At 44.7% G+C, this 138,471-nt stretch overlaps 10 protein-coding genes and 2 long non-coding RNA genes across 28 annotated transcripts in view; 9 read left to right on the plus strand and 3 right to left on the minus strand.

Annotated features, from left to right (window-relative positions):
- The window catches only part of LOC120499868, a 4,947-nt gene extending 4,779 nt beyond the window's left edge, over positions 1-168 (plus strand). Inside the window, exon 2 of the long non-coding RNA XR_005626981.1 lies at positions 1-168. This exon is cut by the window's left edge and continues 107 nt beyond it. This is a non-coding gene — a long non-coding RNA (uncharacterized LOC120499868).
- Positions 169-15,227: 15,059 nt separating this feature from the next.
- On the plus strand, positions 15,228-24,125 carry LOC120499867. 4 transcript variants are annotated; one of them, XR_005626978.1, is made up of 6 exons: positions 15,228-15,554; positions 16,740-17,012; positions 19,950-20,282; positions 22,206-22,390; positions 22,804-23,088; positions 23,668-24,125. It is a non-coding gene; the product is annotated as an uncharacterized LOC120499867 (long non-coding RNA). The 4 variants fall into 4 exon arrangements; XR_005626977.1 differs by having other exon boundaries at positions 19,950-22,390; XR_005626980.1 differs by lacking the exon at positions 22,206-22,390.
- Positions 24,126-24,267: 142 nt separating this feature from the next.
- PDE6H (phosphodiesterase 6H) lies at positions 24,268-33,349 on the minus strand. 2 transcript variants are annotated; one of them, XM_039704108.1, is made up of 4 exons: positions 33,235-33,349; positions 28,320-28,506; positions 28,027-28,067; positions 24,268-27,162 (listed from the first exon to the last, which is right to left on the minus strand). In XM_039704108.1, the coding sequence occupies exons 2-4, from the start codon at positions 28,457-28,459 to the stop codon at positions 27,086-27,088; spliced, it is 258 nt and encodes an 85-aa protein (XP_039560042.1). In that variant the 5' UTR covers positions 28,460-28,506; positions 33,235-33,349; the 3' UTR covers positions 24,268-27,085. The 2 variants fall into 2 exon arrangements, with proteins under 2 accessions (XP_039560042.1, XP_039560044.1); XM_039704110.1 differs by lacking the exon at positions 33,235-33,349 and adding an exon at positions 31,585-31,762.
- Positions 33,350-44,870: 11,521 nt separating this feature from the next.
- Positions 44,871-53,740, plus strand: ARHGDIB (Rho GDP dissociation inhibitor beta). Its single transcript, XM_039704183.1, has 6 exons — positions 44,871-45,217; positions 48,672-48,860; positions 49,449-49,532; positions 50,413-50,489; positions 52,051-52,114; positions 53,066-53,740. The coding sequence occupies exons 2-6, from the start codon at positions 48,683-48,685 to the stop codon at positions 53,263-53,265; spliced, it is 603 nt and encodes a 200-aa protein (XP_039560117.1). The 5' UTR covers positions 44,871-45,217; positions 48,672-48,682; the 3' UTR covers positions 53,266-53,740.
- Positions 53,741-54,425: 685 nt separating this feature from the next.
- On the plus strand, positions 54,426-72,505 carry ERP27 (endoplasmic reticulum protein 27). The gene is made up of 7 exons (XM_039703808.1): positions 54,426-54,546; positions 54,757-54,857; positions 57,505-57,642; positions 60,970-61,083; positions 64,293-64,418; positions 71,148-71,345; positions 72,005-72,505. The coding sequence occupies exons 1-7, from the start codon at positions 54,426-54,428 to the stop codon at positions 72,047-72,049; spliced, it is 843 nt and encodes a 280-aa protein (XP_039559742.1). The 3' UTR covers positions 72,050-72,505.
- A 14,892-nt stretch (positions 72,506-87,397) lies between these two features.
- On the plus strand, positions 87,398-93,517 carry LOC120499875 (matrix Gla protein). The gene is made up of 5 exons (XM_039704127.1): positions 87,398-87,465; positions 90,070-90,218; positions 91,016-91,051; positions 92,225-92,300; positions 93,140-93,517. Exons 2-5 carry the CDS (start codon positions 90,158-90,160, stop codon positions 93,279-93,281), a joined length of 315 nt encoding a protein of 104 aa, XP_039560061.1. The 5' UTR covers positions 87,398-87,465; positions 90,070-90,157; the 3' UTR covers positions 93,282-93,517.
- A 2,953-nt stretch (positions 93,518-96,470) lies between these two features.
- Positions 96,471-101,470, plus strand: LOC120499825 (osteocalcin-like). Its single transcript, XM_039704021.1, has 4 exons — positions 96,471-96,770; positions 97,328-97,363; positions 99,262-99,331; positions 100,690-101,470. The coding sequence occupies exons 1-4, from the start codon at positions 96,704-96,706 to the stop codon at positions 100,817-100,819; spliced, it is 303 nt and encodes a 100-aa protein (XP_039559955.1). The 5' UTR covers positions 96,471-96,703; the 3' UTR covers positions 100,820-101,470.
- A 2,557-nt stretch (positions 101,471-104,027) lies between these two features.
- On the plus strand, positions 104,028-113,481 carry SMCO3 (single-pass membrane protein with coiled-coil domains 3). 12 transcript variants are annotated; one of them, XR_005626987.1, is made up of 5 exons: positions 104,028-104,526; positions 105,055-105,501; positions 106,629-106,893; positions 108,226-109,704; positions 110,211-110,261. XR_005626987.1 is itself a non-coding variant. In XM_039704159.1 (5 exons), the coding sequence occupies exons 1-5, from the start codon at positions 104,434-104,436 to the stop codon at positions 111,603-111,605; spliced, it is 870 nt and encodes a 289-aa protein (XP_039560093.1). In that variant the 5' UTR covers positions 104,028-104,433; the 3' UTR covers positions 111,606-111,737. The 12 variants fall into 12 exon arrangements, 10 of the variants coding, with proteins under 10 accessions (XP_039560093.1, XP_039560094.1, XP_039560095.1 ...); XM_039704159.1 differs by lacking the exon at positions 108,226-109,704 and adding an exon at positions 111,592-111,737; XM_039704160.1 differs by lacking the exon at positions 108,226-109,704 and adding an exon at positions 111,595-111,737.
- A 2,358-nt stretch (positions 113,482-115,839) lies between these two features.
- On the plus strand, positions 115,840-126,901 carry WBP11 (WW domain binding protein 11). 2 transcript variants are annotated; one of them, XM_039704073.1, is made up of 12 exons: positions 115,840-115,867; positions 117,415-117,532; positions 118,321-118,352; positions 118,970-119,063; positions 119,459-119,655; positions 120,491-120,624; positions 121,334-121,533; positions 122,348-122,542; positions 123,048-123,149; positions 124,051-124,365; positions 124,976-125,158; positions 125,794-126,227. In XM_039704073.1, exons 2-12 carry the CDS (start codon positions 117,469-117,471, stop codon positions 126,225-126,227), a joined length of 1,950 nt encoding a protein of 649 aa, XP_039560007.1. In that variant the 5' UTR covers positions 115,840-115,867; positions 117,415-117,468. The 2 variants fall into 2 exon arrangements, with proteins under 2 accessions (XP_039560007.1, XP_039560008.1); XM_039704074.1 differs by lacking the exon at positions 115,840-115,867 and adding an exon at positions 116,315-116,395 and having other exon boundaries at positions 125,794-126,901.
- Positions 126,902-128,171: 1,270 nt separating this feature from the next.
- Positions 128,172-128,721, plus strand: LOC120499823 (histone H2A). Its single transcript, XM_039704018.1, has one exon. The coding sequence runs from the start codon at positions 128,207-128,209 to the stop codon at positions 128,594-128,596; it is 390 nt and encodes a 129-aa protein (XP_039559952.1). The 5' UTR covers positions 128,172-128,206; the 3' UTR covers positions 128,597-128,721.
- Positions 128,722-130,995: 2,274 nt separating this feature from the next.
- On the minus strand, positions 130,996-131,822 carry LOC120499933 (histone H2B 1/2/3/4/6). The gene has a single exon (XM_039704224.1). The coding sequence runs from the start codon at positions 131,787-131,789 to the stop codon at positions 131,409-131,411; it is 381 nt and encodes a 126-aa protein (XP_039560158.1). The 5' UTR covers positions 131,790-131,822; the 3' UTR covers positions 130,996-131,408.
- Positions 131,823-134,305: 2,483 nt separating this feature from the next.
- Positions 134,306-138,471, minus strand: part of LOC120499936 (histone H3-like) — a 10,326-nt gene continuing 6,160 nt past the window's right edge. The window contains exons 2-3 of the mRNA XM_039704226.1: positions 137,919-137,929; positions 134,306-134,649 (exon numbers count right to left, since the gene is read on the minus strand). Coding sequence (XP_039560160.1) covers positions 134,337-134,649; positions 137,919-137,929 — 324 coding nt within the window. The 3' untranslated portion in view covers positions 134,306-134,336. The remainder of the gene's footprint in view (positions 134,650-137,918; positions 137,930-138,471) is intronic.

Below are 138,471 nucleotides of genomic sequence, written 5' to 3' on the forward strand. Positions count from 1 at the left end.
TATCTGTGGGAAACCTCTTGTGTAATAGTATGTCAATCACAAGCACGAAAGAAACAAACACCAAGTAAACAAGGAGAAAAACATGCTTCAACCCTTTTTATCTCAGCAAAACAAGTAAATATAGGTTACAGAAAAATAAAATGTGTCTTTGTCCTCCTGTGAAATCACTCTTTTGAATCCGAGTGATTTAAATACATTTGTCTATGAGCTTAGATGTAGGCAATGGGCCCTTAGTGACACTGTGATGGCTCTTCTGCATGTGTGAGAGGAGGAAACAGCTCCTGAGCACTCTGAACCAGGTGTTACCGGGCATGACTGACACCAAAGTCCAGAGCATGATACTTCTTGTGCTTAATGCCTGTGCCCTCGCCATTCTGATCCTGGGACTGCTTACTCAGCTGTACTGCAGAAGCTGACAGGTGAAAGCCACCTTCCTTGGAATAAAAACTGATGATCAGGGTTAAGCTACAGCGAAAATGAGTACTTCTGGTCTGCTCATCTGACCTAGTTCTCTGACAATGCATCAAGATCACAGAATTAGAGTGATCTGAGTTGGAAGAGACCTTAAAGATCACCTAGCTCCAGCTCCCCTGCCATGGGTAGGGATACCTTCCACTAGAGCAAGTCGCTCCAAGCCACATCCAACCTTGAACACTTCCAGGGATAAAGCATCAATAGCTTCTCTGGCCAACCTCTTCTGGTGAGTCTTCATCCTTGCAGTGAAGAATCTTTTCCTAATATTTAATCTAAATTTATGCATGTGTCTTTTTATTTCTTTGCATTTCAGGACCAGCTGTGTAGCTCAGATCTTGATTTCTATGTGATGCACATCTTAAATTTGATGAGCTAGATCCAACCTATTAATGTTTCCCCCCAAAAGAAGTGTACAAAAGTTTTATTCCCTAATAAATGACCATGTTAGGGCCACAGCTCTTTATAAAGCACAATGCGCACCTCTCTAAAATCACCTGCACCTCTGCTCTCCCAGTCACTCACAGTTTACACAGGAGGAGCTGATTGTGTTTAGTAGGTGCATCATTTGGTCAGCATACAGATCCTTGCTCTGCTATCAGTTACCCTGAACTTAATCACTTTGGCTGAAAGCAATCAGAATAGTGTGTCCATGGTTAATTAAATAAGGTTTACACAAAGCCAAGTAATACACCTTTTATTGTGTCTAGATTGAGCTGCAAAATGTAAGGCTGCAGAAAAAACAGTGTATTGATTTGAGCGATGCAGTAGACCAAGCTCTGGTATCACCACAGTTTTTTCTCCTCAGAAAGGCCACCTGGCATGGATACAGGGCTTTGCTTCTTCCGGTGAACTGCCTGTTAGGGTTTGACTATATGGTTTGTGTGCAATCTTTTAAAAAGTGTTACATTAAATAGTGTGACTCTTGAAAGTCGAGTTTATAATATTTCAAACATTTACTCTGGCATTTTTTATGAGATACAGAGAAGATATAATAAATGGTGGCATATCTGAATAGTTCTAAGTTACCTAGATTTCCAGTTTAACACATCAGAATTCAGGACCTTGGAATTTACCCTGTCTTGCTGTTTTACTACCTTCTCAGGTTCCCTCAGGCATAGATAATAATAAGAAATACCACAAATTTAGTTTATTGCTTATGGAAAGCCATTATCAAATTTGTTATTGCTATAAACCTACAGACTATTATGTTTTTCACAGCTGGACTAATGAGGCAGGAGAAAAGGCATAGAGGAAACTTCCTTTACCTGCTTGTTATTACACAGTAGTCCAAGAATACATTGTGGAAATACTGTTCTATGGACTCCAAGTCTTTCATATGGAAAGGGATGTTTTGTCTGAAGCCTGAAGCAACACTCTCCTGTAGTTAGGGATCTACAGGCCAAAACATTAATTTGAAAGAACACAAACATTATTTAAAACAGGCTGTAACAAGGTAAAAAACATTAAATGTACGAATTCTGATGCTGGCTTTCTGCACATGAGTCTTTTTTGTGTTAATTTGTTATAGAAGTTAAACTGGAGAGATTTAGTATACTGGTTTAGGTTTTAGTTTAATACCAGAAGGTTTAATTTTATATCCATCAATGTCTTTGTGAGTGGAAGTCTGCACAAGAAATCAAAGCCATTTGTAGCAAAACATACAGGAAACTTGGCAATCTTTGCTATCAAAAGGACATATGGGATCTATTCTGAACCTAACTTTATTCTCAAAAGTGGTTGTATGCCAGAAAAGAAGAAAATGAAAGAAATAAGGAAATTGATAAGTAAATTTTTTGCAGAGGACATGGAGAGAAATACACTGAAAATATCTTGAAGGACAAGACATTGCTCTTTTCTTCTCTTTTACTCTGAAGATATTACCAGAAAAGAGAAAATATATTAAAAGAAAACTTGCACAATACTGAAGAACAAAATAACCCACTCTGAAAAGAAACACAGCCTAAAAAAAGCAGTCAGAAAGTCTTGAGTGCAGTGCAAAATAAGGGACATAGAAACATCAAACTAACAAAGACAGAGTGGAAAGGAGAATAGGGTATTCTAAAGGGAAAGAAAATGAGATTGCCTTTTGACCATGCTTTGGTTATACCAGATGGAAGGGGAACATTTCTTCACAATAGATCTGTATTTGAAGTACAGCTCCTGGCCTGTTAAAATGCAGTGGTGATTTCCCACAATCAAACTACCTGGCTTAAGTATAGGTACTGCTTTCAAGAAAAAATTGTCCCCCAGGAGTTGAGCTTTGCTTGGCTTTCCATGAATGAGATCCATACAGCCCTTTGTTATCCAGGAATTCTTAGTTTCTCCTAGGCTGCACCCTCACTGTTGGTACTGCAGCCTTCTGCTCAACGCCCTGGCCACTTTTGTAGGGGGGTAGTGGTGGTGGTAGTTAAAATATACATTGTGTTTCACAGTGAATGGCATGAGATGTGAATCTTGCAGAATTTAGGCACCACTGGGTCTTTAGAGATGGCACCCAGGTACTCCTGCAGGTTGTAGTAGTGTAAGGATAGTAGTGGGCAAAGTAGCAGGTGTCTTGGCCAGGGAACTGGAACATCCAGGTGAGTGAGAAATAATAATGTCTGTCTCGCCCTACACAGTTTTTGCAATACTGCTTTATTTCCAGTCCTTTACCAGCCCTTTCTTGTGCTGTTCCTTAGTGCTGGTTTCTGAGTAGAGCAGTGGCCATAATCCATGCTTGTACAGGCTGTTTACTGCTAAAGTTGTCAGCAGTGAAGCACTAAAGCATCCCTGCCTGCACATTACTTGCTTGGAAGTCGTACCACTGAGTGTGTCTGTGCTTGTGTGGAGGTTGGCCAGTACTCAAACACAGAATTTGTAGGCAGAGAGCAAACAAACAGTGTGGTGCTGGTTAGCACTGTAGCATGAGGTAGTGGCAAATAATGTGCAAGGCCATGAAGAAGGCTTTTATTCGTGGGGTTCTCAGATGAAGAAAGGAAGGATGAATCTGATTCCATGTTCTTAGAAGACTAATTTATTATTTAATCATCTATATTATATTAAAGAATACTAAACTAAACTATACTAAAGAATACAGAAAGGATACAGACAGAAGGCTCAAAGATACTAAAGAAAACTCATGACTCTTTCCAGACCCTCAACACAGCTTGGCTATGATTGGATTTCGATTGGATTCAATTCACATGAAGCCAATGAAACAATCACTTGTTGGATAAACAATCTTCAAACCACATTCCAAAGCAGCAAAACACAGGAGAATTAAATGGGATAATATTCTTTTCCTTTTTATCTGAGGCTTCTCAGCTTCCCAGGAGAGAAATCCTGGTGAAGGAATTTTTCCAGACAATATGATGTTGACAAAGAAGCACCCTGCAGTGAACCAGGTGCAAATCTGATTCACAGTGTTATAAATCAAAGTCTAAGCAACTGCTGGGAGAAGATGCCTAATCTCACCAAACATGCCAGTAATGCAACTGGTGTCTTGATTAGAACTCTTAGTAATAAGTAGAGCTTCTTAGAACATTCTTCACACTATGCTTTGAAAGGAGGTGCTTAAGAAATGTGTTGAGTTTGTGTGTGATTATCACCTAGAGAGCACATTCAGTGCCAGGCAAGCACCCATGTTCCACTGCAGCCTGATGCTTGCTATCCCAGGAATTAACTGCTTGTAACTGCCTCCGAGTCATTCCTCAGGAGCAGGAGGGACAACTGGCCACACTTCAAGGCAGCAGTTTCCTTCTCCTTAGTTGGAAAGTTTCATTAATGAAGGCTGAGAATCATAGCACCACAACACCCACTTTGCTGGAGAGCTGTACAGCCTGAAATAAGAATCACGTCCAGTTGCTTGTGCACAAAGTTCAAGTCAGTAATTAATTCATGGAAAGTTGCATTTTTAAAGAACAGAAACTAAAAGACTGTAAGAGAAATCCCTGTCCTCGTTTGCAAAAAGGCAGGAAGCTGAGATTTAGAGTGTTCCTCCACATCTTATCCCTTGCAGTAAATTAGCATGTCCAGCTGCAAAGGACAGAGGCTCCTTCCTACACAGCAGTTACCAGTTCTCCTGGGCACCAAGTGCAGCAACCTGCTCATGACAGCTAACATGCCCATACTGCAGAAGCAGCTAATTTCTAAATGAAATAATGTCAAAGAGTACCAGCGCTTTTCTGTGTATTACAAGCCTTTACTGACTGTATTTGCCTCAAGAAAGGTACCAAATCCCTTTCAGTTTTGTGCTTCTGAACATTTTGTGGCCACAACCAGTTATCCTAGGATTGCAAAACTATTATAATCCTTTCTTATGCATGTAAAAGTATCCCAGGACCAAAATCAACAGCTGCCAGAAGTTCCAAGTTCATCCAAGGCAACTGGATCAACTTAGCAAACACAGGAAAGAATAAATATATTTGATAGTCAACCAGTGACAGTGGAATAAGGCAACTAATTCCCTTCAACTCTGTCCAATGAATCCTTGCCAGACAGAGAAGCCTGTGTTCAAGAACTGATCCAATCTGACCAGGTTTTGTTTATAAATTTTGGCAAAAACAAAATATTCTTCCAACACAGACTTCAGTGTTGATGTTGCAGTTACACAGCTCTCATATTTTTCACTTTCTCTTTTGGCTCTTATCTTTCTTTGCTCATATTTTCTCAACAAACCCATTTTAAGCTGATTCATATTGTTTTTCACTGAGAACAATGGCTTGAGCTGAGCTGAACTTCTGGGATATGTAACAGGACAAGCAGAATTTACAGTAGATGAGGCAGATGTGTAACTGGGACTAGTTTGCTTCCCCATCTATAGCAAAATAATTTATCCCCAAGTGCTTTAAAATTGCATGGAAAATTACATTGATTCATCAGGCTTTGAATTATATTTGTAAAGGAGATCAAAGCAAGTGCTTCATCTACCTACATCTTACAGCAAGATTTCTTAGTCTATTCACATCTTCTAGATAAATCACTTCTAGATAAAACCTCCTTTATCAGGAGTTTGCTATGGCACCATTGTGTCCAAACCTGTTGTAATGTGCAATGATTCAGGGGTAGTGAGTATCCACTCTGAAAAAGGTAGCAGAATAAGGTCATAGGTGTCTCAGTACCATCTCTGTGCATTTCCAAAATTTTTATTATTTCTGAATTGCAATTTGTTGTATATATAAAGCACACAAACTGCCTTAGTCTTCACTGTCTTGAAATAGGCTTGCACTAGGATTTCTGTACAGGCTGTATAAAATCAGTTATTAGCTGACATTCATATGTAGCCCTGTAGCCCTGAAATACAGTACTGACTTTGATAATTACTGTCCATGAGATTTGTACTGAATCTCTAAGACCTTAGGACTAAAGTCTGAACTTTATCTGTCTGTAACTTTGTTTCACTTAATTTAGCTGTGACAGCAATTTCTCTAATTGATATGTATGGCTAATTTGTTTTATTTTGTTTGCCTTTGTGTGGTACAAACATAGGCTTATAGCTGTAACAAGGAGGACCTTTGTGTAGAAATGCAGGCCTACACCTGGACAAACTGCATTTTAGGGGTAACAAAGAGACATCTGAACTTGGTGGGTGGTTACTTGCTTGCCAGCAAGGAATTCTTCAAAGTTGGAAAAACCACTAGAAAGAAAACATGATAGGCAGAGAAAAGGCTTTGGAAAAAAAAAATCTATTAATTGGATGTTCGGGGCTCCAGTCAGACCTAGAGTCTGACTGCAGCACTGCTCAGAGCTAATTACTTGTCATATAATCATAGATATAAAAGGATCCCTTTTCAAAGCATTCCCTATCCTTCCTACAAACTCCTTACATCAGGCCAAAAGACAGAAGTTTGGTTTCATGTGACTTTGTATCTGAATCAGATCCCAGCACCAGTAGTACTAATTTTTTACTAGTAAAAAATTCTCATTGCTTTAGGTCTGGTTTCTAGATTTAATTCTCTTCACAAGAGACAAAAGCCCATAATAAACAAAAGATTTTCATCTGAAGGATCTGGTTTCAAGTGTAGATGACATCATATATGAGAAGTAAAGGAATTAAGCACAAAACTGATGAACCCGTTTATAACCTGTAGAGGATACCTAACTTGAAGGGAGGCCTGGTGGTTAAGGGTGAGCTGCAAGATGAGAATGAGATAAATACTCACCTAGGTCAAGAACCAGTAAGTATGAGTAGATCAATTTCCAGTTTTGTTTACAGCTCCACAGTAATGTGATCACTAATATATTTTCCCTTGCCTTATCTTCCACCCCGAGGTTTTACAGGCAAAAGGTAGGGGAATAATTGAAAGAGTCTTAATATGTAAGAACAGTGCTGACTGTCTTCTGTCACAAATTAGCTGTGGAGGCCTTTATCCTAAACCAATTAAATTTAAATACTAAAATAAAATTGAAAGTCCATAGCAAGCTAGTTTGATTTTGTTTATTTCCAGAGAAGAGATGCCTCTTTTGGTTTGTTTTATGGCCTGCAGAAGAGTTAGACCTAGAGTCTGTAATCGTGTGCTCCACCATTACCCCATGCTGGATTGTACTCCTGCCCCTGAATAACAGAGACAAGGTCCTTTTCAGCTGTTTGAGGAGGCATGAGCAGCAGGGTCTGGTGGGTTATAAGATGAAGGCCCAACAGAAAGGTCAATTTGCAGATGAATTCAGGGATAGCGGTGGCATTGGAGGTCACAGCCACCTAAGCAGACTGGCTGGACTCCTCCAGCTTCCTCTGTTGTCCATGAAGGCATGTATTCATGAAGACCATTTCAGAGCACTGAATTTTTGGTTTCCTTGGCTTTGCTCTGTGGAAGGTCTGCTTTTCCTCCACTGGTTATAGAGGCACCAGTGGTGAGTTCCTTGGCTGGCACAGGAGTCCTAGCTGGTGATGTGTGAATATACATCCCCAGGATTTCTCTGGATTGCAGGTAGGCACGACTGTCCAGCCCCTCTGGACCTTGCCCAAAGCAAGACACAAGGGGGATACATGGCCCCAGAAGGGCTGTGGATGATGTGTTCTTTGCTGAGCAGAAGAGGGAGAATTCAAACCTTCTTCTTGGAGTGCTCAACATGTCCCTGTGTGCTCTTGACCACGGAATGTAGCAGAAAACCTACGAGCTCCACAAACAGTGTCCAGCACTAAAAACCCACGGGAATTCTGCTGTTTGCCACCACGACCTCTGTATCAGGAGTTATATTTGTTATGGCAGTATCAGTTTGTGCATGACACGAGGGACTGACCCGTGCTTCTTCACACACCCAGGAAAGTTCCCTCCTCCCTGTCATAGTCACACTCCACATATGGTTATACAACCCCCTCTAGAGTCAGACTCTGCACCTTCAGCTCTGGAAAGCAATGGATGAGTTTCTCTCTTTGTAGGGAAGATGGTCCAGAGAGGCAAGCAGATGTGATTTCCAGAATTGCTTTTTTTCTTTTCCCAAAATGCCAGCCGAATGATCAGATTTACTTCCCTTGTATAAGCAATAATTTCTGCAATCTAATCACAAACCAAATAAACTCAGTCACATGCTCTTATTTCAATTATCCAATTTTATTTCTCCCATCATGATACTAAAAAAATCATCATCTCAATCAGAATCATGTGTGAGGCGTAGTGTTTTGCTAAGAGTCCACCCTTTGTTTAGAGAGGTGAACAGGAGAGGAAGAGAGGGGCAGGAGTGACTGCCCAGAGTTTGGAGTGGAAGAACTGCCAATGAAAACTATGTCATAAATCAGCTCTAAAGTTTGCTGCTGACAGGGAGAACTTCACAGCCTAAACTTTAGTTTGGGGTCCCCAGGAAATTTGGGTACCTCTGGTGAGAATTTTTGTATTCTTTCTTGGGAAAAAAAATGTTTCTGTTGGTAGCAGCTTGATGTAAAATGTTTTCTTGAAGCTTTATATTGCAAGCTGTTTTTCTCTCCAAGTCTTAATTTGTTTCTGACGGAATCAAGGATGACAGGAATTCAGGATGAGTGCACTAAAGCTTTGTTTGATATTGAAGAAATTGTTCTTCACAAATTATTAATTTTTATAAAGGATCCGTGTTATATTTTCTTAAAATAATTTTATTTACTTTTGCAAAATGAGCTGATAAGTGCTATTTTCAGGTTCTTATGTAAACTTTATTAAAAATGTTCTGGACATGTTATTCTTTAATCTTATTCTTTCTACAGTGTCATAGTACACCTAAAGTGCTTTGGGTTTGCTATTTCTTTCCCAAAGCATCCTTTATTTCTAGTGGAACAGCTAAGAGGACAGGGGAAAACAGAATAAGCTTTTAACGAGTTTGGGTGCTGTTGCCAACAGAGAGAACAAGAATGGCCAGGAGATGGTAGCAGTCTGTCAAAGAAGGCCGGGAGATGGATCTCGGCTTCTTGTCTTGATCCAGGGAGGCAAATGCACCCTGTGAGCCTTGTACCTTACAGTAGAACATTGGCAGTGTACGAGCAGAGCTATTTTAGGACTATTTTTTTGAATTATTTCTCTCTGAGGTGATCTCGTGTGAGGTAAAGCAATGAAGAACAGCACCATAGGCCGGTGTGCTGTGGCTCTAGCAAGGATACCAAGAGCAAATCCCCTTTAAAACTGCCAGAGTAAGCTGGCATGAGGGATTGCGGGCTGCTGTGAGGCCTTGGCTGTCCCCTTCAGCCCTGAGTCCTGGGCTGGCCCCTTCAGCCCTGCGTCCTGGCCTGTCCCCATCTCTGGGAGCCTCCCAGGAACCCCGGCCTGCCCCGAGTCCGCAGACAACGGGGGGACATTCTCTGGAGCCCCGAGGGTTCTGAGGGCAGCCAGGCCAGTCGCCTTTGCAGCAGAAGAGACACTGGAGACATCAGCAGAGGATAAAAGGTGACTCTCAGCGGGGTCCAAGGTTTATTCAGAGCTCCTCAGGGGTTCCCACACCTCAGTGATGCACCTTGCTCAGAGTAAAACAAAAGGAATCTCAAGGTTCCAAGGTTTTTTCAGAGCTCCTCAGTGGTCCCCACACCTCAGTGTGCTCCTTGCTCAGAGTAAAACAAAAGGAATCTCAAGGTTACATTTAAAGGGGGGGGAGGAAACCAAAAGTAGACACATTTGCTGACCAATAAAAGCCCTCCAGGGATGCAGCATTAGGGATGGACATTTGGGATGGCGTATAAAATAATATTGGGGGGGGCTGACCCCTGGCCTCGGAATAATCACTCGACGACTTTGACCGAAAGTTCTGGATAGAGGGGATGGGATGCTGAGTGACTGATGGAGAGCCAGGGCAGGGACTTGGGGGTGATCTCAACACAGGAGAATGATTACACAGGTAGAGGGAGGGGGTACAAAAAGGGGTACACTATTTGGGAAAATAAGGGGATACAAAACCAAAACTATTACAAAGTATTACAAAATACAAAAGCACACTACAACACCCATGGCACCCAGCATGACACAGCCCCAGGCTGCCACACGCCCCTCCTGCCCGCTGGGGTCCCTTCAGAGGCATACAAGGGGTTAACTTCGAACTGCTTGGCCTTGTGAGAGATCAGGTGTCACCCACCCTCCCTAGCTGACATAAACTTCATGTTAATAGAAAAAGACAGTGAAAACTCCATCGCGTGCCCTGTCTGGTTTGACAGAAATGCAGTCATATGTCCACATGTGATCAAGATTAAACTGGTGCTGCAGAGTGATCTGGCAGCGTGCAAAACCCTATTAATGTGCACAAACAGTTTTGGGGCAGGGGGGAAAGAGAAAGTTTTTACTTCTGCTGGTTCTGCTGTAAGATGAAAGAGAAAGGGGAGCTTCTAACAGACTGCTGAAGCGAGAACTGAGGGGATCATTTTGGTCTGGGTTGCAATTGCCAAAAAAGATACAGGATATTTTTTCTGTAAACCACTTCTCTGTGAATTCTAGCACAATTTCAACCTTTTTTCCTGAGTGGAATTTATGGGAAGGTGTGTGAAGGCTGGCAGCACTTATCTATCTTGTATCTGTTCTGCAGCATGCTTGAATGGGGTTATTGTGTCAGCAGGACTTAATATTAAAGGCAACATTCAACTTACAACATTACAAAGTCGATTTGACTCTGCAGTGAAAACCAGCCCTGCTCTTCTTGCATTTCTATGTACAAATGCTAGTTGTGCTGCAATTAGCAGCAGTTTCATTTAGGCATGGTGCTCAGATGTGAATGCTCAAACACCTTCCAGGATGCAGTTTAAATATTTCAAAGCCAGAAAAACGTTATCAGTGTTTGTATTGAACCAACTTGCATGACCATTTGCTTACTGAGGGCTGTAACCAACAGTCTGAGCAGCCTTTTCCTCCATGAAGTCCAAATTTCGTGTAAGTTTTTCTCCTCAGTGCTAATGGTTTAAATACCTACTCATTACTCAGTAAGACTCTGTCCCTGGAGTCTTACAAAGACCGGAGGCAAAGGAGGAGTCTAAATGTCACTTCATGTCCCAAAAATGAAGACTTGGTTTGTCTGAGGTGCCTTTCACCCAGTGCAAACATGCACACATGCTTTAGATTTCTCTCGGTGTCCATAGGACTATTCTTAGCAGTGCAGTGAAACGTGGTTGTGTTAAACATGCTACAGAGGAGGTTCAAAATAAATCATGTCTCAAATTGACCTGATTCTCTTCTTTGTTGTTTTCTTTTGGCTATAATATAGCTCACAAAGGGATAAAATGCTGCACTGAAAGTAGCAGTTTAGTTTGTTTCTCTCTGATGCAACTGGTGACACATTTTGCTATTTCTGACTTAATTTCCATGCTTTCCTTTGATTGCACAATTCTCAAAGGTGCATCCTCCATTTTACATTAAGCAAACTGTTTTAATAATATGTATATTCCAGGTACTTGTAGCTAAATAAAAATAATATACTGTCTGGATACTTACACAACTGGCTCACTTAAGGGATTTGGTAAATATCTGTGAATTTTTACAGGTAATTCAGAAACTCCATGTCAAGCAAGCTCCTTTAAATCCAGTTATTTCTGCTCTGTTCTTTTCTGTTCTTTGCAGACATTTTGTTCTCTCAGACCATCTCACGGCATCACATCCCTAGCAGCCAATACTGATTCTTGTGTCCATGCTTAGGGTTGTTTTTTTTTTTGCGTTTTATTTTTTTTCCAGTTCCATCTTTAATAAGCCTCCTGGGCTTTCTTTGAAGATTTCATTTGCAACTGCAAAGAAACCCTTGTGTTTTCCTAATCTTCTATATGGATTAAAAATGTTTTAAAATACTTTATTTTAAAGACTGAACATAAGAGTTCTTGAAGATACATGGAGCTGGGTACTTGACACACATCTCAACTCAAGCCTGATACACAGAAAAAGTAAAAAATGTGTAAAATACTTTTCTGCTTTCTTTAACAAGTTGCTTTGAGCCTGTAGTAATGTTTAAATTCCTTCCTGGGTTCACTGAGGTCTGTAAATATGTTTCTTTCCTATTTTCCTCCACATGTTCTGATACTTGTATGTATACAGAAGTTCCTTCACATACTTGGGGAATAATTCTAGTATTTTTCTTTGTAACTTCAATCTCTTTTAAAGTCTTGGCTGAAGTTCTTGAGACATATAGAAACAACCTGAGATCACCTAAAAGGAAATGTGAAATGTCATGGTACAAACCCAGCCTTGCAATGTCAGAAAGTTTGCAAGCGAGAATATATGCCTTTTTCTGAGGCAACACAGTTTTAACACAAATACTTGCCCAAATCTTGTTGCTCTGTTCCAGCACAATCCCTGGAGAGAAATGGGCAATGCTGAGAAACTTTTGGAAATGGTTGGGGAAAAAAGGAGTCACAGAAAATGGGTGATGACCACACATGGATCTTACTGCTCCTGCACATGATCTCAAGAGGTCAGGAAGGGCTTTTAATTACATGGTTGAGTGGTGCCTAGCACAGCAAAGCTTTGAACCCTGCTAAAGGTTTTTGGATGTTATGGGAATGCCAGTAAATATTGTGCTATTTAACCAATGGTTATTGTAGCGCTTTCAGAATTTGTTTTGTTCCCACAGGTTTTATTTTTATCCACATTCCTCAGCTATGTGTTGGTGTGACTATCACTGCCATTGTTCTGCCAGGATTGTTCCTCACTGTATTCTAGTCTACTTTATTTTTGGATTCTGAGTATGACATTGACCTCTAATCAAATGCAATGTCCCTGACTGAGCTAGGCACCTTAGGGTTTTCCCCTGCTTGTGAAGAGTTAATCAGTGTAGCTGGGACTAGAGCACAGCTGATGTCTGCTGAAGCAGATGCCTGTGCTTGGTCAGATGAATGCACCCTTCAGCTCCAGCAGTTTGATTGACTCCATCCCCCTCGGCAGTCCTGCCACAGATACCTAAAGCCAGGAGAGGTGAAACCCATCCCTGGGGACCTGCTCCATGCTTCCTGTGCAACTAAGCACGGCAACATGATGTGTGGAGGGTGCTTAGCCCCATCCCCATCAGAGGCCTGGGGGCTGCAGGGGCTGTCTCCCCACCCAGCAAAGGGGCTCCTCTCAGTTTGTCCTGTTCTGTGACTCTGTCATAACCATGGCCACAGAGCTGGCCACATCTAGGGCAGAACATCAGCTCCAGATAACCATTTATCTCCCTTTCTCAGCAGAACATCATCTTCCCTCCCTGCCCTGTCCTCCCCTTTGGCTAATCCCTGCTGCTGTTCCCAGTGCTATCCCTGTGCCCATAGCCATGTGGGGTGATTCACCATAGCCTGGTGGAACACCAGTAGTAGCAGGGCTGATGAATTTCAGGGTTAGTAAAAAGTCTGATTTTGTGACTTGCAGTAAAGATTGCCTCTGATTTAATACTCAGACATCCAGGATGTGAATTCCCTGGGATAACCAGGCTAGTATCTTAGAAAGACCTCTGTAAGGTACAGTGCAGCCAGAAGTCTTCTTTAGCTCAGAGACTGCACCCCAAAATTGTAGAAGGCAGACTGATTGTGAGCAGCAATATGACACCAGTGCTGGGAGGAGCAGTGACCAGCTTTCTTAGAATGGCACAGAAATGAGGAGGAAGTGAGAAAGCTGATGGGGAAGATGCTTTAGGGTGTGAAAATTTTTGTTTCACAAAAGGGAAGGTGAGCAGACAGTATGTGCCTACTGATGGCAAGCTCTGATCCTACGACACTGCCTCAAGAAGCAGAAGCATTTGGAGACCAGCTGTCCTAATTGTGCAGCCTGTTCAACACCATGGACTTGGACTAACATTTCCACAGCACAAGAGATGGAAAAATATTTTGTTATTTTCTCATTTACTTCTTTGTGGAAACATGTTGTCTAGAGGTGATGTGGTCCATGTGAAATACTCCATGTGCTTCCAGTGATTTTGGGACTAGCACTTGGGCATCCTGTCTGCATTTCATAGCTCAGAGGCACTGGGCTAGCTCCAGTCAGAGCTGCCATACCTGAGCAGTGCTGTGCTGAGGTAGCAGTCTGAGCCTGGAGACCAGCACAGCAGTTCCACTGGTGATCCATGTCTCTGCAGGAGAATTAGCTGACCAGGCTGCTGTGCTGAGGTGTTAGGCTGCTTCCCAAGGCTGGACTATTTTGCTGGGCATTAACTCTGCAACCTTTGCTCTGTTGCTGTTTCTGCACCAGACAGAGCTGTGGTACAACAGACAACATGACAAATACTGATGCAGCTGAGGTTATTTCAGTCTCTCTGTTGCAAGATAGCTGTACCCAGATTAGGACAATTTGGAGTGGATTTGGTGATCCTTAATAAGTCAAGAAGACCTGGGGCTGGCTGTGTAAATCAGCATAGCAGATCTATAATGCAAAACCAAAAAATTCAACAATGTTACGACTTTTAAGATAAGAGCGAAGCCTCTTGGCTCACTGAAATGACAGCAGCTCAAATAAAGTGGCACTGAAAAGGTAATGAAACCACTGCACTAGCTGTAAGCTATCTGGCAGGGATGCTGCTGAGAAAATTGGTGCAGCAGCAAGAATTCTGCATGGATTGCAAAACGCTGCTGAGAAGCTATATAAAATCACCATAGGTTCACATTTCAGCTAGTTGAAACACTTACAGTTCAAAAACTAGTAGGTATGAAACAAGTTCCTGCTCTTGGACTTTTCTAGACTGCCTCCAACCTTGGATGATTTCTTCTATCTTTTCCCTAAACATTAATTTATTTTTTTTTTTCTAATGGACTGACCATTTAATCAAAGCATAGTGACAAGAATCTTGCTTGCTTTGATTGTTTGTCCTGGATTCTTTAGAAATAGTTCATGAAGTCCCTGCAGACTGTAGACCACAGACTGAAAATCATTTAATAATTCTCTTTGCATGTGCCTTGCAGGTTCCTGGGACACAGCATGCCCTTCAGCAGAAAAATCAGGGTGATGCCTCACAAATGCTTTAATAGGCTATTTGAGACAGAAGATGCATTTTTAGGTCAAGACAGAGGAGTGTGTATGGCAAAAAGAACCTGATTGACAACAAAAGGGCTAAGTGACATTTAGAGTATGATAATGAATTATGTTCTTAATTTCTTTTACATTCAAAAATTTTCTTTATGAGATAAGTGAATTTGTGGAGTAGAAAACACTGTTAGAACTCCTCAGCTGTGGCTAGGTTGGGGGTTTTTAATGTTAAATTTGGGTTAGGAACAGTGTGTGGCTGTTACTTTCTTCTTCAGTTATATTTTTAACTTTTGGCAAAGTCTCATAATCTTGAAGATGTTTATTTTTATAGATTTCAGAACACAAAATAAATAAAAACAAACTATTTGTATCTGTGTGTGTGTATAATTCAATGTCATGACTATGACTTTCTCTGGTCAAAACCAGGACCCAGCAGCTGTTTTCTTCTGCAGCTGTGGAGAACTCGAATAATACTTGATAGTGTTAAAGGTACAAAATATTAAAAAAAACCCCAAGCATTGTCTTTGCTTCCAGTAAGAGAAAGTTATTTATGCAAGAGCTGCCAAAAGATGAAACTCATGTTGTAACACTGCGTTTTTCCAAGCAAGCCCATCCCAGCAGCTGGGGAGGGGCTTGCTACTCATTTTCCTACACTAGGAAATACTTCCATGTAGGGAGAATTTATCCTGAGACACAAAGACATCATTGAAGAAGGGCATCCTGGACCCTCTGTGCTTCTCCTGGCCCCAGGTACTATGGTATTGCTCCCCTTGCATGACAGGGTGGCTGTGGGAGGCAGCTGGACTCCTTGTGCTACTGATCCTAAGATTCCTCCTCCATCAGCTTTGGAAAAGCTTGTAAATGTTTCTGTGGATGGGGAGTTTTTCCGTGTTTCAGAGTCAGAAACGGGAAGCTCAGAAGGGTCTTCATTTGGCACAGCCTCGCTCGGAATGATTTTGCCTCAAGGCATGAGAAGCATGAGCTAGTAGGGCAGAGGTTTTAGGGCTCCGTTTTTGCAGAGACTTAAAGAATACCATGATCATTAAAGGAGCTTTCTGATATTTCTGGCTCTAAAAAGTCTAATAAAAATTTAAGTGGGAAAACATACCAAAGTCACCCTTATTTTCTGTATTTATAGCTCCAGTTCTCACAATACACCACAGACATTACTAGCCATACAAGGCTGCCTCCTCAGTAAGGAGATCTGTGCTGACATCCCCTGAAGTCTGGCATGGCAGGAGCTGAGTGCCCAGCACTGTGTGCAGTGCTGGGCACAGGAACTCTTGGAGGAGCAGCAGGCAGAGCCTGTACAGGCACAAAGGCAGCCCCACCAGAGCAGGACACTCTCTGCCACCATCCTCCAAAGGCAGCTTAAAGGAGGCAGCTGAGTACAGGCATGGGGAGGAGGACTGGAGGGGGCACCTGCAGCCTTGCCAGCTCTAGCACTGGGGCAGGAGCTCTTGCCACAGCCTGTGCATGCTACTGCTGACTGCAAATCCAAGACACAGCCTTGCTTCTGCAGCTGGACTTTGCTCTGAGGAATAGGGGTGTCCTGGATACCTTCTTGTTAATGAAACCTTATTTGCTGTGAATAAATTAGTAGCATCTCTCTGTTTTGAATCCCTTGGGAATGTGCAGTACTGCCTCTGCTTCTGCTATATCAAGCATGGACCTTACCTGCTGGGTTAATCACCCAGTTTCTGTCCTAGGTGTGTCCTGCCAGCTTTTCTGAGGCAATAATCCCACCTTAGCTTTGCTTTAAGTAACACAAAAAATACAATATGCTCAGCTAAAGTATTACTAAGCATGAGGCAGTCTCCTCTGGTTTGCCATAAATGGCTAAAATATGAAACCAACAGCTACCTCATCTTCTCTAAAATGTTCCTATTTTGCTAATTATTTAATGAAGGCTAAGGACTTTATGTCTCTTTCCAGAATTAAGGCCTCAGCCCCATTGCTTCAATGAGCCTAGATGGGTTTTACTGCTGGGATCAGCTGCCAGAACTCTGGAGAAGTTGGAGGTTGACACTTGGAATGGTGATGCCTCAAAAACAAAATGTGGAAAGAGACTACTTGCTGGAAGAAAACACAGTTCCTTGAAACAGTGCACACAAGACCACCTGAGCTTCTCCCAAGGACCCAGAAAGCTGGTCTTGTGACCAGCTGCCTTAAATCTGTGGTGTCTCTGTGGTGTCCTATGGGAACAAGGTAAATTTTCAGTTGCTGTGGTTCTGATCCTCTGTATAGAGAATGGCTGTGAAGTGTATTTTTTAAAATTTTGTAACTACTGCTAGAATACAGTAATTATAAAGATTATTTTATCTGCCCACAGGAAATTTACTTAACCAGCTTCCAGTAACTTCTACTTGTCTTCACCCTGACCTATCTGAATTCTTTAAATGCTGCTCCTAAGTAACACTGACTTAAAAGAAAAACCACCCTCACCCTGTATTTAAATGCAGAAGGTGTCCTAACCTCTCTAGGTGGGAAATAACATGGAGTTTTAATAGTTTTCAAGAAGCAATATTCTAAATTGGGACCTAGCAATTGCAGTGGATTATCACTGGCCAAAAAATGATGACATCTTCTTCCTGGGAGCACCAAAATTAATAAGAAAAGGTTACTTTTGTCAATGTAGTACTCTTGTCTCTTCCAAGGGAAACACTGAGGAAACTTGCAGGTAGCATCAAGTAAAATGAGTTGGGGATTTTTACGCATTCTGAGAGAAAAAGACCACAGATCTATTAATTTCTTTTTTTTTAGGTATGAGGGTTTATTGTGTGAACTCCTTAACTAAGGGTACCATAGATAGTAAAGGTTTCTATAAGTTCAGAAAATGTCTATACTGAATCATGAAGGAAAAATTTAGCAGGTGCTATTATACACAAAGACATCACCTCTGGCTCAGGATGTCCCTGAGTGCAAACCACTAAAAGCTACTAGATATGTTAGTGACGTGCTGTTATATATGTAATTTGTATCTTGTCCTTTGCAGCCATTACTGGCTACAGCTGGAGACAAAGTACTGGGTCTGAAGGACTTTTTTTTCTGATTTGGTAGAGACTTTTAACTCTTGTGCTTTTCTGCACATTTCTCATTTAAATTAGACACACAGCAGGCAGAAATTAAGACCTATTTTACCTGTTCTATAGCAATAGGCTAGAAAATTTGCAGTGCCTGTGCCAGGTTCAGTGGCATTAGCTCAACATACATGCCAATCTCTGTTCTTCCAAGTCCTTTTGCATGAGTACCCAGGTTATTGCATTCAAACCCAGTTCTTGCTCATGGAATCCCACCTGTGCACCAGGGGGTAAGCATGGGTCCTAGACTGTCAAACACAGCTGGCATCATCCTAATGACATCCTGCACAGTTGCCACTTAAAAGCTTCTCCAGTGGTCCTGCACAAGAGCTCTGAAGTGCTTGGGCCACAGAAGTTACCCTCAGCATATCTATCCACCTTCCTGTCACACACTCTTGGTTTGAAGATCTACAGGGCCCAGATCATGTGGAAAATTGTTTCTGAATTTCATTATTGCCTCTGTGAGAAATTAGCAATGTGGTTCTTATCTGAATTTGCCAAACCAGATACCAGATATAATTTTACTTTTCTGCTGCATATAAGAAAGAGTCATCTTCTATCAGAAATAGTTCCCATGAAGGCATTTCTGGGTCTGATCAAATGGCCTTTTGACCATCTCTTTAGTAAACTAAAGAAGGGTTAAGGACCTCTGATGAAAAACAACAAAATTGTTTTGGGTTACTGAGTACTGTTCAGCAGCTGAGCTGCAGCAATGGGCTGTTCTTGTGCTCTGAGCTTGCTGCATGCAGAGATATGTGCAAGCCTAAGTCCCTGTGAACTGTATTTTATTTGACAATTGGAGCAGCCAAAGAGGTCACCTTCTCTAACCCAGTCAGTGAGCAGCAAGCTCCTTGATTTGGATTTGTGTCCAAGCTTTGGACTGATTTATCCTCTCTGTGTACATTCAGTGCCTTGTCACAAAGCTCAAGGGACTGAAGTGGCTATGATACAGATTTTTAAGTAAAGTCAAAGTGAAGACATGGGAAGGGCAGAGAATGGATTTTGCACTGTTATGTAGCTCTCAGCCACAATTACAGTTTGAAAACAAGCCAGGGGATTTGTACTATTGGGAATACTTGGGACATTTATTTGAGGTTCAGAGAGAAATTCCAGGTGGTTCCCACAGTATGACTTTTCTCAGACCTTTGAAAGAGGTGATTTAAAATTTCCTCTGTAACTAAATGATTATAACTAGCAACAACTTCCTCCTGTTTGCAATTTAGTTAATATTAAATTTGTTGCTGTCATTTTTGTCTGAAGGAGCTTGGTAATCCAGCTGATTATTGGCTCAGGAGAGATCAAGAAATAGTGTTCTTCTGAGAGCAGGCACCCAAAGGCTTCAAGCCTATCATATTTGATCACTGCATGAGCCCTGGGCTGGGTAGTGAGGGTAAAGAAATATTTCTTCCTGAAGAGTTTATCAACAGCATCTTTTCATCAGGGTAGGTAATTATTATGGTTAAATGCTTCTTGAAGTTCTGGAATTCTTATGAGTGTAGATTTTATATACATGGAAAAGCTATTGTAAGAGAATATAAAATCATAAAGCCTTTTCAATTAGGTAGTTCACTGATTTGCAGCAGGTTGGGGTTTTTTTGGGAGGTTGACCTGATCCAAAGCTTATGGAAGTCAGTGCAAAAACTCCAAAGAGAATCCTGGCTTTAATTCAAGGAATTAAGTTGTATTCCTTAATGCCATAGGATATTATTGCACTAAAGAGCTTATTAAGATTAAAATGGGATTAGGCATTACTATGAATGAATGCAAAATGTTTACATGGCTGGGATAAAGATTCAAAGCTTTATTCCATATTTCAGGGAAACTGCTCCAGACTGAAGCAAAGAAAAATATATTGCATATCATAGCATTACACACAATGCAGTGCATGTTGTGCCTTCCAAAGAGAGAAACCTGGCACTAATGGTAGGATGTGGAGCAAAAATCTTACTCTATTTTCCAAAGAAGCAGTTCTCACCAAAGATAGAAATAAAAATGTCTTGTGTTCTTCCATGTTCTTTGTTTTGAGGTTGAGACTTTTGCTGTTTTTTTCATATTTATTTTTCAGCAGCTGAGAACCCGGCATCTTAGTCTTGTTATCAGAAGCATACAGATGGCTGCTAAACAGAGCTTCCTGCGTATTTAACTTTGATACTGTAATGGCTGAGCATGAATTTCATATGAAAAGCAAACTTTCTATACATCACTAGTGTACAGCTTGAGAGACAACAGCAGTGGAGATGGCCCAGCGTGACTGCCCTGACTCCTGCGGGAGCTGCGCCTGTTCTGTACCAGATGTTCTCTGCAGGGGATTCTTGGAAGCTTTCTACAACACAGTCACAAATGTACTGACTGTCAGAGCCTTCCCAGCTCCCATGGGGCCCGTGTTTTCCCAAGAAAGGTATTTGTCAGGACTTCTTGATAACAGCTACTTAATATTTTCATGTTATTATCAGACTGTTCTTCCTTGTTTTATCCTCACTCATATTTATCCTCCTTTGTTATCTATACCCTGCAACTACTTCCAGGTGGGAATCATAACTCCACTTGACTCTTTCAGGGGGCTGTGCATGCTGGAGCAACTTCTCTGATGCCTGTGGTGTCCTTACTCCTCCTTTCTTCATTTTTGTTTACTCTTCATTCTCCTTCTACATGAGTTCAAAATACAGAACGGTTTATCCGCTTCTGTCCTCAAAATGCCTAGAACTGAATGGAGCCTTGTGGATGGGGATGCAATAGTGTTAAGATCCTCTCAGATTTATTATAATATAGCTTCTTGTACTATTTCTGTACAGGCAGCTTTAGTTCAAAACTGCCTCCTTTGCTGACCATATTTCATTCCAATGTAATTGTTGACTTGTTTTCCCTTTGCTCTTGTCCGAGACTGGTGCTTACCAGGTCATCTAGCTTAAGGTTTGTGTTGGACTTTCCCTGATGCCTCCATCTGTGTGTTCCTCATCCCAGCTGTCTGTAGGTGACCTGGCCGTGTGCTGACATTTTCAGGACTGACTGTGCTGCACCATTGCAGTGGCCCCCTGTTAGTGAAGTTCAGTGTCCTCGGGCTGGAGTAATACACTTGCTTGGAGACCAGGGTTATAACTAATTCATTAGTTCACAATGATGCACTTACAAAGTGCCTAGCATGGACAGACCTTGGTCCCAGTGAATGTTTCTGGTAAAACTGCAGTTGCTAAAGCCTCATCTAATACAACTTCTTGTTTTCCACATGGTTGTCCTTCTGTTATTTTTCTTCCCTTACTTTCAGACCTGCAGCCAGTTCCCTGCTGCAGACAGGTGCAAGATTGCTATGCCCATGCCAGCAGCTGTCTGGACGATACAGATTTGAGCTGGCTTGAGTCCAGATAGCTCTTGTGAGATGAACAAATGTGTTTGCTTCTCCCTGTGCCAAAGTGGTGTTTTGATCAAGCAATGGGAGTTTGTGCCTCAGGTCACTGCTGGGACAGAAGCCTCTGTATGACTGAGGAATTGACCTTGCCTTCCTCTGCCTATGGCCTATTTGCCCCTCTACAGCCCCTGTAAACCTGCCTAGGTCATACTTCCAAGAGATGTGTTCCAGCAGCCCTCAGTGGTGGGGGTTTTAATGATCCTGGGATTTCTATCTGTTGCTCCTTTTGGTGTCCTGTCCAGAGGTGAGGGGAATTAAACCACAGGTTTTTCTCCTAATAGCACAAGACATAGATTCTCCCACTGATGTTATTCCTGCTTACCTACTGTCACCCATGATTACAGGGTCAGTGTGGTGAGAGTCTGGAGCTCCCACACTTGGATGTGTTTTTCCCCAAGTTCTCTTCCTTCCTGGAAGGTTGTGCAGCCACTGCCTCCCAGAGAGAGCAAGGTCTCTTGTAAGGGACCAAGTTCAGCTTGCTCAGTGCTTTATAAATTATTTGTGCCTTGAGTGGGTGCTCTTCTTCATCATCATAACAGGCTCAGAACTGCTGCAAGTGCTCCTTGGCCAGCTGCTAGACCCTCCCTGTCTGGCACAGACCACAGGCCAAAGCCCAGGGTACAGCTGTGGCAAGCAGCTTTCTGAGCTTCACCACGTTCCTTCTCTGTGTTCTCCATGTTCTTGAAGGTATCCTTCCTTCCTGTGGACTTTTTCTGTGCTGACCACTGTCCTGACCAGGGTCTCAGGGTACCAAAATCATTCTTCCTTCCCAGTGCCCCCCTGTCTAAAGTCCTACTCCTCACAGGGTAGTGTAGTTCATCTATTTCTGTCCTATCCCTTGTCTGCTCTGACATCTGGCAGTCTGTTGTATGTTGAGTATGTGCTGGTGATTGCTATGCTCAGCCACTTCATTTACAGCCTCAGGAATGTGAGAGGCCCCCAGAAAAATGCCAGAGGCAAGAATGCGTTTGAAAATTCCTGAAGGCTTTGATAGAGAAGGTATTCTTTTCACCCAGCAGGAACAGCAACACCAAAATTCTCACCATAGTTATTCTAAACTCCAAGGAGAGGAGCAACATAAAATGTGAGAGTACATGTTAAAGGTAAGTTGAAAGTTTCAACTGACAGATTTAATCATTATGTACCCCCAGCACAGAGGCTGCAGCCATCCACTCCCTCCAGGTGGATTACAGTTGGTGTGGAAGAAGCTCAGAACCATAAATGCTCCCTGCCTTGGGCTGTCAGGACAAGCTTTGGAGGTTCAGGTGCCTAACATTAGTATACTGAGCTGATCCACCTTCAGCAACCCTGACAGCACTATGGGGACTGGGAACAAGGTTTCAAAGTTAAGCAGTCTGGTATGAGGAAATTCCAGAGTTGGGCACATTTATAAGCATGTGATACAATCTTTTATTTTAATTGCATAATCTTATGTTCTTTTTTTCTTTTTTTCCCTTTTTTTTTCCTTTTCTTTTTCTTTTTTTCTTTTTCTTTTTTTTTTTCCAAATCTGTCTAGATTTGCATCACGGTGGTGTGGTGATGCTGAAACAGACTGTTGGCTGGAATAACCTGCCCACCCTATGGAGCATTACATAAATGCTTTCAAAAATAGACTTGTTGTTCCTCAGATCTCCAAGCTGAGGCCCTGGATCTTACTGTCTGAGTGAGATCTGACTCAGAGAGAATGAGATTCACTAATGAGTACTTACAGCTGCAACCACAACTAATGACAGCTGCATTTTAAAGTTCAAGATAAAATGTGAAGTACTCTGAAAAATCAAGTATTGAAGACCTAAAGGTGGTGGGTACTCTCAATTTGCCTAACTCTCAAAATCCCATTTATAAAATAGAAAAGTGCCCCACAAAACACAGAGTGATATTGTCAGGGTACATTTTTTAGCCTACACCTTATTGATCAATACCATAGGAAAATGTGACAGTGGCTTGATACTGAGTGAGGTATTACACTGAGAGTTTGTGGTTGTGGGGTTTTTTTGGGGGGGGGTGGGGGGGGTGGGGTTTGTTTTCTTTCTTTCTTTTTTTTTCTTTAATTGTATTTTTATTTATTTTAAACTGAGATTCCTGAGGTGATTTCGTTTTGGGGGGATGGGGTGAGGAGGAGGACAGAAGCAAGACAAATGCTTCTCACTGTTCCAAATGTTCATTCTTCTTTTCTTGCAGAGATTTGGGTTTAATTAATTGTTTCACTACAGTCAGAAACTGGGGTCAGCGAGGATGGGACTCAAAATTTGGTTATGGTTTTAAGTAGATATAACTATGTGAGAAGATGTTTTTCTGGCTTTCAAAATGTGATTGGGAAGGGTTTTATAAAAAGCCCTCACAAAGGGAGTCCTGAACAGCTCATATTTGTATCTCACAGGATTGAGAACATTCAAATACAAAAGACCTTCAATTGGACACCCAGTAATGAGTTGCAAGAAAAAAACTCCAAAGATGGCACGAAAGAAAACACTTCCAAGGCTGAGATTTGACAGCATAACAGAAGAAGACAATTGCACCTGACCATCTTGAAACCCCTGTGGACACCTAGAAAGTTCAGCAACAGAAAGAAGCAAGAGGAGATGAGTGTTTGCAGGTCTGTCTTGCAGTCACGGCAATGAGAAGAAACTAAGTGGCATTCACACCTCAGCAATTTTTTGCTATAGGGTAGAAAACATGCTGACATTCATTTGCACATAGTCCTAGAAGATGTAGCTGGCCAAAAGATTTCAGCCTGAAGGAAACCCTGTGCAACACTTTTGGGAGAAAGTCATCACTCAGGAAAAAACTGCTTCTCAGATGATATCACAGTCAGTCTTTATTGCCTATTGTTCAGAGATAAATAGCCGGTTTTCTCTAATGAGAAGTGATAAGTGACTTTCAGGGCTTTCCCCAGGAAAGGAAAGGATTTCAGAAGGAAAAGCTAAGTCATCTGCCTTTCCCTGGCTATATTTTGTAAGCAAGTCAGACTACATTCTTAAGATTTTTAAAACACTTTTATTAATTTTTATTCCTTTTGACATGTTTTTATAGTAAAAGAACAGAGAATACCATATTACAATGCATATAGACTGAAGTCCTTCAACAAGCTGCTTTAACATATTTGCTTTCTTGCACTATAGCCACCTCTCACTGAAAAACGGAAGTTTCAGGTATTGTGGCTCATTAGAAAAAACTCAGAACCTCAGACAAAAAAACTATGAGTGTGTTTTAAGACTCTTCTTCTAAGCCTCAAAATTCCTTACAAGTAAAGGAATGAATGTGATTCCTATTAATGAATAGAAATTATTTTCAAAATAACTAACAAACTGTGTTGGCTCAAAACATTCCTCTTCTGATACAGCTCATCAGCCAGTTATGAGAGCTGGGTTATGGGTGCATTCCTGTTAGACTCCTCTGGGAAGGAGAATGGGGGAGTTCTCTGGTGGGAACTGGGGCTATGGCAATCAGATGGGGAACTACACCAGGACCTTCTAATTTGCTAAAACTTCAGTCCCTGGACTAAGGAGAATTTTGCTTTTACCCTAGTATTTTCTGACAAAGTATCTCACCGTCTGTGGGCTGCTTTCCCAAGGTCTGAGATGAAAAGAGAGCAAAATGGCGAATTAAAATTTCCTTCTCTTGTTTTTGTCTCACTTAAAAAAGCTTAAAAAAGGGAAAACTCAATCAAAATAGAGGCAGCCAGCTCGAAGGATTCAAAACTGGATCTAATGGGTCTTTTCCCAGAGAGAAGGGGACAGACTGAGAAGGTGGAATGAGGATCATATGTAACAGGATGGCATAATGGGAGGGAGAGCGTGAGAGTATTGCCATACATTCACATTTAACTGCAGAAGGAGAGGGCTAGTATATGAGCCTGAAAAAAAAAAGAAATCAGCTCCCTATAGTAAAAGCTAAATAAAGTAATTTATATAAAGAACACTTAGGGAAAGAAGAAAAGCATTAAAAGGTGAGAAAGGCGGGAGAAGCTGGAAGCAAGTGGAAAGCACAGACTGGCTCTGCCCAAGGAAGTAGCTGTGGGCTGCAATTAGCTAAATGGTACACGACTCTGGTGCTGCGATAGCGCTGCGGTTCTGAGCCCCTCCATGGCTTACTGCTGCGCCTGATGGCAGCAGTGCTGAATAATAAAAGCTGTACTCTGGACTGCCAACGGGAATTAATTTCCTTTAGCTTTTGGTGCCCAAGCTATATTTTAGCTGAAAACTGCTAGCTTTTATTCCTGGAATAATGGTAGCAGATAACTATGGCACCGCCATGGATTTATAGCAATGCTTTGTGTGTGGGGATCAATCGTTTAGACAGGATTTGCTCTCCTCTCCACAATCACTCCTTGCTGCCATGAACATGTTCAGCATAGGAAAGATAAGACAGGGGGAGGTAGTTCTTATGCAATGAGGCTTCTTAAACTAAAAGCAATGACTAAAAATTCCACCTCCTCTTATGAATACTATGTAGCTACAATAAACTTGCTCCTTGCCTGCAAACAAGCCAAAAGCCCTTCCTTAATGCCAGGGAGTGTCGGTGCCTTCCCTGAAGGTGTAAGTGGTGCCTCACCACTCGGCAGCACTCGGGCTGGCAGAGACCAGCAGACACAGATCGATGGGGTTAAGTGGATTCGCTCTGTGCCTGCATGTACACGGCCTGCCCTCCCCTGCCTCCCCGCTCGCTCTGCTGTTACTTCTCTCTGGGGACACCGTTTGCCTGCTCGTCTAAACAAGCTCCGGAGCTTGAAATTGCCAGGGAGTGGAGAGAGAAAAGCCTTCCTACTTATGAGGGGCAGGGTGAAGGGAGACGTGTCCTATGCTGAATGCAGGGAAGAGGGAGCAATTACTGCAATATCATTTTCTGCTGCATGTGGCAGGACCGCTGGCACAGTCTGGTGACAGATCATAAGGATTCTCTGTCTTAATAAGCAGCAAGCATGTCCTGGGGAGCAAATGTCTCATGTAAATATGTATTGGCATGGGGACATGCGTCACACAGGGCTTTCCATCAAAGGAGAGGAAATGCAGCATCATTTGGAGGGCTGCTTCTTTGGAACTGCAACCACAAAGGAATGAATAATAGGATTAATTCACTTAGCTATTGATCTCAGACACAGCACACATTTTCATTTAACGTTATGAGAACAGCCAGACTCTCATGGTTCATAGCCTGTGGGCAGTACAGCAGAGACAGCATTTGCAAGCCCTTTTCCCCATTTGCTGATGAGGTGAATCTTAGCAGCACGTTCCTTATGGTGAGCCACTGGGGAAGGATCTCCTATGGAAAACAACCTCATGTCTGGACTCGTGACTCTAATGCTGTTCTCTACAAATGTACTCTGAGCAAATAATTGGTGGCCCAAATAACACAGGGACCTACCCATGGAAATTCTGTATAGAAAGCTGAAGAAAGGGAGGGAAGCAAGAAAACAGAATAGGCTCATTTAATGAGGTCTGGATGTACATGCACACAATTTCTCAGCTAATCAGGGAAAAAGTTCAGATACAGCCTCCCCATATCACCATAAACATTGAAGATCTATGACAGTGAGAGAAGAAAGCATATGGTGCAGGGACACATTAAGACATTTTTCAGTAGCTTCATCGCATGGAACATGAGGTCTGCTCAGGGTCCCAAATAACTTCTTTGCCAAATTAATCTGCAAAATTAAGTTTCTCATAACTAGCTCTTACAAAACCACCCTGCCCATAAGCAAGTGGGTGCAAGGGCCAAAAGTAAGTGTCAAAGGTGGTAAAGACCATGCTGGGATCTGTGGAGTGTCACCAGGTGACCCCAGTAGAGATGCTGACACCTTAGATGATCCCAAACTGGGCCAGCTCGTGCAGTTCCAGATGGCTGAAAGCTTCCCATGGGCAAATCACGGTGATATCTGCAAAAGAGAGAAAATGACAAATGTGTTCTTGATCTTGCACTCCTTGGATTTATTTTGTATTAATGGAAAGGCTGATTTACTCAGGAAACGTTAACAAGAATGAGATTCCATTTAAAGGTTAAATGAGAAGATGAGTATTTCCAGTCTGGTACTACCTGTCAGACCAAAGCAGATCAGTGTACTTTCTCTCTGTAAGCAAAAGCAAGCCAGCAGTTCCTAGTCTTTTCAGTGACTATGTAAACTGGTGTAACAGTTAATTCCAGTTATGTGGTTTCTCCTCTTCTTATAAATTACCTGTAGCCAAACTGTGATCTCCTGGAAGGCATGTGCAGTTTTAGATCAGATGCTGAATAATTTGGCCTACAATATTCAGGATCTGTAACTCTCTCTTCATCAATACTTCAAAGTTCTGACTGGTTACAGTTCATCCAATGCATGTTTCTCAATCCCAGATGGGTACATAAAATTCTTAAAATTAGGATTCTGATGACAACACAAATACTTAACCATCTGGGATTTAGTTTCTGTGATTTTTTGGTATTAATAGCTTAGCATTTAGCATTTATTTGAGAATCTCATGCTGCTGAAATTCTTAGCCAGAGTATTAGCAGAAAACAAACAAGCACTTCTGCAGCCCAGTGTAGGTAGTCTGAAGCTGAAGCATACATAAATGGTCATTTCTTCATGTAGTGCCTAAGCATGGACGTGGCAGCTTGGGGAGGCAGAACTAATCTTCTCTGGTGACCCTGAGAGCTGCAGACAGGCCAGGGAAACAGAGGCACCCCTGAATCCTCTCCCATGATCAGGTTTGTCTGCACTAGTGCTAAAGAGAGCATGACAACAACATCCTGCATAGTTTACCTGTGCCCAGCCCCTCCATGCCTGGGATGTCATCTCCAAACCTAGAAGAGAAAAGAGCAGGTAAGGAGTGAGTTTGGGACAGCAGCAGGGAAAGAGGAGATGCCCTAAAGCCCCAGCCAAGGAGGAAGAATAGTGGGTAGAGAGCAGGAGAGAAGCAGCTCCAGGCTGGAGAGCTGAGGGGGCAGGGGGAAGCCTTCTGGCTCCTTGCCCAAGGGAAGATGCACAGAAGCACAATGTAGCAGCGTGGAGCTACTCAACCAGCACGGTTCCTTTTCTTTCCAAAACTCCCTTACCCTCTTACTCCTTTTTTGGGGGGCTTGCTCTTGAACTGCCTTGTCTGCCTCTGCTTGAACTTGGGAGGCCCCTTGCGTGGTGTGGTGGGGCCGGTTGGAGCATCGCCGGTGTTGAGGTTGGCGGCTGGGGTCTCACTCATCGCTGGGCTGTGTGCAGCAGGCACGTGCCTCTCTCAGATCCCTCTGCCTGCAAGATAACAGCAAGGACTGACACAACGCTCTGCTTATCTTTTCTGGGTATCAGTAGTCAGATGACAGAATTATGGAAAATATAATTGTGACAGGATTAAAGATAATGGTATTAAAGATAATAAAGAAAGATTGTAATGAGTACAAATTAAGCAGGGTAGCGCTGCCTTTCATCTGGCATGCTAGAATTAAGATGCCAAGCAAAGCACACTTGATCTAAGGCCAAAGACATTTACCCCATGGTGCAATGTCTTGGAGAGCCAGGGAGACTAACACCTCCTTTTGTCTCAAACACAGTTGCACTCTTGGAAACAGGTTGCTGCAGAAGCTTGCCCCACAATTTAGGTAAAATAGCAAGTTTAATGCCAATGCTGGATTTTTTTTCCTAGCTAGCCTTGAAATAGCATTGCTGAGGTTTTTGCTTACTGGTTCAGGGCCTGACTACTACAGGAGCCATGAAGACACATGTACGGCTTAGAGAAATATCCTGTCCTTGGGAATCACCATGATATACTTCATCTGTTCTCATACTTGTGCCTAAGCATTACCTTTAGAACACTGATGGACATGGGATGCTGGGCTGGAAGGGTCCCTTGTCTGGGTGGAGCTGCAGTTAGGGCCCAACGCTTGTCAATACCAAACTCGTGGGAAATAGCACAAGATCTTTGCGAGATTATACAGAAGGCTAAAGCAACACACTGGAGACTATCTTTTAGGCAGACGTTAATGTCACAAATTTCTCAGGATTTAGAGAAGTAAACCCTGTAACTTTCCCCAGGATGTGCCCATTTTGATATTTTTGAGCATTATCTTAATGTGCTGATCCCTCTTCACCACACTGTACATGAGCCAAACTCCACAAGGGATAAATAGTTATCAAGGAGCAATTTCTGTTTGGGAGACATGTCTTCTGTCTTAGACAGCAGAACTGCTGCACTCTGAGCCTTTTGCTTCCTTCCCAGAGAGGACAGCTGTAATTCTCACCAGTGCCCAAAGGGAAGCACCCAGCCCTTCATCAAATGTCGTGCTAATTAGTATGACATTAGTATTACAATGGTCTGAACAAGTGCATTTATGGATAAAAATAAATTCAACTTCTTTCTTTCTTCCTTGAAGTCATGTTCTTCCCCATGACTGTTATATACCAGGTGTTCATCCCCGTGCATCCAAGCTGATGTAATCGCTGATGGAATTAACTTCAGGATTTGGTTCTAAAGACTAATCTCATAAGGTCTCCATAGTACTCTGGCTTAATCCCCAACATCACCTGCCGTGACACTCTGGACTTCTAATCTCAGAACTATAAATGTCATCAAAGATTTCTTTCCTTAGTCTAAAGAGAGTTCATTCCTTTGTCCTGAAATAGAGCGTTGGAAAGCAAATCCTTATATGCAAGGAGAAAGATCATCTGAGCAATCCTCCTGTGCCACTCCCACATCCATGCAAGGTGAAGAGCCATCTTTCTGTATCTGTAGCAGTCTGGAAATACTTCATCCAGGGCATCTTTCCACCCGTGGTGGCAGTAGGATGGTTCCAAATGATAGCACCTAGAGGCAGGCTAGTCTTCTGTCGCTTGTGGTCAGGCTTCTGTCGCAGCTGTGATATCCCAAGCAGGAGACTGGACAGGTTCCAGCAGCCCCAAATGGAGCAGCAGATGGCTGTGTCTGAAGCTGAAGTATGCACAGATGCTGTTCCCCCGCGTGTAACACAACGCTTCCTAAGCACACTCTGTGCCCACAAACACAAGGATCAGCTCAAACTGTGGAAGTTACTTATTTGGCTGTCATCTCTGCAGCGCCTGAACAGTTGCCCAGTATTTACAGCTTTTTCTTTTTCCTCACAGCATGGTGGCAGGACAGGCAAACACTGCCACCTTCTTCTTTAACAGAATGAGAATGGAAGCGCAGTGATAGGTATGACCTGGACTGCACTACTAGGAGGAGAGATGAAATCTTTTGACTCATAGATTTTTAGGGCCAAACTGAGAGACGAAGGCATTTGCTTCCAAAACAAAAATAGAATTTGGTCCCTCTGTTACTCAGGATGGGAGGAATTCAGATGATACTGCCCTACAACAAAATGCTTTGCATCAGAAAGCTGCTCCACAGCATGTCTGCTAAAGTGCCATAGTCTATTATTGTGTTTGTCTCAGGTGCAATTCTCATCAGCAGGTTGTCTGTCTCAGTGCTAGACCCCTCTCCTGAACTAAAAGAAACATGCATCCACTTTTAAGCACCATGTTAATTCAAGTTAGTTGGCACCCCTCTCAAGGGCTACTCCCAAAAGTACAAGAGAGAGAACAAACCAGCTAACAGATTTCCATCCCTTGGGACTGACATCCAAAACTTGAAAGATGCATTTGAGCTCCATCTCCAGCTGAATTCCTGCCTTGCTTCAATAACCTCTGCTGTGTACTGGCATGTTACCTTAACCACAGATATGTCTTTGAGGGTCAAAACATCTTAAATACTTGAGTCCATGTTTTGTCTCTGACTTCACTCAATAGAAGAATAGCTAATGGAAAGATTCATCCCTTGAAGTTTCTTTTTGCCTCAATCTGAAGTAGTTGTATCCCTTTACCAGATACTCAATAACCCACGATTTGGTAGGAAAAAGGATCTGCCCAAATCACACTTCATCCTCTCTCACCTGCATGAATTCAATAAAAAGCACTCTATGAATCTTTTAGCTAGGGACATGTCTAACATCAGGGACAATTCTAACTTTTCCCTTACAAATCTCTCTCTACTTCTATTCTCTCCATGCATCATAAAAAAATGACAGAGGATGGGAAGCAACCTTAATGCCACATAAGAACCTTCCTCTTGCCACTGAAATCAAGCTGCCTTCCCACCATGGAGCTGGTGGGACTTGCTTGCCATCAGAGTCAAAGAATTCTCCATCCATGCTGGAGTGGGCCCTGCCCCACAGCACAGAACCTGTGCCAGTTCCCACACCTTGGGAACAAAGTGCTCCTACACACAGCCAGACAAGCACCCCAGGATCACAGATGAGAAATAAATGCCAATAGCAGCTTCTTCCCATGGGAATTTCACAGCCTTTTGTCTTACCGTACCTGGTTACTTGGATAGTCCTTGGTACCAGATCAAAGAGGTGGCTTGACAAACGTTCTGAGTCTCCTCTAGATCTCTGCGAGTGCTATGCTGCCTTCTCCCAGTGTTTCCTGGTCTGCCAGAGCTCTTTTGCTCCTGCCAGCGCCAGCACGCAGCTTCTGGGCAAGAGCTGATGGCTGTGGATGCAAAGACTGGTGAGGCATAAGATGCTCTGCCATGCACTTCCTCTGCTCCCCTCTGATGAGGTGTTACCTAATTGCCCCTGACAGCATTTCTGCTCAGTCAAGGGCTTAATCCTCTAGGTAAGAGCTTTGCTTGCATCTGAATGCTAATTATACCTAATACACATTAATGGGCTTATCTCAGTTGCGTCAGAAATCCCACCTCGGGGTTGTTGGCCAGTTTAATCATCCTTCTTTTAGTTTTACTTAAATTTAAAGGGGCTTGAATACTACTGACAAATGTTGACTCTTTAATCTGCTCCATCCTTAATCTCTGACTCTCTGTGGAAAATGTCCCTGGCAGATAATGTAGAGGCATCACTTGATCTTCTTTTCAGACCGTTTTGGTGTAGGAACTCATCTTCCCCTGTCCAAAGCTCCCAAAAACACAGATTCCTCCATGTGTACTTGTCTTATGCTGCCTCAGGGTGTCAGACACAGAACCCCCATGAGCCATGGCGCTCCATGCAGGCACTCTTCCATGAGCAGAGAGAAACCAGGGGGAAACATCCTTGTGCTGATGTTCTTTTTTATGGGTTTCTTGCATGCTCAGATCTTAGCCTCAGGAGAGCCAGTAGCATCATCCTTTCAGGCTTTTGTCAGGGAGCATCGAGTCCAGGGCCTTTGAGGAGTCTCACAGCTCCAGTCTCGATTTCTTGAGGTGGCTAATCATAGTCCATGCAGGTCCAGCCCTTTCTGCTCCTGTGTCTTACACAGGACTTCAAATCCTTCATTCTGGCAGCAGTTTTAAGACCGAGAACAGGTGAAAGAGGATGCACTCTAAGAGATAGAAACTCGTTTCCAGTAGAACTACATTCCCAAATGGGGATCACTGGAAGGACTATCCCAGTGGAAAGAAGGGATTCAGTAACAGCAGAGGTACAGCACCAGGCTATGAACTCCTCACTGATGTGCCCTGCAGGCGTGGCTGGGCGCTGGGGCAGGAAACACCAGCTGCCTGTCCCAGCTGCTCCGGCACCAGGCTATGAACTCCTCACTGACGTGCCCTGCGTGGCTGGGCGCTGGGGCAGGAAACACCAGCTGCCTGTCCCAGCTGCTCCTCGGCAGCCCCCAGTGCTGCTCGCATGCAGGCTCAGCCAGCTGAGGACACAAGCTAAGGGAGCCCCCACAGGGGGGTGCCCAGCACCAGGAACTGAGCAGCCCCTGTTTGTACAGCCAGGGAGCTTTGAGACCAAACCACTGCAGCAGCACCTGCCCTAATGGTAGAGGAAACACAAAACAACCACACAAAAGAACCACAACTCTTTCTCCCAGCTACTGGATCTGTTCATACTCTCCAAGCACAAACATCCAAATTTTTCCCCCATGGAGTTCTATCTGGACTTTTCTCTCCCCTGGGTTTTTCAGCCAGTTCCTTTTTCATCCCCCTGCCCCCCTTGCTATTGCCTTGAGCTCCTGGGGAACACTTACAGTGCCAAGGGCTCCTCTTGCAAATCATTCAAGTCCCGTCCTCCAGCCTGCGTAGAAAGAGTCTCGAGGTGTCCTTTGTCCTGCAGATATACCCTGCCACCAGGTGACATCAGGGCATCAGTCGTGGGCGGGCGTCTACACGGCAGGGGTGAAATGGGGGGAGCACTGTGAGAGCAGAGCTGTGCAGGCACAGCTCCAGCAAGGTCTGGAGGAGCAGCAGAGCCTCGGCACACTCCTGAGGGGTGACATGCCCCTGTCTGCAAGAAGGTTGTGTCTTCTCTGGAGCTTCTGGGGGGACATCTCTGGAGAAGATAAATAAAGAAGTAACCTGCCCTTTGAGTGGTGCTGCTTCTTGGGAACACACAGTGTCTGCACATGCCAGGGAAGGGAGGATTCCCTATCCCTCTCCTGTGCTGGTGAATGCCTGGAGGGGTTTCTGGTGAACTTCTCAGAGGTGCTGCAGGGCCAAGACACACCTTAGAGCGTGATGCACACAGCTAGCCCAGAGCCAACAGGGCTGAGTCTGCTCAAGGGAGTCACAGGGAGTGCTGCTGAGGTGCTGCAGGGCTCTAGTGAAGCAGATGGGAAGGCAAGGGGAGAATGGGAACCTTTGTCTCTCATGTGGGTGGCCAACCAGTCACTCCTGAGACCCAAGGTGTTGTGCTGAGGTAACAGCCAGGTCTCATCTGGGTACCAGTAGCGTTGTTACTGGGAGGGGCCCCCAGAGGTAGAGCTCAGCCCATACTCCAGCCCATCAAAACTCCTGTGTGGTAATGCACATTGTTTTATATCCAGTCCTTGGTGTCTCCCATGTGTTTTAATAGCCTGTTGTAACTGCCTGGAAGATCAGTGTCAGAGTTGGTGGAGTCTCAGGATGAAAAGAGAAGGTCCAGAGTCCTGCAAAAAGGTGCTGGAAGATCATCCTCAGCTGCAGCAGTGCCTCAGCCATGGCCTGTAAGTGTCTGTCTGGAGGTACAACCACAAGGTTAACAGCCCTCTGGGGCTCTTGGCCCTGGTGAAGCACCTCACACTCACTCTTGTTGAGCATCCTCCTCACTGCACAAGATCAGGGCTGGCAGGACTGAAAACAATCCCAGGAAATGGAGTAGCAGCAGGGGAATCACAGCAACACAAGGGCAGAAGGAAACCAAAGTGTGAGTTTATTTATGATGGATGTGATTTGTCTTTGGGTGAGGTTGAAAGTGTCTGTCTGGAGGTACAACCACAAGGTTAACAGCCCTCTGGGGCTCTTGGCCCTGGTGAAGCACCTCACACTCACTCTTGTTGAGCATCCTCCTCACTGCACAAGATCAGGGCTGGCAGGACTGAAAACAATCCCAGGAAATGGAGTAGCAGCAGGGGAATCACAGCAACACAAGGGCAGAAGGAAACCAAAGTGTGAGTTTATTTATGATGGATGTGATTTGTCTTTGGGTGAGGTTGGAGGAGGGGATTTTGGCGCAGACAAGCCAGCCAGGGGTGTGACTGTGTGTGACCAAGAAGGGACAGTCTCTCACTGATGTGACAGACCCTGGCAGGGAACACCAGTCCAGCACTGTGCTGGTGCTGAGCAAGAGTCCCATTGCTGAGGCCTCTGACCTTTCAGACGGCTGAAGTTAGACAAGATGAATCCTTCAGTGAGACTCTTAGCTTACATTAAAACAAATCAATAAGGTCCTAGCCCTTGAGTGGGTACTGAGAAGCTGGGAAGTAAATCCTGGATGTAGCTGAGAGGCTTTCAATCAGAGAAGGAGCAAACACATATTCCCACACATTTAAGACAATCACACAGCTTTCAGAGACTTGTGCAGAAATTTCTGGGCACAGGAAAGAGAACGGGGGCAGCATCTTGTTGGCATCCTCTCTTTCCCTGTGATGACTGCAGCTTGTATACAAATGTGTGGAGATTCATTGCACTCATCCTCTTCTGACAGCACAAGTGATTTCTGTGGGCAGGGACCTGCTTGTGTGGATATAAAGAGGTGCAGCCTGCTGGCAGCAGACTCCCTCCTATTCCCGCTGCTCATTCCCATGCCTCCATCTGCTGCAGACAGGTTTCCAGGGGCTCCCCCTCCCCTTCTGCCTTCTTCTATCTAGGTAAAGTTGCTGGGGAAATCAGCTGTACAGCGCTCTACTCCTCTTTCCTGAGGCTTCAAAATTTACATATGTTCAGGCTGTTTGTTTTCAAAATACTCCCTTTGTTTTCCTGTTTTCCCAGTGAAATCTGTCTTGTTTCCCTTTAACAAAAAGTGGACTGTGGGAAAAAAATTTCCATGGTGTCACATGAAGATATTTTTTTTACCACTGGCAAAACATGACAGAAACTCCCTAAAGGCCCCCACTTCTCATGTTCTTTCTTATCTCCCAGGATTATCAGTCCTCTCTCTCCATCCATACTCTCTGTCTCCCATCCCCTCACAAAGTGGGTGGCATTTACTTTGCAGACTTGTGAGTGCACAGCTTCTTTTCAGACCAAGAGGCACCTGCTTCATGTTCGTGCCTGGCTGCCACATCAGATGGATGAGGAATTCTGCCCAGGGACTGAGAACCCAGTCCCTGCCCCTCCCTGCCCAGGTTTTTCTTCCCCAGGAAAGCCAGTGCCAACTTTTTTGGCCACAACAGCTGCCATTGGATCCAGAGCAGAGCTGCAGCAGAAACAAAGGTGTCCAGGTGGTAGCAGGAGTGCAGTCCTTGTGGCCTCAAAGGAAAATTCAGGAGCTTCATCACCTCCAGCCGGATTATATTCTGTTCCAAGGAACCACTTAAAAAACATCTCCAAGGTTTCTGACCCTATTTATGAGCTGGTGTAGCCATGGAAACAGTAGTTATGCCAGAAATAGCAGCTCACTTGAATGACAAAGAAAACACAAGTTTACAAGACAGTGATTTTTCCAGAGGCTGACTGAGCTCATGGGACTGTGGGAGGAAATCCCAGCTGAGGCACAGTCTCAAGGATGCAGCTGATAAGGGCTGTGGTTGGTGTGGGCCACAACAACTTTTGAAATGTGTCTCTATACCTTGTGCCACATACTTGGGAGACTTTGTGCCTTATTGATAGAGATTTATCACTTGCCACAAAGATATACCTAGCTGGAAGTGAGCAGAGAATTAACCAGGCAGTAAAATGTTGGTTTCCTCCCTGAAGACAGGCAGCCTACCAAGTGCCTCTGGATCCCTGGTGAGGGAGTCATGGCAGGACCTGGATGTAGAATGGGATTGTCTGTTGGTCTCAGAGAAGATCAGTGAGGTTGTCATGTCAACAGTGTTGTGGTGAGAAACTCAGTGTAGTCAGGTGCCTGCAAATGAGGACTCACATGCTGAAATCCCCCTCCTGCAGTGCTGACCATGCTCCTAAGCCTCTTGTCATTCGTGCTAGTGCAGAAAAGAGGAACAGATACAGGGGATTGGGCTTTCCCTGGCACAGATACTTGGTTTGACTACATGCAAATCAGTCCATAAAAAATGCAAAGAGGAAGGCACGCTCGTGAAGAGTTTTATCATTTTTCCTTCAGGAAATCTTGCACAGTTATTTTGGTGTCAGGATGAAGCATCTATAACAGCCTGCAATAAATGGGGTGTGCTGACTTTGGGAATCTGTGCCTGCTGCTGGATACAAAAGTTATGTTCAGTGTCACTGGGCTCAGCTTGCAGAAGAGCCTGATCTTGATACTCATTTCCACTCATACCCTGGAGGCTTCTCTGGCAAGAGGGCAGAGAGGAAAGATGCTGAGGTCTGTTTTTCTGCTACCAGGACTCAAGAGGGAGATTTTCATGACCAACCTTAGAAAAGGATCCTTTGAGGAAATAGAAATCAAGTGAGAAGGTTTTGTTGAACTATCAGCAATGGCCCTGTCTGTGCTACAAACTGGGTATTGGGGACATAACTGAGTCCTCAAGCCAAATGGCCATGGGAAAAGCTTCTTCAGGAAAAAATGAAGGCCCTGCTTTTCTTGTTCGGTCAAGGGTGCTCTGCTTGCACATGTGAGAACATCATTACAGGCCCCAGGCCTCCAGGCACAAATGCTTCAGGACATTCTGGGGCTTTTTATAGCAGATGATATAAAACCATGTAGTCTGTCCTACACTTCATTAGTTACCAGAGTTATATTTTCTTCTCAGTAATGAGTCTGGTCTTTCTTGGAACAGAAAACCAAGGCTTAGTATCTCATACTCACAAGATTGCTATGTTAGCATGATTTTAGTAACTTACAGAAACTTTTCCCTGATTGCCATAAATAAAAGGAAAACCAAAAGAAATCCACTCTTTTTTTTTATAGCCCTTTTCACCATCAGATCTCAAGAGAGAGAACTATATTTTTGTCATTCTTATTTGTAAATATGGAAGTGATGGTGGAGAGAAAGTTCACAGACCTGCAGATGAGACTCAGCCATGCAGGCATCTGCTGAGGAGGCTGATGCTCTTGGCCATGCAGCACAAAAAGCTCAGTGTTTCTAACTGTGCTTTGATTCATTGTTTAAGAGCATCCCCATGCTCATTGCAAAGCTGTCCCAAGAGAAAGCAATATCATTAGTGAGCATCCTTTCTGTGCACTCACTTTGCTTAATGTCTGCATCCAGGCTGTTGGTAATGACACAATAGGACTGACTTTGTTAGATCATTAAAAAAAAAAAATCCTTTCTTTCTTGTTTTTTTCTTGTTTTCACTCTGTCCACAATTAAAATATCTGCTATTTTCATTTATATGATTATTTTTCTCCTGAATGACATGTACAGAACAAGCTCAACATTGATATATTGAACAAAAACTTAGCATTTTTCCCTTTTTATCAAGCCCAGGTAGTTAATCTGGTTATCTATGTGACTGCCATAATTTTCTTGTTTTCACTCTGTTCACAATTAAAATATCTGCTATTTTCATTTATATGATTATTTTTCTCCTGAATGACATGTACAGAACAAGCTCAACATTGATATATTGAACAAAAACAGCATTTTTCCCTTTTTATCAAGCCCAGGTAGTTAATCTGGTTATCTATGTGACTGCCATAAATCAGAGCTTGTGGTTGCCCTTAAAAAAATCACAGAATTTCCACAGTATTGTCTCAAGAGTCTTATTCAGATTTTTCTTTTCTCATAATTGATTCCTTCTGTATGAATTACATGCCATGCACCTGTGAACAGTGATTAAATGGTACACTAGCACTTTCTAAAATAATGCATTGAACTAAACAGAGAAGCAATACTGCCTTGTTAAAAAAATAGGTGTGATTTTATTTAAATAGAAATCAGAAAATCAGATTGTTCCAGAGCTTTGTTCAGTTTAAAACAGTGTAGCAAATTATTCAGTGTCACTGGGCTAAGAAGCAGAAACTGTACACAAGTCAGCTCCAGATGTCTTCTTTCCTGACAGCTCCTTTTCTCATTTTTCTCATCTTTTTTTTTCTTTCTTTTTTTTTTTTTTTTTTTTGAATGATTGGTTCCTTCTCCTTGGCAACCAGCAGCCCAATAAAGGAAAGCTTTCCTAAACATTTTGGTAAAATGTTTCTTTCTTCTTCTTAAGGGGGCACATATCTTCCCCTGGCTTTCACCCCACGCAAGAGGCATTCTTCCTTCCTCCTCCTACCACATAAAAGCACCTCTGTGCAATCTCATTCAGTTTAGCCCTTTGCCACCATTATTATGATTTTCTTCATATAGCAGTTGAGGCTTTCAGAAAGAAATGATTGCTTCTGGGGAGCACCTCACACTCTCCTTGGGAACATTTGACTAATGGGCAGAGGAGGCAGCTCTTCCTGCTCCATTATCTTGTCTCTTGGGTTGCTGCTCACCTCCCAGACACATGGATGCTAAATGCTCTAGCTGCCATGTGATAGCAGATCCCTGGTGGATATAACTGTGGAAGGGAAAAAGCCAGGGAATGAAAATCTGAATAAATTTAAAAAATTTTTTTAAAATCTCCTTTTATTGCTTAGGTGTACTGCTAATACTAAGCCTTCTGTTTTCCCCTCAGGATCTTGCACAACTGTAGAGCTTAATGTTGTAATGTTTGTTTGTTTGTTCATTTGTTTTTGTTTTTAATGACCTTTCACTGTCAGATTCCAACCTTTTTTTTTTTTAATTTAGATCCTCTACACTCTTGTTTCCCATTGGAGGTACACACCTACAAATTGCTTTGAAGTTTCTTACTGGAGGCTGCTAAGGATGTTTCTGTGCCAAGGACCTGCAGCTTGCTTTCTGGTCCAGTCAAGCATCATAAGCACACCATAGAAAAAGTGAATTGTTTAGTAGTCATCATTGCATGTGGGGCAGGCGCATTTTGCACAAAGGATGTTCTGACAGTTTTGTATACATGAAGATTTATTTGTTGGACACTGACAGCTGATGGTTGACTGGAATGCTGAAGGTTATTCTAGAAAGAAAAAGAAAATTAAGGAAAAGAAGGGAGAGAAAATGGGGAATTTTGCCCCACTGACCACTGTGAAGGCCAATGATGGAGTCCCTTAGGAACATTCTCCTCTGAGGACTCTCTCTGATGCTGCACATGATGACAGTGAAAACGACCAGTAGGATGATTTCTTGCCATACTTTCCCTTGGTATGATACAATTTTCATCAAGACCCACTTAAACTCCCATGGATTATTTCTGGGTCTGTTTCTAATAGATCTGGGAGGAGAACGCTCATCATGTGCAAATGTTGCACATTCATTGCTTGTTAATCTTCTGTGAATATACAAAACTGGATAATATTTACCAAGAATTTCAATAGTCATTGGCTCTCGTGTTGAACACCACATTTGTTTTTCTCCTTTATACACTGAAGTCTGCAATATAAAAGAAAAAGAAGGAGTGGGAGGAACAGCAATTCTCACACCAGTTCTTGCACGAGAATCCACCATAATAACACTGTGGGGGTTTATGGAGGCAGGGCTGTGAGAGCAATAATATATGAACAGCACAAGTGCAATAAAGGAAAAACACTGCCACAGAGAGGCTGGTAATTATTGTCTCATGGCTTTGAGAGATGTCATATAGCTGCAAGCAGCATGCCCTGAGCTACAGGGTATATAAGGCACCTAAGAGCTAGCAAGAGGCTGGACAGAACCTGACTAGAAGCCATAAATTCTGGTATGCAATCAAGTTCCTTGCTGAGAGTACTGTTTAGCACAGGAATGGCGGGGTGCAGCTGGCGAGGGAGATTTCCCAAGGTCAGCAGAGGAGGAGAGGATGCCACAGCTCTCCTAATTTAGTCCCAGCTTCAGCTCTGGCTGTTTCAGAAGAAAGTCACAACACAGGGAGGAATGCTTGAATAAATAACTCCTAACACCCTGCTTGGTGATCAGCTTAGAACTGAGATTTGATTACACTTGCTGAGATTTGACCTTACATAACCACCTGTTTTCTGAGAGGTCCTAAAATAATCCAGTCCCCTTTTAAATCCAGCTCTGGTGGGTGACTTCTTTAGGACACCTTCACCTGCAGAACACTGACTTCTGCCACAGCACCAAGTGAGGGATGGAGAGCAAAAGCTGCTTTCCTGCATGCCAGGCTCTGGAGTGCAGGGGATGCAGAGAAGACACCCCTGCTCCCCCATGACAGGGACCACCTTCCCCTCACCAACCCCTGTCCCCTCACTCACCCCCTCCCACCAACTTAGCTCTCCCTCTCTCTCCTTCATGAGCTGCTCTGTCCATCCTCAGCCATCCTCAGGCTACCCTCTGAAGGAAACTGGCTCTGTTTTGCCCCTACTCTCTCATCCCCTACAAAATCCTTTTCCTTTCTCTGTCTTCCTGTTTCCCTTGCTTCCTCAGGGGATTGTGAAGTGACATGTGAAGTCTTTGCACACCTTCAGGCTTGTGACAGGGGTTAAGGGATTAGCACTTTAACAAGCCTGAAAGCTGCTTAGACAAGTATTAAATCTCCAATCTCTCCATCTTTCAAAGAAATCACTTCTGGAGGAGCTGGAGAGATGGAGCACACAGTCATGTCTTCAGGGGTCAGCTCTTCATCCAGCTGAGAGCCCTCAAGTCCAGTGGCTAGGTAGTTTGAAGGGATTCCTATGGGATTTGGGGCTGGAAAACACAGTTAAACCCTTACCAGGGGCTTTGTGTCAGTACCTCAAAGTGCCTTCTCTCTCTTTGCTCTCCATGCTGAATACTGGCTCCCTTACCTGGCATTTTATCTAGCCTCCATCCCCTTCTTCCCTTCCCACCCCAAGGGCTGCACACTCCTTTGCAGCACTTTAGAAGGGGTGAGTAGCACCAATTAGGAAGAAAACAGGCACCACCTCTCCCAGGCACAACAGGATCAACCTTACGATGCTGACTTCAATCCCGGGGCAATTTGTGCCTGTGTTTTATTCAGAGGAGATGAATTCATGCTTCATTGGCTGTATCACCCTGTTCATCCCCCTTAACTGAGAGTCAGAGAAGGCAGTGCTGGGATTACCAGAGTTGGGTGGCACTGGTGGTGCAGTGACTGCTGCCCCACACGGCAAGGAAAGCTCATGTCTGAGCTCCCTGACCTGTCACCTTGCCCCTTCCCATCCCCTCGTGACTGCCTCAGCACCGGATTACCTCCTCCCATCTCTGCAGGGAAGAGGATCTCTGCACTAGTGAGGGACACCATCTGGGGACACCATCTAGGGGACACCCACGGCCAAAACTGACATTCACCTTGCTGCACCTGCTGACGTGAATTTGCTGACCTGTGAGGTCGCCTTCCCAGCATGTCACCTGTAGCCTTCCTGGGACTGTAAAAGCTTGAGGAGGAGGCAAAACTCATGACAGTGACAGCATTCAGCAATATTATTCTCTAGAGAGAAATCAAAGTTAGTCACTATGTACCGAGTTTAGTGAAAATGCAAATTAGTAGTTCCAAAACAAATCACTTTACAAGAACAGCATTAAAAAGTATTACTTGGTTGAGCCTCTTAAAATTACAAACATGGGTTGCCTACCTGGATTGAAATTTCTTTTTATTTTTCCCCTCAGTACTTCCAGCCTGGGAAATTTCAGCTCCAAATTAGACAGTTCTGGAAATTACAAGTAGGCGAAAATAAGAGATTCTAACAGGTGAAATTTTTCTGGATTAGTCACTTCTAAAGGTCATAAAGTAGTTCTGTTCCTCTAATGCAGCAAGCAACCTGTTCCACAGAAGATGGGAATGATATTTAGCAGCACAAAGCTGCAATGCACCACTACTGCAAAAAGTTCAAATCTAGAAATACTGGATATCTAATGGCAGCTATCCAAATTCAAACAGGAAAAAAAATGCCTAATTTATAAAATCTTACTTTTTTAAAAAAAGTCAAGTTTTATTGTTTCCAGTTGGGTGCTACAGACATATATGACTGTTGGGAGTACAGGCTATGTAGCTGAAGGATATGCATTTAAAATTTTGCATAAACTTTTTGAAATAAACTTAGACACTAGAGGTTGATCACACCTATTATTGTGGTCTACTAATTGTACAATCAGCTGTTATCAGTGGGGTAAAACTAAACAAGAACTCATAAAAATATTTTAAGTGAAAAATATTATTTTCCAGCTAAGAACACATTTGAAATTTTACCATGTTTTTTGCAATAAAGCAGGTACAATTTAGCTGCTGTTCCTGCCTCCTTTTGTCACAGACAAAAGAACTGGCTGGGGTTGGACAATGTTTGCCAAGAGTTGATCTTCATGGCATGGCATCAGTTTGTCAAAGTGAAATACTCAGTGGTAGAGATTTGCTTTCAGCGATGTCCTGCTCCATTGTGGTTCAAACCTTTCCTTTCTTCCAGCAGAGCAGTGACGTGGTTCCCCAGCAGGATGCTGGATATGCTGACCCAAAGGATCATGCCTGGCTTCTAATTCCCATCTGCTTGGCATGGTGTGATTCCAATGTCTACAGCTCCTTCTCACACTGCTTATGAATAGGAAGAGGAGGCACAGAGCAATTACATGATGTCCCCATGATTACATACTGACTAATTTCTAATTTAGGAGTAAAATCTGTTTGCCCTGCATGCTTGCCAGATGAAGCCATGTAGGTTGAATGCACATACATATGGTGGCACACAGCTGCACATCCCTATACCTTTATGCATATTTGTGGACAAACTGATCTTAATTTATGCTGACGTATTTAGAAATAGCATGTAAATAGCTACATAAAGGCACGTGCAGTCTGGTGTTTAACTAAAAGGAAACTCACAAAAGAGACCAAGCTAATTTTGACTATTCCTCAGCAAGAATGATTGCAAAAACACAACTTACAATTGCATTGTACACAGTGGCTAAACCCAAGGAAATTTCAAACCAAGCCATGAGTGAACAGTAACCTCAACCCACACCTCCTCCCAGCTAAACTGTGTTCAGTTTCTAAACTGAAAGCACAGACTTAGACAGCAAAGAAACCAAGACAAGAAGCTGTTGTACAAGACACAGGGGCTTCCTCAAATCTTTCCACAGTTACCACATCCAATTCTTCGCAGCTTTCCCAGGCCAGGACTGCTTACATGAGCAATATCAGATGCCATAAAGTGGCACTGTAGTTGAAAGAATTTGCTTTGTTCTTTCCTCATCCCCATCCCACTCAGCCACTAGTGCTGGCACAAAGATTTAATCACATTTGTTCATTATAAACAAGTATGGAGGAACTTACCCGGGTTGAAAACTCACCAATATATACTTACATATTTGCTTACATATTTTTTCCCTGGTACGATTTGAAGTCATCTAACTACTGTATTCAAGTCAGGTCCTTTTTGCTGGCCCAAGGGAAGGGTTAGTGTAGCAGTAAAAAAGAGTGGCAGAAAATAAAATAATTTTTCTTGATGGTGAAACTAATTAATGAAAGCTTGAAATGTGTCTGAGGCTATAGCCCCTGATAAATGGGAATCTGTTGTCAGACAGATATATGCTCTGTTTTTCCCTTGAAATTCATGAGGTAAGGATCATTATGCCACCCATAACCTAAATGAAAGCAATATCTGGCTGGAAAAATCAATCCCCCTCTTCTGAGATCTGTTAATCCCTGAAGAAGATCCCTTTCCCTCAGTTGTTTACAACCTTTAAAAATTTGTGTACAAAAACCACTTTTAATGGATATGTGGATCCGGGGCAGTGAATGTAAGCCCATTGGCAATAGATATGCTTTGCTTATTTTGTTGCTGTAAATGCATTAAGTGCAGCCTATCAGTCATTGCAGGCCCAGATTTGTTGTTTGCAAACCAATGATCTAATTTGTTGTGCTCTGAGGACTATGTACATGAAGGATTTATATGACTGATGAACTAGGTGGGCACTCCAGGAGGGGCAAAGAAAGAGGAAATCTGCTGATATTTCACAAAGAAAGGGGTGTAAGATCTTTTTGATCATTTAAACAAACCTGGGAAAAGAGAGCTTTTTCTTCCTGAGGTAGCTGATCTTTGAAACTGCTTGTGTGAGAAGGACTGGGAGTTGGGAACAATAAGCTGATTAAGTGCAGCAGGTAGCAGGAAAAATGAGGTTCATGAGAACCTCCATTTGCAATACCGCTTATCTTCCCACGTACGCAGAAATACACAACCCGATTCTCCGCATATTTTATAAATCAGCGCCACTTTTTGAAGTCGACCACAATTACACCAGGAAAACAAACAAAATAAAACCCTGGGGAGAAAAACGAAGCGATCACCCCCTCGTTTGCAGGCACAGCAGCCCGAAGCCGCGCACGGCGAGCACTGCCCGTCCCCGGCCGGGCTCAGCTCCGCAGACAAAGCGCGGTGCCCCTCTGCGCAAAAAGAGCGCAGCGCGGCGCCGGGCGGGCAGACAAAGCGGGGCAGGCGGCGGAGCGCCGCAGCATGCGGGGCGCGCAGGGCTTCCTCTGCGGGTGGGCTGCTCTGCTAACGCCGCTCCTCTTTTTTTTTTCTCGCTGCGTGTGAGTGTTATTTTTTTTTTTTTCCTCTCTTCACCAACTTCCTTCCTGCTCCAACTGCCAAAGCTCGAGGCTGAGCGCTGACAGCACAGGAGGACCCCGGCCGCAGGCGCCGCTCCGCCGGTGAGTGCGAGGGGCGGCGGGGGAGCCGGGCAGGGCGGCGGGGCGGCCGCACCCCGGGTCGCTCCCGGATCGCTCCGGATCGCTCCCGCCGCGCAACTTCGCGCCTCCTCTGCCGGGGGCTGGCGCCGGTGCCCGCTCTCTGCCGGGCAGGCAGAGCCCTGCTGCCCCCGAGGGGGACGTCGGGCTCGCCGCTGGATGGGGCGGAGGGGCAGGGCAGGGAGGGCAGAGGCCCCGCGGTGCCGGGCTGGCGGCGGCAGCATCCCTGCGGCGGCACCCGGGCCGTGGGCTCCCTTCGGTCCCCGCACCCCGGCGCTTGGCATGGGGAGGCCGGGGCTGGGGGCGCTGCTGAGTCCGGTGTGTTTCTCCCCCATCGCGGAAAATTACTTCCTCCCTGCTAAACCCGCTTCCTGGAGATAAGCCCTCGGCCGGGGGTTGGTTTGGAGAAGTGATGAGCAGACGGAGGACAAGTAAAATGCTGCCCCTCTGACACCCCTTTTCGTGCCCCGTGGAGGCATGGGGGGGCCGAGGAGGTGCCTCCCCTCCACCTTGTCACTGCCCCTCCTGCTGCAGGTGCGAGGGCAGCTGTCTGTCCACGGCACAGGCAGAGCCCCGCGGCGAGACTCTCGCACCTCTCGCCAAGGCGTGATTCCTTCCTTGCCTCCTGCAGCCATCTCTCTCTAACAGGGATCCCTAACCCTGCCCTTGCCCCCTCCCTGCTGTTTCACGGGTGCTGCCAAGCCCCAGGGGTGCAGGTGATGCAGGACTGGAGCTGCAGAAACACAAGAAAAATGTGGCAGGGCAAGACACCAAGCACACAGATTTCTCCTTGCATATAACAATGTAGGGTTAATTTGCTCAGTTTAGTGAGGTTCTTGGTCTGAATGGGGAGCTCCCTTGGCCTGAGCAGTGGCACAGAAACTCAGGAACCCCGGCATCAACACGGTGTCTCTGGGGAAGCAGTGGTGCCTGAGCTCGGGAATGTGTCTCAGCTTGCAGAGGGCACCAGCAAGTAGGGGCAGGAGCTGCTGAGATGGGAGCTTTCCTCTTGGTCACTGCCTGCCTTGGAGCTTGGCAGGAAGGCAGCGTCAGGTCCATGGCTTGGGGAAAAATGCCAGAACTTGGTCTGATTGGTGCCATCCTGGGGCGCCTGTGAGCCAGAGGTTGTTCATCCCAGACAGTCTGGCTGGTCCTGTTCCCTGCAGGATCTTGCTGTTGGCATGGCAGGTTGTCTGTGCACCTTTCTGGGAGGCTTTCAGAACCTAAAAGCATTCCTCCTCAAGTGAGCCACCCCCAGGGGCTGGCAGGGACGGTCTCTGCAGCATGTGTGGTGCAAAGGGAAGGATGAGGAGCAGCCAGCTGATCCAGTCCCGACTCTTCCTTTTCTCTGCATGTGAGCAGAGATGCCTCTTTCCATCTCCTGTGTCTGGCCCTCTCCTGTGATGAACTACCAGAGGTGGGCATGGGAGGACAGGGGCGGGCAGGCACCTGTGGTCTGTGCTTGTTTTGGTGGCAGATGCAGCCTGGTGTTGTGGCAGAGCTCAGGTCAGTGCTCAGACTGCAGCTGGAGCCCAAGTGGAAGGCAAGGCTTGGCAGTGGCTGTCATGGCTAACCACAGCCTCCTCCTGTGCTGAGCGTGGAATGGCACTGAGGGGATTGTGGGGCTTTCTAAGGGGCCACAGAGTGGTGGGGTGTGTTTAAGTGCTACTTTTAGGAGGGAGCTTTTGGTTTCCTTTCTCGTGAGGACACACTCAAGGGCCTCTCCTATAGTACTTGAGTATTTCACACTCCTAGATCTGGGCATGAACTGAGCCAGGGTTATTCAGCTGCTGGGACCTGTTTTTTTTGTTCCTGTTTGTTTGGGTTGAGATTCTCTTTTATTTCCCATCTGCCCATTCTGTACTAGTTCCTCATTCACCACAAAAATTGCAAAGTTATCTTGCAATGGCCATTTCCAATTAAAATATCTGACTGAATCTTCTTGTTTGTGTGCTGGTCAGTTCTTTTCTGTCCCTCTGCAACATGCCAATGTACCACTCCTTGATTATTTTTTTTTCCTGCACTGGAATTGCTCTGAGAAGTCTGCATACTACTCAGAGTTGCCTGACGCCACTTGATGATTCACCTTAAATTGATATTTTTCTTTTTTATTTTTTTTTTTGAGTGTGTTTCTTTTCTATTTTAGTCAATGAAAAAACTATCCCATTATCTCCCAGTTTAACTTTTGGGAGCAGGGGCAAATGTTAAGGCCACAGCTGCAGAGAAGGACAAATGATTTGTTTGGAAAATTGCAAATAAGCAAGCAAAGGGGGACTTTTTAGTAGGGCCAGTCTCAAAGAAGCGTAAGTGGAAGTGAACTGAATGATCTGTGTAGCTTGACCAAATCCTCTTGCTGCCAAAGAACAAGGAATGGCTTGGCCATTTGTGACAACTGCTGCTGTACCAGGGCACTGCTCTGTTTTTCAGCCTTTCTCTGAAGAGTGGGAAGGTGGCTAGGACCATATGGCTGGCTCCTGGAGGCAGGCAGCTGACCAAGGGGCACCTGGCCCAGCACTGCTCACCTCTCCTGCCTGTCTCGTTCCCCATCCCATGCTCTGGCTGCCCGTTGGCTGCTGTTTCCCCGCTCTGGCTCCCATTTGGGATGCCACCCCAGCAGTTTCACTGTCCTTGTGCCATTCAGCGGTGCCAGACCCAGCCCTGCTGACTGCAGCTCAGCTCTCCTGCCTTTCCACAACAAGAGGCACCACTGGAGCAGCACGGCTGTGCCTGCCTGTGCTGGGGTCACCATGTGCTTCCTTCCTCGGTGGGAAGGAGTGCTGGTGGGTGCCTGAGTGAGCTGTTAGCGGGAGCACAGGGAATGCCAGCAGATAGACTTTGCTGCCCGCTTCCTTGGGAGCTTCAGCTGACTTGCTAATCTAAGGAAGTGGCTGTCAGGTATTCGATCTTTCTGCGAAATGTGGCTTTTAACCCATTGTGAGAGGGTGAATGCAACATCTGTCCTTGGCTTTATTCGCGTTTCTCTGTGCTCCAGCGTGTGGCAGTGGCTCTTTGTGCGAGATAGCCTGCGAGCACTGGAGCCTGGTAGGATGGCTTGTAATTGCAGGGTTGCCGGCCACAACTGTGCTGCAGAGTGGCTGTAAATCACTTAAATCACTCTGGTTTCAGCCTCTGCTCCTGCACCTCCTCCCTGCGAGGGAAGAATGGTGTAGGTCTGCGTGTGCGCGTGGTGCCTGCAGGGAGAGAGGAGCGGGGGTAGAGGGGGATTGTGTTTGAGCCAGAATATCAGCAGCAGTGTCTGGATTGCAGCCGATCACCGTCGCCATTTGCCTGTAGGAATCCTGCTGCCTTTGGCACTGGGTGGGTGCCTGCCTGTGAGGGGCACTGAGCCACACAGTGAGTACCCCCATACTCCCAATCCACAGCAATCTCACTGACTGCCCCCTCCTCTGTCACCCAGACCAAGAGACCATGACTGAGAAGACACAAGAACCTCACGTGGAGGATGATGATGATGAGCTGGATGGGAAACTCAATTACAAACCTCCTCCCCAGAAAACACTGCAGGAGCTGCAAGAGTTGGACAAGGATGATGAAAGCCTCGCTAAGTACAAGAAGTCCCTGCTGGGAGATGGACCTGTGGTAGTAGGTAGGCTGGGGCACACTGGTAGGGAGGGACTGGGGAGATGTACTGCAACAGTGTGCTGTTGCTTCAAAGAAGAGGGACCTTGTTTGGCCAGGGACATGCACTGCTTGTGCTGGAGGGCTGGGGATGGGCAGGTGGAAAGTTGCACATAAAGGAAGCACGGAAGATGCTCTGAGTGTTAGGGGTTGGGAAGATTACTGGGGACTGCTGGCATCAGGAAAGGACTTGTGGTGGGAGATGTATGGGTCTCAGAGGAGTTTTTGGGATTATGAAGGGGTCAGCCTATGCTGAAAGGTGGTCTTGTAACCCAGAATGATCCTAAGAAGGAAATTTTCTGTGGTGGAAAAACCACCTGTAGGTATTGTGATGGAGGCCAGAGGGATCCATATGGAAGGATCTATGGGGTAGACATGTGGTCTTATTGTGCTAAGGAAGCCTGGCATTTGTGCTAAGGAAGCCTGGCATTACTGGGTGTTTCAGGAAATGCAGATTCTGTGTGACAAGGCACCCCTGTTTCTTCAGTGTCATTCCCCTATGATTGCATTTAATTGTGCAAGCTGACAGCTTCCCCCTGACTTTTCCTGCCTGCAGACCCAACAGCTCCCAATGTGGTGGTCACCCGGCTCACTCTGGTGTGTGACTCTGCTCCAGGACCCATCACCATGGACCTTACAGGTAGGCACAGGCTCTGCCCTTGGTCACAGAGGGGAACACATAAAGGCCCTGACATGCTCCAAGTTAAAAGAGAGTTTATCCTTGGGATGCTACAGTGGGTTCTGGAAGAACTTTGAGGTCATCTTAGGCTTGTTTCTTATTTTAAAGTATACACATATGAAAAAAAAGAAGGAGATGTAACAGAGGAAAATACTGAGAGCTTTTTCCTTAATCTAGACTGCTCTAGGAGCTCCTGGGTTTCTCTTGCCATCTCTGCTTGCATCCTTTCAATGACACTTCGTGAGCACAAGGGATGTGCATGCATTTGGGTAACAGGCTGTATGCATTTGGGTAACAGGCTGTATTGAAACTTCAGACTCGAGCAATACTGCAGTTCCGGCTCCTGGGGGCATGGGGAGAGAGCCTTATATGGGCTTTTCTGCAGAGAGAGGAAGCTGGGCCTGGAGAGGCAGAGAGGCTTCCTGCTCACCCAGAGCCACGCAGAGCCCTGCGGGGCCCAGGCAGCCTTCCAGGCTGGGCAGGAGCTGTGGAACACGCTCCTCTCACCAAGCCAGGCCTGGGCATGGATGGAGCGTACACACACTCCTGAATGTGCTCTGCAACAAGTCTGTGCATAAACATCTTTGTGTGCATGTGCTCAGACCTGTGTGTGTTTAGGCATTACCTTCTGTGGGCACAGGTACACACGAGCACCCAGGAATTTCTGTGTGTTTGGTTGCACAACACAATCTCACACAGATGTCTGCGTACTCATTTTGCAGGTGTGATCCTTTGAAGGGATGCTCACCTCTGACAGCAGCCCCACCTCCATCTTCCCCCCTGTGCCTGGTCTCTCCTCACTGTGACATCTCTAGCTGACAGCTTGATTCTCTTCTTGCAGGTGACCTCGAAGCACTCAAGAAAGAGACCTTCGTGTTAAAGGAAGGGGTGGAATACAGAGTTAAGATCCACTTCAGAGTGAGTTGTTTTCCTTCCAGTTGCTTCTTATCCAGTTGCTAAGGCCAGTCAATAGCAGTCTGTCAGATAACTAGAGCCAGACAGAATGCCTGCCCAAAAACTGCACACTTGCAAAGCCGCCTAGCTTCAGGTGTTGTTCTACACAACAAGGGATGAGGTGTTTCCAGGAAATCACTTCTGCTTGCTCACCTCTTGGAGGAAGTTTCTCACACTGATAATCAAGTGGTTTAAAAGCCAGATGGGTAGTTTTGGCTGAGTTTGGTTTTGCTTTTTAGCCACTGGAAAATCTTTACTTTACACTAAGTGGAAATGAACAGGGAGGAGAAGAGAAGAGAAAAGAGAAGAGAAAAAGAGAAGAGAAGAGAAGAGAAGAGAAGAGAAGAGAAGAGAAGAGAAGAGAAGAGAAGAGAAGAGAAGAGAAGAGAAGATGGCTATTCATGAAGTACTGATTCAGTCAGTATTACTGGGCTTCATGAACACATTAAAAAGATGTAATATTGTAGCATTTGGCTGAAGATACCTGAATTCTTCAGGCTGTGATACACCTAAATGGGCTAATTTCTCCCTCACTCCCATTAATCAGTGTGTCAGCCATTTCTTCTGTTTACAGCTGAAAATGAAACTTGGCCACGCTGCAGTGTGGCATCCAGCACTGAACCGATCATCTCTGCAAGTGCTTGCTTCAAAACTGCGCTTGGAAGAGAAGTCAAAAAGGGAAGAAAGATAATGCTCCTGAGACAGATGAGGGAAGGTGTTAATATTGTGGGTTCTGTAGGGCAGATTTCCCTTTTTCTCTGAGGCTTGCTGTCTCAGAGATGAATGTCCCCCAGTGCTCTCCCCTGAGACACCTCCAGCTCTCTTTTGTGCTGTGAAATATTTCCATCTGTATCTTGTGATATTTCCATCTGTGCCTTGTTGACTGGAGATACCTGAAGCCAGACAGGTTATTCTAATTCCCTTGCTCAGTTCCAAGGCTGGTAAGGAATTTTACCTGTGAATTCTACCCTGGGGTGTAAAAGGATCTGTCCATCTTCTTTTCAGATTGAGTAGTGTACACTGTGGGAATGCAGTGTATGCTGGAGGGGAGCAGCACTGGATACATCCAAACTATCCATGGGAGATTTGAGAAAATATTATGAAAACTGTCTTTTGAGAAGAAACTTGCTCCCCATGGAGCTTAGAGGGCACCTGGAATCTGCTCGCTCATTGGGACTGGAGGGATGACTAGTTACCCATGGATGGTTTCCAGTATGAAAATTATTAAATGGGAACTCCCTGCTTCACTTTTCTTTGTCCTCATCAGTATGTCTTGAGAAGCTTACTGATGTGCTCCAGTCAGCTTCAAAGTTGGGCAAAGGATAGGGAAGTGCAGGAGATGCACAGAGGATGCTAAAGGTCTCCAGGAACCTATGGAGAAGTTGTTTCAGGGACCTGTACGATGTGCCTTGTGCTGAGGCTCCCTTGTGTAGGGATCCAAGATGGGTATGTCCCTAAGGAGGGGGAAAATCATCAGGTACAGAACCAAAGCTCTTCTCTTGACACTTCTGGTTACTTCCTGCAGGTAAACAGGGACATTGTGTCGGGACTGAAATACGTGCAGCACACCTACCGGACAGGGGTGAAGGGTGAGTAAGAGCCCTGCATGCCCTGCACAGCACTGCTCCTGCCTGTGTGCTCCCTCTTCTGGAACAAGGGCTCCTGCAGCTCTGGACTGGCACAGAGGCTCCCTTGGTCCCAAGTCCCACCCTGTGCTAACAGTCAGGAGGTGACTCCTCAGCAGAGTGCATAAGCCTGCTTCACCCAGGACAGCAGTTTCTTGTTTGGTGCACCCTCAGTGTGAGCCAGCTCTGGTATCTGTATGCTACACCCCTGTCTGCAGCAGCAAAATCCACAGAGACCCTGCTTGGATGATGCTTGCCACAGCTTGCCTCTCCATACAGAGCTCTTCTCCTCCCCTCCACCCTCTGTGTAGTGGCTCAGCCTGTGTGGTGCTTCCCACCCTCTGAAAGCTCTTCAGAAGCTCTGGGTAAAATTCAGACCTGCTCTGTGAAACTTCCCATTGTGTGCAGGGCCCTGTATTTGCCCCTGGGTTCTCCTCAGTGCTGCTCTGCTTGGACAAGGCAGAGGAAAGCCCCATTTTGCACACACACACACCCCCCACATGCATTTTCGTGCAACCACCTCTAAGGCTTCAGCGTCCTGTTCAGCACACATAACTGGTGTCTTCTCACCAGCAGAGAGAAGTAATGGGAAATCAAGGCAGGTCTTGAGCCATGTGCTGGGCATACTCACACCCTTCTAGCATTCAGAAGGTTTTCTCCCAAATTTGTCTCAAACGAGGACAAGTACACACATGTGAGAGTGTACAAACTCAGTTGCCTGTTCACCTGCCCATCCATCCCTGTTATCCTTCCAGCTGTCCTTACACTTCACTAACCCACTGATTTGCTCTCCTTTGCTGGCATGGGCTGTTCCTTTCTCCCCCATGTCCTTTCTGCTCTTTTACTCATGGCTTCCTCTCTCCCTCATCATTCCCCATCTGAGGATCTTATTCCCTGTGGATTGTTTTCTCCTAGTGGACAAAGCCACGTTCATGGTTGGCAGCTACGGGCCACGGCCAGAGGAGTACGAGTTCCTGACGCCTGTTGAAGAGGCCCCTAAGGGCATGCTGGCTCGAGGCACCTATCACAACAAATCCTTCTTCACGGATGATGACAAGCACGACCATCTCACCTGGGAGTGGAACCTGTCCATCAAGAAGGAATGGACAGAATGAGTTCACCCAGTTTGCCTTCCCCCTTCCTATCCCCCTGCCTCCTGCACCAGTCTCCAGGCCTTTGCTGCTTCTTCTGACACACTGAAAACAACCCAGCAGTTCTCACCACCACCCTGTCATGACACCATAATGGGTTAAACTGGGAAGCATCTCCCTCCCTCTCCCCCAGTACTTCCTCCTGTTGTCCCCATCTCTCCCATACCAACTCCAGTCCTGGAAGTGCCTTTTAGAGGAAACAAGATCACCTGGCAGGGGTGGACTGGTCCCTGGAAAATCCCTATCTTGAATTACACTTGCCATGTGCTCTGACTCATTGTAAAGGGTTACTTACCTCCCGTGATGGTCTCCTGGTCTGTATCTGGTGCCCTACCCTGTTAAAATCCATCCTTGTGCAGGCAAAGCCAGTCAGGGGGAATGCAGCTAGATGCCGTAACAAGACTTCAGTGTCTGAGAATAAAACCAGTTCTTTTCTGCATGAGTGTCACATTCTTTTCTAGAGCATGTTTCTCGGTGATGTGTGTGTGAAGAATGCAGTATAGGAAGCCTTAAGAGCATTTTTCAGCAGGGAAATAGCCCTCCTTCTTCAAAGCAGCAGCCTTACTCTATAAGCAAATTATTTCAGAACAGTTTTCCTTCAGGGATTTCATTAATTCTTTGAAGTCCAAAGTCTGGGCTGTGATGGGGGTAGACTCCAGGGGTGGACAGCCCCCACCTCATCCCAGATGCCTGCTGCATGAGCCAGGGAGCTATAGCATACCCTTCTCATGTTCAGCACTTACCGTAGCAGCTGTTCCCCAGAGCTAATGCAAGAGCTGCATGTGCTTGTGGCTAGCCTGCTGGCCAAGCACAAGGGAACATCAGCCTCTGAGATCCAGCACCTGGAGAGGGATGTTCTTAACCTAGCGGGGGTGTCTGGTCACAAAGGTGCAGGGCAGCTGTGAAGTCCAGTGCTGTGGGTGAGGATGCACCACGGCGTGTTGGTGCAGCTCTCCAAGGCTGATTCCTGCACAGCAGGGAGGGGCTTTCTCCAGCCAGGTGTTATCTCAGGAGCTGAGGGCTTTGCCCTGGGCCAGCTGCTCCCTTCCCACTGCCCCAGGAAGGTTGTGGGTCCCCACAGCAGCTGACGTGTCTCACCGAGGAGAGAACAGGAGCAGGGTGGCATGGCGAGGAGAAGGCGAGCTGGCACCATGGGCACAGCCATCTTCCCGTGCCTCTTTGCTATCCTGCTCACCAGATGCTCCCCAGCAGGCTGTGCTGGAGGGAGTGACTCTGCATCCCACAGTAAGTGAGCTTTCTTCCTGCCTTAGGAAAAGTCTGGGTCTGCTTCAGGGAGTCCTCCTTATCCAAGGTATGCTGGACAAACATGTTGAGCTTGCAAGAGAGGTGTGTGGGTGAGCTTGTAAGGTTGGGATGCTTGTGTATGTCTTGGGGGGATCCTCTTTGAGCTGCTCCTTGTGTACACGCTGCCCAACCCTGACCTTTGCTCTGCAGGCACAGCCAGCACCACAGAGAAACCTGTCCTGTTAAACAGCATCCCAGAAGCCGAAGCCTTCATCAGTGGTGCAGAGGTGGCAGTCATTGGATTCTTCCAGGTGTGTTCACAGCACCTCCCCTCTGCCAGTTGTGAGCTCTATCCCACCCTGATGAGAGCATGAGGCTGGATGTGGTGTAAACACCTGCCAAAGGCAGCTGTTGTCCCAAAAGGTGCTGGGGCTGTGACAGGCATGTGGAGGGATTAGCTGATGGGTCACAGAGAGAGCACAGGGAATTTGGTCTGTGCATGGAAAAGGAGATGGAGCAAGGAAGGAAGATGAAGGAGGCTGTAGGGGCCTGGAGCAGGTGAGAGGGAAATGCTGCAGGGGAAGAAACAAAGAAATGTACATGGTAGAGAAATTGCTGGTGAGGGGTGAATAGGAACATCAGTTATTTGCTGTAGTCAGCAAAAGCAGAGTAAAGCACTGCATGTGTGACAGGGATGAGGAAGCCAAGTCTCAGGGAGAAGTGATAGTGCCGGTCCGCTGAAGTCCAAGAGGGTTTGGGCTCAGGCTGCAGGCTCTTCTTAGGGAGGATGTAGGCATGGTCTCTGTTTCACTTCTTTGTTCCCCAGAGCACATACCCTTGAGATCTCTGTCTCTTTTTATCTAAATTCCACTGAATTCAAAGGTGTGTGACAGCTATGAGTCCCTTGCTCCCTCCAAATGGCATGAGTATTTTCCCTCAAAATAAAAGGAAAATATTTATTGAGCTACAGCACTGTAAAACAGAGGCCTCTTTAACAGGATCTTTATTGCTTTTAAGGTCCCCAAATTGCACCTTTTTCCATGTTTTCACTGCCTCATGTCAGAGAAACTTTCAAAACCAGGTCCTTTTGCAAGCACCTCTGTCCTTCTGCCCTGTGCCTGGGGCTGGAGGGCAGTCTAGGGAGGGCATCGTGCCCTTGGCACAGGGCAGTGGCACCTCCCAGCCCTCCAGAGAGAGAGAACCAATGGTGCTGCCTTCAGTGCAGGCAGCAACAAGTCTGGGAGCTGTGAGCCTTATGCCCAGGGGCCTGGTGAGCCCTGATCACAGAGCACCAGCCGCCTCGGCTTCGGTGCCCGCAGGCAATTGGAGCTCCTTGGGGGCTGCTCCGCAGCGCTGAAGGTGTGCAAAGCAGCCCGGCAATCTGCACAGGCAGAATGAAAGCGCCGAGCCGCCTCCCTCCCCGAGGGTAGCTGGCAGAGCTGTACCCAGAGCCTCCTCCTGAGCTAAGCAGGGACACGGCTCCTTTTGTCCTGTGCCACAGTGATCTCCCCCTGCAGGACTGCATTCTTCAGAGCCAGACAGGAGGCTGCTACCCTGCAGCCCCAGCCGCCGGGAGCAGGAGGCAGCAGCCAGCCGCATCCCGGGCTTTCAGTGCCGAAGCATGGCCGGGCTGCATTTGAACAGCAGATAAAGACGTGTGTGTGCCATGAAGGCTTGGCTCTCGGCCTGAAAGTAGATTCATCCAAATAAAGCCCATGTTCTCTGCTCACCATAAATTATTTCTCTGCTGCAGCCCTTCAGCTCACTGCAGCATGTGGCTCGGCATGCTTCCCGTATAATGAGCACGGCCTCCCCGACTGGGAGCAGCACGCCGCGATGGAAACACAGCACACTGCTCCAGAAACCCCACGTGTCGCTGAGAAAGGGCCACGCTCGGCCTGATTAAACCCCAGGTTTCCCAGGAATGCTCCAAAACTCAGCGAGATTATTCCCACCCTAGGCTTTAGCGCTCTTACCAGAGCAATGTTGATGCGCTGGCATTTCCAAAACAGGTCATGAGAGATGTTTTTCTTTGGAATGAACAAAGAATTTTGTTTTCCCTTCTCTCTGGGCTCACAAACAGCTGAGCTGACAGTTCAAACTAAAAAGAAAAACAAACCAATTTCCAAGCAGAGACCATGTCTTGAGAATTTATATCCAAGAAATAGAAGTATCAAAAATACATCACTAAAAAGTTGGGAATGGGAATAGCAAGGAAGGCTTTAATACAGGCAAAGGATAGTAGTAGTTAATGCTTTCTGCAAGAAAAAGAATGGACCTCAAAATACTGAGAAATTGCACACAACCTGAATTAACTACTTTTTACAAAATGCACCTAAGATATCCTTTTGAAAGGAGCCACGGTACTGATGATGCAAGGTGCTCAAAATTGTAACCCCCCGACTCTAGAATCAAGGTTAGCATGAAAACGGCGACGTTTATAGATGCGTATATATTTTAGAAACACACACATAACATGCTCATAGATATAGATATGGACATGGATATGGATATACAGATATAGATATGGATATGGATATATAGATAGATATAGATATGGATATATAGATAGATATGGATATGGATATGGATATGGATATGGATATGGATATGGATATGGATATGGATATGGATATATATATAGATATAGATTAGACAGATATAGATAGATATAGATATAGATATAGATATAGATATAGATATAGATATAGATATAGATATAGATATAGATATAGATATGGATATAGATTTTTTTTAAAGATCTACAGCTATACTCTGATGAGTGCCCAAGGACTCAGCACCATCCTGGCAGGTTCCCGGATCCCGGAGCCCGCCCGCGCTCCCGCGGGTACCGAGCGGCCGGCAGGTGTCGCGCTCGTGCCGCCCGGTGCCGGTGCCGGTGCCCGTGCCGGTGCCCCGCTCGGTCTCGGCCCCTGACCGTCCCGCTGTGCCCCGCAGGAGCCGCAGAGCCCCGAAGCGGAGCAGTTTCGCCTGGCGGCCGGACAGATCGCGGAGGTGCCCTTCGGCCTGAGCAGCAGCGCCGCCGTGCTGTCGCACTACGGCGCCCCGGAGAACACTGTGGCGCTGTTCCGCAGGGTGCGTGGGCCCGCGCCTGGCGTGGGGAGCATCGCGAGCTGCTCCCTCCGGGAACAGGGAAAAACCTGCTTCTCCACAACAAGGGTCTGGTTCCGGGTCAGCCAGCGCGCTGGTGGGGGTGGGAGGGGGTCTTGGACATACAGCAGTATGTCCAAGATGCATACAGCAGTAAAAAGCATAAAACTCATCTCTCCTTAGGGCAAGACAAAAATAGGGTTGTCGTTGGCAGTCAGGCTGCCTGCCCACCTCAAAGTACACCCCTCTTCTTGCCCCAGAAAAGGCTTTTGCTTCTCAACTGCAGAGTGCCTGTCGCTGAGACATGGCTTGTTAATTACACCTGGTAAGATTCTCCTATTTAGGTGTTTGCCCTACGGATCTGGTTCAGCACTCAGAGCTCTGCAAAAAGCAATGCCTGTGTTTCTACATGACCTGCCCAGAGCTTGGCATTAACTTGGATGGGGTTTCTGTGGTTTTGGAAAGGGTCCTGAGACACATGAAAAGTGTCTGGAGTCCATGTCACAATGGATCAACACAGCAGGCTTGATACCAAAACTTGGCAAGTGTCACTTCAGGCAGGCAAAGCTGTCTCCTAGGGTACAAAACTTTTCCAATGAGACAGAAAACACATCCAGACTAGGTCTCTGCAGTTAAGAGATGCTGTGCCACCCTACACTGTGGTTTGCAGACTCATTTCCTAAATATGCTTTAGGCATTAGAAATCCTGCTTTGGAGTTTCTTAGGGATGGATGTTGCACTAGGTCATATCTCTGTTGACTTCAGCTCTAAGTGCAGGTAGCTCAATGTAGCCTCAATGTAGCTATATTTGCTGAAATTTAAGGAGATGATACTGGGAAGGGCCATGTGCTTGCTGCAAAAGTAGCAAGAAAAGTTAAGAGCAAGTATTCCACTAGTTACATCAATTTCCCCACGTTGCTCCTTCTTGCACAAGCATGGCAGAGGTGGGTGTGTCTGAAGAGGAACAGGGCCCCAGGCAGCACAAGATGTCCTAAAAGCCAGTGCAGTGTTGTGACACCAGACCTCTAAGTGCTCGAGGTGGGGAGAAATGGGCACACACCACATGTTGTAGGGAAACTAAATATGGCAGCTTGGCCAAGTTCTAGATCCAGCTTGTACAAAGATTGGACAGTTTGTTCTCTTTTTTCCCCCTCATAATTTCCTGCACCATGTTTACCACTGATATTATCCAAATAATTAAAAAAAGAATGATCTAAGAGTGAGCAATAGTTAGGCACGTCCTTTTATTTAACCTCTTATTTGCTAAATGTTGCAATTTTAAGCAACACCCATTTCAATTTTGGTTCTTAGTCATTGTGGTTTTCTTCCAAAAATTTTGAAAAGATCCTTTGTTTTTGCACCATGCAGATAGTGAGGACGACTGCATTGGGAGTGAGTTTGATAAAATAAATTGTTTGGATTGTTGGAATTTGTATTATATTGAATATTCTTTGTTCAGAGTCAAGCTTTTGCAATCGAACTCTTATTTAATATGGAAAAAAAAACCAGCCAAGAAAATAATACAATAGTCAGGTTCAAATATGGTCGACAATTCACTTGTCTGATTGTCAGTTTTTCTTAAATTATCAGACACATTATTTTTTCTTTTATCCTGTGATGAATAATGTGTAGGAGTAAGAGGTCAGAGATAAAAAGGAATTTTAAAAGAACGGATGCAGGAACTTGGAATCAAACACTCATTTGAAGGATACAAAGATGCGTCACCAGGATAGAAGTGAATCAGAGGCATAGACAAATTTTTTTCTTTGCCTTTGCAGTGTATGAAACACAATGCTTAGAAGTTTAAACCATAATTACAGTAGTAGGAGGGACTGTGTCAACTGGTGAGACTTCTTTGTATACAGGGGAAAGAAACAGATTTATTCCAGTAAGAAATCCTGATAGACCTAAAAAGAACATAGTTAACAGATGCTAACAACCTAATTACATGGAGTGATGAAGACATTTTGACTAGAGCTTCAGCTATTAAACGCAGGCTATTTTCCAGCCTTATTTTCTTAAAAACATAAATGTTGAGTTGTGATTCAAGATGTTATGATCCCCAGATGGAAGTCAGAGGTTTCCAGAAGCCCATGAAAGCCAAGAGAAGACTTTCTGTAGAGTCCAGGCTGCTTTAAGATTGGTTCTCAAGGCCTGTCTGATCTCACCCACCCAGGTGTTGCACTGTCCTGATCTTATGTACTTGAGCAGAGCTGCCCTTTCATGTTGTGCAGGAGGAAATTCTGTGAGAGGAATCAGGCCACACAGTCTGAAATTCACCAGCTTGTGTTGTCAGACAGGGCGGGTGACTGGTATCAAAAACCTTGCCAATGACCACAGGACAGCAAAAATTACTTTAGATGTCTGCACACCACTGGAAAAACTAACACAAGACCTTTCAGATGTTGTCCACATGCAGAGAATAAAATCTGGGGTGTGAATGTGGACTGCTCCTCAGCCCCAAGAACCTCATTCAACATATGTATCAATGGCTTTCAAATCCCAAACTTTGATCCTCCTTCATGTCAGAGGCCACTACCACCATGGCTTAACTCCATCACATCCTCTGGTGGTACTACATAGGAACCCTGCCCTTGAACTCTAGTGTATTGCTATCATTCCGTGCTTGCCTGCTTTTTTTTTCTGTTTACCAGGTCATGAAAATCTCAATAAAATCACATATTTTGAGGGGATGAAGTGTGGGGAGATGTGTGGCAGGATGAATTTTCCTCTAAAGCTGAAATATGCTGGGCTTACTTTTTTTAAATTTTTTTCTTTCCTGCTGTACTGGAAGAAAAATCCTCTTTTTATTGGAGAGATTTCCTGCTTGCACAATGTTTCCAGGAATTCCATACCGGGCGATGCCAATGTTTATTACTTGTAGAAGAAACAGAATAAGCAGATGAGGATGTTTAAAAGGGATGTAAAGCCAGTATTGATGTGAGGAGTTAGATTGTTTAATGACCTTTCTCCACAATTGCTAGAGTAGTTTGTCAGCTAATTCTCCCTGTCTCCAGTGCATCGAGAGCTGATAGTGTAGGGATGTCTGGAGTCCTAAGAGATTTCTGTTATACCATGAGTTTGCCTTGTCCTTGGGAGGCTGGAGAAGGCTGGGAGATCCTTATCTCAAAGTGCAGACTCGTTCCTGTAGGTTCTAGACCTCTAGAAGAGGTGGGGGTTGTGCAGGGCGGAGAGAGGATGGTGGTGTCCCAGGGGGTGGGTGTCTCTGTGAGAGAGCGCAATCAGTGCCTCTGGAGGAGGTGCTGGGAGGAGAGGACAGCTGTGACTGTAGGTGTCTTTGCCTGCCTTCAGGTGGACAATGACCGGCGGGACCTGGACATGAACAACAGGGAGGTTGATGCCAAGAAGCTGATTCGCTTCGTTCGGATGAACGAGCTCCGTCTGGTGACAGAGTACAACCCTGTGGTAAATACCAGCTCCCTGCAGTCCTCACCCTCACACTTGGCCTTCTTCCCACGGTATCCTCTGGCCCCAGTTTGCATCTCCAGTTGGATGTGAGGGTCGGAGCAAGGGTGTGGATGGGACTGGGGAAGCCACACAGTTGTTCACTGCTGTTCCATGTGTGGACTGGAAGCAGATTTGCTGTGGCGTGAATGTGGTGGGAGAGGAAGGGACTCATCGCAGTTCCTTTGGCTTTCCAGTAAATTTGGGATGTTGAGGGGCAGAGAACTCCATTTCTTACTACTCTGCATGCAGTGCTGCTTCCTCCCATGGACATTTGCTGTGTTGTGCCATGCCTGCAGAGCCAGCTCAGCCAGAATGCCCTTTCTTTGATGAGCCCTGAGAATCATGGAAGCTCAAACGACCTGCTCTCAGAAGGCAGGATTTCTGCATCACTCAGAACATAGGGCTTGATGCAAGCCCAGATATTTGAATGCATATTCAAGAATGGGTTGGGAACTTCCCAAGCAAAATCTTTCTCATCCCTTCCATCATTCATCTGGAATTAATCAGTTCAACAACAACTACCACCACCAAAACAAACAAACAAACAAACAAACAAACAAACAAACAAACCAGACACAAAATCAAGCTTAGAATGCTTCCATGTTGGCCATCTTCATTGGCTCTCCCATCTGACTGGCAGGGTCCCAGCACTGCTTCCTGCTGTAGAGGTTGACCAAGGATTTAGGTTCTTCTGAAGTCTTAGCAGTTCCTTGGTCTCATTGCTGTGGAGTCAATAGGTACTAGAAGCCCCAGCTGCTGCAAGGCTGAGACTTTATCATTGCTGATGGGGTATTTTGAGGCCTTCTGGATGGCTATAACAGTGCTGACCAGGCTCAGCTTGTATCAGGGAAGAATGGCCCAATCTGCTGAAGAGCTATGCCTTTTCAAGATAAACTCAAGGATCATCTAAGAGAACCAATGAGAGTATTTTGTTTTGAAATTTAACTTTTTTTCCCCACAATGAAATATTGTAGGAGTTTGAGTTTTTTATCTGTAACAAAAAAAAAGTCAAAACTAAAAACAACATTGTTTTTTTCACCTTCAAAAGGGAAAAATGCATTTTAAAATCACAAATTATTTCTGGGGACTGCTATATCCTGCTCCCTTGGCCTAACAGCCCTTTAAGAATATCCACGTCACATCAGCAGGGATGATGTTCTCACGACTATTTTATTTTGAAATTTAACTTTTTTTTTTCCCCACAATGAAATATCGTAGGAGTTTGAGTTTTTCATCTGTAACAAAAAAACCCTCAAAACTAAAAACAAAATTGTGTTTTTCATCTTCAAAAGGGAAAAAATGCATTTTAAAATCACGCATTATTTCTGGGGACTGCTATATCCTGTTCCCTTGGCCTAACAGCCCTTTAAGAATATCCAAGTCACATCAGCAGGGATGATGTTCTCATCTTTGTAATTTCCCAGACCTTCTGAAACCTTGAAGCCCCTATTAGATCCTTTTGCAATTCATGGGACAATGCAATTTCTTTATGCATTTCTGTTAGTGCTTTGGGCTCTCACTGCATGGTGTCCTGTTTGGCACCCAGGCTGTCTCCCTGATGGAGAATTCCTCAGCTGTTCAGCTGGTCCCCTCCACCCTGATCTGTCAGTACAGATGTTGCTACAGTTTTCTTCCCAGATGCTCTGGAGCTCTATCAAGGTGCTGCAATTAACAGTGCCTCCTGCAGTTGCTGGCCCAAAGCTCTCCCAGCTTCCCAAAGGTAGCTTGGTTTTTAATAAACATTTATTCCCAGTGCATTTGCTGTTTGCATCCAAAAATGCTGCAGGTCAGCAGATAATGGGGTCACATGGCTCGCACCAAGTGCTGCCAAGAGTTTCTCTCCCCATCCTGGGGCCCTTACTGTTTCTCCTACATACTTTAGGATTTTTTAGGCAATGTTTACCCTGTGGGCTTTTCAGGAGAGTCGGATGTAATCCAGCCTTGCTGATGAGCTCTGCTGATTGCTCTTACACGAGGTTGTGTGGACAAGCACACCTTTGTGCGGAGCTGCTGGAGGGAACTGCTGCTCCCTCCTTGTCCGCTCTCACCCCAGCCTTGTCAAGGGCCTTGGTGCTGGCCGGCTTCACCCTCACCTTCAGCCTCATCCTCCCCCACAAAGTCCTCTAACGCTTTCCAGCTTAGCTTGCAGCCCCTCTACTGCTCCCCGCCTCAGCGGCACACCATCAGAAAAGTGAAGGGATACAAAATACCTGACAAACATTAAGCTAACAGCAGAGTCCCGTCTGCCAAAGTCTAGATGCTCTAGATGTTATTCACGGCCCTTGCCAGCATGCACTCCCTGACCCCTTCCTTGTTACTCCTGGAGCTTGTGGAAACTTTCTGCTCCCACTGGCAGGGGAGTGCCAGTGGTTTCGGTGCACACAGTCTGTGCCTCTGTGGTTTCGGTGGCACTAGGGAGGCAGCGGGTCTGGCCCCACTCCTGTTTAATTTGAGGGCGAGGCTGCAGGCCTGCAGGAAGCAGACAGAAGTGAGGTGAGGAGTGAGAGAGTTCATGGAGATGGTGCCGTGGCTTCTTGGGCAGTGCCAACCCTGGTTCCTCACAGAGGGCCAGTGTGTAGTGCTCACGTGGGCCTTGCCCAGGGTCTTCTCCCACTGTGGGACAGCAGAGCCAATTTTAACCCTCAGCACTCAGGAGTGTCCAGGCCATCAGGCTGCTGAAACTGTTAACTCATCCCCATTCTACATACAGTGTAACACTAAAGAAAGAAAACAAGGACAAGCACCAACCTTGACATCACAAATCCTTCCCACTTTCTTGCTCATATTTCAGAGAGGTGCTGGACCTCAGCGATTTAGGACACCCTTACATTCAGTGTTTGCTGGCCTTGCTCTTCACATCTTTAGTCTTCAGCTTCCTGTATTCTGCCCTACTCCTACTCCTCTTGCTTAGTCACTAATTATCTTAAGGCCAGTGATGGACCTTTGTGGTCTTCAGACTCTTGTCTGGGGAATAAGCAAAGCCAGGAGGTTAAGAGCATCTGCAAAGAACCCAGATTGGATACCCCCTGCTTTAAAGAAATCTGTCCCACTTTTGATGCTGATTTGCAAAGAAACCACAGCTGAGCCATGTCTCACTGACACTGCATCCAGTGCCAACTGAGCGTTCTCAATCTCCTTGCCTGTGTTTGTGTCTCTGTGCTGGGCAGACAGCAGTAGGTGTGATGCAGAGCTCACTCCAGTTTAACCTCCTCCTGATCACAGACAAGATGTCTCCAAAGCACCCTGAGCGAATGCGCAAGTTTCGGGCGGCGGCAGAGCTCTACAAGGGGAAGGTAAGTCCAAACAGAGAAAGAGAGGCTATTGGGGAGGAAAAAAACCCAGTGATTTCTGCCCTGAATGGGGAGGGCATAATCTCCTCTGTGAATTATGAGAGCAAAGGTCAAGTAGCAGGAAAAGTGGATTATCTGGATAATTAAATGGACGGGTTGGTTCTGTTCACCTTTTGCCAGTTTGCCACCTTGCGGGGGGAAACACCCTCTGTATCCTGCTCTCTGCTGTCTTGCTGAAGCATCATGGACTTTGCTGGTTTTAGTCGAGTTCTGTTCCTTTGTACGAGGAGAAAACACACAGCTGCTGCTCTTCAGTCTGGCAACAGTTGTGCTCTACTGATGTGAGAGGTGAATTTGTATCTACAGCCTGCAGGATGCCAAGAAGCCTTATATAAGTGACCAGCTAGCAAATAATGTCAGTGCTTCTTAACCCTTTCTCTTCTGGAAATGGCTGTTTTAAAGGAGCTGAAAATTTATTGCTTCGATTTCCCACCCTAAGGTGATGAGATAGATGAGGTGTTTCAGAGAAATTTTGCCTGAATCTCATCCCTCTGGGAACAGAACTCCCCACATAGTAAATCATCTGATGTCTGCTTCTCTGCCAGCAGCTGGATTACAGTGGAATTTGTGTCCAAGGAACAGAGGAATGAACTTGCAAGCAAAGGAGGATTGGGAGCAACAGGAAGGCATTGTGGCAAGGGAGAGCAACAGATGGGAGAGGACAGAGTATCACAGCAGTGGGGAAGGATGAGCTGAGAGGTGCAAAGAGGTCTTCCTCTGAGAAGTGTGGAGCTGGAAAGATTTGGGATCTGATAAGTAGACTATCTGTAGGCATCTGGTTTTGGTATTGAAGGAACAGATTATAAATCAAGTATAACTTCATCTTCAAATTCAGGGACCACCTCAAAACCATGCAATCTCAGAAGTCTTGAGACTTGCTTATGACAGGACTGCTTTGGAACCTTTATGTCTTTCCTAACCATTGGCAAGAGACTAGCCAGAAACTATGCATCAAAATTAAAAAGTCTCTTCAAAAATGTTTTGCTTTGATGAATATGTAGTTATAAAAGAAAACTCATTTATCTGTAAAATTCCATTTATCTATTGTGAGATGCGTGTTAAAGTGACACAATTAACGCTATTCTCCATGAGAAGCAGGGTCTGATACAGGTCTCCACCCTGCAGCTATTTCTTCCAACACATGCTGTTTAGCATCACTATCCTTTGCTGATGCAGCTGCATCTAGTTTTCATGTGACTTGCCTACATCTGAGTAAATAGCTATAATTTTCCTAGAAATACTTCACAAAACATTAGATAAAATGTTGTACTGAAGTTCAGACAATTTATGAATTCTCAGCAAGCCAAATCTAGGTTTTTTTTTATTTGTTCAGGCATATTTCCAACCAAATAAGTCAACAAGTTTGCCAGAGCAAAGTACAAACATTAAAGATGTGGGGATTTGACTAATTATTTCCATTTTATTGCTGTGGTACTCGAGGACACAGAGATGAAGTGACCTAGAGTCTAATAAGTTATTTTTCCCGAAGGAGTGGCACTCTGAGAAGTAATTTGTGCTTTGGACTGCCCTTCTAGAAAGCAGAGAGAGAGCTAAGATCCCTCTGCTTGAATTTTAGATCGGGATAATTAGGATTAAGCAGAGTGATATGGCCTCTTAGGCTTGTTCCCATTGCTTTGTCATATGGAAAGACCTGGATTGGTTTGGGTATCAGTGGCAGCCACTGCACAATACCATGAAGATCCCTGCTGGCTAATTTTCCTTTGTGAAGTTATGTGTTGTTGGAACTACTAAGTTAATTGAGGTTTGCTTCAAAATAAGTATTGATTAGATTTTGCTTTTCAGTGGCTTGCAGATTGTCTGAGAATAAATGCAAGATTCTTGACTTGAATTTTGTTCAGGATTACCAGTGAGTAATTCCTGTCCTGTGGGATAATGGTGAAAGGTTTGTTTGTGCTGAGTGCTACCAGTGTTTTGTGCAAGGAATCATTGCTGTGCAGTGGAGGGGTGTTCAGGCTCCCTGTGAGCACGTACCACTGCTTCCAGCACAGCTCTACAGTGACTGCAGAGTGCCAGAACAGAGTGGGGATGCTTGGTGTTGCAGCATTCTTACAAGGCAGTGCAGAACACAAACGGAGCCTCGAAAAGGACTCCAAGCAGGAGAAGGGGCACTGATCCTGTCACACATCTCTGCTGCATGCTGATGGAAGAGCAGTCCTTGTCATTGTCATCACCACTGGGAAGGAAAAGAGAAACTTGTTGCTTGGATGGAGAGATGAAGAGCTGCTGCTGCTGAGTGACTGACCCCAAAGAGTGAAGAAAAACAATAGAATTGTGAAATAACTTAGGTTGGAAAACACTTCTAAGATGTTTGAGTCCAACTCTTAATGAACATGAGGAAGTGATTCTGCCAGTTTCTGGATTATGGTCCTTTCACCTCTGGGTTATGATATTTTCACTTCTGCCTGAGGGGCAGCTGAAATTTTCAGCTGGAGGATCCATGAGGCAGGATGGTGAGGGCTTTAATTTGAAAACAGTCTGAACTGCACCTGGAGCAACAGTGAGTGCCTGGAGCAATCTAAATTTTTCTAGATTTTATTGTGGAACACGAGCCCTGTAAAATGTTGGAGATGAAAATGCAAATGGTAGATGATGATAAACAAGCAGAAGCTGGCCACAATAAGAAGAATTATGGTAGTTTTCTAGCACTTTTTGAGAAACAATTGTGGGTGGATAACAGCTAACAGCGTTCAGAGCACTGCAGCTGTGGGAGTAAATCCACCATCCTTCTTGGATCTTCAATCAAATATGTGCTTATTTGAGAAAGTACTGCCAAGAGTACAGGCAAGGAGAGGAAATGCACTAGAAAGGAGATGTCAGGGTTTGCATTGCTGAGCCAAACTAGAATACTTATATTCAGTTTTGTTTCTACAGTGTCAGAGTATAACATGACAATTACAGCTGGTGTAACTCATGGGCGTTTGCAGAAGTCTCAACAAGGTGATGCTGGGAATAACAAAAGCAGCTTTTGTTGCAGCTGACATAATTGGTTTCCAATGTCAAAATTATTTGGGTAGGGATGTTTGTAAGCTCCCTTTTAATTTAGATGTAGGTCCATTTAGAAATGAATTCTGAGAAACTCCTGCTGTCCTTCAGGAGTTCTTCCATGGAAATGAAAAGATGATGCCCTTTCTCTTGCAGACAGTTATTTGTACATTATTTATTCTTGTCAGACACTGATGGCTCCAGAACAGAGAGAGATAATATTTAGAGATGCCTCTTTTAACCATAAACAGAGAAGGCTGTAAATACAGACTTTTTATCTCACTTAATAGATATCTGTAGTAAAGTTGTTTTTATAGCTGTCTTTTTTTAAAATTCATAACTGATGTTTTTGTTTTGCTTTGATGCACTATGATGTAAGAAATCACTCAGATGTCAGAATTTGATCTTTTTGCTTATACAAAACAGTGAACTTCAGCTCTCTGAAGTTCAAAGTCAAACACAGGATATAAGGCTTGACCATCCTTTCTGTTTGTCTTTGTTGGAGGAAAAACTAAGCAATGGCAAATTGGTTTCTATCATTGCAAATTGGTTTCTATAATTTCTATCAGTGCTATTTTCAATTATCTTTAATTCCCTGGGCAGTAGCAGCATTCCATATCTTAGTATCTGCCACAAACTTGATGTTCTAAAGGCAGTAGACTAGGAATCAAGTTGTCAAGACACCAAGAGAGCACCAGGGTACAAAATTTATGAAAGGTGGTTTATTGCAAGTGATGGTGCACAGAAAATATCATGTGTGAAGGGGACATTTTGTGTCAGGGGTTTCACATTAATGCAGGATATCTTTCACTGCCTGAAGCAGCAGATCTCTGAACACAGGTAGAAGATTGCTACAAAATGAAAAAATTAATGGAAATAATCTCAGAATTTAAAACACCTAACCAGTACAGGATGGTACTGGTTGGTATGGTATGAAATGGAAAGTGAATTTTCTGTTTGGGATGGAACTAACTGATCTCTAGCAGTGCCATTAGAGTTGCCATTATAAGTGGGATTTGTTTTTGGTGAACTCTAGCTTTGCTAGGTCATCTGAGTAAAGGTTTTAGTCTCTTTTCAGCACTGAGAGAGAAGGACAGGCATATGCTTCCTTCTGTTCTAAAATAGGTGGAATAAAGTGCCTGTCACTGCTTCTTGTTAGAGGTTACATAGACAACTGGCTGAGACAAGACTAGGATCTGGATGGCAGAGGTTAGGCAATGTGAATTCTACCTCATGGTCAATATAATTGTCCATGGTTACTGTGTTCATTCTTTATGACTGGAGCTGACTGGGAATCCCAGAAAAAAAAAAATTCCTTATAAGAAAATTCCAGTTCCAGAAGATGTCATCTTGTCATGGAAATGCGACAACTGAGAAACCTTCTTGGTTTTCAGCTGCTGTGGAGATCAGGCTTCCAGTGCTAGTGGCCTCTGGGCCAGCACATCCTACCTTCTGCCCCAGAGGTGTGACCCTGAGCCCACACAGCCCTGCCCTGGCAGGACTCCTGGAGCACAGCCAGCACAGGTGGGCCCTTCTCCTGAAGGAGGACCCATCCCATGTCACAGACCTGCCAGGAATGCACCATTCTCACAGGCATTAAGGTGTCTTCTTCTGAGCTACAGTGGCCAAATGCAATTGCTCTCTTCCCTGTATGTTTTGAATACAGGCAGAGAAGGAAACTTCGCAGTACTTTGGCACACTGTAGCTCTGTGGGCCAAATGGGAGTCATTAGAGAGATCCAAGTCAGCAACTCTGAATGACAATGACATCTCAGCCTTTCTAGCTGAGGGGCCACTTTGTGTGTTTCTGTTTGCTCCTGTGAGGAAGAAGGCATTCAGAGTTCTAAACCTCAACCTTTTTGCTCTTTTAGACTTACTCTATTCTTGGTATTCATAGATAAAGTATATACAGCTTTTTGGTTTTGGATATTTTAGCAAAGCCTGGAAGCTTGATGAAGTGAAGAATATTGACTAACATTTATTCATTATTCATTATTCATCTGTTTTAAAGGTGGTGGAGATTTTGTATAGGAAGTGATGCAACAATATTTTTTTTTATTTTAATGACTTCTTCTTTAACATTTGATTAAAAAAATATTGTTATCTAGTCAATCTCTTACAGAGAAACCCAAAATGAATGCACCATGAAAATGCAGTACCATTTACCATACTGACACTCTGAAAATGCTTCCCTCCAACACTGGCCTCTGTTTCCAGCTTTCTAGTTGAGAAGAGAGCCCTAAAACATTGTATACGGCTTTCCATCTGAAAGCCTCTTAGATCATGTACCTAGACCTGTGAATCTTAAATATATGACCCTTTTCCAGCTTGGTGTTTTATCCTGCAAAAAGATGAATTAAGTGCTCTGGGAGAAGTACTCCACCATCTGTCTGCTCACTAGCTTTTTCCTCTTGGGGCACAGTTGGCTTTTGGAAGAAAAATTACAAATGGTGAATGCCACGTATCCAGTGAAAGTGCTGTTCCTGTTTCTGTATTTCACTAAAAAACTGAAGTTAAAGCTCACAGCAGCCTAACTATTCCTCCTTCCCAACAGGCTGTTGCCTAGGAAAGTTTTCAGATATATTTGTTTTTTATACAACATAAATTTAATAAGTAAAGAATTTAGTATTTATGAAGTTTATTTTTAGAGAAGAAAACAAGTTTGGAGCTAACTTGAGTGTTCTTCATTGAAAAGAAAGAAAAACATTAGTCACAGCCTGGGAACTGGGCACGTAATCTTCACATTACATTACTTCTTTTTTTTTTTAACTCTTCTTTTCTTGTGTAAGTGGAGCCATAGCCTTGTCCATAGGTACACTGAATGTGCTAGGCCCAGCAGATCACACAGGGAAAAAGAAGATAAAATTACACATGTTAGCTGGGTGTTTTTTTCATTGACTTGGATCTCATCTGCTGAGGGATTCTATTTAATCAGCTCACTGATTTAATTGTTTAACTGCTATATATATTTTTTAATAAATTTTATGGCAATGACTGTAGGTCATTGTCATCCTGGCTTATTCATGTTGAGCTTCTCTCCTCAGGTCTGAACACTCCACAGAGCTGGGCTGTATGGACATCGGTGTCTTGCCAAAAACTTCTGTTTCCCAAATCCTTGCATCCTCATTTCTGCTCACTTCAACATGTCCTTTGGTTTTGGTACTTCATGTTCTTATCCTTGCAGGTTCCTGATGCACTGTACTTCATTCCCACATTCTTGCAATTGAATTTGATTCTTCCCACACCAAAACCCCTTTTTACACTGGGTCTTGCAAGGATGTGAGGATCTTATCCAAATAGCATGCAAGTAAAAGATTCAGCTTCTTTGACATTTGCTGTTAAGATAAAAGACATCTTGTTACCTTATCTATTAAGAGAATAGATAAGGAAACTGCCCTCCTGTTGTTCTGTAGCTATATTTTTTAAGAAAGTGAAAGAAGACATTTTTTTTTGGTAGTGTAAGTCTGGACTTGATAAAATACAGATAAATGTACTGCATAGAGCTGCTAGATAGTGACCAAGGCAAGTGTTGTCCTAACAGAGTATGGATGGTTTTCTCAAACTCTTTATAAAAATATCCCTGTTAATCTTCATTTGATCACTGTCTGGGGACCTGTTCTCTGTCTCAGCTTCTGTTTTTCTCACGTTTTCTTTCCTATTTCCGTCACAGATTCTCTTTATCCTGTTAGACAGCAATTTGAAGAGCAATGAACGAGTACTGTCGTACTTCCAGCTGAAGAAGTCCCAGCTGCCAGCTCTGGCTGTGTTCCACACCCCAGATGACGAGCATGAAGTGTTGACTGTGGATGACATCTCCGTTGAGCGTGTACAGGACTTCTGTAATCGTTTCCTGCAAAGAGTGCCCAAGGTAAAGGGGGTCCTGATGCTGTTGTTTACCAGGCTCTTGAAGAAGAAGACTTCAGTTCCTTGAACTCCTCCCCACCCGTCACTTTCTCTTTCATGTACATTTCCACCTGAATATCAGAGAAACTTTAGACTTAGGGCAGAGCAGAGGTGGATGTCTTTGCAGAGCCTCTTTCTTCATTGATCTCTGCCTTCTAGTCTACAGCAAGAAGAATTCACTGATCTCTGCAGCTGTATGAAGGACCCTGTGAAGCATCTATCTTTTGGGAACAGTTAGGAAGAAAGGGTGAAGGGTGCTTTTGGATGGTGAGAAGAGAGGCAGTTGATGGCAGCATATGAGAGCAGGTCACAGAGACCAGTGGCATGGATAGAAATTAAATCTATCAGGGAGACTACAGAACATTGTACAGCCTTAGGACTTTACCAGTGATTTCTACTGGGAAAGGCACAATTAAATCTTAATGTTCATGCAGTGTTATAAGTTCTCTCTCTGTCAAAATTCATCCTCCTGTAGCACAGGGTCTGTGTGTCGTGTGACAGAAAAGAGATAGGGCAGTGGCATAGACAGCAGAGGGAGGCATTTGAGTTGTTTTGTTTTCTTTATCCCTATGCTGAGAAACTAATTAATGTCAAAACTGATTTCATGCCTCTAATGTGTTTTAGAAAGAAGACAAATCTGAGGAGAAGCCCCTCAATGAAGAACTCTGATTCTTTCTCAGCCAAGAGGATGACTGCAGCCAGAGTCTGTTTCTGGTATATGAAGAATTCACTCTGCCCTACAGCTCAGCAAATCCTGAGCCAAGTCAGTCATGGATTCCCATCATCATTCCATGTACATACATACTGTCTGTCCTCTTCAGGATTCTCTTCTCTCTTATCTCTTCTCATTTGTTGGCTCCAGAGTTCTTTTTTCAGTACTTCAGGGCCTCTGGTATTGCCCTACAATATGTCTTTCTGTGCCACTGTTGGAGCAAAGGGTGGCACAGTGAAATGACAGTATCAGAAGTAAAGCTAGTAGTTCCAGGGATCTGTTTTCCTCATTCTTTTGGGTTTTGGTGCCATGCTGGGATCCACTGTCAGCCTTGTCTGATACTACAAACAGAATTGTTGCTTGATATCACGTGAAATTTTCCATTTATTTTACTAAATAAAGCAGTAAGCGAATGGCCTGAATTTTTATACAAATGTTATTTCCCACTCCCCTCGTCTTTCACTTAAGGACAAAGTCTCTCTATTTATGATTGAATAAGCTGAAAAACCTCCTTTCTCTGAGTTTAAGTGATGCAATGCCTAACCAGTCAGGCTGGTTGCTAAGAATCATTCCCTATGGAAATGGACCCATCATCAACAGATATTTCCACCAGGGCAGGAGATATCTGTGAAGCTTTGGGACCAGAACAACACTAGGTAAGCAGGTGTGAGATGGTGCAGCAAAAGTGAATAAACCTAAGATGTTGCAGACAGTAACCTTACCCAGGAGAGGCTGTTGTGGATCAGAGCAAGGCACGCTCCCACCATCTGTATGGCCAGGGAAGAGAACTGTGTGCACCAGATGACCTTTTGAATGAGTGTGTGTACAGGGGTAAAATATAAAAATATATATCTGAATTCTGCTGGATGCCCTTGTGGCTTTTGTGCATTGAAAAAAGACTATAGAAATACAGTATAGATGCTAAGAGCTGAAGGCTGTGCCCCAGAGAGAGGGGAAGGGTCTAAGGTGTCAGAATACCTTGCTGCCTTTGCCCTGGCAATGGGCAGAGATTGTAGCACTGGGCTGGAATGACTTGTGAATGAAGCAGCTTGGTGTCAATCTGTGTGAAGGTGTGAGCACAGGGATCAGTATCTCTGAAACACTGGGGAGCCAGAGGGTCCCATCCTAGAGCCTGTCACACTGCAGCTCTGAGGATAAGAGATGGCTCACCTCCCACTGGCCCAGAACCCAGGCAGAGCAAGCTCACACCTGCCTTCCAGAATCCTCATGTCAGTGATGTGTGATGGTTTTGAACTCCTGCTTTTGTGCCAGCCCTAGAATGTGCAGGGCTGTATCTCCTGCCAAGAGCCCTGCTCACTTTCCCTCACTTGGAAAACTGCTCCTTTTTACAGCAATAGCTTGCTCCTTCCTACAAATAGTTTATTCCTTTGTCTGCAGTATGGTAGAGAGGGAAAGTCTTCTGGGGAGGCATCTGTGAGGAGTGTTAGCATTATAGGTGCTCCCAGTGCCATTCACATCTGTCTGTGGTCCAGATCAAAGAGTGTGGGGGCCCTGACCTGCTGCACGAGTACCTGAAGTCTGTGTCTTGGCCAGCTGCAGAAATTGGGCACAGCGACGTGACTCTTTCTTGGTGCTGCAGGGAAACAAAATAGGACATGAATGAAGCTCTGGTTCTGCAAACAAGCCTGAGAGGAAAAGCAGTGTCCCCAGTGACTGTGCTCGCTGTGTACACAGCTAATTATAGGGATAACTTTTCAGGAGCTTATGTACACTGGGGAGTTTAATTCCCCCTGCACCTTACAGAGCTCTGCATCTAACCAACAAATTCAGGAGCTGCAAGCAAGGCACAGGAAAAGCCTCTTTGTGCTCCTCCTCCTCCTCCAGCTGTTCTGCAGTACTTTCAGGACTTAGACAGCACAGACAGCCCTCGGGTGCTGCACACAGATGTGGTGGCAGTGGAATAAGAGGGTCTGCCTTAATCCCTGTGCTCAAAGGCTTCTGCAGTGCAGCTTTGGTGGGTTTGGCCACTGCAATAGGGCTTTTGAGGTAGAAACCAGGGGCAGACTCATGTGCATGGGTTAATCTCTTGTTTGTTTTATTTTTGGGTATTGTGCCCCATTATGTCATCTCTGACCTGAACTTGTGATGTGTGTGGCCCAGATGTTTTGAGCTGTCTGGGAAGGCTGGTTTGCTTTGCCAACGGAGGAAGTGCTAGGTGCAAATTGACAGAGGGCAGGATGAAGGGGTTCCCTTTCACCTCAGCATTGCAGACATACTGTGGTATGAGGACCCCTGCTCTGCAGCAGCATCTAAACTCAAAGGACATTCATAATATCTAAGATGAAAGCTCAATTCTCCTAACAGGAAAGTGAGGCTGCAGAGGCGTGTCAGAGCTGCTGTCTTTACCCCAGGGAACAGGGAATTGGGTTGTGTTGTGTAAGATGCAATTTCATATCCATCTTTGGTGAGAAAGGAGAACATCTCCAGAAGCAGAATGTTACAGAGACCTGGAGGTTCAGCAAGAGGACGAACATTTTTTTATTTTATTCCCCTGAGCCGTTGTGTTTGACATTAAACAATGAAGTGCTGCTTAGAGGTGAACTAGCCCCCATCTGCTGCAGGTTGAACCAAGATTTTGTACATGAAAATCTGTGCCTCAGCTTTGTCACTTCAGTCCCACTGCACACAGAGTTGTGGATCTGGCTGTGGGGGCCTGCTGGCTGCAGAGGATCTGACTGCAGAAGGACTGAAGAACCTTTGCACCTAGCCTGAAGAAGAGCAGCAGGCACTGCATGTGAGTCTGCCTTGTCTGCATTGCTCCTGCTCTTGGCAGTGGCTGGGAGGTGCTGAGAGGCCTGTGACAGCCAGCACAAGGGAAGAGACATCTCCCAGGCCATGCAGCCCTGGTGCCTTATGCATGCAGAGGTCAACTACCAGCACAGCAAGGCAGAACTGAACTTCTTCCTTTCTTCCAGGGATCCTGCCAGCTTTGAATAATTTTTTTTTTAAGATTTCTCAGTAATTTCCCATAATAGCTGTCACAGGATGAACTTTATGCCACCTAAGCCAGATCCCAGCTCATGCACAGAAGTCCAGCACTGAGCTGGGCCTGAGTTTCCAGGATAGGGAGGAGACAGTGATGATTTAGAATGACATATGGTAGGAACAATTGTTCTCCTTATCACAAAAGGATGGAGGGCATGGCTGTCTGACTCCTCTGTTCACAGAATCACAGAATGGTCTGGTGGAAGGGACCACAGTGGGGTCATCTGGTCCAAGCTCCCTGCTCCAGCAGGTTCATCCCAGAGCACATGGCACAGGACGGTGCCTGGATGATTCTTGAATGTCTCCAGTGAGGGAGATTCCACAGACTCTCTGGGCAATCTTCTCCAGTGCTCAGTCACCCACACCATAAATAAATTCTTCCTTATATTCAGATAAAACTTCCTGTGCATGAGTTTCTTCCCATTGCATCTTGTCCTGTTGCTTGGCACCACTGAGAAGAGCCTGAATCCATCCTCTTGACACACCCCTTCCAGATTACAAACATTGGTGGGGTCCACTTTCAGTCATCTCTTCTCGAGCCTGAACAGGCCCTGCTCCCTCAGCCTTTCCTCACAAGAGAGATGCTCCAGTCCCTTCAGCATCTTTGTTGTCCTCTGCTGGACTCGCTCCAGGAACTCCCTGCCTCTTGTGCTGAGGGACCAAAGGGAGTTCATTTGGAAGGAAGCTAAACCAATAAATCTGGGCAGAAATATTAGAAACAAACTCTCTCTTGCTGGTGGACAGATGACAGGACTTAGTCACTCTTAATCACCTCCACAGAGGATGGCTTCCTCTCAGTACCACAAATGGCAGCCCACAGGATGGCAAAGACATGGGGACAGTTGACACAGGTGGAGGAAATATTGTCTGAAGGATACAGCTAGGACAGTGGTTTGCAGGACCATGAAAGAGGAGGGCAAGGAAGAGCCAAAGGCTGTTTTGAGAGGAGAGGACTTGCCCAAGGAGTGATGTGGGCAGCAAGGGGTAAGGGTCAGTGAGGGAAGGTGCTGGGTGGATACCACAGAGAGCTGATAATGGTGGAGAAGAGAACACAGAAGTGTTTTTTCTAAGGCTGTGAATCAAATACCTCTTTGACCCATTTTGGCTTCGTCACTAAGGAAACTTCAGAGGAATATTTTCAGTGGAAAAACCTGCAAAACCACAAGATGCACATTGAATAAGAGCATACTTGTTCTCTCATTTGAATTTCCCCCTTCTCTGCTGAAGTACCTGCAAATCCATACAGGCAGGCAGGCTAGTTGCATGATGTGTAAAGCAGCAGTTCTGTCCAGGTTAGAGGAAAGACCCATGATAACTGCATCCCTGCCTGCACAGGGATGACAGCTATGCAGAGCTGCCCTGTGCATCACAGCTGCAAACAGCGCTGTGTCCTCCTCCCCACATGCTCACCAGGGCTCAAGCCATTGAATATCCACGGATCACAACAGCTCCTGCAGAGCCCCACATGGTGTCCACACACAGGTTGAAATGCCAGCCCCGTCCAGTCTCCAGCCTGAACACATGGGCTGTGTGAGCACTCCAGGTTTCTCCCTATCCCTGTGTTATGAGCATTATATATTCTTTGTGTCTTCCACTGCCCTCTCTTCCTAGGCCAGAACATCTCATCATCTTGTTAAGGATTAGTGTAATTCTATGCCACCCATGTAATGTGTTCTGTATGTCTACATCACCAGCATTATTTCTTGCCTTTTACCTAGTAAATGAGGCATTGCTATCTGGAACTTTCTCAGTCCAGCTTAGTTCAGCACATCATTACTTCCACAGGTGCCAGAAGACATAGCATGGGTGCAGTCCAATTCCAGCTCCTTTGTTTGTGGGGGCAATTGCAGATAAATATCAAGTCCTTAGGTATTCTAATCAGCTGTTGGAAGAGCAGGATGGGAACTTGCAGTTTTCCTGTTTTCTTGCTCTGTTAGTTGCTGGAAGGAATAGAATAATCACCTCAAGAAAAGATGTTCAACTATTTTCTTCTCCACTAAAGGAGAGGGAGATAGAGGAAGAAGAGAGGGCTGTGTGCCCGAAAGATTTCAGTTTAAAATACAGAGGTGATATTTTCAACATAAATCTGTTGTGCTCAGAGTATTCTTTGGCATCTTGGAATTCAATGTGGGTGTTGATCCTGGATATATCATGACTTCCCATTGCAATCAAGACTTTATTTTCCTTGGCCAAATTTTTCTGTTCTTTGGCTAAAAAACAGAAAAGGCAGACAGTAACTTACCCCAGGCTGTTGATGAAGCCTGGAGGCAGAGCTGGAGACAGAGCCCAGATCTTCTGCATGCAGACCTCCTGAATGTAAGCCATATGGCCACAACACTTTCTCTTCACCTTCCCTCTCCCTGTGACTCCCAATGGCTATTTGCTTAAGCTGAAATGGCAGTATTTCACCATCAGTAAAAGGCTGTCTTGGTTGGTTGCTTGTTTGGCACAGCTGAAGCCGAACAGATCCGGATCATTGTTTTCCCTCCATCTCTCACTCCTTGCCAGTGAGACCTTTCCTCCTGGATGAACTTCTTTATTCTTTTGGGGTCTGATGGTGAATGGGCTTCCTTGCTGCATTGCTTTCTCCAAGCAGTTGCCATGCTTTCTTGGGTCCCTGGGCATCCTGGGTTTCAGACCCCATCTCGTAGCAATGTTTTCAGGTTTTTTACTCTGTTGAGATACTAGCAGTAGAGAAAATATTATGTTAAGCAGATATTAAATATTATGTTGTATAATATTATGTTAAGCACATATATTTGTGTTATCAATATTTCAATATTATTTTGTATAATTAGCAAATATTTAAATATTATTGTGTTTAAAATATTTTATTACAAAGATATTAAGAAGGCATACTTGCATAATCAATACGTACAGGTTGCAGGTGAGAAGAAAATGTGAATGAACCCTTGCTTGGTACATTTTAGTCATGGCAAGACAGTAGCAGAAAGGAAGGTATTGTTACAGTGAAAGGCAGTTTCTCATGCTATAACTGAAGTAGTAATGGTTATATCAAATGATCAACAGTCTTTAAATGTTCATCAATCTTCTTTCCACAGATCTGTTCTGTCATCCTGGAGTCTGGATCCTGCCATGCTTAACAGGTCTTTCAGGTGCTTCCATCTTGCAGGTCTCCAGCATGGGAGCAGCACATCTTTGGTGTCTCTGCTGTGGCCGGGTTGCTCACTGCCACAGAGACACAAACCACTCTGGAGAAATGCACTGCTCCCACAGAGCAGCAGGCAGAAGCAGGGTGTCCTGAGAATCACCCTGTTAAGGTTGTTCTCAGGATCCCAAACCAGGGTCTCTTCTTTCTCTTCTTTCTGCCTTGCTATCTGCAAGCAGCATGGAGACTGCAGCGTACAAGGCACTCCACAGGTTCCCTCTCAGTCTCCAGGACAGGGCTGGCTCTCACTGCACCCTCCTCTTCCCTGCTGGCTCCCTGTCTCTGCCTGAGTGACAGCTCCTCTGACCCTGGTATGGTTTTGTTTCTCTTTTTCTCCATACCCTTGCCCTAGAGGCAGCTCTGCCTCAAGCATAACACTGCTGCTCCCAGGGAGAAGTGCCTGCCTTATCACTTGTGCCCCAGGCACTCTCTTTTAAAAATAACAAATATCCTATGCAAAAGAAGAACAGAGAGAACTCACCAGGTACCCTCTGTCAGAGTGGTGATGAAGAAAGACTTAAGCAACACAAGCAAATGGATTAGCACTTTGCCTGGGGCTCTGTTCAAAGGTTTCTGTTTGGCCTCTGAGTCCTGAGAGTGGTATTTCAGTGGACTCCTTCTTGGTAAGTCTGACATTGTGATTTAGGACAATAAAACTCTTCTTCTTTTAACAATAAAGATAACTGCATCCAGAACATTTCAAACTCAATAAATTGCTTTACCAGCATTTTACAAATAGGGTGGAATTCTTTCTTTGGCTATTCCGGCAGTGGTCTCTAAGGTACTATGGTGCTACTGGTTTTGTGAGACTGTGTGTTGGGCAATAGTGGAAAGTCCCAGAACTGCATGATTAGCTCTTTCATGTCAGGGGCACTGTAGTCTTGCTCATAACATGCCCTCACATCCTTGCTGGGACCCTCAAGTGCCCCAGGAAGAGCTGCCTGGGAGATGCTCCTTGCCCACTGCCTTCAATGGTACCGATGTTCTCTGACTCACTTCAGGGCCACCTTCTTGAAAATTCATGCAGGATTGTTTACTTCAGTTGGAGCTGGGTGGTTTATCTGAATGTTTGTCCTTATGCTGGGAATCCATCAAGCATGCAAACCCATGGCTCCTGAAGTAGTTGGCTTCTATTTCTAGCCATGACAATCAGCCAAAGACTTGGCGCTGCTTTGTTTATGTTTGATATATTAAATCTGTCTCTGTGAATTTCTCTGTGACAGACAGAGATGTCACAGATGGGCAACATGTGTGGGAGGGGACTCTGTTTCTGGACAAGCACCATCCTCCTCTGCTTCTCCCCAAGCTCCACCACCCACTTAGAGAAATCCCAGGGAGCCCATTCCCCAGATCACTGACAAAAGCAGCAAAAGCTCCCACTAAGTAAAAGGACAAGGCATGTTCCTGGAGCCCAGTAGCTTTTCAGGGAGCTCACACAATTTGGCAGAATGAAGGCGAGCCCCAGGCAGGAAGGGACAGGCAAGAGAAAGCTTCAGCAGAAAGACATAAGGAGTATTTTTCTCAAGAGCAGTTAAGGTAAACTTTGTGCTAAGTCAGTGTGAGTTTTACATGGAGGAAGCAGAACCTGATCTGAGATTTCAGGTGCTTGCTGTCAGGCAGGAGAGAAGGAGCTAAAGCCAAGCTCTCAGCTGTCATGCCAGCCTTGCAGATCTCTCTTCAGTGGCAGTACAGAGCTCCTCATAGCACTCCTGCTGCTGTTTTACTGGTGGTGTCCCTTTCAGGAAGTGCAAACTCAGTGTGATAAACTATTTTCTCATGTTCTCACTTACTCAAGATCTTCCCAGATAAGGTAATGACAGAGATTTCTATTTAGCGATCCAGTGGCTACAATGGAGGATTGGGGCAGTAACGGATCATTGTCAGAGTGATAGCACAGAGAGAGCAGGCAATGCAGAAGAGTTCCAGGGGCTGAAAAGGGAGTGAACTTGGGATGCCTGTGTATCATTTGTCATCACCAAGCCCCATGCTTGGGAAGGCCAGGCAGTGATAAGAGGGTCCTTGGCTGAGGGAGGTGCTCCTGCCAGACCTCTTCTCCTGTGGAGGGCTGAGGACAGGCACATAGCCACACATCTGTCCCTCCTGCAGCTTGGCACAAACAGGAGCTTAATCCTAATGAGATCCCTGGGCAGCTCTAATGAAATGACTGACCTGACTGCAGTCCTTACTGCTCATTGCAGTTATTCACTCAGGCCTCAAAACAGACCAGGGTCTTGTTAGGAGATGGTGAGTATGTCTTCTTTACTGTGTGGTGTTGCTATTTTATTTAATGGATCGTCCAGTAGGTTTGTTGGTTCCTCCTCCAGTTCACTAGTGAAATGATCATCAAGAAAGACAATCACCTGCCCCAGAGAGATGAAGTGACAGACAGATGCTTGGCCAAGTAACACGGGGGAAGGTGTGTTCTACAGATGTGTACAGATGCTTGGTATATAATATATGCACAGCAGAGATTCTCATTCAGTGTCTGCTGTATGAAAATGTAAGGTAGTAAACATCATTGTCACTAATCTTAGGCTTAGCTAGCCAGCAAGTTTGTAACCACTTGTGTACCCAATATGTGACTCATGGAGTGTATTTTCCTGATAAATGTACAGTAATATTTTCCACTGAAGCCATGGCTGTAGGTGGGAGACAGTGAAAAGAAATCCCAAATAATACAATCTAGTTGGTGCCAGGAAGTATTGTAAGCAGATTCTATTACTGGAACAGAAGGGAAGAAAACATTGGTTAAAGACCAGCAAGGACAAAAGTGTCTTTGTTGGTAAAAGTCTTTAAAGGATGATTCTGCTGTGGAAAATAGTAGAATGCAACTTCTATGACTGATACGTGTTGTAAGTCATATGTGTGCTCTTATGTGATTTTTGACATCTGTATTGAATCTTAAAATTACATCCCTTATCACGTAGGGAGACAAAAAAGGAGAGATAATTTCAGCAGAAGAGACCCTAGTCAGCTTTTTCTGAGCAAATGAGGGGGAATGTTGAATCCAAAACTGTTGCCTCATGCCTGCAGCACTGGAGTCTTGCTCTTTTTCTTGTACACCCATCCTGATTTTCCTCCCAGTGCCTGGCTAAAAGGATCATGAGACAAAATGGAAAGAGCTCTGAAAGAAACTTATTACCAAGCAGATGACATCCAAAACTTCAGAACCACTTGAGATGGGTTTGGATAAAGAGTTTTCCATACAGAGGACATCATAAGAGGTCTTTATACTGCCTTCTGATACTTCATTTTGTAGTGATTATTGCTGCAATATTGAAGTAACAGAGGGCAATGCAAGACACTATAGAAAGCAAAGGTTATTTTATCTCAAACCACGCTGATTTTACTCACTCAGACTAACACCCTCATAACCACACATTCATAGGCAACAGAAAGCATTTGTTCATACTATTCCATTTTCTTGCAATCACATAGAAGATTTAATTCATGGGCTCTGGAGTTCTCATTAAGTCTCTGGTATTTCTCTTAGTTTGGCCACCATATGCTCATTTTAGATGCATCTTTTGCATCCTGCAGGAGCTGGCAGTAACTGTTGTCTATTTTTCCTCCATCCTTTCCCACCTCTGAGTATCATTAGAACTCATCCTCCTTTGTCTCCTCATCTAGGTATCTTAGAACTCAATCTTGTTCTTCATCCAAGCACCATCATCTCCAGACATCTATTTTTTTTTTCTTTTATTAAGTCTTAGGTGTACTCTTCCTCTTGTTTTAGGGCTTATCTGGTTTTAAACTGTGATATATTTTTTCCCCCCAGTCTGGATATCCAGAGGATCTGTGTCAATATGCTGGGATTTTAATGATCTGCTAATCCAGCTTCCATCACTATGGTCTGTTCTTGTAGCCCTTCTTATGCCTTTCTTCCCAGTGCTTTCGTGCCCAGACCTCTTTTTCGTTCTCCATTTCTATTATTTTATTGTTTCTTTTATAATTTGAAGAGAATTGTGACCACTAATGACAAAGACACCTCTCACAGAATGGTGGGTTTTGGAGTCCAGTGCCATTTTAGGAAGAAGGAAAAACTAATCTAAAAGATCTGATTTATCACAAAATCATTGAATATACTGAGTCAGAAGGGACCCATCAGGATCATTGAGTCCAACTCATGGCCCTGAGCAGAAAACCCCAGGAATCACACCCTAAGCCTGAGAACATTGTCCAAACATTTCTTAAATTCTTGAATTTATCTTTCCTTCTCCTTTTAAATTTCTTTCCTGCTTTATATGAACACAACATTTCTTAATAAAAATAATCAGTTGCCAAGTTTAATGCAAATAAAATAAATATGTATCCGAAAAGCATATAAACAGTATGAAATTAATATTAAGGAAGGTCATCAAGTCAAATTATTTGACTATCATGTGATATTAGGAACATTATCATAATTTGTAGTTATGCACAAGAAGATAAGAGTAATCAGATTTCATGCTTCAATAAATAAGAATGCCTTTCTTCTTGCCACAAACAGCATTTCACAATTAGCTGTGTACTGTGTATTTCCCTCCACTCCCTAGCATTCCTTTGTACTCTATCTGATATTAACAAGAGGCCAAGACCAGGGGCTTGATGTGCCACATAAAAAGTTATTTGCTTATTTGCAAGTTGTTGCTAAAGACAACATTTATGATCCTTTAGATACTGAACTGAGATAGAACAAAGAAATGGATATAATACTACAGGGATGCTTGTAAATACTTCAGTGGTCTCTTGCATTCAAGACAGACAGAACATAAATGTTTCAATGCAATCTTGGCTTCACAAGGGCTGGCAGATTTGGGATCTAAGATGCTATCCTAAGTATGTTGTTAAAAAGAAAAAAAAAGAGAGAAGCATTATTATTTTTTTATTTACCAGATGGATGAGAAGAGTGAAACCACAGCTGTTCTCTTATCTCTTCCCATGTCTGTACAGGAAATAAGGCGGGTAAATCTCATCTGATCCCAAAGAATGAATCAGGTCAGGACATTTTTGTGTTCATGTGGTGAAGCAAGGGGGATGGGTGTGGAAAAAGAAGAGAGATTTCTGTTCCCTTTTCCCATAAGAGTGCAACCCAGAAGCATGCTCTGTTTATACAGACAAAGTTTGAACATTTTGCTTGCCTGTTTTTCATAGGATTCTTGAAGTACAAGAAATGCAAGTTTCTTCTATGGGTTATTTAATATCTATGCAAGAGCCTCTGCCAATTTTTTCAACATCCAAATAATATTAATATTAATCTGTCTCTTCCTTCTTTCCCGGATTGAAAGAGAAATATGCTGATCAGTGCATGTGGACATGTGTGGGTGGGTGGGGGTGAAGCCAAAGGAAGCAACAGAGTTAGCTCTTAGCCCTGAAATGTTTTGGTTGCTTTATTCAGTGAACTGAATAACCTTGGTCTGCCTTCTGTGAAATTTTAGTCTTCTCTGCTCATGAACTTCCTATTACCAGCCAAACACAGCTGTTCTGGCAAGTCCTGGCCAAAGAGAGATAGTCAGTCTTTGAGGTAACTCAGTGATATCCCACGGAGTGTGCTGAGCTTTGGACTTGAAGGCTTGAGCCAAGCTCACTTTTTTTCCAACAAGCAGAACTGGAGAGCAGTGAGCTCCCATTAGGCTGTACTGCTGACTCCAAATGCTCCTGTATTCATAGCCAGACTGAGATTTTTCTAGGACACTGGGCTTTGTTTTGAAGCTTGATGGATTACAGGGAGTAACTTTGAGGATCACAGCTGCATAGAGGTTGTGTCTGGACACTAATCTCTGAATTTCAGCAGAGTAAATGAAATTTTATTTTGCCACCACTAACATAATGCAGTGTTAAAAGCCTCCCCAGTTTACCAACCAACCAACCAACCAAGCAACCAACCAACCCCCACAGCTCACCAACTATAAACCTCTCCTTATGGTCATGATTAATGTGGGGACAGGCCTGAATTCTGTAAGTCAGAGCAAGTGGAAGAAACATTATCCTCTTAGCCTCTGAATTTGTCCAGGGAAGAAGGATCTGGGCCTTTAAATGGTGTTTATTTTCAGTCCTGGTCCTTAGCCCTGGGATACTGAGCAACCATTTGTCCCAGAGCCAGAGTGACATCCTTCAGGCTGGACATGCAGGTGTACTCCACATCCATGGGCAGGAGAAAGTTACTGGCAGCTATTACGTAAGATGGACAGGAAAGCTTCTAAACTACCCAAAATGTTGGAGGAAGCATGAAAGAAAAGAATTGTAAGATGGTGTGGGAACCTTCCCACCCACAGAAGAGCTTCAGACAGTGGTTTTTACAACAGTCCTAAGACTACACATAGATCACATTGTTAGAACCAACATGTATTTTCACACTGGAAACTTTTTTTTGCAGAAAGTTGTAATGCTGGGGGCAAAATTTTCCACAGGGGAAAGGCCAAGACAGAATTCAAAGATTTGTGTTTAAATATTTTTGAATAAAAAACCTCCATCACTTACTTGTTATGAAATTACTCTTTTTTCCCCATTCCATCATGGAAGTGGAAATTAGTCATTGCAGTTATTTTGAAAAAAAATTGTTTGATTGATATGAAACTAGATTTTCCTGTTTATGTGCTCCCCCATTCTTTTAATCTTTAGTAATTTTTAATCTAGTTTTGAAATGTTTTTTTCCCAGGTTTAACTAGATTTTGAACTAGTTTTTAATTTTGAGTAGCTGAGTGAGTTTGCTGCCAGAGCTAACATACATTCAGATATGTATATCAAGTTCTTTAAATATCTGAAATGTGTTCTGTTTATTTTTATTTCATAGTCTTTTGACTAGCTTCTGTGTTTAAAAAACATCTCCCTTTCTAAAGCTTAGTGTCAGTATGCTAGTTTTCAGCACGATTTATTCCATGAGGTTGTTGACTTTAATTATATTGTGGATAGTCAAACACTCTTACTTAGTGGCTCAATTATTCTTGCTTCTTGGACCAGTTCCTAGGTATTACTTAGGACTAAATGGAAAAGTAAAAATAAAGTCTTGTTTTCTCATGTGCTGTAGAACTAGTTGTTCTAAGAAGCACTTGTTTATCAGGTTGAGAAATCTCTTCGTAAGCCATAGACCATGTGGTGGCTGACTAACTTACATCCTGAAACACAGAAGCAAATTTGGAAAGGACTGTCCAGACTGATAATTCCAGTTACTAGATACTCTGGGTAACCTGGGTTTGGAAACCCTGCTCTGTTGCAGAGCTGACAGGGTTTGTTCCCTTACTGGAGTGCTCAGCAACTCTGCTGAAGCCTTTCTAGCATGAGCTGGGCACTCAGTGAGGGACACATCGATGTGGATCATGGCTTTAAAGACAGAGGCTGGAAATAGGACTTCTCCTAATCATGAGAGCTGTGGACTGTGACACAGCCCCTGGCGGGTGCTGGAAACAAAACCTGGCTGCTAGTCCATTGTCCTGCTGGAAAAGCCTTGAGGTCAATGCAGGGATGGAGGGGTTCAGCAACTCCCACAGGCTGTGGTGAAAAGGTCTGTCATTTTGGGTGTGAGTGTAAATCATATTTTAGCCTTCATCTATAGCACTGCCCACCAGAATCATCCCATGAAGGGGGTGTCCTGGGCCATGCAGAGCAATCCTGCTGAGATCTCCCTGGTAACTTATCCAGAGGCACCGACAGATGCCCATGTCTGCTGCCACAATCTGAGCAGACATCTCAGAATCAGTGCTCTGTCCTTGCCTTTATGATTGTTGGTTCATAATTCTTCTTTTTGTTCCCCATTTATTTCTAGCTTATGAGCTTTTAATTTACAACAGGATTCCTACTGCTAATCCTGATGGCAGACCTTGCCCTTGCCCTATTGCATATTATTCTGTTCCTGTTAATGAAGATTTAAAGGTCATGCTTTTCATCCTGTAGGAGCTCTCAGACTTCCTTTTCACTGCTGCCTTCTTGCTTTGTGTTGTTGACAAAATTCCTCAACAAGTATTCATCTTAATCCCCATCATTAAGAGAAGTAAAGTAAATCTAGTCCCAAGAGAGATTCAATTGGCAATTTCTCATAATTTCTCCTTTCCACTGCTTAAGCTTTTTCCCCATTTGTCTGGTTCCCTCCTATCTTGCCATTTTGGTTTTAATGGCCATTTTCTTCTACTTCACTATCAGTTTGCCTGATGGCACTAGGGCCAGTGATTTACCAGTATCTAGGCAGATGAGGGTGACCAGATCTTCTGAGTCCTGATTTCTGTCAGGGTTCAGCATGTCATAGGGTTGAAACTTAGATGACCCCGAAGGGTGGTAGACAAGGTCAAGAAATGCCCTCCTGTTTGCACTACTTTTCAAAGGTGGTTCCTGTTCATGTTCCCTTTGCCTTGAGGACAGTTCAAGCTTGCTGTTCTCAGGCTCTGAGGACCAACAGCTGCCTGCACAAGGACACAAGTAACGTGGTACCTCCTTGCCACAGTGAAGTCTGAACCATCCCCAAACTCATAGAGCACTGTAGGAGCTAAAGATAAAACCCTTGGACAGGAGCTGCTCACTGTTCTCTGTCCAAACAGTGGTTCTTTATCTCCACAGACATGCTATCATTCTCATTTTGGGCCAGAAGCCCAAAGCCCAGTCCAGCAGTCACATGTCCTGGGCTGCCCAGCACTGCTGTGAGGACCATGTGAGCACCTCAGGGGTTTGGGTTTGTGGTAGCTGTGTCACTTTTGGGGGTTTCGGAGCTGACACCTTTGCTATGTGAGTTTTCAGCCTGCCATTCAGAGGGGGATCAGTTGTAAAAGCAGCATGAAATGAGACGGGAGAAGGCTCCTGGCCTACTGTGCCTGTGGAAGAACAGGTGCCCTGGCTAGCACTGCAGTTTGAGATAGAGCACAGCCAGAAAAGGAGGGGGTAAAAGGTGGGGGGGTTACTGAAACAAAGAAGGAGACTGGAGCTTGTTCTCATATCTCTGTCCACTCACTGCTCCCAGGCACAGAAAGGCAACCTGGATGCGGCTGTGTCCCCTCTAGCCGCTGGTGTGTGCTCTGGCTCTCTCCCTTTTGGCTCAGCTCTTTGATGTTTCTGGCTGTGGGCAGAAGGTGGTTCTGATGGTAGCTTGGGGGTGGATCAAGAGTGGGAGAGGGGAGGAGTCACCGATCGATGCTAATGAATAAAAGGTCCCTCTTCTTCGGTCCAGGGTCCAAGACGCCAGGAGAGCTGCCCCCTGAGACAAGAGCTGCAGACTGGCAGGGAAGCAACAGCTTAGTGAGTATTCAGGGACTGCCTTGCTTTTCCTGGACAGCTGCTTATTATCAATGCCTCGCTGGTGCTTCACCGCTGTAAAATGTTAGGAGTGTTTGCTACAGCGTGTGTAGTGTTGTGATTTTCCACTCCAGCAGCAGACACATCAGGGCTGCTTTTCTGATTCCTCCTTTATTTGGAGTCTACAGAGATTTCCCTGGCATGTGCTTTTAGCTCCTTTCTGTATTTCTAACCAGTGGATGCTGAAAGAAAGCAGAGGGACTGGGCTCACTGTGCGGCATGGGGTGTTACCCCAGGGCAGCCCACTGCTGTTGAGTGGAGGAGATGTGTGCTGGGAAAGTATGGAGTGCAGGGGGAAGAGAAAGGAGTATTTTTGCGAAGGAAGAATTCCCCGAAGGAGATTTGTTGGAATAGGGCTGTGTAGCTGGCACGTTCACTCATCCCTTGAAAAATGTATTGCTTCTGTGGTAACAAATGAAACATTTGGGTTAAAGTGGTGTTTGTGGCTGTTCTCCTGTGGTTGATGGCAGAGTATGCTCCAGGCATTCTGGGATCAGAGTCCTCTGAAATGGGAGCAGAGTCTCCTAGGGAGCAGGAAGCTCTGCTCTGAGTGAAGACAAATAAAGAGGGTTTGGCTCAAAAGTGTGTTGGAGTTTCCCACTGGGCAGCATCACTTTCTTTCCAAAGTACACCCAGCATCTTCCTCTCTGTGCCCCACTGCTATCCCACTGGGGTCTGTCCTCCAACCTCTCCCTTGTGTTTTTCTTTCTTACCAGCTACTGTACAAGACATTTAGGAAACCTATAAAATCCACATTCAACAATAAGTCAAAATTTTCTAAGTTCTAAGAAATGAAAAGGATCCCAGAGCAGAGAATTTCCTGAAAGAGACTGGAGTGGCAGGGCACAGAGCGGCACCAGCAAAGTCTCAGTTCCCCTTTGACCTTGTGTCTATAGCAAACTTATGGCTTTTTTTCCCAAGTTTTCCTCCTCATTTCAGGCTAAGCTGTGAACAGGCAAGAAGTGGATGTGTAGTGGGGGGCCTTGATGGTGCAGGACTGAGCTGCTCTCCTCATGGGGTGGGATAACGTGGATGAAGAGCAATTCTTTATTTTTGGTCTGAAGTCCCTGGTCAGTTTTTTTTCCTGAAACAGGAGGCTTCAGGTAAGGGTCATGAGTTTGACATTGAAAGAGTAAATTGCAAAGCCCAGAGAAATATTTTTCCAATGGAATTCACTCCTCACTGATTAAGTGTTGGGCTCTGGCTAAATGTCCCTGTAGTTCTTGGCTGTGTTACCTTCAGTGCGGCTTCACGGATTGGCCTCTGAAGGTGGCAGCAGTGACAACAGCACAGTGGTTTGGGGAAAATGGCCTGCAGCCAGAGTGCATCCACTTTGCATCCTGTCAGTGAGAAATCCTGATTCCTGCATATACACGTAGACAGTAGTAGGCAGTAGTCACAGCTTGGATGAGACATCAGAATGGTTCCAGTGGCTTCCTGGGTTCATCCCCAGGCAGTGTGGGGGTCCCAGCTCCATCACTGCCTCTGGGGGAGGGCTGGCAGGCAGTGGGTGCCCACCCCCCTCCCTACCTTGCCTCTAGCAAAGTCTTTCCTTTTCACTCAGCAGGGATAGCCATTTCTGTAACTCCTTTTCTCTTTCACTGCTTCCTACTGTTCCAAGAGCAGGAGAGTGGAATGCCCCATGTTTTGTCCATCTCTGCTGCCCCTGGTATCAGATCCAGTCAAACTCTTTTAGGTGTTAATGGCAAGGTAATTCTCCCTGAGACTGCTGGCCTTGAAGATTCATCCCAGATGAAAAGCCTTATGTTGGCAGATGCCTTTGGTGCCCATGAGGCAAGGACTGCTAGTGCTAGACCAGGGAAGGAAACGTTTGCCTCTGCCTCCACTAAGATGATGTCCTTTGGGCTGCAGGAGGAGTCTGGGGTCAGCACCACAGTGAGAGCCTTCAGAGACAGAGTTCTGGGTGCTGCTGTCATCTCAATGCAAAAATCATGAGCACACCAGCAGAGGGATTCTTTCAGGTTGCTTCTTGTCACCCCCAAGGCAATAAAGTAGGAGATGAAAAGGGGCAGCAGGGTTATATTCCTCCTCTGCTAGCTGGCAAGCTGGCATTGCAGCAGAGGGCAGCTGGAGAGAGGGGGACTGAGTGGGACTGGGATGTTTGAAGCCTCATGCTCCCTGTCTCCATCGGTAAAGCTGACAGAAGAGTTGGGCTGGTGAGGGCAAAGAGAGCAGATCAGAGGAAAAATCAGAAAAACAAACATTTATATTTGGGATCAACACACACCTCTGCCTTTGGGGCCCTGGCAGCCTGTGAAATTCCTTCCACTCACCTAGGCCAGCCTTTCTGAGTGTGGAGTGCTAGTGACATGTTTGCCTCTGGATCATGTCCCCCAGCCCTGAGCTATGAGAGGAAGGGGGCATGCCCCTTCCTTCCCAAAACCTAATCCAGTCTGCTAATAGAGGATGTTTTGTAATAGCTCCAAGAAGAGTGTGTACCAGCTAGCTGTCACCTTGCCCGGGCTCTTTCACGGGCTCCCTTCTAGCTCTGTTTTCATAATAAACATTCCACTGCTAATTTTGCAGTCAGCCCAGGATCTTCAGCTGCCTCAGTGAGAACAGAGCAAAACCAGTGAGAAAGACAGAGTGACAGATTCGTCCCTGCACTGGCACAATGCGCACTCTCGTCGTCCTTACACTCCTGGCTGTCTTGGTGGTGGCTGCCACTTCCTATGGTAGGTGACCTTTATTATGGGGTACAATGAAAACTCCAAACCTGCAGACATTTATGGGTCTGTTCAGATGTTTCTCATTTAATTTTGTGTCTTCTTTGCCCTTAACTTGATCTCTTGCCTGCTTTCCTGCCTTGTGTCTGATCCTCCTAGCCCTGATCCAGTGCTGTTATCTCCAGCCATTGGAATTCATGGTCCAGGATGCTTCAAGCCCTTCCTCTCTGTTCCAGCTCACCTCACAGACTGTTCCTCTTTTTGTCCCTTTGTTGTCTGAGCTGTGATAAGAGTGCTAATTCTTAATTATTCCTTGCTCATTGGAAGATTTCTCTTTATCCTTTTGTAATATCATCCCCTTTTCCTGGTGAGGCACACAGTTCCATATTGGTGGAATGAAGATGCTGCTTTGTGCAAGATGGTGCTTTATGCAAGAAGAGCGTTTCATTGTGCTAATCCATTCTCTAAGAACACATGCAAGCTTTGAAGGCAATTGGTATCCTATCACTGTAGTGTCAGGAGCAGAAGGTGAGGAGCTATGCTGGACAATCAGGCTGGATGACCAGCTGTGAGTCTGGAAGCACTGACTAAATCACCAGGTAGCTCTGTATTAAACTCCTGAGCACTTTAAACTCCTCAGATAAATTCTAGGTCACACCAGTGATCCCTTTCTTGTCCTTTTAAACATGTGCCTTAAAACCTGGCTTCTCTGATTTCTGTGTGTTTTCTATTGATCTGTGGTATATGAAATACTGAATCCCACCAATACAGTGTCATAATACATGTTTCATTCTTTCTTTCTACAGAGTCCCATGAGAGCATGGAGTCCCATGAGTATCTCAGTAAGAGACTGCTTTACTATGTTATTGAATTTGAAGAGTGCTACAAACATGTCCAATATAATTTACTCATACTCCTATGAGGGATAAAATAGGTAGAACACCTGAGCCCAGGGAAATTGAATTTACTGAGTGATAGAGTTTCAGAATGAAAAGGGAGAGAGTTCAAGGAAGACTTCACGTGTTTTGGCACAAGCTCATACCCCTATTTTGCATAGAATATAATGAGAATTGGAAAGCAGAATGTGGGAACAGAGCTCAGGCCTCTGTGTACCAAAATCAGGTTAACTGACACTAAAAAAGGGCATTGCTCAAAAAGCTCTGGGATGAGCATGGAAAGAGCCACTGTAGAAGCCACGTACAGAATTTATTCTTCCCCAATACAAGGAGAAGCTTACTCTAAGCACCTTGGAAGTAGGCAGGTGTGAATAGGAGGGATCCTTTGGCTGGAAGAGGGAGAGTGTCACAAGAAAAGCATGAAAAGGGTGAAGAGTATCACTTTGGAGCAAGAAATATCCTGGAGAAGTTGGAGAACAGGTGAATTGAAATGAAAAAGAAATTAGGACATTAGGACATCTGGAAGAAGGATTTCACAAAGCAGGTAGTCAGCAACACAACGGCACATGTGGAAGCCCAATGACATCCACAGACTCCTGAACTCTGCAACAGGACTGGGATTTTTCTCAAAAAAGTCAGAAAGGACTTTCAGGCCCCTCAGTCCAAAACTGCCACACAAACTTCTCAATGACTGCCTAACCTTGGAGGCAGAGAGATTTACTCAGGCCCCTCCTGTGCACAATTTCACAGTTCTTGTAGTTCTTCAGAGAGTGCTCAGATGTCCCATGGTCTGTGCAGCTTGGTGCCTACCTCTTCTGGGCCAAGCTCCACTCAGTCAGAGGGGCTGTGGCAGCCAAATCACAGTACCATTCCTCTGGGTGATTTGAATAAGAGCAGAACAAGAGCAGCATGGGCACTTCTCTACAGGCTGCACTAGAAACTGAGAGAGCCTACACATGAACCAGCCAGGGGACAGGAGGGAATATTAAAAGGTCCTGGATTTAATTGTACACAATTAAAAGAGGGCAGACAAGGAGGTTGTTATAAAGGAGGAAGCCAGCTTTTGTTGAAATCTGGCGTTGACAAAGTGGCAGTCTGAATAACCCCTTGCCTTTTCAGATCCCTTCCTCAACAGGCGAAGGGCCAATGACTTCATACAGGCTGACAGCAGACTGAGAGCCATCACTCAGGAGAGGTATGTCACAGCCTCAGGATGCTGAGCTGGGAAGTGGGAAGAGGTTCCTCCTTGCCAAGACAAGCTGTTAGCAGGGGTGGCAGCCATGGTGACTTGTGAAAAGCCTCAGTCCCTCTTTTAATGTGAGGTACCATTTAAGTCCCCAAACCCAGGGAAAGTAAGAATTCAGATAACAGAGAGCAGGTCCTTTGATGCTGAGAAGACTGATGAATTTTTCTGAAGGAAGAACCAACAGGAGAGAGAATGAATGTGGGATGGTCCGAAAGAAAGCTCAGTTTGAGATCTTTTTTTAGTCCTCAGATCTCATGCAGAGCTTGCATGATCTTTTCTAAATCAAAGGGCCATCTGAGGGCCTCATTTATAAAATACAGATATAACCAATTTCATGCCTTATTCAAGGCTTGTGAAAATAAAGACTGAAGCACAGAAATCATCTCTCAGTGAGGCATAAGGCAAACCTTCTCCTCAGTACCAGCTGACCCCTTTGCAGAATATTTCAGGTCTTTTTTCTATGTATATGTTTACCAAAGAGCAGAAGAGGGCAGGCTGGGCAAGGCTGCAAAGGGAGGACCCTTCCTCAACTTGAGGCAGGAGCCATTCCCCTCTCCCCATCACCTTACTTAGCCCCTAAATAAAAGGTTGCTTGAGGAGGCAAAACACTCCTGCTGTAGTCCCTGGGTGTGGTAAACACAGAAGCTGGCGTGCTAAGACCTCTGTAGCTGGATGATGGACTCTGATGGTGGATCCTTAATCCAAGTGGGGAGTTTCAGGACAGGAAGGGGTTGTAGAGAGATATTTAAGATGACAGCACTTACCCCTCTTCCCTCCTGCCTTGACAGGGTCAGGGAGCGCAGTAAGGCGCACTACGAGCATCAGAGGGAGCTCTGCGAGGACTACTACCCTTGTGAAATGTACGCCTTTCGCCACGGCTACCCTGCTGCTTACAAGCACTATTTTGGGGGGAGGAGGAGGACTAAGTAAAAGATGATCTGTCCCCACCCTGGGGCCTGGAGTCCAGGGTATCTCCCCAAAATTGCAATGGCTCTGAAACATACTCAGTTGCTTGTATCCCTGTATGTTATCCTGCCTGCTGCTTCTCTCCCATGTAGCCATGGATTCCTACACTGTGTTAATTAGCGCTGAGCTGATGTAGCAGAGATCACTGAGAGTTCAGGATGTGGGTGTTTACTATGAAATAAATTGCTGGTTTGATACTATCTTCTCATGACTCACAGTATTTTGGAAGGGGGGTATGCAATTCTCCATGAAGGAACTGAATTTGTGTGTCATACATTCTGTTGCAGATTAAGGGGAAAAACCTTGCAAGAATATGGCTTTGGAAGAGCCTATAATATTCTTGTTCCAGTTCTACAAGTAGCTTCTTTCAGAGGTCACTGGACAGTTTCAGCTACCAGTCTTAATCTAAAACCAGTGGGGTGTTCAGAATGCAGATGCACTTTTTGAAAATCAAATCTTTCTTCAGTTGGGGAAAAAAAAATCCAGAAGGCACTATTTAATCTTAAAACAAAGTTAGGCGGAGAGTTGATGACTGAAAAAGCCTGTAAGCTGCCTCTTGTTAATCCAGTTACCATCAGGTCCTGATGTTAGGTGCTCTTTTAGAAAGGAGTGTGTGGTCCACTTGTATTTCTTTTTGCAATCCCCTTTCAAAAGCCTTCCACTTGAAACTACTCTGGTAGCACTTGAAAGCTGCAGAAATCAAAGCTGGAGAGGGGCTCCTGGTGGTAAATAAATAAAAAAAGAAATCCAGTGTTTGTGGTCAGGCCCAACTTTGTTCACATAGAACAATTTTATTGTACTATTCACAAATCATTTGAAATCAAGATGTGGCTTGACCCTGTGCACTGAGCCCCTCCTGGACCCCTGAGGAGTGAGTATGGTTGCATTCTGCTCACCATCATCAGGGCCTGTCCCCAGGCCAAAAGGCACCAGTGCTGACATGTCCAAGAATTCCATGCTGCTCTGGGCTTGACAGCAGCCACAGCAGCTGGGACAAACCTTGGTGTGATTTGTGTAGGAGACATAACATCCATCTCAGCTCAACACAGATGGTTTCAGCATTCACATCTCCAGGCTTACACAGGCACCTGCAAATTATGGAAGTTGGAAAAAGATTCATGGCATGCAATCAAAGTCCATGATGTATAAAATATTACATTGTTGACTAATCTGTGAAATTAAGTCTGGAGCCAAATCTACCTGGCCCTTTAGAAACATGCATCTCCTTGCAAAACATGCTTCAAAGTCTGCCAGCTCTGAAACGGAATTTGGGAAAGAAATGTGATTTATTTATTGAAAACACTTCTGATAGGAAACTCCACCCTGGCAGTTGCTAAAGTTTTGTCCAGAGGAAAAAGTGATAGAGAAATAATTTTAAGGGAATAAAACCCTGTACAGATTAGGTATTTCCACACACACTTGCCCTCTATCTTCTCAAGTAGATGAATCTTGTGATCACCAACTGGAGCAAACTCACATATGCTAAAATCAACAAGTCTGCAGTGTCTGGGTTTGACTTGACACTGTGACACCACCACAACAGAAGACACAAGGTCTAGTGCTGTCTGGGTCCAGAAATATCCAGTGATTCCAATCCCCAGTTAACCAGTATAAATAATGCATAACACCAGAAATTTCTGTGGGATTTCATTAGCATAAGCAACAACCAAACAGATTTAAGAGACTACATGCTGGTTAGAAAGCTTGGGAAAAGATGGGAGGATAAATAAAGCTGTTTGGATTACTAGAATTGTACATTTATATATTTATATTATTTCAAGTATTCATCTGGAAGCATAACTTTCCTAGAATACCTATTATTTTTAGATGTTTATTTACTTTTTAACTGTTGCTTTTTTGCTGGAATAATATATATATATAAGACTTTTTGCTGGACGTCATCAGTATATTCAGCTTTCCTGGACTGTAGAAAAGTTTACAGGGCCAAAAGCTGAGGTTTATTTTAATCCTGAAAATTCTCTAAGCTAAAAGACAGTGTTTCTAAGAATTGGAAAAATCCTTAATGGCTCTGATTTTCCTTGGGAGCCTCCTAAACTTTACTTCTGTAACCCTGCACATGGATAAGAAGAGAACTGAAGTGGAGGAAGATTATATCTCTGCTACCAGAAAGAATGAGCACACTTGATTAAAAAAACCACAAACCAACTATCCAAACTTGGTCACCTGGTCTGTTCAGCCAGGAGGAGACCTCATTGCAGTGTTCAACAGCCTCCTAAGGGGCAGTGGAGGGGCAGCACCTATCTCTGCTCCCTGGTGATCAGTGGTAGTGCCCAAGGGAACAGCTGGAACTGTGTCAGGCGAGGTTTACGTTGGATTTAATGAAAAGGTTCTTCACCCAGAGGGTGTTTGGGCACTGAACAGGCTCCCCAGGGCAGTGGTCACAGCACCAGCCTGACAGAGCTCAAGAAGAGTTTGGACAATGCTCTGAGGCACCCAAGGTGTGAGCCTTGGGTGTTCTGTGCAGGGCCAGGAGCAGGACTTGGTGATCCTTGTGGGTCCCTTCCAGCTCAGCATATTCTGTGATTCTGTGGTTCCTATGCTGTTTGTGGGACATGGCTTTGGTGACTTGGGCAGTGGGTTTGGGGAGCGTGGGGTTATTGACACACAGCCCATGCAAGGCTCTTGCCATACCAAGTAACTTGTGCCACTCGGGTCCTGAAGGATAAAACACTTTTGGAGTCCAAATGCCTATTTGACTTTTAGCCAAGAGAAGCCAAGATAAAACTTCTAAATTATGATGATTTCCAGGAGAAAAATAGAAAGATCTTCCCTCAAACTAACTTCTGAAGTTCCTAAAACCTCATCTCTCCAAAGTGATTTGATGAAATTGTGAAACTGTCTGAAAAACTACTGTGTTTGTCCTATGCAAAGTCATTTACAGGTTTCTTTACCCTCAGGGTAATGAGTCAAGGTGGGGTGGAGGAAAAGGTCATTATTGTGTTCAGTCTCATTTGAGAAACTCCACATGAGAGAGCCCCATCACATGAAAAGAATTGCTCTGCTTCAGTGTGCTGGTCTCTTCCCTGGCTTTCCAGCATGACAGAATGACTTTCAAGTTTGTAAGAAAAATGATTTTTAAAAATCCAGTTGTTTTTCTTCAACAGCCCCATTCAAGACCTCAGATAAAATCTTCTGGAAATGCCCCGAGTCATGAGATGGATGCCAAAATGACTGCCAGGATCCAGTATCTCACAGCCCAAAGGACGGGCTTTGTTTTGGAGCACAGACACTGGAACACAAGCCAGATCCCTGATCTCTCCAAGAAATCACAGCATATAAACTGCTGCCCAAAAGCAAGCCTCGGAGAACTTCAATAACCTCCAGGAAAGCTTGAGGTTAGGGAGACTAGCACAGCCAAAGAAGACATGAGGAGTCTGCTGGCACTACTGGTCGTGTCCCTGGCCCTGGCAGCACTCTGCTGTTGTGAGAAAGGTAAGGAGACATCTTCCCAGGAAGGCTCTCAGAGCACTGCTGAGCCCTGCAGCTTCTGTCAGCCTTCCTCCAGTCTGGGAGAGGCACAGAGCTCTGGGGGGGAGGAGATGCAGCACCAGTCATTGCACAGCTTCAGGTCTCTCTTGGAGAGTCACGAATTAGAGAGGGCTTGGGAACAGAGGCCCCCATCTTCTGCTGGGCATTTTCTTCCACTGGTCAACACCCACTCACCCCCATCTCAGCTGAATATTGAATTGCAGCAGAGAATTTGAACATTTTAATATGTTTCAACTGGTTTATCATTTAGTCTCTGTCTAAATGGTGGGTGTTAATAAAACCATTTGGGGAGAAACAGACCTTCTAGGTAAGTGGGGGGAGCTGGATCTGGCCAGTCACTGGTGGGATTCACTTACAGAGGAGGACAACTCACAAGCATAGGATTCACAAGCAGACTCCTTTCTGTCTGTCTTGCAGATCCCAAAGAACCCAGAGGAGGACAACTCACAAGCATAGGACTCACAAGCAGACTCCTTTCTGTCTGTCTGTCTGTCTTGCAGATCCCAAAGAACCCTCAGGATCTCTCAGTGCTGACAGTGAGTATATCATTCTGACTGATGCTCAGCTCCATCCTCCTGCATCTGCCTTCCTCCTTCCCTTTGGCAGGTTCAAGGGCTGAACAAGAACCATGCCGAGTCCCTCTCTAGCTCTTCCCCTTTCTCTCCCCATCTCTGCAGTCCCTGAAGGGCAGGAGCATGTGCAGCAAACAGAGCCCCTCCCGTGTGAGCAGGTGACATAGCCAGTGTCCCTGCAGCAGCAGGGCCAGCAGTGCTCGTGGTGTGCTGCTGCCCCAGGCTCCACAGCCCCCGAGCAGAGCCCTGGCGAGGCACGGGGGCTGCACGCTGCTAGAGCTGGGTGCATCTGCCTCCCGTGAAACAGGCTGGTGTTGGCAGTCCCCCTGCTCTGACCGGCTTCAGGGACCTGCCCAGAGTGACTGCTCATCCCCAGGCTGCTCTGAGAGCAGAAGCTGCCCACATCAATGGGTTGTGACATTCCTGCCAAATCCTGCAACAAGGAAACCCTGAAAAAGGAGGGCTTCCTTGGCTGCTCCTGGGGGATGCAGTCCCTCCTGTCAGGTCACCTGGGATGCTGGGATTTGCACACCTTGGGTTGTTCACAACTCTTGCAGCAAGCTGATCCTGGCAGAAATCTGTATGGAAAATCCTTTTTGTTCTCTCGTGTCTCTCCTTTCTCACACTTTAAAGGATAACATTGCTGCTGAGAAGCATGAAAGCTGGTATTTTTCCAGTGAGCCAATACAAACACAGATTGGGAAAGAGAAAAAAACACTTAAAAACTATTCAGGGAAAGGTGGTAGTTTCTGATAATTCATTACCTGGCAGTTTCTGTATAGTCAGTATTTTGATCCAGACTAAATCTCAGTTTGCTAGACAGGATACTTCTCACCTCCAAAGAGAAACACAGCCAAACACTCCGTGATGATGAGGGAAGGGACAAACCCCACCACCTCCCCACAGGCAGAGGTCTTAGAATCTTTTTTTCCCCAGAGAGAGCAACAATTTGGCAGTTTCCATGCTGAAATGTGCATTGGTGTGCTGCTGCTGTGCTGGCACCTTGCACACCTCTGCTGTTGTGGGAGCATCCCATGGAGCGAGGTTGTGCTGTGCTGAGCCCTGTCTTGGGCTGAGAAGTGGCTGTGCCTGGTGTTTGTGGGGTCCTTCACAGCACCATGGTGTTTGCACAATGACAACCAAGGCAGCACGGGCTGGGAAGTGGCTGTGCCTGGTGTTTGTGGGGTGTTTGCACAATGACAACCAAGGCAGCAAAGAAGCAACTGTGCACATATGATGTGCTAATGGAGAGCAGGGGCAAATGCTCTCATGGCTGAAACATCTCTTATGTTCTCCAGGTTCTGAATGCTGGGGTCTGTGCACATCTTGGGTGTATTTCTCACTGGGTGATGTTTACTGTCACTGTTTTATATTCTTCACTTTTCACTGAACTCTGTACATGTGAGCACTGGTATTTCTGTGTGCTGCCTGCTGCTCATGGCTCACTGGAGGTGCTTTAGGGTCTTCTGGTTGGTATCCCACATCCTTCTCAGACAGAGTCCAGACAAAGAAAGGAAGCCAAGACTCTGAAATTAAGTAGGCCAGGGAGAGAGGGTGACATTCTCCTAATTTTCTTCTTATTCATATTTTATGCCTTCTGCACATTTGCTGCAGACTCAGATTATGCTGTGTGATAAGGAAATGGAATTTATGACAGAAAAAGCCCTTGCTTCATGGAGATGTGAAGGCTGCAGTGAGGAGGGAGCTTTGAGTGGACAGTGGGATGGGGAAAGATGAATGGGCCATTAGGATGGTTTGTGGCAGTCATTTGCTTGTGAAGAAAGTAGATTCTGCTTTTCAGAGGTTGGACTGGTCTGTGTGTTTCAGTGCTGCACCTAACCTGCTGTGTTCTCTCTTGGCAGGCATCAAGATTAAAAAAGAAGTTGCCAATGCCTTTGTGAAGAGGAGGAAGAGAGCCAGCCCTTATGAATGGTAACAGCTCAGGAGCTGGGCTGAGAGCTGGACTCTGGACCTGTTCTGAAGAGGGGGTGGGAAGGCCATAGGGCATGACGAAGCATTATTTTGTTGTACAGCTATGTTATTACCTGCTTGTGTTGAAGGAAAAAGGCTGTAGGAGACATTCAGTAATGGAAAAATGGTTCTTTTTTCATTAAAACCCATTTGAAGGCTCATAGTTGGACTCTAGTTTTCCTCCCAGGGAGAAAGACAGCCATGGAGACAGTGGGATACAAGGTAGAAGCTACTCCAACCTACAGGGTCATCAGAACAAATTTTTAGGATAATGAGAATCATAGAGCCGTCGTCATTGCCTCTGGTTTCCCACAAAGAATAGTTTTTCCTACAGCAGCTTTGTTGCAGGAATAAGGCTAGATCAGAATAGCTGTTCTTTCTGAAGCTGTAGAATATATATTTACTTGTGCAGAAAGTAGACACAAAGATTTGGAGAATTCCCAGCTATTTGAGACATTTCAGGTAATGCAGGGAAGTTCTTCATACATTTCCTGGAAGAGGTTGTTAAGCTACTCTTTCCAATACAGAAATAATGTAAAAATTCATGAGGTACTGGTGGGATTTCTGTGGTGGTGTGTACAATCTTTAGGAAAGATTAACCAAACATAGAAAAGGAATTGAGAATGACATTCAAAGTGTACTGTTGAGACTGTGTACTTGGATGTACAGTAAAAAAAATTGGGCTTTCTTAGCCTGTCAAAAAAAAGAAAAAAAAAAGAAATATTAACCAAACATAGAAGAGGAATTGAGAATGACATCCAAAGTGTACTGTTGAGACTGTGTACTTTGGATATACAGTAAAAAAAATTGGGCTTTCTTAGCCTGTCAAAAAAAAGAAAAAAAAAATACATAGGGGTAATGCTCCTGTCTACAACAGAAGTGAGGATTGCTAGAGAGAAGTGTTTAAGCTAAAGGAAAATAATGGCTAGTGGGCAAAAATAAAGGTAAGCAGAAAATAATAAAATAAATACATAATTAAATATATAATAATATTTCTGGGTAGTTGGGGAATGAGATTGAAGACAAAAAACCCCAAAACCCGAAATCCTTATAGTTTCTGTGGTATCCTTTGCTGATAAAACCTCAAGAGCAACTGATTTAAGTTGGGTTCAATCCCATATTTCCCAGCATTGATCAAGTAGCCTAAGCCTGTGTAAGCAGACGTTTAACTCAGCATGACCAGTCCTCTGTTGGGTCATCCTGGAGGACTGCAGGGAGCATTGCTTCAGAGAGTCACTTCTTTCACGTCAGCGTCAGGGGTATGAACTGTCTCCAATGCATTGGCTGAAGCTGCAGAATGGCATCTCTGTCTCCTGCAGGTACTTGGAGTACTACAAAAGCCCCATGGAGCAGATGCACGAGCGCTGTGAGAACTACCCGCCCTGTGACTATCTCTCTGACCAAGTAGGGTTTGCCTTGGCCTACAACCGCTTCTTTGGGAGATACTGACCAGGGGAAGGTCTCTCTGCTCGTTTGGCTTGGACCACTCCAAACCCTACAGGAGAAAGAAGTTGTGGTTGGGAAGGAGGGAAGGAAAACATCTGGACTAGCATCTTCTTCTGTTGTCTCCCAACCAGCTGGAACACCAAGGCAGGGATTATCTCACTTGTTGAGCTTCCTTTAACTTTCTTCCTTTCATCAATAAAGTCTCTCTTCAGACATATTTTGTGGTATTTTGAGCTTCACCAGAAGACACTGTCTTATTTCCTTACACCTGAATCCCCAGCACACAATGTTTGAAGAAAACCACTGCACGCCTTGGAAACATCACTAGATCTCTTATCCTCTTCTGCAAAATACAGGAGGATTATGGAAGAAGAATGTCACAGTGTGTGTAAATGTGATGGATCTGATCCTGGGATGCTCGCTGTGAAGAAGGAAGAACACCTGCCTCCTGTTCCAATTAGTGGGAAAGTTCAGTGTTTTCATGTAGTATAATCACATTAAATATGCATCACAGTAGGATCATTTGTAAAGATAGAAGTGTGCAAATACTCTTGCATAGATCGCAATCAGCTTCTGGTACACTCTTCTGATTACTCTGTCATAAAATTTGCTGTATAGCAACAATAAATAAATCCCAAAAAGGTGTGTTTAAGGGGTCCTTTTAGCTGAGCCCTTGCATTTGTGTGCTGCTTTTCGTGACTGTAAAAAAAACCCCTCGAAGTGTCTTGGTTTTTCTGGTTTGTGGTGGTTTGGTTTTTTTTTTTGTTTTTTTTTTTTTTCCAACCAGCTTCTAGTGAAACTAAAAATACCCATCAGAACAAAACAAAACAAAACAAAACAAAACAAAACAAAACAAAACAAAACAACCTCTTCTCAGCTGTTGCTTCTGCATTCATGCTTGAAACTAGAAGCATCTAAACAGCTAAAAAAATTTAAAAAGAAGAAAATAAAGCTATAAACATTATGAAATTTAAAAAAAATGGTTCAAGGATGGATTGAAATTTGGGCAGTGTTTTGTTTATTCAAGACAATTGGTAGTTAAAAAAAAAGATATATATATAAAAAATATACATGTATTTTTATCTACGTATTGTCTCCCCTCTGCACTGCTTCCTTCTGTCCTCTGGTATTAATATTATACCTTGGCATCTTTCTGCATAACCTTGCCAATATACTCTGTCAGCTTTCCTTCCCTGAGAGGCAGACAGCAGATCACACCTCCGAGGACAGGGACTGCGGCTGCTCAGGGAACTGGCAGAGACCAAAGCTCTGGTTACATGTAAGTGCAGCCTCAGCTGCCCATTGCAATAAATACTGCACTGTAAAGCAGGTTGGTGTGCTGCTTCTTTCTGTTCCTCTGTACTTTTACCTGTGGTAAAAGAGATGCCTGGGAGACACAGCCTGTTTTGTGATCCCTGAGGAGCAGGAACCCAGTGTGTGAGGCTTCCTTCTCCCCTGCCATGCCCCAGAGTGAATCAGAAATGATGACATTGAAATTTAGGTCACAGGTTCAGCACTCTGTGACACTGAGGGAGAGGAGCGCCAGGCTTTGCCTGACTCACCATGTACCCAGATCAGCATTTCTCTGAAAGCCTTGTCCTGAAGTAAGGACACAGAAGAAGTCTGCAGAGGTGGCTGCCAGTGTGAGCCTTGCTTGGCAAGCTGCTGTGGCTTGCTGATGCTGATCTTGGCCAAGGAGAAGACACTTAAAAAATATCTCTGCATGTCTTGGTCAAACGCCTGTGACTGGTTCCTCTATTGACATAAACTAATGGGGCTTCACTGCTCCCAGTAAAATTCTACTCTGAACGCCATCTAGTAAAAATTAACAGAGTGCTTTATTGAAAACAGTGAAATTTTTGCTTGGAAAAATACTAGAGAGATTTGCAGAATCCTAATATCCAGTACACTAATAAAATAGGGGTGTTGTGGTTGTTGTATGGTTTTGTTAGCACAGAAAGTTTCCTGTCTCTATTTGCATCTTTCTGCTAGTTTAATATTTTTTCTCTCCCTTTCAGTAAATATTTTTTTCAGGCAAAAAAAGTTACACCCGGAGGCCTCCATTATGTCATCTGCTCTGTGTCATCAGTTCTCTTCATGGGCTGAAGTCATTATGACCTTTGGGGATCTGAGCACTGGATCACGGATCACGTTACAAATTTACTGCTGAAATGGAGGAATTCGATTGTCGCTTGGTTAATGCAGCGCTGAGCACAGCCACAAATCCTCTGCTGCCATCTTTCGGCCTTTGCATTTAATAATAACTTGAGTTGCTTCTGAAGCGTTTGAAAATGCAAATTCCTGTCCTCCTGATTCCCTTAATACTAAACATTCACAGATCAGAGGGGAAAACCAGGAACATAATTTACAAATGGATTATATGCAGCTGAATTGACATTGTAGTGGGGGTGTTTATCATGATTGCCAAGCTCCCAAGGGAACCGGTCTCAGTTTAAGTCTGTTTTATGTCTGCACAAACAGAGGTGGAGTTACCTCTGAATAAATTCGTGAGCCCTCCTGTGGACTCACTTTTAGCAGTCAAACAATCACTTACTGAAATACAGCCCAAGATAACAGAGACATTCCAGGATGCAGAACTAGGCTGTCTGCATCCATCACTATCACATCCATAGCAGTTCATGGCGTCATCTAATGTCACCAGCAGCAACCACTTTGAAAAGAACCCAGTATGAGACCTTTATGCCTCCTCCCACTCTATCTCAGCAATATTTTGCAGATGCTCTGTCCACAGAATCCAAGCAGCTTCACAAACCTCCCCCATCTCAGAGAATCACTCCGTGTCTTGGAGGTCCCCCCTCACCCAAGCTATTATTATCAGGCCATGGAAAATGGGCTTCACTTTTCTGTAGTCAGAACCAAAGTCTTGACAGTTCTTGGCCCTTTTTCCATACAGAAGGGGGAGGCCATGGGGCTCTGTGAGTGAATAACTCACCGCCAGTGTTTGGAAGGGTGTCTAGAAAGCAGCTGCTAGAGAAAGGTTTGTCTCAGCACAGACTCTGCATTTACACACTCATTTTGCCCGTGCCAATGTACACAGTCCAGTGAGGTGCCACTCTGCAGTGCTGTAGGAGGAGGATTGGCACACGTGGGTAGAAAGCAGGGGGTGATAAGGAGGAGAAGGAGAGTTAGGTTATCGCTGCTTCCAGATGGGATCCCAACCTACCCTGCATTTCTGCGTTGGCTTTATCAGAGTCAACTTCTTTAAAAGGGCTTTTGAACTCTTAACCAGGGAGCAGTCACCCTGAAACACCTCTCCTCAGGAGAAGTGCCTTAGTATTCTCCAAGCCACGGTTTTCTTCCTTTTTACAAGAACAACACCAAACACCTTGGAATCAAAAGAACTGTCAAGGTGATGGACACTTATGCCAGCTGAAATTCCTGCAACCAGACACCTTATGGATTTTGGGCACATTTCTACCAGTAAATTGTCTGCTTGGATTGATTAATGACTTCTGAATTGCAGTGAGAATTTGGTGAATGATCTCTGGTTGAAGAATGGCCACCAAAACCTGAGTACAAATTACAAACTGCAGAATTTTCCAGTTCAAAGAAAAACAGGAAGACACAGGTGCAAATTACCTTTCCTTTAAAAAAAAATGTTTTTTACAGTGTCTTGGGTGGACTCTGTGAAGCTGGTGACACTGGGCAGCCTCCTGTTGCTGATCTTCTCACAAATACTGGTAAAAGAGGTAAATATTGCTTTTTTATTTGAAATAATGAAATTTCTTATACCACAGAATTAAACTTTTTTTTTCTATTTGAAACAGGTTCTTTAAGGAGTTTTTGGTTCAGTTTTAACTTTTCTGCTTTCAATTCTTCAGTTCCATTTCATAACTGTCTTAATTTGTTTAGTTACTTGGTTGAAATGTTCGTCCTGTTTGCAGCCAGGTGATTTCATAGAGTATTTGTGAGTAGATCTCACGGAATCTTTCCTTTCCTTTTCCAGCCTGTCTAAATTGACCTATGCTCCTGGGAGATTCTAATGTAGCACATCCATATAAAATAAGAACTCTGTCATCCTGACCTATGGTGGTGTACAGACAATAACCTGAGGTTACTCAGGAGGGTTTTGCTAAAGATTTGCTACCTGCCTTGCTTGCTCTGCCAATAATAACAAAGAGACAAGGAAAGGGTAGAGAAAAACTTGGTTGTATCCACAAAGATACACAAGAAATTCACACTTCTGATGCTAATCCTTATTTGCTTTTATGTTGCAGGCTGCGTCTCCCATCCAGATGGATATGGCTCTGCATTCCTTTGATGACCAGTATCTGGGGTGCAGAGAGGAGATGATGGAAGAACTGGAGCAAGGAGACTATTTTCAAAAGGAAATAGCTGCTAACAAGGAATACTTTCGTCTCTGGAAGAAGGCTCAGGAGGCTTTGCTGAAGAGCCCTGTAGGTCTGCTGAGGGAAATGCGTGCCAGCCATGCCACTGTCCTCATGGCTTACACCATGAACTCCTCCCTGCACTCGCAGCTGAACTGGGCTACATCCACAGCAGGAATCTCTCCAGAGCACTACAGACACAACTTCAGCTTTAAATATTTTCACTTCTACCTAACAACCGCTATCCAGATATTAAAGGAATGGCAGATCAGCATGGGGGAACATAAGTGCTACCAGGTGCACAGGGGTGTAAAGGACTTATATATCGAGGCCAAGGTAGGCAGCAGGGTGCGATTTGGCCGTTTCACTTCTACCTCCCACCTCAGGAATGAAGCCCAGAAGTTTGGGAATGAAACTTTGTTCACAGTGACCACTTGCCTGGGAGCAGCTGTGCAAGGCTTTTCTTACCACACATCTGAGAAGGAAGTCCTCATTCCCCCTTATGAGATATTTCTTGTCAAAAGCTTCCTTCAAACCCAGCAGGGCAACCGGCTGCATCTGCATTCTGTGGGGAACTACAGCAAGTACCAGTGCCAGCTGGTGGCAGGTATTGTACTCAGGCTCTCTTGCAAGGGGGCACAGGACAGGCTGGTCCCCACTGCCCCAGGCAGCCCCCACCAGCTGCACCCACACAGGGCCACACTCAAGGGCAAACCTGTAGCTCACCTTAGCTCACCTCTTGTGTTTGCCTACAAGACCCAGCTTTTACCCATTTGCTGTGAAACCTGGGACAACCCCACAGCTCACTAAAAATGAATCAACAGCAGGTCTCAAGGTTCTTTGCAGCCCCCATTTATCCCAAGTGTCATTGGAAGAATGTTGCAGGACTCATGCCTTTGGGTCCCCAGTATTGTTATTGCAAGAGTGGGTGAGATTTGCTTGGACTAAGTAATCTATGCTGATGTCTTGCAATGCTGCTACACTTCAAGTTTCAGGACTGTTCTAGGCTTTGATCCACTACTACTCTGGCAAGCTACTACTTCTACACTTATCTCTGGCAAGCTGAGAGAAGTGTGAACAAAGCTACTGTCACTTTAGCAGTGATCTCTCTCCTGAGGCAGCAGGGAGAAAAGGCATCCTTTGACAAAGAACACACTGAGTTTCCTGGTTATAGAGAGAGCTCTGTGCTGGAATACCTCATGGAGCCTGTTTCACATCCCTGCCTTTCTGTGGCTCTACCACCAGTCCAGGACTCTTGCTTTACTCTCTTTGTTCAGCAGTGTGTTAATGCAATCTTTGAGCTCAAAACAATAATTTAGGAATGAGGATTTGTGCCTCTAAAGCCAAAATAATAGGTAGAGTTGAGAAAATGGCCTTTGTGGGCAAAGGTTGTATTAGCAAAAGCAAAAAGCTTTAGGCAGTGAATAGGGGTCTAAATGACTACTCTCTTTATTTTCTTTCAGCTTCAAGAAGCAAGCACAGTGGTTACACTGCACTTGCCTCTGCCATTCTCCCTAGTGTACTTGGAGTTTCCCTGTGCTTGGCCCACAATCTCTGATTCTCTGGCTGCATCCAATTATGTGCCCTTGAATAGCAGGAAAGAAGCCTGTGGAGTTCCTGCTGCTACAGGAGGTTCAATCTTCCCTCTGCTTTCAGCTGCAACTCTGCAGCTGACACTGGAACATTCAGCCTGGTTCATCAAAACAGACATCCCCTGGACCCATCCAGGTAGGAAGAAGGTTATCTATGGCCTTTCTGAAGACTAGATCAGGGATAACGTTCACTGAAGCAGCTTTGTCCTGAGGCATTTGGGAAAGACACACAGGGATTTTGGACTCCTTACAGATCTCTTAATACATTTATTTTTAGTGAGAAAGAGTCAGTCTGTGGGATGTGGAAGGCACCATGGCAGTAAACTCAAGTGGGTAACTGGGCAGCTCTGCGTATCTCCTTTGAGAGCAGGGAAAGTTGGTGCCAAGACGTGCATCAAGGAGTCGGATTATTGTGTTGGTTGAAGAGACAGAGAAGTGCATTAAGTTGTGCAGATTCTGGCAGACCCTGAACAACCTTTCTTTGCCACTCTTAAAAACAAGATGAACTAACATTTCCGGAGTGGTGTCTGACTCAGAAAAGCAAACAGAGGAAATCCAGAAGGCATTATTACAAGGGAATTACAGAGGAATAAAGGTGGATATATTTCTGGCTAGATTGTTACATTTCTGAAATCAATTATCCAAACTGCTAACCCAGCTGACCCATTCTTCCCCAAGACATTAGTTGGAAGAAAACATAGAAAAAGTTCTTGACAGCCTTTTCTGGGACCTTACCAAGCAGCCAGCAAAATATGGTGTAAACAGCTGCAAGTATTGTTACTCTGATGGCTGCAGGAAGTATGACTTTGTGCTGAAATCTTCAAAGTAAGAGAAGTGCTGTAAATTAATTATTCTTACAGTTTGGTGGTTTGTGGTAAATTTGTGTAAGTCCTAGAAAATAAGTACTTTACATCATCCTCAGATCTATAATCCTTCCGTTTGGATGTACTGGTGGGTGTACACAGAATTGAACTCTCATTTTTGGCTGGGAGGAATAGACTCAGCAAAGTCAAACGCATGACATTTATGTTCAAGGGACCAAGCAATTGAAGACTGAGTAATGCCACGTTTCGTCAGGCTACAGTTCCCTTAAAAGTGATTTTTTTATATTAGTCAGTTATTACACTGACTACATGGTGCAAGCATCCTCTGGTAGGTGGAAGCACAAAACATTCTCCTTGCTTGGGTGCCCATCATACCATTTTGACTGCTAAGAAAGTTATGAACTTCTGCTTGCACCTCTGAGTTCCCACAAGGCCAACTACAGATACAGTCCTGGGATAGTGTGCAGCTCAGAGACCACTCCTGATGTTGCCTTTGCTTGCACCAGAGCCCTGTAAAGCTGGACTGGTTGCAGCAGACATGTTTCATCAGCAATTGCTGTGGTCAGATGTGTAGTCTGAAGTGTTCAAGCAATTGCAACTTCCTGTCCCACTGTGTACTTTTAAAGACTTTTTTTTTTTTTCAGAACTCAGTTCAACCATCTGCCTTTTCCTCCATTTCTTTCCCATGGCAAAAAGGGTCTGAAATTGTGTGAAATGGCAAAACTCATTTTAGCCTTCACTGCTGTTCAGAGCTGAGTCTGGCACTCCACACCACTTTATTTTCATGGCATCAGAGACCTGGCAAGTTGCAGCAAGGAAGGATGACAGACACCCCAGCTCAAGTCTATTTACTCCAACTTAATAGGCCTGCAATAATAGCTATTAACCTTCCCAGAAGATCCAGAGTAAAGCAGGAACAAAACTGTCTTCGTATTGTTTAAATTATTTTCTGTCTTGTTCCAAATGATGAGGGCTCTAGAAGAAAAGAATTTGCATCCACTGCAAACACAGAAGACCTGAAGTCAGTTTCCAGAATGTGACAAACAGGCAGTTGCCAGCCTGATCAATTCAATTCAGTTCAATATCACATGAAGTATTTCAGGACTACATGGCATTCTCAGTGGAAAATACTCAGCAGTCACAACTAATTGACATTTCCAGAAGTATAGCAGTTAAATTATTTAGTGTTCTCGTTGAGCTTATGTTCTCATGCCCACAGCTCCAACAATAAGAGAGTTTGGCACTCTGACTGTATTCATTGGAGCTGAATACAGCAGCTCAGCTTTCAGGTGAAAACACGTCAGCAATTGCAAAGTACACATTTTATGCTTCATCTTATATTTTCATCTGAGAACTCAGCCATCCTCTATGGTGGAAGCAGTTTTCCTAGTGAGACCCTTGTGGGCTGCAGGTCCACCTTTCTAAGGACAAGAGCATGAAAGATGTCTGTCTTGGTTGAAGGCATATGTACAAGCTTGTTTTACTGCACAGTTTCCATTCTCTGTGGTGTCTATTTTTCTGTTCATGTGGGACCATTCAATTTTTCTTCTGTAATTTGCAGAAGCAAATTACAATTTTGTAATTTGTACAAAAGCAGTCATTGAAAAATTCGTTATTTCAAGGCATAGGTGCAAGCATTAATGTTTATATTTATAAAAAATAGAAACCAGTAAAAAACATAATCTTGTATCTATTTGAATTATAAGTGCTGTCCTACACCTTTTGTGTTCTGAGGACAGCAAGTAACACCATCCCCATTCAGCCATGGCTGTAGCTGCCTGTGATGGCACCTCTGCAGCAGGCAGGAGGGATTTGTGCTGTACCCATTTTCTCCAGGAACAGAAGGCCTTTGGAGGATCTAGTAATTGGGAACTAGCATTGAGTAAACTGAATTCTCTTACAATTGGAAGGAAGGGAAGAGGAGGAAGAAAATGAGATGAATCTGGGTAAACATCACACAATAGAATTAATGACAGGCAGGCAGGCACAGGATGCAGCTGAAGCCCAGCCTCCGGATCCCTAACTCATCACATGCTGCTGGAAAACACCAGGCGAGCAGAGGGGAAAGAGGCTGAAGTTACTGTCCCACACACATTTCAACAGGAGCATTCAGACCAAATCAGGTAGGCAGTGTAAATGTTGAATTAGAAAAGTTTCTGTGGTAAATCTCCCTGGAGCTGGAGAAATAGAAATACAGAAATATATGTGGCCTGACTAATTCTGAAAGGAAAATATAAAAGCTGATGAAAGTGCTAATGTGAAGAGTAAGAAGTAATTTTAGCATTAGGAGATATAAAATCTAAAGCAGCTGTAAAAAGCTGAAATAATCATATGTAATGAACAGAGTCTAAAAGTATTCTCCACACCTGTCTAGTATGTAAAATGTTTGTTGAAGTGCTATTCCTTCTAAAACAATTTGTCTTCTCAGTTTGTATCAATAAGGGAAAACAAATGACCTTACAAAAAACCAGCACTGGAGTGGAAAGGTTTTAGTATCACAGTGAGTCAGAAAGCAAGCCAGCAACATCCCTGAGGCAGGATTGATATGAAATCATTGCCTGCATTATCATGGCTTTATGTTTCCAGAAAATCACAAACCTTTACTGTATATGTATTTGGCTCCCTACAGCTTGTATAAGAAGATGTGTTAAGCAGTTTATTCTCTTGGCAGAGATACAAGGTAAGTGGCTGAAAGAAAAATACAGTACTGTGCAAAATATTGGGGAAGAAAAACTCTTTTCAGACTGGCTTGTGTTTCAACACTGAGATTAAAAGTTGGCAGGGGATTGTGGAAATCATTCTGGTTTTCTACAGTGACCTTGGGGGGGAGGGTGTGTTTAGTAAAATACAGCTGGGTCAGTGTCAGATGATTTGCAGCTAACACATAGTGCAAGAATTACAAAGGACCAAAATGGCACAAAGGTATCTTTTTAAGAAGAAAAATCTGGGTAGCCCCCTACACATAACTATTTGTAGCTCTAACTGTGATATGTAGGCACCAACAGGAAGAAGAAAAACATCTTAGAAAAATGCAAAGCACTGCACAAAAGCGGCCCAGATTTGCAATAAGAAGGCTGAGACCATGAAAAGTACCAATAAAGAAATGAGTCATCCTACTCATTCATAGTTTGCCCCCATAGCAAAGATGTTTGCATTTAAGCTGAAATCATGCAAAAGCGTTTTCACTTTGCAGCTGGTGATAGGTTAAAGGGAAGTGACAGTGCTGATTACAGAATCTTAGTGATGAGGAATTCCTCCATGATCAGTCTCTTTGGACTCCATGTTGGCATGCAGTTTATGAAGAAATAAATATCAGGGGAGGAAATACAGTGAGAGATGTAAGTAAGGTGATATAGGTTAGGATGAGGTTATTATAGACAATTTTGCTACTCACTATGAATTCAGAGAGTAAGCTTCTTAGTATAAGCACGGAATGCTTACATAGTATCATTTTCTCTGGAATGGTAGAGGAAAAAGGCTATACTGGCATAAAATACCATTATTGTGACACAAACCATATCCACCAATCATCATGCCTGCTGAAAAATTGGATGCCACTAAATGAAAAATATAGGCTGATAGAAAAGAGTGCCTGGAACAACCCTTTAATGTTTAAGCCACTTCTTTAATTTTGCTGATTAGATGATATTGTTCCATTTTTTAGTGAACTAGTTCAGCTTCTACCATCTTCAGTTTCCAAGGCCGAGTTTCAATTTCAATCTTCAGTTGCCAGTGGCCCACATCCTTTTTACCAATCTGCTCATTACATATTTGTTAGCTATTTTAGTTGCTCTGAGCATACTCAATGTCTTACAAGGTGCTTTTTCAATCACTTGGCAAAGATCCAGAACAAGAATTAAGATTTCTACATTTACAAGCTATGCCTTGGGATTTGACTTGCTCAGTATGAAAAGAACCAGGGGGGCAGGGACAAAGCAGATTTCACTTCTCTTTAAGGGCTATGGTTATGGGTGCAAAACAGAATAAGAAATTTCTTTTCTCTCTTGAAATAGCCTGTTTCTGAAGAATGGCATTGAGTGACCTCCTTTACCCAGATAATCCCAAAAGAAAGCAAGAACTGATCCATCTGCATCAGGAATTGCTTGACTGTATGTCCACAAATTTCCATGCAACAAACGAGCTGGTTGGAGTGCTGAATGAGCACCTGGGCTGTGCTATTACCCCCATTGAGATGCGAGAGAGCAGTACAGTCAAGGAAAACTGTGAGGTCATCATTCAAGTGATGAGTGAGATTCAGCATCAGGTGCAGAAGATTGACAGTGACATGAAGGACAAGCTCGAGCCAGTGCTGTACCAGAAGCTGTATGATATCAAAGAGCCTGAGCTGGAGAAAATTGCAATAGCCCAGAGAGTTTTTTCCATTATTTTTGGAGAAGCAACTTCAACAGCTGCAATGGTAGCTATCAAACTTCTTGGCTCCAATCATTTAAATCTCACTGTGAGCAAGCTCATCGGTGTCCTTGCGCAGATTGGGGCATCTGTTCTTGGGGGAGTCAGCATTACCATTATCGGGCTTGGCCTTGAGATGATTCTCCATGCCATCTTGGGAGCTGTGGAGAGGAGTCAGCTTCTGACAGCTGTGAGAAGCTACGAGAAGCACCTGGCTGAGTTTAAAGCAGCTTCAGAAAAGTACCAGCGTGCCATACATGAAGTAACTTCTTTGGTGAGACAGCAAGTTCAGTAAATGAAGGTGGAGCTCACTCTTCTGCTGTCACAGCAGCTGCAGCAGTTTATGCCTTGGATTCATTACGACAAATGAATTACTGATGGCTTTTTATTTTCTTATTTGTGGCAGCAGAACAAGAAAAGCGACAGTTCAGCAAACTGGCACTGAAATATATTAATAGAACTGGTTTACAGGTGTTTCGGGGGGGCAATGTTTCAAATACTTTGCACCTTTCCTTAAGCTTATTTTCTGGGAAGCATTGTAGGTAACCTTGAACTGTAATTCATACCAGAGATAATAATACAGACTGCTGGACTGGTTGTGGTGAGAAGGTGTGTTTCTATAGCAAAGATGACAACACAATGGGAGAAAACAATTTCAACAAGGCAATTCATGCCAGCATCTGCAGGCTTTGCAAAGACATCTGTGGTTGCTAAACTCTTAGTGTGGTTTAGTGCTAAATCTGATAGACTGAATTCAATTACAAGGACTAGCTGAAGCATATTTAACTGCTATTTTCTGCCCTCCTAAGGCGCCAGCAAGAGATCTTCTTTAAATAAATTCTAATCCCGGTAGATTGGCAGATGAGAGAAGCCTGGGCCTACATGCAAACAGGCACAGCCTTGCTCCACCACTGAGAGAAACCAGCTGCTGCATTCCGGGTGTGCCATGAATAACCTCTTGTGCTTGTGATGCCCTGCTCCTGCCAACACACATGTAAAAATTTCTGTGCAAAGTTGCTCTTTTGTTGATTGGAGTGGGATTATACACATGTACAAGTGCCTGTAGGATTGCAGCCCTATTAAATTAAAGTTATTTTCAAGTCTTTACCTGATCCCACCAATGTGGGACTGCCAAGAATGTGCTCAGATTCTGTATTTCACAATATGATACCAACTGTCCTTATTTTTCAGATTTTAAAACCAAAGCTGGAAGCAAGAGCATTATTTGTACTGTCTTGTTCTGATTTGCTGTGAATTTTTTTTTCTTGACCTTAGAAAAAAAAGGTAATTGAAGAATTAATAAAAAGGTACATGAGTATTGGTAGACTTCTTTTTTCTGTACTTTTTTTCTTTTTGTCTGAAAACCAATCATAAACCAAATAACAAAGAAGTACTGAAAGCTTCATTATACATGCAATTAATATTTGTTTTAATCCATGATAAACCAATCTAGTAGGGTTGTTCATAGGTTCCTTTTTTAGTACCAGCTTCCCCCATACTAAAACCATGTCCAAATTCATACGTTTGCTAATATTCAATATTAACAATCTTAATTTATTAATAACTAGATGGTGCCTATGAAATAAAGAAATGGGTGAGATACACAACCCTTCCATTCTGGGGTTTGGAGGGGTTTGTTTTGTTGGGTTTTTATTCTCTTCCATTTCTGTTCTCTTTAATATTTTCTGACTCCTCTTCCCTTTTATACACAAAAGCCACTAGATGGCAATGAAACTGGCACCCAACAGCTCTGCCAAGTCATCAGGGAGAAAGCCCAGGGATCAGGAGCATAGATGGGTGCCAGGAACTGAGAAACTGGGACCAGCTGCAGACTGGGCTGTGTGAGGCAGGAAAGGCACTTCAGTGGAGGCAAAAAGCACTGCCTTGCCTGCACGAGGCATTGTGGTGGATGATGTGGTGACCTGAGACATCACTTCTCCAAGATGGAACATCTCTTGTCTCCTGACACAAATGGCACTCTGTTTACAGGAAAGAGACTGTCAGTGAGTGGAACACAATATCTGTGTGTTGGAGAGGTAGGAGCTCCTGGCTCCTGTTTTCTATGTGTAAATGTACACTCTAAACTAGGAACTAAAAGCAGCTCTTGGAGAGATTGCTGATCACTGCTGTATGAGAATAGTCAAATAAAAACAAATCTGTTGTATTTTTCAAGCAATTTGCCCACATGTTCTTGAATGCAAATGCTAAGCAGGGTCAGGGGAAGTGAGGTACGCAGTGGGAACACAGAGGTATAAAACTACTAGTTTATATCTAGTATATCCTTGTTCCTGGTGGACTTTAAGGAAAGCGGGTTTCCCCACAATAGATTTAATTCCTGCTCTCTCTTATGCTCTGGCCAGTCTTATGTTTGGTGCTCCAAAGATGTCATAACCAGTCTGTTGATATTTCCCCTCCAGACTCCTTCAAGCTGCCCCTCAGTGTGACAGAAGTACCAAGTGAAAAATGTGAGAGGATTATTGTCCTCCAAAGCAGCAGACACTGCTGAGAGAAAGCAGTCAGGGCTGAGGCAGTACCACTGTCCCCACTGAGCCCAGGACTGCCAGGACAGAAGACCCCAAGCCTTGTGAGGTGCAGCTAACCTTCGAAGACTCAGCCATCCCCCTCTGCAGTGACACGGCACCTGACAGGGATGTGTATGGCCACAGCTTTCCATCACATCCTCCTGAGTGCTCTGCCTTTGCTCAAGCTGTTGTTCTGGACAAAGGATTAAGAAATAAAACTGTGATATATGTATTCCAAATAAGAACAGACTCAAAAAAACTGCTAATCAGCCCAAACCAGTATAAGATGTGTGCAAACCTATGTGGAAAAACAGTATGGTTGCAACCAAAATCTGCCCAGCTGAACGTTTTTTCAGGTGACAAGAATAATACAAAGAGAACATGCCAAAGAGGCACAAGGTGGGGATGACCATGCTGTGTGTGTGCACAGCAAGACTCCATAGGAACTGAGCGCTCTCGAAGCCTTGGCTCTGAGGATGCTCCTTGATTTTTGACTTTGTGCAGCTTGTGACTAAATGCTGGCATTAATGCAATATGCAGCTTACAGTGTTTTACTCATCCTGCAATGATCCTTACAAATTAGCCAATTGGATCTCCATTACTTGAAAAATTATAACAACATTGTGTTGCATGGATGTTCACCGGGAGCAGGGAGTCCAGCAATCCTGCCCAGAGATCTGACCACCTCTGCTCCCAGATGCCACCTGTGCAGAGAAAAATTTCCTTTCTACATCTTCTCCCCAGCACGCTAGTTTTTTAGCCTGCACCCGTACTTTATTGCTTGCACATTGAGGCATCTTCATCCTGGTTCCTCATGGGCTGTGGACTTTTGCTGGAAATTGTGCTTTGGACGGTGACACAAAACAGCTCCCACCAGGTGTTCACTAGCCTCGCCGCTTCGGGGGCTGTAGGAAGAGACAAGGAACAGAGCAGCTTCCGCGGCGCCCTGGTATCAGATTATCCCTGCCGCTCCCTTCGCCCGGAGCGATGCCAGCCCCGCTCGCAGGGCCGGGCCCGCAATAACCAAACCAGGATCGGCCTGAGGCTGCGGCAGCCCCCGCCCGCAGCGCTCTGCCCTCACTGCCCGAGGGCAGCGGCTCCCCCGCCTCCCCGGGCTCTGCCTTGTGTCAGGGGATCGCTCTGGGGACCTCTCCGGGAGAGCGTGAGGGAGCACGGCCGCCCTGGCCGCGTTCCCAGCCCCATTTCCAGCGCTGGCCCTACGAGCGCACCGCGTGTGTCCGCCCGCTCCCAGAGCCCGCCGGGGCCGGCGGGGCGCTGGTCCCTATCGCTATCCCTGTCCCTATCCCAGTCTCTGTCCCTGTCCCTTTCCAGGCTCCCCCGGCCGGGCGGAGCGGTGAGAGGGGCGCGGCGGGGCTGGGCCGCGAGCACCGGAGAGGCCGGCGGGAGGAGGCGGCAGCAGCTCCCGCTCCCTCATTTTCTTCTTCCTGCCATCGGGCGGGAGTAGGAGGGGAGCCTTTCTGCCCCGTTCCCCCGTGGCCAAAAGAATAATTAATTTAGTTGTTGATTGTACTTTTTTTTTTTTCACCTTCGGCCGTTAATTTGTTGCGTTGAAGCTCTTTAGTCTGGGTCCTTAGAAGATGTGGAGTCGAGGTTTCGGGAGTTTGTTCTTAGTCTCTGTCCCTGTCCCTTTCCAGGCTCCCGCCCCGCCTTCCCGCTCCTCCCCAGGCCCAACCATAGAGTGGAGGCCTCCGAGGCGGAGCGAGGGGCGGCGGAACCATCGAGCTGCGGCCGCCGCTTCCGGAGCGCGGCCCCGCGCCGCCACTCGGTGCCGGTGCAAGATGGCGGCGGGGCGGCGGGGCTGAGCGCGGCCGCGGCGGGCGGGGGGAGCCGGAGCCGGAGCCGGGCCCGGCCGGGCGGAGCGGTGAGAGGGGCGCGGCGGGGCTGGGCCGCGAGCACCGGAGAGGCCGGCGGGAGGAGGCGGCAGCAGCTCCCGCTCCCTCATTTTCTTCTTCCTGCCATCGGGCGGGAGTAGGAGGGGAGCTTTTCTGCCCCGTTCCCCCGTGGCCAAAAGAATAATTAATTTAGTTGTTGATTGTATTTTTTTTTTTTCACCTTCGGCCGTTAATTTGTTGCGTTGAAGCTCTTTAGTCTGGGTCCTTAGAAGATGTGGAGTCGAGGTTTCGGGAGTTTGTTCTTTTTCCTTTTAGCCTTTAAATAGTAGAAAGATGGGTGATAAGGTGTCTAAATGTAACTCCTGCCTGTGTTTGGTGAGCTTCCCACCTAAGGAAGCGATAGCGTCTTGCAAAAGGAAAAAAACCCACCCCAGTGTTTTTGCAGAAGGTGGTTTTGGAGGGGGAGAGAGAGAAGAAACATCCCTGGCTGTAGTTTGGTCACTTAAATAGTCATCTGCAAGCTGAAGAAATCTCTAAAGGCAGGAAATAATTTTTTGCAGAATAATCCTACTCTTGCTGATGCAGTGGGGGCTGGGGAGAGATATCGGGGCTGGAAGTCTGAGGAAGGGAGGAGATCTGTGGAGAAACATTTGAAACAGAAAGGTGAAAACTGGAGAGCACTTACAAGAGTGAATGAGAAGCTAAACTCTGATATGCTCTTAGAAGAATAAAATATGTGTTTCTCCCTGCCCTGCACCCCTCCATAGTGTGAGCACAAAGCTCCTTGGTTTGAGTTGTAATGTGAATACTAACAAACTCATCAGTTAGGTTAAAATTATAACCTGCTAAAGGAGTAGGAAGTAGGTATTTAGTTAAATAGTGGTACTTTCTTGGGGTAGGGCAGTTTTGATACAGATGCTGAGCTCATGGTCAGGTTTGAGGACCTTAAAGGTATTTGTGCTCTTTGTAACTTGCTGATAGAAAGAAGAGAATGAAGCATCCTCAAGCTACCAGTGTGTAGGACCTGAAACCATGCCCTCTTTTCCAGGTCCCTCCCTCTTTTTTAAGTTTCGTTTTTTGAGGCGGAAGAAAAAAGATCAAAATGGGGCGGAGATCTACATCATCCACCAAGAGTGGGAAGTTTATGAATCCCACGGACCAGGCCCGTAAGTATCCACGAGAGCTGAGCAGGGGGAATGGGGAGTGCCTGGAGGAGCCAATAAAAAGCTTTCCCTGAGCACAGAATCCTCACTTGTGGATCAGAACTGAGTTTCTCTAACTTGAAAAATATTATCTCAGTTTTGTCTGGGAAGGCTGCTTGCTGTCATGCTCTTGCTTCTTGTAGGTATTAACCTCTTGGTTTTCCACTGGTTATCAGTGGTGGAAGGCCTTTGTACTTAGCTGTTGGATAAGCTGCAGGCTGCTGCCTGGGACAGAGGTAATCTGTCCCAGGCAGGAATGTGAGGAACATGTCAAATTTTGCAGATGCTCTGGTTAGATGGGGGAGTTATCTTACTGGGTTTTTTTCTACTTTTGGTAGCATGCCAGGTGTTATCAGTGCTCTGTGAATAAAGACAATCCGGACTCCCACAGTGGATATGCTTTATTTCAGAAGCATTCTCAAAGCCTATATATTTTTAAAATGTGTTGTTCAGCTTCTGTGCAGCAATCTTTTCATGATTGCATGACTTTGGTTGCCTATTGTTCTTTTTGGTATGGAAAAAGCCTTGCTTCTGGAGACATGAAGACTGCAGTATCTTTTTCTTTCCCACATAAAAGAGAAGAAATGGAAATCAATTTCATGCTATGTTTCTCTTTCACTGAAAAGCTGAGTTGCAGTAAGTCTTTGTAAAATGAGTGAGCTGTTGAGAAACAGCAATAGTCTTGGTGAAGGAAAGGTTCTTCATTAATTTGATTTTGTCTTTCAAGTTCTTATTTTCTTTTTCCCTTCTAGGGAAGGAAGCTCGGAAAAGGGAACTAAAGAAGGTAACTAAAGAGATAGGGAACATGTGGTTGGCATTTCCTATACTATGTATCATGTGTGTGATTGTAAAGCACCATTAATAGATTGTGGATATTTTGGTTGGCATCCTAAGACTGACTTTGGAAATACTATCCAAACACGTAATTCCAAAAACCATAGAAGTCTTGTTTGGAGTAAACATATCCACAGCTGTTCTTTAACTTGTAATTATTTTTGAAACGTTGCTGGAAGTACTTAGTAATTAAAAACCCCCAAAATGACAAAGCAAAGAAGCAAGCAACAAACCAAATAAAAAGAAAATCCAAACAAATAAAGCATCCAAGAGTCAGAGGCTTCTTAGTGTGTTCTAATGTATTTTGTCAGTTGGTTATTGTGTTGATTGCATGTGTCTTGGAGTGAAGAAATGATCGTAGCATTTGCAATTACCAAGATAGTGGAATTAAAATTACCAGAACTTTTAACTACATTTGCTGCTGATTTGTGCCATGGTGAATGTTTTCAGGGCATTCTGAGGTGTGATTTTCTTTTTCTTCAGCCTGGCAATACTGAGAAAGGGGTAACAGATATTTTGTGTCTTTCTACTCTGAAACTTTTCTGTCTGCTTGGTCTCTGATTTTAGAACAAAAAGCAACGGATGATGGTCCGAGCAGCTGTACTGAAGATGAAAGATCCAAAGCAGATTATCCGGGACATGGAAAAGTTGGATGAGATGGGTGAGTGAGAGGTACCAGGTGTTGGACTTAGACCCTGGTTTATACAGATGCACAGTGTAGTTTTAACTGCCAGTGGGGGAGACTGAAATAGAGTAATCTTTTTTCCTTTCCTGATAGAAGGGGAGATTCTGTGAACATCTGGGGATTGATTATGATTTGAAATGTTGTGGTGCCATCAAAGAGGATGTTTTCCCCAGAAGATGATTAATAAGAAAAACAATTAGTGTGTGTGAGTGCTGCTAATGTAGAATTCAAGGAGGGGATTATTGTTATAAGGCTGCAGACTTCCTGAAGGCAGGGATTGGAACTTGCTTAGAAATAGTTTCGTTCATCACAGTTGTGCAGTAGAGTAATTTGCAAATTTTTTTGTCTTTTTTTTTGCTGTCTTGCATCAGAATTTAACCCGGTACAGCAGCCACAACTTAATGAAAAAGTGCTGAAGGACAAACGCAAGAAGCTCCGTGAGACTTTTGAACGTATCTTGCGGCTCTACGAGAAGGAAAATCCTGACATCTACAAAGAGCTGCGCAAGCTGGAAGTGGAGTACGAGCAGAAGAGAGCACAACTCAGCCAGTATTTTGATGCTGTCAAGGTAATGCTTACTGTATCTGAGTGTTGTAACTGTGGCAGTGTATTCTCTCTGCTCTTTAGGTGTGACTGGTACAGAGGAAGGGAGGTTTATGTGAGTTCAGCATCATGTGGCCCATATGAAATATTAATTTGCATGGTACCTCAGAGGATTTCAGTGAGGACAGTGTGGTGGTTGTCGGGTTACTGTTTGTCTCTGATATGCTGACCTCATTCGGAATGAAAGGAGGAAAGGGAAATTTCTCTTGTAAATCAACAATATCAGCCTTTCATTTTCTGTGTTAAAGAGAGAGAGTGGCTGTGAGTGTGCAATTGATATTTCGGTGCATTTCTGCTAAATATCGTGCTGGAAATAATGAGAATCCTTTGGCATTTCTTTAAAGGTCTTTCTCTAATATTCCTTCCTACCGTGCTGGAAAACATAGACAAGTGCAAGGATCTGCAAGACTTCATTTTTTTCCTTTCCTTTGAAACATGCAGCAGTCTGTGACTTGAATACTTGAAAAACACAAAAGCACAGCCATACTTGTCTGCAGCCTCTTCATTTTGTAGACTGAAGGTCTAAAAGAAGGTGAAAACCTGACTGAGTTTTGATTGAAATACTAAAGCTTTTCATGGGTGCATTGCAAGTGCTTTGGTTTGCATTGAAAGCTTTTAGTGTTAACACTTCCTCAGATTTCTTTCATGGACTGCTGCAAGATAACACACCCTAAGAACAGGCATATTTGACAAGTGGTGCCAGAATCCATATATTCTGTACTTTAAAAGTAGAAAGTTTGTGCAGTAGCTTCTGTGGAAGTAATCTATTCTCTTTTTCTTTTTTTCCTCCTCCTTTCCAGAATGCTCAGCATGTTGAAGTGGAAAGTATCCCCTTACCAGATATGCCTCATGCTCCCTCCAACATCCTCATACAGGACATTCCCCTTCCAGGGGCTCAACCACCTTCCATCCTCAAGAAGACATCAGCCTATGGGTAAGTGGAATAAGAAAGTTACAGGGGAAGTAAAACGGAAGCACTCATATTATGGGGCAGGAGCTAGGGGTAGAAGCAGAGGTGTATTGACTCACAGAAGTCAGGAATTCTGTGCAAGTGAATTGTGCTTTCTTTTAACCAAAGCTCTTAATCTTTCCCCACTATCACAGCTTTTTGTTTGAATTTCTTTCAGCAATACATTATGCCTTCTAGTTTTTGTCTTTTTCATATCAGGAAAACTTAGAGCCCTACTGTTATGAACATAAATGCCCCTTAAATTTCCCTATGTGTGTTCTTTTGTCCTGCTGCCATATTCAGTGTATATGAATAGTTCATATAAACTCCTAGTTTGCTTGTTTTTAGTTTGGTTTCTTTTTTTTTTCATTCTAGTGCTAGTTTATTTCTTTCTGAATAGCCTTCTGTTTTCACCAATTGTGATTATTTCAGTCTTCTTCTGTGGTAGGATTCAATATCTGATTTTTTCAGTATTGTCTTCAGTTGCTTTCTGAGGAGGTTTTGTCTCATGATCTTCAGTCATGTCGTTGTTTGATGTTGTAAACTCCTTGTGTCAAACCTGTACTTTTTAAATGTTCACGTTTCTTTTTAGAAGTCTGCATAAGCAGTGGTGAGAGAAGGCTAAATAATTCTTCTAAAGGCATGTTTGCTTTAATTGTGTTCCTACATTTCTCATTACCTTTCTCATTTCCAGACCACCAGTTCGGTCCATTTCTGTGCTTCCTCCTCCGGGGCTTGGTGTTCCACGCTTACCTCCAGGCAGGAAGCCCCCTGGCCCTCCACCAGGGCCACCCCCTCCTCAGGTCCTACAGATGTATGGCCGTAAGGTGGGCTTCAACTTGGACGTGGCTCCTCGAAGGCGAGAGGAGGAGATTTCTTACAGTTCTGAAGCAGGTAAGGATTTCCCCATTCCTCTCTGCGGTTTTCCTTGACCTCTGTGCTGCTGTGCATGTACTGCTGTGAATGCAGTGTGCACCAGACAAAATGTTCTCTGGGCAATATGAATGTTAGCACCATTTGAAGGACTCTCCCTCAGTGATTGCTTCTCTGAGGTAATTCAGATATATTCATAATAGCTGCAATTTTGCTACCAGCTGTATTTTTAAATGTTGAAACTTTTAACTACATGTCTCGGATACTTTTTTTGGTTAGGTTTCACAGATTAGATTTTTTTGGATGAGCCCTTACCAGTGCTGAAACATTGTTCATATTATCCCTTAAAAACACCCAGTCACTTTCAGAGAAATTGTCTATTTAAAAAACCCATAAAATGAACACTCCCAAACCAAAACTACAACAAAACCCACAATCAGCCGTGAATGTGCATTTGCTAGGAGGACATAGGTCCTGTTTTTCATACAGTTGCTGTATCATCCCTAGAAGCTTTTTTGACTAGATGAATTAGCTTTATTTCATGCCAGAAAACATCAAAATATTTCAGTGGTGGGCAATTGCTGAATAGAAGTTGATGAATCAATTGCAGTAGCAGTTGCCTTCACTTTTTTGCTGTGCAAATTAATAAGCAGGTTAATATGAAATCTTACAGATTTTCCAAAATATCCTTTAAAAATATGTGCTAAAAAGTAAAGGGATGCCAATTTGTCCAAGCTTTTGCTAAGGGGAATGTTGTGACTGTAAACATACACTGGTGTGAAAGAATAATTTGTATTTGGAGTTCATGCATTTCCTAATACTTTGCTTTCTGCAGGACAGCGAGGCCATGATGATGACATGTCCAGCACTAGTGAAGATGAAGGTTATCCTGAGGATATGGATCAAGATAAGCACGATGAGAGCAGCGATGACAGTGACAGCGATAGGTCAGATGCAGACAGTGAAGGAGAGGACTTCCTGCATCGTGATAATGACAAGGAGAGGGAAGGTGGTGAAGAAAAGAAATCAGGTATGAAGGGGAAATGAGAGACTGGAGGTTGATTTTTCAAAAGAAAAACACTACTTGATAGAGCTGAGGGTGTGTGTGTAATTTATTTAGTCAACTAACAATGTTCTAACTCACTTAAATTCCAGCTAAAGGATATTTATTAATAAATGGGTCAGAAGGAGGTTATCTAGAAGTGAAGCAACTTTCAGATAAACCTGTTTTCTTAAAAGTTGTGTTAGCTTATAGCTCACAAGCCATTTTTCACCTGAATCATTGCATTGGTAAGATACCCTACAAAATTAAACCTCAATGTAAAATATGCTCACTTGCCTGGGGGAGGCCAGTTGGTAGAGAATACTGGGTTAGCAAAACTTGAAACAATCAGAAACACCAGTGCTAACTTATCTAAGGAGCATCATTACATTAGATTGATAAGCTATCCATACCAGGTATTGACATAACTGTCTGAGTTTTCTTATTTTCTTCCCACCTCCTGTCCCCCTTACCTGTACCCTCCTTTCCCCAGGTCACAGTGTCAGGTTTGCAGACATGCCTGGGAAGTCACGAAAAAAGAAAAAGAACATGAAAGAACTGACTCCACTCCAGGCCATGATGTTACGAATGGCAGGTGAGTGAGGTGGATATAATATGTAATGAGATGCCATCACGCTTCCAGTTAAGGTTTCTGTGGGCAGCTTACTTTGCACAAGTTTTATTTCATAGAGTAAATATTTTACTGTCATAATGTAGGCTCTGCTGAGAGTGTCAGCTCTTGTTAGGTATTTGAGTTTTAGTTTGGTTTTTGCTCTTTTTTTCTTTTGTTTGTTTGGGTTTTTTTATGTTTTGTAGGTGGTTTTTTTTTAAATTTATATTTAAGTAATGTGTGTGATTTGCATAGCTGAGTTGAAGCTAAGAGTAGCAATTTACTGTTTTTTTATTCAAAACCTTTTCTTGCTTAACTTAAACAATTGAAAAATTGTTCAAATGAAATACAAATCTTTTGGTGAAAGGGTAACATTGTCTATGTGCTCAGCATGTAACCTGTAAGGATTTGTACTCCCTAAAAATGCCCTTCTGCTGAGATAAGTTAACCAATGGAACAAACTTTGTTTGTTTTAAAAAGTATCTTTCCAGTATCTTTCAAAGGTGCAGGAGTTTCTTGAACATAGGGATTTCATTTATTGTGGCATTGTGTCCCCAACCCCCTGCTACCTTGCCTCCCCACAAACTCCTTTAAGGCAGAGATTCAATAGCAGAAGTTTGGGCTGGTAGTACAAGTTTCAGGTCCCAGAGGAGCACACAGCTCTTGTTGTCAGAGCTCTCTCTAGAGCAGTAATGATTTTTCTTTTATTTTTATTTGTTTTCATTTTATGTTTAACAGTAAAAAGTGGTCAGATTTCTTCCCTTTGAAGAAAGGTTTATCTTTCTCTTGCTTCTTTTCATTTAATTCTTTGTACTCAGTTTTCTCTGACGTTCACAAAGATGTTACACTTAGACAGATTTTATAAGGGTATCATCTCCATATCCAGGCCAGGAAATTCCAGAAGAAGGGAGAGAAGTGGAGGAATATTCAGAAGAAGAGGAGGAGGAGGAAGAGGACTCAGAGTCTGAAGAGACATCACAGCAACAGCAGCAGCAGCAGCTCAGTGAGGAGGCACTTGCAGAGTCCGGGTCATCTACTGCGACTTCCCAGGCGCAGCAGCAGCAGCAGAGTGCACAGGCGGTGCCGCCAGCTCAGATACAGGCACCTCCCATGCCTGGGCCTCCTCCCCTGGGGCCACCTCCAGCCCCTCCCCTGAGACCCCCAGGCCCACCCACCGGCCTTCCTCCTGGCCCTCCTCCAGGTGAGTTCTTGGTTTACCCTGCTTTGAGGGATGCAGGCTCTCAGGCAGCGGTATCAGTGCGGGAGTTTGGAAGCTGCAGGATGTGTTGCAGATGGAGTATATGTACCCACTTACTGAGACCTGTCTGTCATCAGGCTGCATCATTGTGTCTGTACCTGGCTTTTGAGGCTTCAGGCTCCTGTAGCTGTAGCCTTCCTGGTGATTTTCTTTGTTAGAGCTAACACTTGCAGACAGCAGCAGAGCCAGTGTATGAAGCAGAGTAAAAGAGCAAAGGTAGTTATTTTTAGGTCAGAAGAAAAATCAAATGCCACAGAAAAAAGTTCTTAGCTGTTTAAATTCTGACAAACAGCTATGAAGCTGTTACCAGTTACAACCTAATTAAATGGGGAGGCACTCTTTTTCCATTATAGACTTTACTTTCATAAAGATGCTTTAACTGTGTAGCTGCTGCCTCTGCTTGAGAGTTTTAGAAAGTCTATTTAATCTGGCAGCTGGGTAATACAGCTTTCATTCATAGGCTGAAGATCTGTATCCTTAGCTGATGAGATAGTTGGCTGGGATATGTTTTTAACTGAATTAAATATCTTGTTTGTTATATGAATGCTTTCAGGAGCTCCTCCGTTCCTGAGACCTCCGGGCTTACCAGGGTTGCGTGGGCCTTTGCCTCGACTGCTGCCTCCTGGTCCTCCCCCGGGGCGACCACCTGGTCCTCCCCCAGGCCCCCCACCAGGCCTGCCCCCAGGTCCTCCTCCACGTGGTCCTCCTCCTCGCCTGCCCCCTCCTGCCCCTCCAGGTAAGGGGCTCTGTTTGTTTCAGTGCCAACTCCCTTCTTGCTTTCTTTTCTCAGTCTTGGCTGTGGTGGTCAACCCAGTGAGGTATAATTGGCTGCCAGTTTGCCTTTGTTCCTTTCTGTGGTGTATTGTGCCATGTGCTATTACATTGTTCTGTGCAATAACAAGGAAATGCTGTGCATGGTTTGGTAGCAAGAAATCTGCCCTGAAAAAAGGGAATTTCAGAGTTTAAACTGGAGTCTTTCTGAAGAGCCTCTGGGTGCTGTAATGGTGCTCCACTAAATGAGTTGGAGATCTGAACGTTTATTTTTTGTGCCTGGGTCAGACATTTCTGATGACTGAAATTCCAGTGGGATGGATTGTCAAGAAAATTTATTCTCAGATTATAACTTTAAATTTAATAGGGAGCAATAAACAAGCTCCTGTGGCTTTCGGAGCCCGAAGAGCAGCATTTTCAACGCGACATTTAGTGCAGATTTGAAAACCTTTTTTTTTTGAAGCCAGCACTGCTGCATCTTGTTGGGGGTCGCTTTGTTTTGCTTTTTGTTCTTGACGTTCTGAGCCTGTGCACTTTTTTCTCAAATATTTTGAAATTCCCAGATGTGGAGAGAGCTCACTCTTTCTTTTCTTCTTACAGGCATCCCTCCTCCTCGCCCAGGCATGTTACGGCCACCTCTGGTGCCTCCCTTAGGACCTGCCCCACCTGGGCTCTTCCCACCAGCTCCCATTCCAAACCCTGGGGTACTGAGTGCCCCCGCCAGCCTGATTCAGCGGCCCAAGGCGGATGACACCAGCGCGGCCACCATCGAGAAGAAAGCCACGGCCACCATCAGTGCCAAGCCGCAGATCACCAACCCCAAGGCGGAGATCACGCGCTTCGTGCCCACGGCCCTGCGCGTGCGCCGCGAGAACAAGGGCGCTGCCGCCGCCTCCCAGAGGAAGCAGGAGGATGAGCCCGCCCTCCCGCTAACCAAAGCTGCCCCTAAGGCTGGCTCGACTGCCCCCATCTCTGTACAGACAAAGGATGATGTGTATGAAGCCTTCATGAAAGAAATGGAAGGTCTCCTGTGACCTGTCGTAGTCCTAGTCAGCTTTCCTGCCCCTCTGAACGCGGATCGGATCACTGTGGAGGGAGAAGAAGGGAAAGTCCTCCTGCAAGCAACGAAAGGGCATGTCTGGAAATAGTTCCCTACCCACAGGTTAACTTGCCAGTGTGCTGCGACTGGAGACCGCTGCAGCTGAGGTGTGCCTGGGGACCTCCTTTCAGAGCCACTTGGTGAAAGGAAATCGCAGTAGAGAAGGCGATGCTGCTCCCCTCAAGTCCTCCCCCTTCCTTAGAGGGAGATAATGATACTCTGGGGATGGGGGTGACTATTCCCTGCCAAAATCCTTACACACCCCGAGTGCTCTGGTGAGGGTAGTGGAACAGGTTTTTAAGGAGCCAGAAAAATGTTAGCAGCATTTCATACACAAATGGTTGTCCAGTTTTTATTTTCTGTACTGGGTTTGGTTTTTTTTTTTTTTTCTTTCTGTAAATATTTTATAATCATGGTTTTTTTAGTTGCAGTGAGGTTGATCAATCATCTTTCTTCCAGGGTAGTCAGGGAGGTAATTTGTTGCATATACTGTACACTGGAGTTTTGCATCCTCTCCCCTTTATGGTCATCTTGATGGATTTTTGTTGGCTGGGGAAACTTCATTTTGTCTTGTGAGAGACAATAAATGTTCAGTGTATCAAAATACCACTTTCTCTGTGATTTGTGAGAAACTAGCAGGCAGGTGGAGAGGGGGAGGGTTCTTCACTTGCCTTGGAAGATGATACAGCATTCAGAACCTCAGAACAGTAGTAACCACATTGTAATAACATATACTCACTTTTTCCCACTAAGCTTCTGCTAGGTTCTTGTTTTTAAGTTCCTAAATTATCCCTTTTAACCTTTATGGGTAGCTATTAAAAACCTAAGCCCTGAAATACTACTAATAATTACGAAACAATTTATTTTATATACTCTGATTGGGAGGTTTGCCTCATATCAGGCCTCAGATACCTACTGGGTGCACCATGGACAGGCTACCTTAAGTGAGAATTAGTAAATTAAAATTAAAAATAATTTTAATATTAAAAGATTGACTGCCATAGTTTTAGTTGTGGCTAATAATTTTAGGATAGCAGACTATCAGATACCTCAAACAATACTTTTAGTTGGTTGTAAGTTTCAGGCTTAGCTGAATGCACCATGTTTTGAGGTTAAATCTGCTTTAAGGAGACAAAGTTAGTAGGTAACCAAACTTACACTTGAAAACTTTGAATCTGTTTTCACAAATTCTGGACACAATCAAAAATGTGTGCACGGCAGTTCTCTATACCGAGAACATGCAAAATCTACATGAGCCCGCCCACCTAATGCATGTTGTGTGATGGAACTTAACACAGTTCTTGAAACACGAAATTCTTTCTTTATTAAGCAACTTCTACCTGATGACATCAGTATTGTTTACTAAAGTTGAGAAGATTCGGCCTGGAGACAGATAATTCAGCTTGAAAAACCAATATGAGTGATTGCAGCAATACTGAAGTAATTTTTCTCTAGAATCAGAGAAAGGTCTTGTATTACGTCTTCCTGCCTAGTTTCTGCACCCATCAGGAGTGCTGGGGTGTAAATGCTCCCACTGAAAGCAAAGCTTCTCTTTTATCATAACAGAAACACATTTTTAAAGTAGCCCTGCAGGTTTAAAGTGCAGGATTATTTCTGAACCGCCAGCCCTGGCACTGAGCGGGTTCCCCGGTTCCGGGCCGGCCGCGCTCCCGCCGCTGGGGCCGGGCGGGGCCGGGAGCGCGCGGCAGCGGGGGCGGCTCCGCGGGCGCGGCCGCCGGCGGCTCCCATTGGTCGAATTTGGATCCGCAGCGCCATTGGTCGGAGCGAGCCGGAGCGCGCCGCAGCCAATCAGAAGGCCAGCGGGGCTCGCGCAGGAGCTATAAGAGCGGCCGCGCGGAGGGCGCGGGCACACGTGACCGCGTCGGTCGGAGCAGCGGGAGCGGCGCAGGAGCCATGTCTGGGCGCGGGAAGCAGGGCGGGAAGGCGCGCGCCAAGGCCAAGTCGCGCTCGTCGCGGGCCGGGCTGCAGTTCCCCGTGGGCCGCGTGCACCGGCTGCTGCGCAAGGGCAACTACGCGGAGCGCGTGGGCGCCGGCGCGCCGGTGTACCTGGCGGCCGTGCTGGAGTACCTGACGGCCGAGATCCTGGAGCTGGCGGGCAACGCGGCCCGCGACAACAAGAAGACGCGCATCATCCCCCGCCACCTGCAGCTCGCCATCCGCAACGACGAGGAGCTCAACAAGCTGCTGGGCAAGGTGACGATCGCGCAGGGCGGCGTGCTGCCCAACATCCAGGCCGTGCTGCTGCCCAAGAAGACCGACAGCCACAAGGCGAAAAGCAAGTGAAACAAATCCGAGGAGCGTTCCCAACCTCAAAGTAACCCAAAGGCTCTTTTCAGAGCCACCCACTTCCTCATAAAAGGAGCTGTACATCCTAGCGAAAAAAACCAAATTAAACACACCTCCCCTCTTTCTCCCCCCCCCAGTCACCTCAAAAAAGCAAAAACAAAAGCTGAAAAACCCAATCTCCCCTTAAACACCCCAAATCCTTTAAAATCTTAGCTCTTGGAAAAAATCCAAAACCAAACCACCCCAAAAGCTTTGTATCTTAACTCTTAAATTAAGATAAACCCTGAAAATTTTAGTAAAATAAATCACTGTGCTGAAGGGGGTTAGAAAGTTTGTTAGGACTGCAGGAAAGAGCCCCCAGCCCCCTCATGCCTCTCCCTTTTCAGCCGGGCCCTGTGTGACGTTCAGGTTATTCTCTGATGTCTTTAAAAACAGCCCTGCCCCCTGTACACAACTTTTAGACCTACAGATACTGTCTGAAGTTTTTTTTTGTTTTGTTTGTGTTTTTTTGTTTGTTTTGTTTTGGTTTTTTTTCATTAAAAGGCATTCTGAGATACTAATCCCTTACATTTCATTAAAAATCTTTGAGCTGCTGAGCCCATTTTCTGCCCCAAATCTGAAGGAGTTTGAGAGTAATTGTTCATTTTCAATTGTTCACACGCACAGGCAATCTGAGGTGAAAAGGACTGTTGCCAGTTTTGATTCTATCTTATACATAGTGATAAATATAAACCATAAATATGTTGAAATGGAAACGGAAAATTTGCTATTATAGGTCAAGAAACATGTGTTAATAATTATAAATTTGAAAGCATGAATTACTTGAATCATAACACTGTCCAGAATTTTAGTATCACCAGCAGTTACAATATCAAGAGGTGAAAAGGGGTTTACAGGCCTTGGTCAAAACAATGGGTTGTAGGCATTAATAAACACATCAGAGAATGTTTATTTTAATGCTTTGTACTGTGAAAAACAACGTGCATTTATTTTTAATGGAGGCTTGTCTCGGACAGGTGCTTTGAGGACTGTCCCCCCTCTTGCTTAGCAGCCACTGGTTCAGTGCAGCAGGTACATCAAGACGTGACATTTTTGGTATTAATCCAAATGGAGGGGTCAGTCACTGGACAGTCAGAAAATGGAATATTTAGGAAGTTGCTGTGAAAGAGGAATCCTCACCCATCACTCGAGCGAGTTTTATTACGCTCAAGCAGTGGGAAAATCAGCGGCAGCAGTGGCTCCTTAAACAATGATGACTCAGATTTTTGCCAATCCAGCTGTATTAAAATAAAATCACTGACAGATCATTAAATGATAGGGCACTGGTTATCATTATTAACAAAAATTGGCCGTGTTAAGTTTTTATGTCACCTAATGTATTAAGAAAGTTAAGTGTTTGTGTAGCAGAGGACGAGGGAACCATGTCTGCATTGTGTACACTGGGCAGCACAGCACAAACTGCTGTGCTGTAAAAAGTCACCTCCTCTGGTGGGACAAAAAACCCTTCAGGGGACTTTAACCTGCTCCTTGCCTTGCTGCATAATGCACTAATTGAATTTCTCTTCATTATTTTGAAAGAGGTAAATGATTCTGGACAAAGGAGGTAATTTCTAATCCATATTCAGTGCTCAGGATGAGCCTGTGTTACTTACTCCTCTTTGAAATCAAATTGTGACTAAAATATCGATTTAAATCCCTCGTTTTCGGTTCAGATTAAGAGAAGACCCTTTAAAGAACATGAATTAATTGCTTTGGAAATCCAGTTCCCCACATCGCGGATTTTATTTAGAAGGAAAAACAAAAGTTTCTGTCTCCCGAGGTCTGTTCAGGTCCAGGACTCAGTGTTTATCGCCTCTTTTTTAGCTCACCCGTTGCCTCTTCGAAAAGAAACTCGGCCGAGGGCAACAAGAGTCTCTCTTCTCCACGCCGCTGCGAACTGGGGGGGTGTCGGTGGCGGAAATTCTGACAAAAACACCCGTTTTCGGCTCCTAAGAAACACAAAATGAGCGGCGCGCAGGGCGCTCTCAGCCGAGCGGCGGGGCGGGCCCTGCAGCGCACCAATCAGCGCGCGGCTCCGCTCTATAAATAGGGGGCGGCCGGCAAGCGCCGGGCCCAGTGCTGTCCCCGCTGCCGCACCATGTCCGAGACCGCGCCCGTAGCCGCTCCCGCCGTCTCCGCGCCCGGCGCCAAGGCCGCCGCCAAGAGCGGCGCTGTCCGGCGGCGGCTGCAGCGCGGCCCCGCTGCCTGCGCCGTCCGCCCCGGCTCACCTCAGTCACCGACCGGCCCCTCTCCTCGGCAGTTTTCTCCTGCGTGACTCGGGGGCGTTGGTGTTTTTAGCCCGAGACCCCGTCGTTGGGAAAATGTTATCCTGCTACCTATACAAACCCGCCTCAGAATTAATCAGCCAAGACAGAAAAAACCTTTTTTATTTTAATGTTGCAGTGCACTGAAAGTAAATGCTTCATGTTTCGAGTAAAAGGCATTTAACCCTTAGGAAACTTAAAAACTATTTCACCTTCCCCCGCGGGACTCTGAATTGGACAAGCTCCTTTCAAATCCCTTTTGAGAAGGAACCGGATTAGAGGTTTTGACCAAGTTTATATACCGCGCATAGACAAGGTAAACTTATCAAAAAAAAATCTGTATGTACATTTAAACTTGCTAGAGCACCACGTGATTGAATAATTAACGCACAAATGTTAAGCTATTTACATACCTCCCCACTAAAACCACTGATTCAGCCCTTTTATTGAAAATGTGGGTGGCTCTTAAAAGAGCCTTTGGGTTAAAAGCGACGGTCCGAGACGCCCTACTTGGAGCTGGTGTACTTGGTGACGGCCTTGGTGCCCTCGGACACGGCGTGCTTGGCCAGCTCGCCGGGCAGCAGCAGGCGCACGGCCGTCTGGATCTCCCGCGACGTGATGGTGGAGCGCTTGTTGTAGTGCGCCAGGCGCGACGCCTCGCCCGCGATGCGCTCGAAGATGTCGTTGACGAAGGAGTTCATGATGCCCATGGCCTTGGACGAGATGCCCGTGTCGGGGTGCACCTGCTTCAGCACCTTGTACACGTAGATCGAGTAGCTCTCCTTGCGGCTCTTCTTGCGCTTCTTGTCGCCCTTCTTCTGCGTCTTGGTGACGGCTTTCTTGGAGCCCTTCTTGGGCGCGGGCGCGGACTTGGCGGGCTCGGGCATGGCTGCAGCGCGGCGCGGGCTCGCTCACAGCGCAGTGCCGGGTAATGCGATTACCGCCCTATTTATAGGGCCCTTATGCAAATCCCTGGTATCAGAAGGCAGCGCTGCAATTGGACAGCTGGCGCATGACGTCACTCGCAGAACGGAGTGCTCTGCTATTGGTGCTGTTCAAACACCACGCTGGGATTGGCCGGTGATGCGAATGCTGCCAGCCAATCAGAACGAGCCCTTTCAATCCCAGCCTTGGCTGTCCGAGCTCCGCCTCTCCCGGCTCGGGGTCAGGGCAGCAGCGAAACCCAGTTAAGAGCATTTCTGAGGGAAAAACAAACCCAAACCCAGAAACAAACAACTTGTGAGGTCTTCTGCTACTCTCTTTTTTTTTTCTTTTTATTTTTTTTTTTCCTACAAGAAGGAGCATACCTACATGCTTCATAGAATAGTCTGCTTTTGTAACAGCCACAAGATAAATGTGAAGGGGAAAAAGATGCAACCAGGAAAGATATGGAGACTAGAATGCAAACACTGCTAATAGTGTTTAGAACTAATCCTTTTGGCCCATATAGTGTGGGGTTTTTTAAATCAATTTAAATGAAATGGAAGCTGTGATTTAACTTGTAACATGAAATGATTGGATTTCTTCTCAGATGGAATAAATATTGGAAGTATATGTTTAAATCAAAACCATGATAACCCTAAAAATTAGGTGCGGATTTTATTCTGCAGTTTGAAATTATCGCAAAACAGAAAATCAAGCAGTTTTCTTTTAATATGACGTTATTGGGCAACAGGAAAACATGATGCTATTTACTTTTGGAAACCTTAAGGACTATTCAGAAGTTGGAAACTTGTTTTTCCTTCTAAATAAAATCCACGATGTGGTGAACTAGATTTCCAAAGCAATTAATGAATATTCTTTAAAGGGTCTTCTCTTAATCTGAACTGAAAATGAGGGATTTAAGACTGGGCTTACCTGGTATCAGAGGAGAGAGGTGTCTTGTGTAGGCTCCTGCCACCTATCTGGAACAAGTGAAGAAAGATTTTAGCAGCTGGACTTGCTTCTGCTCTTTTTTCCTTTTCACCATGCTGAGCAGAAGCACAGATCCACAGTGATCTCCGGCCTGTATGCAAAATGTCTGAAGGGAAGCAGTCAAATAAATATTTGGGATACTTTTCCTTCCCAGTGAGAAAGGCTTGCTTGACATTGCTTCTGCTGTTACATTTCTCCTGAACTCAGGAGGAGAAGGCAGTGTGGAAAAGAGCAGCTTAATCTACCCTGGTTATCCCGCTGCTGTGTTTTAATCCTGCCCTCCCTCTGCAGCCCTGCTGCCTCTCATCCAGAACAGGGATATTTGGTGGAGATTTAGATCCATTCCTGAACAAAAATTCATTTTAATGTGGTGTAATTTTCTATGGGGAACACAGAGAAAAGAACCAAGAAGTCCCAGGAAAAGGTAAAGAACAACTTGGCCATCAAGAGGAGACAGCACATAGCAACAGGGAAAATTACAAATTTACTGATGATGAGATACCTGGCTTGTGGTTGGGATTATTTGGGAAAGTTTTTAAAGTGCATGATGAGCCTTAGAATCACATTTGAGAAGCTGGGTTGCAAGGCCGTGGGCAGCTATTGTAGATATTTTAGTTGTTGGGACTGAAAATTTAGGCATAACTGTATGACTTTCTCTGTACATTGTTTTCTGTAGCTGCAAGTTTTCTAGTTTTGTAAATTGCTGAGTGTTGCTATCATCTGAAGACCCTATAACTCCCTGGAGAAACATTAAATATATGTGTCACATTTCGACAGCAAAAAATAAGTGTACTAAAAATGGCCAAGGTAGAAGAAAAGAATAAAGAAGGGGAGGAATTCAACCATGCATTAAAAAAAAAAAAAAAAACAAAACCAAAACAAAACCCAAAAAGCCAAACATATGGACACTGAAAACTACTAAAGGTGATTAAGATGATGGGACTCATTAAAATGAATGCAGCTGTAAATAAAAAAATCCTGGTTTGTGTTCAAAAAAGTAATACTAAATGGAAAAACCCCAAAACATTGAAAGGAATAGTTCAATAGCTATCAGTAAAGAGTGGCACCATGAAAATCACTGAACACATGCTAATTTTTAAAAGCACATAGAGCGGTGTAGGTTTTTGTCATAGGTATTAGCACCAAGAGACAGAAATCAGCTCCTTCAGCAACACATCAGTCCCATAACCAAAACAAAGCTGTGTGATCATTGAGTCTGGGACGTGGGACACACAAAACAATTCCCTCAGGGTGAAAATTTAAAGTGTCGCACTCACAGGGAATAAACCAAACAAACAAAAGCGTAGCTTTTGTTTAACATTAAACATTACTCCTGTTTCTGAGCTCTCGGTAAAAGGGTTCATTTACGGTAGCAGCGGGACCGCAGCGCCCACTCGTTCCCCGCCGGGCCGGGCCCTCTGCCGGGGCTCGGCTCGCTGCCAGCGGCGCAGCGCGGGCGGGACGCGGCTCTGCGGGCCCCGCCGGTGTTTAAAACGGGATGAATTTGAACTCTTGGAAGTTTAGCCGCCAAAGCCGTAGAGAGTGCGGCCCTGGCGCTTGAGGGCGTAGACCACGTCCATGGCCGTGACCGTCTTCCTCTTGGCGTGCTCCGTGTAGGTGACGGCGTCGCGGATGACGTTCTCCAGGAAGACCTTGAGCACGCCGCGCGTCTCCTCGTAGATGAGCCCCGAGATGCGCTTGACGCCGCCGCGCCGCGCCAGGCGGCGGATGGCCGGCTTGGTGATGCCCTGGATGTTGTCGCGCAGCACCTTGCGGTGCCGCTTGGCGCCGCCCTTGCCGAGCCCCTTGCCGCCCTTGCCCCTGCCAGACATGCTCGCGTTTCCCACAGCCGTTCAACTGCGCGCCGCCATCCGCCCTCAGCGTCCCTTTATTACTCAGGAGCCGACCTGGTTGAGGACTGCAGAAAGAGGCGGGGTCTCCTGCCCGTCCTCCCCTCCCCGCGCGGCTGTGGCGGTTCCCGCGAGGCGCGGCGCAGGCGCGGTCCCGCTCCCGTGCCGGCCCCTGCGCGCTGCCCGCGCCCGCGGAGCTCGGCGACCCCGCGGCCCGGCAGCAGCGCGGGCACTGCCGCACCCGCTCCCTGCGCCCCCTGCTCCTTCCTTCCCCGCTGCCCGCGGGTCTGCGGCAAAATCCTACCAATGCGGGCCCTCGCCTGGCGCTCCCGCCCCGCCTCCGCTGCTCTGCCCGCTCGCCCGGCTTGTGCTTTGGACCCTTCAAGGGTTCCTTTTTAATGTTCTGGTTATTAGCATTTGCCTGCATAGACACCTTCCTCGGGAGGATTTATGTAATCTCTGCCAACCTTGTCCTCTGCGTCCTACAGCTTCCTTCTGTTACTGAGTTATTTCTGTTTAAAATAGGAGGGGAAGGAAACTCTCAAGCCGTGTTATGTAGAAGGCTTTTACTTTTTTCCCTTTTTTTTAGTGTAATGTTGAATTTCCCTAGTGAGGAACAAAGCATGAACAGTTCTGTGGCCTGTGTTTGTTTTACTGGGCTTTGTTTGTTTGTTTCCCTACAAACACAAGCGCACACGTGTGCTGACATGTTCATCTTGTCCCTCATACTTTTACCTATCTATGCATTTTTGACCATTTCTAGGAAAGCTGAGAGCATAGGGAATCCTAAAAGAAGAGACCGTAAGGAAGAAGCCACTGCTTGCAACAAGATTTTCTGGAAATGCTTCCTACTCGGGAAGTAGGAGACCTGTTCTTGTTCTGCACTGTAATGGAAATTAAAGAGTATTTTGATTTTCTCATGTTAATGTTTGGGTTATCCCCTTGCTAAACATGTGCCATTTAAAATAGGAATGCTACTCATGTTTTTACAGTCAACACTAAAATACAGATCAATGTTCAAGTACTACTAAATTTCCTGGATTAATGCAGAATTACATAAACTAATAAATTTTTCCTGACACAGACACTATTAAATGACTGTATATTAAGATTAAAATAATTTTCACAACTATAAAACATTTGGGGCGACTTGGCATTTTCCTTTTCTAATTTCAACAGCAAAAAACAAATCAGAAATTTCAATTTATTTTGGGTTATAATAAATAATCTTTACAGTTAATAGAGGAATATTGACATAGAAATAAATAAGTCTTCAAGAAGTGTGAAAATAAGAATTTCCCAAAGAATCCTTTAGGGATTTTGTTTTGGTGTGATTTCTCTTTTAATTTGCATTTAGTGTTCATATTCTGAGAACTGTTAGCATTATAAAACATTTTCACTGGCACAATTTTGTGTAACTTCTTTGAAAAAGGGAAGGGAAAAAAAGTGCTGCTGTAACAATGTCCTCATGGCCTAGCATCCTTCTTTTGTATTAATGACTCACTCATTTTAGGGTAAGAAATTTCTCTCTTTACCTCCTCTCACTTATCCCCTCAAAAGTGTAGTAGACACATGTTCAAAAAGGAATTTGATATCTTTTTGTAAGATAGATTTATCCAAATTACATTTTCCAAACACAGGAACATAATGAAACAATCCTGGGCTTGGTTGGTTTTCAGGGGCCATTTGTTTGTTTGCATGCTTGTTTTAGTATCTGTGGTTTTCTTTTAGCTCTTTTCCTATTTCCCTCTGCAGCAGACAACTTTGTCCAAAACTCTTCAGCCTTCTTTTGTGAAATGCCAGCTTACTGAAAGACTATTTTATAACTCAGGGAACTCCCGGTTTGGAATTGTGACTCCAGCATTTAGGGATGTACCACAGTGCATTTGATTTTTATTCTTCCCTGACATGAGGCCCTCTTGGCTCTCCTGGTTGGTCACCTTCTGACAGGCACCTTCTATTTTATTTAATTCCTACGTTCCAGAAGCTGGAGCCTTCCACAGGGCAGTGATCCATCCATCAGCACGTGTGGGACACCCTGCAGCCACATCAGCCTGGCACACTTAAAAATCAAAAGCAATTAGCAGCTCCAACCCCAAACCCAGCACGTTAAATACAGACTGATGGAGAAATGAAACAGTTGTGGAAAGACATCCAAGGGAAGGAGGAGTAGGACACGATCCCTTCTGCAAGAGTAAATACCTGGTGGAGGCTCAGGGAGGCTCTGGGAGCTCTGCTCTGCATTTCCAAGGACAGGGGGGTGTGAGGATGTCTCTCCTGGCAGCTGAGTTCTGACTCTATCTTGGGACACTTGGGTGAATTAGTGTGAACTTCATGCTGTACTTTTAGTTCAATTGAGGATAAAAAGTAACTCAAACATTATTTATAATGTGTAAAAAACAAAACAACAAATCAACCCCATCCCCTATATTCATGAGGATAAAAAGTTTTATTATTTGAAAGTGTTCTTAAAATACAACATATACAGCTGCTTGCAAAATACTGTATATTATAAAATACCTCTGAAATGTAGTCTTGCAGCCACGCATTTCAGGGCCTTTAAACTAGGTGAATTTTATAAGGATGTTAAGAAATTCCTATTCTTCCCATTTAAAGATCCCAGTAACACATCTTTGGAAACATATAATGACTGCATGTACACATGCATACACACACACATAACAATTTAATTCAGTCCTCACATCATGTAATCAGTATTGAACTCGCTTTTCTTTTTATTTCTGTGCAGGCTGCACTCGTGCTACTGCTGTGGGGTGAACTCAAACTCTGCCTGCACCTGCCTAAACAACCAGCAAAACAGCAAGGACTGGCCTGGAAATGCTGCAGGCTGTTACAGTTTTCAAGCATTGGATGCAGAGGTGAGGTGACACTTTGTTCTGGAAATATTTCTGTGTTATGTTGGCCTACACTGAGAATGCCAAAGGAGCCTGAGTGACAAATGTTGGCAACCCCTCAATTTTTATTTGCTGTCTGCATATTTATCACTCTTAGACTCTTAAATGCATCTCTCCTGGAAGTGAACTAGTCCATATCCATGTAGTGATCTTAATTTTTGTTCCTTTTTCCTAAAAACAAAACAACAGCAACATGTCATATGAGTCTGCCTGGGACAACCGATGAGAAGATCAAACTGGCCCAAATAAGGAAAACAACATTCAGTTTGAGCAACCAACAGCATCCTTCATTTAGGAAAAAGGAGGGGAAGATGACCTTCCTTAATATTCTATTCACAACACAACTAACTTGAATTGCAGCTGGCCCTGTTTGTTGCTTAGAAGTCCTTCAATCTCAGTGTGACAAGGCTTTTGACAGAGCTACTTGACTGCAGCAAAGCATTCAGAAATTCTGAATTGTGCTACTCATCATTGCATTGGTGCAATGGAGACCTTACCTGGTTTCCATATATTATCAGTAGTTGGAATTCATTCAGGAAATGCTCAGACCTCAGCACAGAGTGGGCATCTAAAACACACAGAGATTTACATTTGACTGTTCCTGAAAAGCTGTGTCTCAGAAACACTGTTTTGTTTATGTGGTTTTGGTTTTTTTGTGTGTGTTTTTTTTTTGTTTTGTCGTGCCTCTCACATCATGCCTTCAGCTCTAGATCCTTGTGTTCATTACAACGCTGGCATACTGTCCTAAAACCCAAGGGATCATATGGAACACTCACAGAAAAGTACATCATGTGCCCTCTGGATCAATTACTTTCCTACTGATGGCATCACAAGTTGAAGCTCTTACAGGCCAAAATTTGGTATAGCTTTACAGATCCATTCTGATGAAC

This window comes from Passer montanus, unplaced genomic scaffold (assembly GCF_014805655.1).
Source record: "Passer montanus isolate IOZ18808 unplaced genomic scaffold, ASM1480565v1 scaffold17, whole genome shotgun sequence".
Classification (NCBI taxonomy): domain Eukaryota; kingdom Metazoa; phylum Chordata; class Aves; order Passeriformes; family Passeridae; genus Passer; species Passer montanus.

Excerpts from the sequence above, each read along its gene's own strand:
- LOC120499823 (XM_039704018.1), top strand. The coding sequence starts at position 128,207 with ATGTCTGGGCGCGGGAAGCAGGGCGGGAAGGCGCGCGCCAAGGCCAAG.
- SMCO3 (XM_039704158.1), top strand. The coding sequence starts at position 104,434 with ATGTTTTTTACAGTGTCTTGGGTGGACTCTGTGAAGCTGGTGACACTG. Across the intron at positions 104,527-105,054 it reads CACAAATACTGGTAAAAGAG|GCTGCGTCTCCCATCCAGAT; the intron begins GTAAATATTGCT and ends TTTATGTTGCAG. Across the intron at positions 105,773-106,628 it reads CCAGTGCCAGCTGGTGGCAG|CTTCAAGAAGCAAGCACAGT; the intron begins GTATTGTACTCA and ends ATTTTCTTTCAG.
- LOC120499933 (XM_039704224.1), bottom strand. The coding sequence starts at position 131,789 with ATGCCCGAGCCCGCCAAGTCCGCGCCCGCGCCCAAGAAGGGCTCCAAG.
- ERP27 (XM_039703808.1), top strand. The coding sequence starts at position 54,426 with ATGGCGAGGAGAAGGCGAGCTGGCACCATGGGCACAGCCATCTTCCCG. Across the intron at positions 61,084-64,292 it reads TGACAGAGTACAACCCTGTG|ACAGCAGTAGGTGTGATGCA; the intron begins GTAAATACCAGC and ends TGTGCTGGGCAG. Across the intron at positions 64,419-71,147 it reads CAGAGCTCTACAAGGGGAAG|ATTCTCTTTATCCTGTTAGA; the intron begins GTAAGTCCAAAC and ends TTTCCGTCACAG.
- LOC120499825 (XM_039704021.1), top strand. The coding sequence starts at position 96,704 with ATGAGGAGTCTGCTGGCACTACTGGTCGTGTCCCTGGCCCTGGCAGCA. Across the intron at positions 96,771-97,327 it reads ACTCTGCTGTTGTGAGAAAG|ATCCCAAAGAACCCTCAGGA; the intron begins GTAAGGAGACAT and ends TCTGTCTTGCAG. Across the intron at positions 99,332-100,689 it reads AGAGCCAGCCCTTATGAATG|GTACTTGGAGTACTACAAAA; the intron begins GTAACAGCTCAG and ends TGTCTCCTGCAG.
- ARHGDIB (XM_039704183.1), top strand. The coding sequence starts at position 48,683 with ATGACTGAGAAGACACAAGAACCTCACGTGGAGGATGATGATGATGAG. Across the intron at positions 50,490-52,050 it reads GAGTTAAGATCCACTTCAGA|GTAAACAGGGACATTGTGTC; the intron begins GTGAGTTGTTTT and ends TACTTCCTGCAG. Across the intron at positions 52,115-53,065 it reads CTACCGGACAGGGGTGAAGG|TGGACAAAGCCACGTTCATG; the intron begins GTGAGTAAGAGC and ends GTTTTCTCCTAG.
- PDE6H (XM_039704108.1), bottom strand. The coding sequence starts at position 28,459 with ATGAGTGAGACCCCAGCCGCCAACCTCAACACCGGCGATGCTCCAACC. Across the intron at positions 28,068-28,319 it reads CCCAAAAAAGGAGTAAGAGG|GTTTGGAGATGACATCCCAG; the intron begins GTAAGGGAGTTT and ends TTTCTCTTCTAG. Across the intron at positions 27,163-28,026 it reads CATGGAGGGGCTGGGCACAG|ATATCACCGTGATTTGCCCA; the intron begins GTAAACTATGCA and ends TCTCTTTTGCAG.
- LOC120499875 (XM_039704127.1), top strand. The coding sequence starts at position 90,158 with ATGCGCACTCTCGTCGTCCTTACACTCCTGGCTGTCTTGGTGGTGGCT. Across the intron at positions 91,052-92,224 it reads GGAGTCCCATGAGTATCTCA|ATCCCTTCCTCAACAGGCGA; the intron begins GTAAGAGACTGC and ends TTGCCTTTTCAG. Across the intron at positions 92,301-93,139 it reads AGAGCCATCACTCAGGAGAG|GGTCAGGGAGCGCAGTAAGG; the intron begins GTATGTCACAGC and ends CTGCCTTGACAG.
- WBP11 (XM_039704073.1), top strand. The coding sequence starts at position 117,469 with ATGGGGCGGAGATCTACATCATCCACCAAGAGTGGGAAGTTTATGAAT. Across the intron at positions 120,625-121,333 it reads AAGAAGACATCAGCCTATGG|ACCACCAGTTCGGTCCATTT; the intron begins GTAAGTGGAATA and ends TCTCATTTCCAG. Across the intron at positions 121,534-122,347 it reads TTCTTACAGTTCTGAAGCAG|GACAGCGAGGCCATGATGAT; the intron begins GTAAGGATTTCC and ends TGCTTTCTGCAG.